The 128,453-nt window shown below is 30.3% G+C and overlaps 3 protein-coding genes across 5 annotated transcripts; all 3 read left to right on the forward strand.

Annotated features, from left to right (window-relative positions):
• The first annotated feature begins 6,345 nt into the window (after positions 1–6,345).
• LOC135958764 (glutathione hydrolase 1 proenzyme) lies at positions 6,346–95,612 on the forward strand. 3 transcript variants are annotated; one of them, XM_065509659.1, is made up of 9 exons: positions 6,346–6,767; positions 83,289–83,435; positions 86,679–86,782; positions 87,304–87,910; positions 92,830–93,243; positions 93,310–93,760; positions 93,831–94,021; positions 94,091–94,451; positions 95,202–95,612. In XM_065509659.1, exons 1-9 carry the CDS (start codon positions 6,697–6,699, stop codon positions 95,346–95,348), a joined length of 2,493 nt encoding a protein of 830 aa, XP_065365731.1. In that variant the 5' UTR covers positions 6,346–6,696; the 3' UTR covers positions 95,349–95,612. The 3 variants fall into 3 exon arrangements, with proteins under 3 accessions (XP_065365731.1, XP_065365733.1, XP_065365732.1); XM_065509661.1 differs by having other exon boundaries at positions 6,349–6,767; positions 87,535–87,910; XM_065509660.1 differs by lacking the exon at positions 6,346–6,767 and adding an exon at positions 53,788–53,963.
• Positions 95,613–99,593: 3,981 nt separating this feature from the next.
• On the forward strand, positions 99,594–103,575 carry LOC135957916 (scoloptoxin SSD14). Its single transcript, XM_065508758.1, has 6 exons — positions 99,594–99,666; positions 99,725–99,872; positions 99,933–100,788; positions 102,161–102,357; positions 102,420–102,941; positions 103,458–103,575. Exons 1-5 carry the CDS (start codon positions 99,594–99,596, stop codon positions 102,928–102,930), a joined length of 1,785 nt encoding a protein of 594 aa, XP_065364830.1. The 3' UTR covers positions 102,931–102,941; positions 103,458–103,575.
• Positions 103,231–121,339, forward strand: LOC135958466 (pickpocket protein 28-like). The gene is made up of 8 exons (XM_065509373.1): positions 103,231–103,355; positions 103,458–103,658; positions 107,712–107,829; positions 107,891–108,039; positions 108,147–108,354; positions 108,424–109,012; positions 109,077–109,258; positions 121,232–121,339. Exons 1-8 carry the CDS (start codon positions 103,231–103,233, stop codon positions 121,337–121,339), a joined length of 1,680 nt encoding a protein of 559 aa, XP_065365445.1.
• Positions 121,340–128,453: the final 7,114 nt, after the last annotated feature.

Raw genomic sequence — 128,453 nt, forward strand, 5'->3', positions numbered from 1 at the left:
ACATAGAGCGGAAACTCTCCTGTCAAAACCTAACTCAGTTGTCAGAAACCTAAGTGGTGGGAATGTATTAGTAGAAAAAACTAAAAACAAAAACAACACTCATATGTGTGATTATTTTGAGTAATTTTTTTGTTTGAGTTTTTTTTCTAGTTTTCGCTCTATGTTTCTCTATGTTTTTGGCTCTCAGTTACCTATCTATGCAGGTGATATTCCAAAGTTTTGTGCTCTTTCACAAACGGCAGGCGCTTCGCCTCGGATTATCTGGTGAAATATTCTGAGATTTACGAGAGCTTTGTTATGACACCTCTTCAATCGTTAAATACTTGCTCTAGTAGACATGATTTCAGCTTGAAAGAGAATATTATTATCTGGGACATAAAATTATTCACTTCAGAAGCCCATTGTCATCCGATTATATATTTTAGAATAAACCTTGGTTATTTATCATTATAGTTGCTGCATCCCTTTTTGGGATAATGGTGATAATGTTTACATATTTTCTTTGAATTATGTATGTAAGATATTTATTATCCTTTGGTGTCTGCTTGCATGTTCATTTACTAGCCATTCTCCTATAACAATCAATCAGTATTTCGATCGATAGTATTGATAAAATATTTTCAATAGCATTGATCGATTTGGTTCTCATTGTCCCACAAATACCTAAGCAGCACAGTCTCGGTATTTTTTAGAAGATTTAATATTAACATTCCCCCCTAAGAATGCCCGAATTTATCGAGGCATCTATAAGGATTTGTGGTAGTAAACTCTTGAGTAGCCATTCGAACTATGCCCCATTTCGTTTCTATGTGCCTTTTCTATCTGCAGTTAATGTGATCTTTCCAGGTTAGAATCTAATCGAGAACTACCAGTAAGATAGGACATTCATAATATGAAATGCCTGTATCGCAATGTCGAAGGAAAAATGATTCGAACAAATTTGTATGGAAACCCTTCGAAAGAATTTAAAAAACTGAGTGTTTTTCATAAAAATTTCATACAACCAGTACGCCAGAAAGACTTAAAGATCTTTCAATCCTTGTTTGAATACTATTCAAATGTTTCCTGGATAGGATTTTAAATGGTCTTGAATAATGAACTATATATTGTGAAATAATTATATTTAATCTTTGTAACCATTCATAGTGCGTTTTTCTTTTCACAAATAGGAAAAAATAGAAGTAGGAAAACGTTTAAAACGAACTTAAGAAGTTGGGTTATTGTCGATTTCAGTAGATCAATATGATAGCTCGATCATTTAAGATGAAGATGGAGGTAATTGCTGATGCTTGAATTGTTTAAATATACCAAAATATACCGGATAATTGTCCTGACTTTTTCTTAGTAACTGGTTATCCTTTAACATCTGTCATAAATACAGGGTTATTTATTCAGAGATTTTTTTTAATTTTAAATTAAACTCTTAAAATAGAAATGGATATGCGACATTTTAATTATGATCCGAAAAAACAATATCTGAAATTTACTTTTCAGAGATAAATTCATTAAAATGGTTTCGATCACTCCTTTGCAGCATTGTCACTGGTATGTCGGGAGTTACGTGAGTAATGTTGGCTTCCAAGCCTTGAATCGTAGCTGGCTTAATAACGAAGAAAGATCTCTAGAGTGTTATATTCGGCCATTATTATGTAACAATAAAATATTTTTCTGCTATAGTTGTTATATGCGAGGTAGGGTCAGTTACTGACCGATCCTCATAAAACTTGGTAGAAAGATTTAAGTTCATATAAAACTAGTTTATGTCAAATATCATTACAATATTCATTATTATAAGACAATTATGAATGTTCAAGTAATTTTCTGAAAGGAACCTTGTATGGGGACTAGGATTGCCCATTTCGAATAGAGAGTATTTGTGGAAAATTTCAGTCAGCTAGATCCTTTCGTTAGGACCCTATCAACAGACAGGCAGACGGGCATAGCTAGATTAGAATCTTATGACGATCCAGAATATATTTATGTACTAATGTCTGTGACAAATATTTTGATGTGTTACAAAAGGAATGACAAACGGGTATAAAATAAGTAAGAGTACAATATTCGGCCGTGCCGAATCTTAAATACCCTCCACCTAAATATGATGGTATAACAATTGAAATAATATAACAATAGTTAGAAAGACTAGTTTACGCAGAACATATTTTATCTCAAATGTACAAAAAAACAAGTAAGAAAGTATGGTCGGTCAAGCCCGACCATATAATACCCTACACTAAGTAAAAGAGCAAAAAAAAATTTTCTTTTAAAATTTAAATAATTTATATTTTTGAGTGATTTTCGGAAGTGGGCCTTATATGGGGGCTATGACCAATTATGAACCGATCACCATGAAATTAGGTCGTGTGATTTATATCTATATTGAAGTTGACTATGTTTAATTTTGTGTGTATACCAACATTTTTAAGCGATTTATGCACGTTAAAGTGATTTTCGGAAGCGGGACTATATGGGAGCTATGACTAATTATGGACCGATCGAAACAAAATTTGGTGACATGAATTTTGTGTATATAAAACTTATTTGGAGTGGAATTTGTGGAGATACATATATAAATTAAACATTTATGACCGATAAAGTCCAATTTCGGGAGGACATTTGTATGGGGGCTAGGTGAAATAGTGGACCGATTTCAGCCAGTTTCAATAGGCTTGGTCCTTGAGCCGAAAAAATAATATGTACCAAATTTTATCGAAATATCTTCAAAATTGCGACCTGTACTTTGCGCACAAGGTTTACATGGACAACCAGCCAGCCAGCCGACCAGACGGACGGACGGACGGACATCGCTTAATCGACTCAGAAAGTGATTCTAAGTCGATCGGTATACTTTAAGGTGGGTGTTAGACTAATATTTTTGGGCGTTACAAACATCTGCACAAAAAAAGAGTATACAAATATATTTAGACAAATTTCAAAATATTTCGTTGTGGGACATATGTGGGAGCTATGACCTATTATGATTCGATTGTCAAAATATTTTAACGTGATTTTTATGTATTTATGTGCTGTTGCCAATTATGTACCGATATTCACAAAATTCAGTATTATGATTTTTGAATACAAATTACTGATCTGTGTACTATTTTTTTTCAATAAATGGAAGATATGACCTCTTATGGTCTTAAGTATTTGAGAGCTATTTTTGTAGAATTTCATATCAACAACGCCATTAACAAAAGTGGACCTTATATGGGAGCTATGCCGAATTATGGACCAATATTTAAAAAATCTTGGATACAAATTACTGATCGGTGTAAAATTTTGGATATTTGTGCAGGTTAATGTGTTTTCCAGAAGTGGTTCTTATATGGAGGCTATCAGCATAAAATTTGGTATATATTGAATAAATTTGTTTCGAATTTCAACCTGATAACTATATTTGTAAGAAATTTATGAGGATTTTAGTGATTTTGGGGAGTGGAACTTATATGGGAGCTATGGTTAAATATGGACCGATATTCAAAAAATTCAGAAGTATGACTACTGAATACAAATTACTGATCTGTGCGTTATTTCATTTTGATATCGATATGTTTTTTGAATATTTTTTAAGGTTAGTATCTTTTTCGGAAAAGGGCCTTATAGGGGAGCTATGACCAATTATCGGCCAATCTGCATACAATTTAGTACAGTGATTTCTATGTATATGAGCATTATTTTTGCCGAATTTTTGTATTATAAAGATATTTATGAGTATTTAACTTATTTTTGGAAGTGGACCTTATATGGGAGCTATGGTCAAATATGGACCGATATTCACAAAATCCTGTAGTATGATTTCTAAATATATATTATGGATCCATGTAAAATTATGTTTTGATATTGATATTTTTTAGATATTTATGTAGGTTAATGTGTTTTTCGGAAGTGGTCGATCTTCACTGAATTAGGTACAGCGATTTTGGTATATATGGGGACTATCGACGACGAATTTCAACTTAATAGCGATATTTATATGACATTTATGCATATTTAAGTGATTTTCGGAAATGAACTTTATATGGGGGCTATGGTCAAATATAGGCCGATCCACAAAAAATTTGCTGTTGTAATTGTTTTAATCACGAAACGTGTTTTTCATTAATTTTGTGTAGATACTGCAATTTTGTAGGCATTGACAGACCATATAACCATATTTCGGGAAGAAATTTGTATGGGGGCTAGGAGAAATCATGGACCGATTCTTATAATTTTCGACAGAGTTAGTCCCTTTAACATTAAAATAACGTGTGTACGAAAACTTTGTTAAAATTATCAAGTTTATCAAGGTAGGCTCACATTTTGGTTCATAACTCTGGTTCTACTGAACCGATTTTGCTGATTTTCAATACCAAACTGCTTAGGAGAACAGTAAACATTGTTTTTGCAAGTCTACCAATTTCGTTTGCCTATTTTGGACGTGAGCGTATTTTACAGAGACAGACAGACGGACATGGCTCAATCAACTTAGAATTTCATAAGGATCAATAATATATATACTTTGTTCTGTCTCAGATGAATATTTCTCAATGTTACACACGGAATGACAAACTTATATATACCCTCATTCACCAATTATTGTGTTGGGGGTTATAAAAATCGATCTAGTCGGCCAGTTGGCAGTTCAGGAAACTGAAATTAGCTGCTGCTTTCTGTAGGTATTTTGTAAATTTAATTTTAGCATGTTGCCCTTTTAATCTTAACCTCTCTCTGATTCTCGATCAACCGAAGTGAGTCAGTTATATACTCTGATATTCTATGGCACACAGGTCTTCATATTGCTGCACGTATGTATATGCCTCGATCAAATGATCTTTCAATATGGTTTACAACTTACTGTGGTCCTGTCTCAATGGATCTAGACATGTTATTGTTGATTGTCCTCTATTATTCTGATGCATTCCTTCACTTCTACATCACAACCTTTCGATAAGATTATCATTGATGCGAGACCACATTTCATTGACATTAGTCTCTTAAAAGGGTAAGAATTAGTTTCGAAAATATAAAATATGTTCAGCTTTTGTTCTCGGTGTTTTTAATTTGCTCATTTTGTATATACTCCGCTGGTTAGATTTAGAATATAAACACTTTTTCTCCTATAAGTCGCCACTTTGACTGTCTGACCTATTTTCAAATGATCGCTATGTTAAGTGGTTTTATGACAAAGCCAATCACACTGTCTCGAATCTTACAGAAGTCACTAAATATTTTCCAATTTTCATTCATCTTACCAATTACATATTTTCAAATTAGCAGCCCGATTTTAGTTGCGTGTCATATTTAGTAGTAATCAGACCCTTTCAAATTGGTTCCGACGTTGAAATTTAATTTTTCCTTAGTCCAATTCCAAATTGTTTTATTCTTGAAATACAATCAAATACAATGAGTAGCGTTATGGTTTCACTAAACGATTTAGTGATCCAGTGATAATTTTTTTATTGCTGCCGATAAGAGATTTTGCTATTAAACCGCAATAAGTATGATATTTGTTAAGATCTTTAGGGAGTAAAATACTAAAAAAAACACAAATATTTGCTTTAATTTTCTAAAACTAATTAAGCATAGAATGCAAAACTTAATTGAATGAGAACAAGTACAAATAACATTTTTGGACTGAACTACATTTCTGCACGTTCCAACAGATACAAAATAATTCTACAAACAAATAAATAAATACATATTTTGTATTTTATTTTTATAACAAAAAAAAAAAATATATAAAAAATAAAAGTAAATTTTCTTGTTTTGTATATAGAAGAATAGAAATTGTTTTTATATTTAATTCATTTAATTTGTTGGTGGGTTGTTTGGTTGGTTGGTTGTTTGGTCGATCGTTCGTTTGTTTGGTGTGAAATCTCACAATTGTTAATAGATTTGGCCGTTTCGGTTTTGTATACAAATGCTGTATTTGTACCGAGTATTCTAAAGATTTAAAGATCATTCATACATTCATTTAGACAAACAAACAGATAGACAGACAGACATTTAAACACGTCTGTACGTATCTACGTACGTACGTGTGTACATTCAGATTCAATTCTACTATGTGAACAAGGGGTGATCATTACGAAAAACGGATATAGAATTTTTAGTATTAAATTAAACGTCAGCAACGCTGGAGCATAATTTCCATAGAGAACATCACACTCGTTAAACTAAAAACGTTTTCTATGCAAAAACACATTCATTTAGTCACACTCGTTTCTGTGTTAAATACAATTTGCAAATACGCATTTTGCACGATCAATTTACAACTGCATTTAATGTAAAGATTAAGTGAAAATAAAAAATCAAATACAATTTATGTGAAGAAAAGTAAAAAATATTTTACATCTTGCAACAAAAAATAAAATCATAAATTGAGAAGAAAAAAAAAATCAAATCTCTATATGATTGTGTGCCAAAAGTGTCGCGTGTGTTTAGTCGTAGAAAGTGTAGTTTAGTATTGAAAATCATATAAGTGTTTAAGATCTGTGAGTGTTTTTTACACAATTTCGGTGCGTGCCATTTTAAGATTTCAACGAATTTTCCAACAACAACGAGGACACAGCATATCAATGCAACAGCAACAATTAATAAGATTTAATAAGTAGTGTCACATTCAACGAAAAGTGAATAAAATAAAAAAAACTTTAAGAATTAATTCAATTTATCTAGAATTCTGTCATTACTGTTGGCGTTAAAAGCTTTCAAATGCATTCCACGACATGTGGTATTGGTGCCAGCACCAGTACTAGTAACTCATCTTCAGCTGCCATGCAATCGTAAGTTGAATTAAATTAATCATGTATTTTTTTCAGATTTTTATATTTATTTTGAAATTGTTTCCTTAAATTTAAGAAGTTTCTAAATTTTGAGATTGAATAACTTAGACATGTTCGCGAAGTAGGTATCTCAGATAAAGGATATCAACTGAATTCATTAGCTGATTTTGAAATGCTTATCAGATGTGTATTTTTTGATAAATTATATGATGTTCGAATATTTATTTGGCTTCAAAGTAATTTTAAACAACGTAACTAACTTAACACTTTTGCGGTTGGGTGGGGTGGTCAGTTTACTAACCAGATTTTCTATAGTCTTTAAAACATAGTTTATTGCCTTTTTACTCAACAATTATATTTTTTGAAGTCATCGTTTATGATTTTTTGCAAAACTTTGCCGTCAGGGTGCTCTGGTTAGATAAATATATTAATTTGAAAATATTGTAAAAATCAGTGTTACTTTGTTGATATTTAGGCTGTTTGTTCATAAAATTTAGTTAAAACAAGTAAGAAAGTATGGTCGGTCAAGCCCGACCATATAATACCCTACACTAAATAAAAGAGCAAAAACATTTTTCTTTTAAAATTTCAATAATTCATATTTTTGAGTGATTTTCAGAAGAGGGCCTTATATGGGAGCTATGACTAATTATGGACCGATCACCATGAAATTAGGTCGTGTGATTTATGTCTATATGAAAGTTAACTATGTTGAATTTTGTGTGTATACCAACATTTTTAAGCGATTTATGCACATTAAAGTGATTTTCGGAAGCAGGTATATATGGGGGCGATGATTAATTATGGACCGATCGTAACAAAATTTGGTGACATGAATTTTGTATATTTAAAACTTATTTGGAGCGGAATTTGTGGAGATACATATATAAATTAAACATTTATGACCGATAAAGTCCAATTTTGGAAGGACATTTGTATGGGGGCTAGGTGAAATAATGGACCGATTTCAGCTAGTTTCAATAGGCTTGGTCTTTGGGCCGAAAAAATAATATGTACCAAAGTTGATGGAAATATCTTCAAAATTGCGAACTGTACTCTGCGCACAATGTTTACATGGACAGCCAGCCGACCAGCCAGACAGACGGACATCGTTTAATCGACTCAGAAAGTGATTCTATGTCGATTGGTATACTTTAAGGTGGCTGTTAGACTAATATTTTTGGACGTTACAAACATCCGCACATACGCATTATACCCTCCTCACTATCGTGGTGTAGGGTATAAATATTCGATTTCCAAAAAATTTTACGAAACTAAAATTTTTCTCATAGTTATTTTTAATGCCAACCGCCAGGGTGGTTAGTAAGCTAACCACTTCACTCCATAAAAAACCTTGGAATGGAGTGGCTTTTTCATGTTTTGATTAATTTTTTCTTACTTTTTTATAATAAACTAACCTTGATTAAAGTAAAAATGCAAATGTTTTGATTTTAAACTTATACACAAAAAAGCATGGCTGAAAGAGTTAAGACAATCGGACAAATAAGTTGATTTTCGATTTTGATGATTGCAATGATGTATATAAGGCTATTATAGTATATTGTAGGTCCAAATGGGTCAAAATCGGGAAAAATATTTTTTAACCCGAATTTTTTTTCAGCAAAAAAATTTGTTTGTAATAAAATCTTTTTTTTAAAAAAAATTAAAAAATCTCAATTAGATTCAAAAATATGCCACTTTGTTCTTGAAAAATATTGCAATTTTACATACCAAAAAATTTTTATAAATTTTCTTAATATTTAATTCAACAACAAGTGATTGGTTCTGATTTAGTCATATTAAGAAAATTTATAAAAATTTTTTGGTTTGAAAAAGTACAATACTTTTTGAAGGACGGAGTTTTGAAGAGGCATATTTTTGAATACAATTGAGATATTGACTTGAATTTTTTTTTTGTAAGAAAAAAAAATTAACTTATCTTAACATAAAAATCATTTCGGAATAAATGTGGATCAAATTGTTCCTAATATTTGCAATCCTATTAAAATTTTGATACAAATTTTAGTTTAGAATATCAATAAATATGTAATATGTAATAAAATCTGTATTTATTAACAAAACTCAATGATATTTTCAACGTTTTTTTAAATTTATCATTCTAAATAACAAAGTGTAAAAAAGGTGTCAAAAGGTCAAAGGGAATCCCACAATTCCTAAAAATTTTAGCAAAAATCCCAAAAATTATATTTTTTAAAATTTTGACCTAGGGTCCACATTTCCTTTGGGATTGGTAAATACTTTGGGAATAAATAGGGAACTGATTAAGGTTTCAAAAGCTGCTTTCTTTTGAAAGCAGCTTTTTCTGATCCCAGCTTTGGGATTTTAGAACATGTGGCCCAAAGTTGAATTTTTGATAAAAGAAATAGTTCACATTCTGAAGGGCGACATCTTCGAAAAATAGGAAATTTTTTTTATCAGAATCTTCTTCATAAAGATATCTTACAGAAAAATATAAAATTGTTATATGGTCTTAAACAAATTTTTTTTTAATAAAGAAAGAGTTAAGTCACCTTTTCGCTCCAAAAATCAACTATTTTTTTAATATTTAAATTGAAAATCATTTATTTTTGGATCTATAATTGATATTGCTGTGAAATCTTTTGTATATTATTATTAATTTAGTTATCTAACTAACAAAACAATTCGAGTCCATTCCGTCCAAAATTACGACCTATATTTTTAAAAAAATGGACCAAGGTATGGCAAAATTTTAAAATTTAAATTTTGAAATGCCTATAACTCGGAAATTATAAGAGATAAATAGCACACCAATGTTTTTCAAAAATATAAAAATCTTTGAAATCGGGTTGGAAACAAAAAAAATGGCACGTGATTTAAAATTTTTTATGTCGAAGATACCCTAGTTTGAGCTCCCATAGCGCCGCTCCTGGAGCATTTGTAGTGCCCATTTTAATAACTTAAACTCGAATACTATTGGCTACGCCCACGTCAAATTTTATTCCGATCGAAAAAGCCGTTTAGAAATGCCAGATTTATTTCCATAAAATTTCGATTCTGACGCACAGTGGTCAGTAGCGTTCCTAATTTCCCGGACTTTTTCCTTTCCCGGGAGGAAATTAAAAAACCGTTTCATTCCCGGGAATTTTCAACCAGAATAAATTGTCTTATAATTTGACCAGCATTTTAAAAGAAGTATAAAATAACTATATTTGGTTGTACAATGTTGGTCCAGCCTTTTAAGGGTTTCTAATTTAATAGTGGAATTTGATCGGTATTGTCACACTCGTAGTTTTCGATGCTATAAAATCAATAAATCGGAATTAATAGAATAATTAAATTACCAACAAATTTGGCCATCGCAACGAATCTGAATTTTGTAACTTTAAGAAGAAAACTTATAAGGAAATTCCCAAACATTTCCCCTAAATTTTACAAAAAAATATTACCGGTAAATTTTTCCCGTGTAGGAAAAGATTCTGATATGGGGGAAGAATTTTTGGGATGATTTTATTTTGAAAAGAATTTCCATTATGATTTTTTTTTTTTTGTAAAGAATTAGCAAGATGATTTTTTCCAAGAATTTGTGAGAAAGACAGTTTAGTTTTTAGTAAGAAAAGAGTCATTTCATATTTATTTGTTGCCAATTTTATTTCTGGTGGTCGAAGAACGGGTTTGCAATTCCCGTTCTTCAATTTGTTTTATTCCACTTGTTCTTTTCATATGAAAACATTTTAATTTATTTATCATTTTTTGTGTAATTGTGAAATAATAATATGAAAAGTTTTTATGAAAACGAAAATTAAAAGTTATTTTTCATTTCACCGTTTCAAAGAACCAGAATCGACCCCCTGTTCTGTTCATTACGATTTTTTTTACGAATTTTATAGTTGATTATTTTCAAGAATTTCTGCTTGTTTGTATTAAAATGGGAAGAATTTGATTTTTTCAAGAATTTTTGAGATTGAAAATTTAGTTTTCATATTTTTTGTAATTAAATTTCAGTTCTACATAGGGATTTTTCTTTGGAGAAAAATTTTGAAGATGAATTTTTTCAAGAATTTGATTTTGTATTTAAAAGAAGTTTTTTTTTTAAAGAATTGGTGAGAGAGAAAAGTTTGTTTGGAATAAGGAAAGTGTTTTTTCATATTTTTTTTTTGCAATTTAATTTCCCTTCTGAATTAGGGGGAATAGAATTTGTGTCATATTGATTGAATTTTGGTTAGTTTTCCATTCTTTGAATCTGATGTAGAATATATTTTATAGAAAGCCTTAACTTATTTAAATTAAAAGGGAAGATTAATTAGAATACTTAATTTCATGTTTTTGTAAAAAAATAAGTTTTTTATGGATTTTTAATTTCCGTTGAATGAATTTCCACCGTGTTGGGTTATTGACCCTCATTGTGTTGTTGCTTTTCTTATTCCAATTCATAATTTTCCTTACACCACAATTAATTATTTTTATACTTAAATATAGTTTTCATTACAGTCTTATTCTGTTTACGTTGTTATACTCTGTTTAGTTGTGGTTTTTTTATATTCTTGCTAATTTTTGTTTATGCGTTAATCGTAAAATAAATAAGAAAATAATAATAAATCTATTTAGTGTTAATAATTTATATTAGCGCTGATGATTGTGATTCACAAAAAAAATATTTTTTTTTTTTGAAATAAATATATGAAATACTAAAAAAGTACATGGTGTTAGTAGCAACAAGTGAAATGACCAACCACAAACAGTTTTTGAGAGGAAACCAAGATGAAAGTAAAAGTTTAAAATAATATTATGTCTAATTCTCACTATATTCAAGCATGATTCAAGTCAGTTGTAGAAAGATAAGAAATATACAGGCCCACGAATTGGATAGCTTGCGAATAACGATTCGGATATATGCAATACATGCTTGTGCAAATATTAATTTTGATGGAAAATAAAAAAACTATCAATTTCTATATTTGCCATATTTTCAAAATAAGTGGTTTGATTATTCCTTTACCTAATGCAAAAATTTCCAGCTGCCCGTCCTTGCCACATTTTTTGCTAGAGGTAAAAATTTGAAAAAAGGCATGCCCCAAAAATGACATAAAACCGTGAAAAACCAACCAAAAAATTTTTTTTAAAATTTTTTTTTTAATCTTTTCTAAAATAATTTTAAATTATAAAAGACTTTAAAAAGAAACACAAACATTTTAAAAAATATTTTATTTTACTTCCCATAAAATTGATTTTTCCACAAATTTCAACTTTGTTAACCCATAAGTAGACATCTGAAAGGCGTAGAACCCTTTTCAAACACTCATTTCATAGGCTGATCAATTACACTGTGCAACAGTGAAAAGTGTTTTTTTAAGTTTTTTCCCAAAAAAGTCCCCATATTTTTTCTTTTATAAAAAACAAATTTTCTACGGGACTATAAACATTTTTTTATGATCTGGAAAGAGAACTTAAGGCAAAAACGTATAAAGTAAAATTTGATCAACTTAAGCAGACATTATACCCCCCAGCCCTATCCAAACTTGGCCAATTTTGAAACAAAATTTTAGGTTTGAGTAAAAAATTCTAAAAACGCAAAGCACCGATCCTCAAAAACTCGTCATATTTGTATAGCCGTATATGTTGGCTTTGACTTATGTTGGCTTTGAGGACCACTGTCTAGAGGTGTCAAATCGCACGATATCGTTGGCCAGTTCACATCACCTCTACGTGAGATGACCATGCCCTCAAATGACAGTCAATTCATATGTAGCTTCAACAATATGGCCGCTATCAACTGTCAAATATAGGAAATCCCTATTGACCCTTAATATGATCATTAATTTCCAAAAAAAAAATTGAGAAATACTCGTGTCTATTAAATTTATTTTGAGTAAATTTTGTGATTTACTAGCACATTTAATGGTACACAATATGTATGTATACACATTCAGGAAAATTAATGATCATTGTCATTTAGCATCAAACAAATTTTCCTCACTTATCTCAACAAAATGATAACCTTGACTTTATTTTCAAACAAAAACGAAACCCCCCAATCACTGACTGACAATTTGACTGCAATAATTTATTCAAATTTCCCCTTTCTGCTTTATGCTAGTCTAGTGCGTTAAACAAATATTTGTGTGTTTAGAAATAATTTGAAAAAAATATTTTAAATTGTTTTAAATAAATTCCCACAATTTAAGCAAAATAATAAATTTGATTCATTCCAAGAGACAAGAAGTTCAACTTAAGTGCCGCATTAAAGTATTAAAAAAATGAAAGGAATATATGGAAAGAAACAAGATCACACATCAAACAACACAGTTTGTTTTGTCTAAACAGCTCAATCAGACAAAAACTAGAAAAATAAAATAATGCAAAGAAATGTCTAAACAACTTAATGAATTTAGAAGAAAGAAGAAAAAAAATTATGTAGAGCAAATGCATAAATTCAGTGTAAATAATACAAGATTTAAAACGAATAAGACATAAATAATATTAAGTGGAATGAAAGCCGACAAATAGACATGCTTTAGACAAAAGGAAAATGTTGCAAGAACTTGCGTAAAATTGGCTTGGGTTGCTGAAAAGATTTCCTATAAAGTGACCATCAGTTTTGGTATTACTGGAGAGTTTTCGATTAACGCTTCGGATCCACTTCAACGAAATTCAGATGTTTATAATTGTTGCAAAGAATTGATCAGTTTTTCAATTATGTGAAGAATTTTTGCTTGTAAACAAACCTTCCTCCCACAACTCTTCAACAGATTACTTCTGGTGGCTAAAATAACTGCATTATAAAGAGCAGTTCAAAGTGACTACACTATAGGTTACTTAGAGACGCTAAATTGACAATTGACTTCGCACTAGATTACATAGGATGTCAGTTTACTTAAGAAAAAAAGAAAATTGTAAAGTGACTACACTCTAGATTACTTAGAGACACTTAAGTGCCAATTGACTTCACACTAGATTACCTGGGATGTATAAAGTAACCAATTGACTTCTTTCTGCTCTGTAAATAGCACATACGTATCAAATGACACAAAATATATAAAATGGAGTCAGCCAAGTGATCAAACATTAGTGACAATCACTGTCTATAAGGGATACATTGACTACTTTCTTAACTGATGGGATACATAGAGACCAGACAATCCTAAAACCTAACTCTTGCAACAACGAAGTACATGTTTGACAATGTTTATTGCAAGAGTTAGGTTTTTGACAACAGGCATAGGTTTTTGAAAATTACTTTTTTTAATTAGGTTTTAGGATTGTCTGGTCTCTATGTATCCCATCAGTTAAGCAAGTAGTCAATTGGAGTCAGCCAATGACTACCTGTTTAACTGATGGGATACATAGAGACCAGACAATCCTAAAGCCTAACTATTGCAACAACAAAGTACATGTTTGTCAATATATATTGCAAGAGATAGGTTTTTGACAACAGGCATAGGTTTTTGAAAATTATGTATCGTCTCTCTGTTACCCTATGGTTTCATTTATTAAATTTGTTGTTCTAGTTTAAAATTTGTTTAGAATTTATGAAAAAGCTCATACATTTTTCTTTATATTACAAACTTCACTGCTAAACTTAGTATACCCTTCAAAACCGCGTAGTACAGAGTATTAAAATCATTGTGTTTGTTTTTCTTTATTTGCGGTTTAATCCAACAGATGTATAAACAACAAAAATTTAGAAGAAGAAAAAAAACACCAGCTAAATTTAGTTGTTACATTAAACAAATGTAAAATGATGCATTTCAAATGATCTGTTTGCTGCAAGTGTGTGTGGTTTATTTTAAATCATACACACGCACAGTGTGCGGAATCATTAGTGGAGGCATTAAAAAAAATCACACATACTGACACAATCAGTTTGCAACTTGCAACCTACTTGTAATGTTGATATGGAAATACAAAAAAAACCGAAGAAAAAACTGTTTATTACTTTATATGCATTTTGTTGTTAGTTTGTTTGAGGTGGAAATTTAGTAAACAGTGAGTAATGAAATTAAAAAGACGGGCATTAGGAAATTCGAAATAAAAGAGAGGAAAATTATGACATCACACTTAACCCCAACCTTTTTCACATTGCAATACATTGCCCCATAATTTGTTGTTTTGATAAATTGTGCAAACACTGATCAACAATGATCAATTAAATATATTATGCTAACTAGGGATCATATTGAGACATTTAAAACAGGAACAAAAAACCGTACATAATATATAAATGTCTCTACAAAATACGTTAAATTTACCTACACATTTGTGTAGGCGGGGACGGAAAGGTTAACAAGTAAGAGTTTATATTCCGCTATGACGAATTTTATAAAAACATTTATCTGGCCCATTCGATTTGAGTAGTTTTTTTGTAAAATTTTGGTTCGAAATCGATATTTGTAAGAAAGTTGTAAGTTCGAAAGTGGTTATTATATGGGAACTATGAACAATTCTGAACCGATCTTCATAAAATTTGTTACGGCGGTTTCCATATATGGGAGATTTCATGTCAAATGAACAAACTTTTAAAATCGATGTCTTCCGGGATTAAATTTGCACCAAGGTTAGACCTATTGGATAGTAATTCAGATACAATTTTACAAGAACACAAAATGAAATTTTGACGAAACATGTGTTTTTTCTCATTCATGTAACTTATTAACTATTGTTCTTAGCAAAATGTGTCCCAAATAGTTTAGATAGCTATTTCTTCAATATTTCGAAAAAAAAAAATATAAAAAAAATAATTTTTTTTTCCGAAATCAACATTTTTCAAATTTGGTCGCTTAGTGGGATGCGAGTAGGGTTTTTATCACGGGAATTCCCGGTACAAATTTCCCGGGAATTATGCCAATTTTTCACTACCCGATTCCCGGATTTAGTCGGGAATCACGGGAATTAAAAACTTACGAAAATACATAGAAAACAGCTAGAACAATATTTTGTTCACCAAAAAAACAGTGAAAAGGTTTTTCTTTATATCTCGGCAATAATAGTCAGCTTATTATTATTATTTATTTGGAGTTTTTCGTATGAAAATTTAAAAAGTGAATTCATTATTTATAGAATTTTTTTCTTTAAATTTCTTCTTCAAATCCATAACAAAATAGCTTCATAAAATTATTAATTGATTAAATTTTTCTTCAATTTAAATCTAGTACAAAAAGGCTTAAGACAATTTTTTCAATTAATTTTGTAAATGATTTGATTTAACAAAAATGTAATCATTCAAAGTTTGAATAAATTCTGTTATTAATTAACTTTAAAATTAATTCTTTTTAAACAAAGGCTGAATCTAAAAAATTAAATATTAGGAATAGATTTATGAAATGAAAGGCTGACAACGGATTAAGATTTTAATGAATTAAGCTCAAATTTTATTAATTAATTCAAAGCTCTGATATTTATTAATTATAACACTAAGTTTGTATATGAAATTTGGCTATAATATTCCTAATTTACAGTACCATTATATATTTCGGGAATAGCCTTGTACCCGGTAATGTCGAAAAAAATTTCCCGATTCTCGGGAATCAAAAAAGGCCGGGAAATTAAAAACCCTAGATGCGAGTTCGATATCTATCAAAATAAATGTTCTGTTTTCAGTTACAAAACATTTATTTTGATAGATATCGAATTAGCATATGGGCAATTCCACGAGAATGACTACCACGGCTGAAATCCCAAAAACCCTTGAAACTTTTTTTCAAGATGATTTGAATAGGAGAAAACACTAAAATATTACTATGTGTAAGTATTTAGAGCTTATTACAACATTTTATTGGCAAAAATATTAGTTTAAACTGACTATATTTAATTTTTTAATTTAATTGGCGTATTTAAAACTAAGCGATTAAAACTAAGCTCCCAATTAGCATATAGTATAAAATGAATTTGACTCTGATTGTTTATTTGCTATTATAAAATTGTTTATTGAAACCGAATGTACACACATATATTTTCTATTAAATTTTTTAGTTTTTGTATACATATATTGTTTTATTATAAGAGAAAAATCTGTCACGTATGGTATGTCACGTACGATATTAAATTTTATTTATTATAAAATCATCCAAAGATTGTTTTTATTAAAATATGACGGATTGTAAAGGAAAAATATTTTGTTTAGTGTAAGAAATTAAAAGAAAACATAACGCCTCTCACGATTCGAATATTTTCGCATATTTCTACATGTACTTCAAAATGAGTTCCGTTTTATGTCACGTACGATATACCCTTATTTCGCTCAATATTTTGGACAACAATATTTCGAAAGAACTTTTTATTATTTTAAAATATTGTACCCTTTGAATTGAACAAAAAGACCAAATTATTTTTCAGATACTCTTATTTTTGCAAAATCTATTCCAATCTATAGGCATACAAATGTCACATACGATGATATGGAATTGCCTATATATTAAAATTAGTTGTGTCGAATTTCAACCTGATATTTCTAAGAGAGTAATGCATATTTAAGTGATTTTAGGAAGTGGCGCTATATTTAAATATGAATCGATCCAAACAAAATTTGTTTTTATAATTTCTCTTTTATAGAAATCATGGACCGATTCTTTGCATTTTCAAAACAGTTTATGTGCAAAATTTAATCTTTAATCTAATTTGTAATAATTTAAAGAAAATAGCCAAACATTTTTTGAGAATTATAAACGTTTTTGTAGGTTGTCTCAAATTTTGGTCCATAACTAGTTGTACTAAACCGATTTTGCTAATTCTCAATACGAAACATTTCTGATCAAGAAAAAATATTTACGAAGAATTTCCGTACGTCTTTTCCCACAACAAATTTTTCTTTTTGCTTCGAAAATGTCGAAATTTTGTGGCAACAAAGCGTCATATGCGGGAAGTTTTGCTTTACTTTTATTGATTTGCAAAAAAAGCAGGTGAAGTACACTGATTGCTCGCCAAAAAAAAGTTTGAAGATCTAGAATTGAAGCCATTACTCCAGGAAGATTGTTGTAAAACTCATCAAGAGCTTGCAAAATTATTTAGAGCTACTCAAGCAGCAATTTCAAAGCAGAGAAATTGGGTACCATATGAATTCAAGCCGAGAGACCTTGAAATACGTTTTTGCATATCCGAAATGATGCTCGAACGCTATAAAAGAAACTAATTTTTGCACCGAATCATTATATGCGATGAAAAATGGATCCATTACAATAACCCGAAGTGTAAGAGATCGTATGTGAAGCCCGGCCAACCAGCCGAATCAATACCAATGCCAAATATCCATGGCGCTAATATAATGCTATGTATTTGGTGGGAGTAAATGGATCATATATATTATGAGCTGCTGAAATCTGACCATTACAGGGAACCAGTACCGAACGCAACTCATTGGTTTCAAGCGAACATTGTCCGAAAAACGCCCAGAATAAGCGACCAGACATGAAACCGTAATATTCCATCATGACAATGCTCGGCCACATGTTTCAATAAAAATGTGAAAAAATCACTCAAAAATTGTATGTCTTGAGTTAGAAAACAATTATTTTAATATATGTATATCACACTCGCATCCCTCTACGAGACCAAAAAGCTCTTAAAGGAATAGACCTAAGCTTTCTTTTAGCAAAAAAAAAAAAATTAAAAAAACGCATTTTTGTAAAAAAGTTAGATTTTGCAAAAAAAAAATCAAAATTTTTATATCTTGAGTTACAAAAAATTAATGTTGATATATAACTATCTAAGCGATCAAAAACCTCTTAAGAAAATGGAAATAATCTTTCTTTGAGCAAAAAAATTTTGTAAAAAAAAGTCAGATTTTATAAAAAAAAAAGGAAAAATTGTATTTCTTGAGTTACAAAATATTACTAAAACTCTCTTAAACGAATGGACCTAAGCTTTGTTTTGAGCAAAAAACAAATTAGAAAAGGGTCCATTTTGAAAAATGCAAAAAAAAAAATAAAAAAATTTATGTTTCGATTTACAAAACATATATTTTGTTGATAGATATCGAACTCGCATCCCACGATCGACCAAATAGGTCTTCTAGGAAAATATCTAAGATTTATTTTAAGAAAAAAAAATCTAAGTTTTTGATTTCGGAAAAATAATATTAAAATTTTTTTCTTTTTTTTCTTTTAAGAAAAAAAAATCAAAAAAGCCACCTTGAAAAAAATCAAAAAAGTTTTTGATTTCAGAAAAAAAAATATTAAATTTTTTTTATTTTTTTCGAAAAATTGAAGAAATAGCTATCTAAACTATTTGGGACACAATTTGCTAAGAACAATAGGTAATAAATTACATGGTTGAGAAAAAACACATGTTTGTCCATAATATCAAATTTTGACCCTTCTAACTTAGAGAGTTCTTGATCAATCTTGTTAAAAAAATTATATCTGACTTACTGTCCCGATTGGAAGAAATCGATTTTAAAAGTTGGTTCACTTGAAATGAAATCCCTCATATACATAATTTCAATGAAACATTTTTTTCGTTTATTTAAAATTCAATCTATTTTGAATTTGTTGAAGCATATCCCCTGACGTCAGTAGGCTGGCTACCGATTCGAAACTGAAAAAGTTAACGTTAACTCTAATTTGGATTATTTCGGTTATGATAATTTAGCGATAGCGGCATTTTGGCTCCGGTAACGGTATTTTAGCGGTAACGGAAACTTCCGTCTGACTTAAATGATTAATATAAGTAGTTTAAAAAAATTAAAAATAATAACTACTCCTCAAATTCCGTAGATTTAAACAATTTTCTTAATTTAAAATTCTTTATAGAATAAAGTTAACGATTATTGCAGTTATTTCGGTAAAGATAGTTTATCGATAACGGCAGTAGAGCAGTAGGGCTAACTGTAGCCAACCTTTGTTTTTAGCTACTTTATTAAAAGCATTGAAATCCATATTATTTGTAGAGACTCCTCAATTTTTATCACCCACTGTAAATATAATTGCAATCACAACCACAACTAAATGTTGAACATACTTTTATGAGCTTGTTCAATAAATTTTAAAACTTGTTGGTTTTCTAATTTTATTTTGCCGTTGTTGTTTGTAAATGCTGTTGATTGATTTTGGGTTAATTTAGTGTGCAGTCGTCGTCGTCGTCAGCCCCCAGTATGTGTTGCAGTGTAATTGTGAGTGCGTTTTATTGTTGTAATTGTGAGTGCGTTTTATTGTTGTTGGTCGGCCCCCATATGGAAGAAGTCAAGTGTTTGTGTTGTTTTACAAGTAGAGTTGTTCATTTACTGTGGAAGTGTATGACGTGATGTTTGTTGGTTGCATGAACTCATACTAAAAATTTTTAAATGAAAATGATTTTTGTTTACAACTTTCTGGTTTCTGTTAAGTAGTAGGAAAAATAATGTTAGAGTGTAAACAAATCATCGATTTCATAGTTTGAATTATGTGGATTAGAGAGTTGAGTATTGAAATTTTCAATTTGTTTTTTTTAGCGAGGGAAAAAACACTTTATGTTTAAAGTGTTATTTATGGTTGTTTTTTTCTTGTTATTTTTTTGTCTATTTTTAAAAACTTGGTGTATTTTTTGGGGTAATACGCAAAAAAATTAAATAAATATGGGGTACATGTTTTTAATTTTGTAAGTTCATTTGTGTCTTGTTGACTTGTCTTCTATGCTTGATTAACTTACAATAGATTTCTTTATTAAGATTTAAAAAAAAAAATTTACACTCAGGAATTGATGATGGTAGCAATATGTTGCTTTAGAAGAATAAAACAGGGAATCGTTAATTTAATCATTAAAATTAATTATTTCAAGAAAAAGTCTTTCTGGCAACATATGGATTCCTCATCTTACTGCTCATCTTTAGAGGTCAAGAACGAATCAATCCAAAATCGGATAATCTGTTCCAAAGTGAAGCGTATCCCAGAGAGAGCGTTCTGCATCCATCGAAACAAATAGTAATCGGACGGGGAAAGGTCTGCACCATAAGGCAGACCCAACCACTTCTTTCCAAATTATTTTTAACAGGTATTGCATAATGTGGCAAAGTATTTTCTGGGCATTTTTCGGCCAATGCTTGCTTCAAACAAATCTGTTAAATTCCTTACAGGTTCCCTGTGATGGTCTGACCAAATTTCAGCAGCTTATAATAGACACGATCCTTTTGCTCCCACCAAATACAGAACATTACTTTCGCTCCATGGATATTTTGCCTTGGTATAGATTCTGCTGTTTGGCCGGGCTTAACATACGATATCTTACACTTCGGGTTATTGCAATGGATCCGTTTTTCATCACAAGTAATGATTCGGTGCAAAAATAATTTTCTTTTACATCGTTCAAGCATCATTTCAGACATGCAAAACGTCTTTCAAGCTCTCTCAGCTTCAATTCGTATGGTACCCAATTTCCCAGCTTTTGGATGAATCCTGCTGTTCGCAAACGTTTTCAAATTGCTGCTTGAGTAGTTCCCAATGATTTTGGAAGCTCTTGTTGAGTTTGACAAGATTCTTCAGGGAGTAATGCCTCCAATTCTTGATCTTAAAATTGTTTGGCTGGCCTGGGCGATCTTTGTCGTTCGTGTCAAAATCACCACTTCTGAACCGAACAAACCATCTCTCGCACGTTGAAATCGAGGAAACACATTCACCATAAGCTTCGGTGAGCAATCGGTGTGCTGCAACGGTACTTTTTATACCCTACACCACCATAGTGGGGTGGGTATTATGCGTTTGTGCAGATATTTGTAACGCCCAAAAATATTAGTCTAACACCCACCTTAAAGTATACCGATCGACTTAGAATCACTTTCTGAGTCGATTAAACGATGCCCGTCCGTCCGTCTGGTCGGCTGAGTACAGTTCGCAATTTTGAAGATATTTCGATGAAATTTGGTACATATTATTTTTTCGGCTCAAGGACCAAGCCCATTGAAACTGGCTAAAATCGGTCCATTATTTCACCTAACCCCCATACAAATGTCCTCCCGAAATTGGACTTTATCGGTCATAAATGTTTAATTTATATATGTATATCCACAAATTCCGCTCCAAATAAGTTTTATATACACAAAATTCATGTCACCAAATTTTGTGACATTTGGTCTATAATTAGTCATAGCTCCCATATAGACCCGCTTCCAAAAATCACTTTAACGTGCATAAATCGCTTAAAAATGTTGGTATACTCACAAAATTCAACATAGATAACTTTAATATAGACATAAATCACACGACCTAAGTGCATGGTGATCGGTCCATAATTGGACATAGCCCCCATAAAAGGCCCACTTCCGAAAATCACTCAAAAATATAAATTATTGAAATTTTAAAAGAAAAATGTTTTTGCTCTTTTACTTAGTGTAGGGTATTATATGGTCGGGCTTGACCGACCATACTTTCTTACTTGTTTTAAATTAAAGATGTAAAGCAAAACTTCCCGCATATAACGCTTTGTTGGCACAATATTCGATTTTTTCGAAGAAAAAAACTTTGTTGTTTCCAATGCACAGTGGGGCAGAATCACAATTTTTTAGAAATTAATCTGGCATTTCTAAACGGCTGGTCCGATCTGAATAAAATTGGACAAGATCACAGCCAAGGGGTATTCTAGTTTAATTTAATAAAATGGGCCCTACAAAGCTTTTTATATTTTTGGAAAGCGCTCGGCTAGGTCTTGAAAAAACATGCTTGCATGGGCCGAGTTAGAGGCATTTCAAAATTTAAATTTTAAAATTTTGCCATACCTTGGTCCGCTTTTTTAAAAATACAGGGCGTATTTTTTACCGAATGAACAACTAAATTACCACTAATCTACACAAGATTTCAGAACAATAACAATTATGGATCAAAAAATAAAAAATTTTTAACAAAATTTAATTCAAAAAATAAAAAATAGTAGATTTTTGCTGTTTTTTGGACGAAAAGATGACTTAACTCTTTTTTTTTATTAAAAATAACGTTCTTTAAGAACATACACACAGCCTCAGAAGTGAGTATACACCAGTAAATTTTTTGATTTTTTAAGATCATAAAAATCATTATATTCCGACTTAAATGTTCTTTTTTCAGAACCGAATCCATTATTCAACTCAATCTCCATCAAACCGAGACTGTTAAATTTTAATCGATGGATAGATTTTAGGATTTCATTATCTTAATAAAAAATCAAATAATTTTTGGTGTTTACTCTCTTTTGAGGCTCACTGTATAACAATTTTATAGTTTTCTGTAAGGTATCTTTACGGTTAATATTTTGATATAAAAAACATGTCCTATTTTTCGAATATGTCTTCGGATATGTGCTTCGGAATTTGACCTACTTTTTTAATAAAAATTTCAAATTTGGGTCACATGTTCTAAAATCTCAAAGATGGGATGAGAAAACTGAAAGCAGCTTTGGAAACTTTGATGTGTTTCACATTTATTTCCAAAGTATTTTCGCAGCCCCGAAGGAATTGTGGACCCTATGGGCAAAATTGTAAAAAATAATTTTGGGATTTTCGCTCCAATTTTTAGGAATTTCGAGATTCCCTTTGACCTTTTGACAAGTGTTTTGAATAACAAATTTAAAAAACGTTGAAAATTTCATTGAGTTTTGTTAATAAATAAAAATTTTATTACATATTACATATTTACTGAGTTTTTAAAACTAAAATTTATATCAATATTTTAATAAATATTAGGAACAATTTGATCCACATTTATTCCGAAATAATTTGTTTTTGTTTAGATAAGTTAATGTTTGGTCTTACAAAAACAAATTTGAAGTCAATATCTCAATTAGATTCAAAAATATACCACTTTAAAACTCCATCCTTCCAAAATATTAAAAAAGTAGTAATATTCTGAATTCATTTTATTAAAACTGGGCACTGGTATAAAATATCATTAATCATAAGTTATATTTAAGTTGAAACTTTAATTTCCTTAATCAACAACTCATACATACGAGTTCACAGGCCCTGACAACTTCCTCTTGCCCAACTTTTAACCAACACAATTTGTCTGAGTGTAGTTAAAGTCTTGTTTAATGTTTTAATTTGAAACTCTTATCGATTAATCATTTGTTTCTAAGACATTTTTCCAGCCATATTAATTTGATCATTTACATTATTTTTATTTTAAAATAAATAAATGAGAAAAAAACTATTTTTTTTTTATAAAAAATAAAACATCTGCTAACATGACGTAATTATACGTTAATATCAGTCTGTCTGTTTTAAATGGTAGCAAAATCTTTACTCGCTTTCAGACTTGTACTACCACAATAGCAACAACAACAATCTGGCCATTAAATGTCTACTACTACAGCCCACGCGCTCAGTTTTTTTTTTTATAAAAGTTTTGTTGCTGTCAGCAAAAATAACACGAAAAAAAGTTCAATTTGCTTGTGAACTTGTGGAAATCGTATGTGTTTAATAATTTTATCCGGCTCATTGATAAATTGAAATTGTTTGCCAATATTGGTTTTATGACCAGCAACAAAAGAAGAATGATCCAACGAACCAACCCAATAACACCTACTTTCGATTTCTTATATATTTTTTTTCTTTTCACTGTTTGTTTAAAAATTGTGTTTCTTATTATTGTTGTTTTTTGTATAAATAAATCTTGTGTTTATTAATTATAATTCAATTAAAATTGAATTTTTGTGTTTAATATGTTAATGTGGTGTTTCAGTTTAACGAGATTTCTGCACCCACCTAATGGGTGATAAAAGTCGATAGATGGGTTACTCTACATAATCCATATTCTCAAATAAAAAAGCATTGACGGAAATAAGGACCGATAATTAATGATGAACATTAACTACTCAATTTTATGTATATCAACCAAAAAACTAAAAATTTGTGAAAATGAGCTAATTCACTTAATTGTGAATAGAATCGAAAAGAATCCATAAATTTTATTGCTCAATATCTGTTTTTGTTGCTATTATATGTGGATTTGCGATAAAGCAATAAACCTGAACAATACTGACGTTTTCTATTTTTCATGATTTTTTAAAAACAAACAAATTAGCTATTTTCACGTAAAAAATATATTTTTTGCTTCAATTTGTTATTATAACTCCGAAACTAATGAGCCGATTGAAACGCAATATATACATGAAAACTTATACATAGCATTGGGCAAATGTTTTCAAAATTCAATCAATCGAAAGAAGAACATTAACTGCTCAATTTTATGTATATCAAACACAAAACTAAAATCTTGTGAAAATAAGGGAATTCACTTAATAGTGAATAAATTCGAAAATAATCCATCGATTTTTATGACAGGTATCTTATTTTATTCCTATTATATATGGCTTTGTGATAAAGCAATAAATCTGAACAATTTCTCCCGTCTTCGATTTTTCATGATTTTTTAAAACAAAAAATTTCCAATTTTCACATAAAAAAATTATTTTTTGCTTCAATTTGTTGTTATAACTCCGAAACTAGTGAGCCGATTGAAACGCAAAATACATATGAAAGTTTATACATAGTATGTATGGGGAAAATGTTTTCAAAATTCAATCTATGGAGAGAAGAACATTAACTACTCAATTTTATGTATATCAATCAAAAAACTAAAATTTTGTGAAAATAGGAGAATTCACTTAAATGTGAATAGATTCGAAAAGAATTAAACGATTTTTATGATCAATATCTCATTTGGTTCCTACTACATTTGGCTTTGCGATAAAGCAATAAATCTGAAATTGTTTTGGCGTTTTCGATTTTTCATGATTTTTTTAAAACAAAAAAAAATTTGCTAATTTCACCTAAAAATATATTTTTTGCTTAAATTTGTTATTATAACTCCGAAACTACAATCGTAAGAAGAACATTAAATACACAATTTTATATATATTGTTACGTTTTAACCTTTTCAAAACGTTAGTTTATTTCCTTTAAATAAACCGGATACTTTTGATTGCAAATAAGAGCCGTTTAGTAGTTTGAAAATTGTAACAACTCTTTATTTATTCAAATGTACAACAAAAGAATTAAATAGTCACTCAATGTTTTTTATACACGTTTATAAATTCGCAGAAATACAGACATAATTTATAATTTACACGAATACACTTGAAAAACACAGCACACTTTAAGGCACTCAGTTGATGTTTCTTCAAATAGCGTCTCTGATAAACTGACTCACGACTGAAACCTCTGCCACTATAATATATTTATAACACTGCATTACGATCCAGAAAGCTCTATTTCTACAATGTTCTTTAACTGAATATTCGAATTCGAATATACGGTCGCAGCAAACAGCGTTGCCATACTTACGATCAATGGTCAACTGAAAGCTTTTATTCAATGTTAATAATGCCCACAGATATGTTAAAGTTTGGGCACTGCTATTTGAAAGCATTATGCTACTTTAAATCAGCCGTTAAAATCGTTATATTTGAATTCAAGTACAATTTCGTAACAATATCAAACAAAAAACTAAAATTTTGTGAAAATGAGCGAATTCACTTAATTGTAAATAAATATGAAATTAATTAATCGATTTTTATTATCTATATTATCTATATGTGGCTTTGCAATAAAGTAATAATTCTGAAATGTTTTTAGCGTTTTCGATTTTTCATGATTTTTTTCAAACAAAAAAATTTGCTATTTTCACCTAAAAAATATATTTTTTGCTTTAATTTGTTATTATAACTCCGAAACTAATGAGCTGATTGAAACACAATATACACACGAAAATTTGTACATTGCATGGGAAAAATGTTTTCGAAATTCAAACAATCGAAAGAGGAACATTAACTACTAAATTTTAAGTAAATCAAACAGAATACTAAAATTTTGTGAAAATGAGCTGATTCACTTAATAGCGAATGAATTCGAAAAGGATCAATAGATTTTTATGATCGATATCTCATTTTGTTCCTATTACATATGGCTTTCAGATAAAGCAATAATTCTGAACAATTTCTGCCGTTTTCGATTTTTCATGATTTTTTTAAAACAATAAAAATTTCTAATTTCATCTAAAAAATATATTTTTTGCTTCAATTTATTATTATAACTCAAAAACTGCTGAGCCGATTGAAACGTAATAGATAAACGGATTAAAGGTTATGAAAATCTCAACTGGTCTAAGTTTATTTTAATACTGTCGGTTTTTCCCTTTCTGAGTTATCATTAATTATGGGTAGAAACGTCTAACAAAATTTTATAAAACTTTTTCTTCTAAAGAATTTACGGTGTTACATTTTTAAACTGGTAATTTTTTTTATTTTAAATTTTACTTCTGCCACACTATTTCTGGAAAATAGTCATACATGTAATTACAATTTTAGTTGTTGTTTATTGATTTTTTTCCGCCCGGTATTTAAATTCAAATATATGAAATTTAAAGCAAGTTCTGGGTACTTGCATTTATGCAGGAATATTTCTCTATTTTAATATTAAAATTTTATGTGTTAAACATCTATTAAAAATTCATAATAATTTACACATGAACAAGAGAGTGCACACCAAAAAAATTTAAAAAAAAATCCGATTTAAACAACACACATACAGAAACAACAAAGCGTTTGGTGAATGTGCAACATAATGATGAAAAGCCAACAAATACGCCTGCATGCACAAAGTGAATGCAACAGTGGGTGCTAAAAATGTGATTCATAAGAAAATTGTAGAAAATTTAAAAATCTATTCACGTTTTATTTCTAATTTCACTTAATTGAATGTTATTTGCAGTCGTAAGTAGTTAATATTTTTAAATCGTTTTTTTTTTATCAGCATTTAATTAATAAATATTTATAGATTTAATTAAGTGCTGTTGGCTACAACCACTGTCACTTGTCAAGTGATTTACAGTATGTAAATAGGTTTAATTTAATTTTTATTGCCGTCATCATGAGTGGTAAGGGCGCATGAATGTTAGTCATTCCTTTTGTAATTTCTACAGTTATCATTTGCGACCTCATAAAATATACTTATAAATTCTGGATCGTTATAGACAGCGGAGATGATATATCCATGTCAGTCTGTATGTTGAAATCAAGTTTCTGAGGCCCCCAAATAACTTACATACTGATATATACATCAATATTTCAGCTATAGACCCGGTTCAGATGCTATTTAAATTTGGTGACCCACAAATAGCAGAAATACATACATCGTCCTCTCAATAAAAAAATAGTGTATAAGCATATACACTATTGAATCTACATAACTGATTCTATATGTGGTCAAAATTTGGTGAAATTCTACTTCCACAAAGTGGGTTGGCTTTCGTTCTAGATGTCTACTAACACAAAAACTTGTAAACTCAATTATTTACAAATGGCAAAAAAATTATACACTATTGTTTTATTAAGGGGACGACATATATGATTTTGGACATGTTTTTATCTATAATATGTGGATTACTAAGTCATTAACATTGACAATAATGATAGATATTTCAAATACATTTCCAATGACTTATATAGCTCTATACAAAATTGGACCGAAAATAGATCAAAATCGGGAAAATATTTTTAAACCGAATTCTTTTTTCACCAAAAAATATTTTTTTTAACATCAAATATTCGTCTGTGTCGAATCTTATATACCCTTCACCAAGTAAACTTTAACGTAAATATTAAAAATTATTTTTTTGTAAAATATTTAGGTGAACAATTTTTTTTTCTAAAAAAACTTAAGTGAAAAAAAAATTTGGTGAAAAAATAATTTTGATGAAAAAGACGCTCATGGTTTTATACTTATAAAGGGTCTTCCAATAGGGACTTCCGAACTTTGACAGTTGATAACGGGCATAATGTTGAAGCTACATCTGTCGAATCGGCTGTCATTTGTTCAGTTTGTTTTGCCAAAAAACAAAAATTTTTTTAATCAAAATGTGTGTCCTGTTCGGGCAAAGCTCCGCGCGTTTCGCCTATTTTAAGGGATGCATTGGATCTCACAAATGAGAAAAAAAGTCACTGTTTGGTGTAGAGTTTGGACTGCCCAGGTCATTACCGTCAACGGCGAGAGCTATAGATCGATGATTGCCAAACTTATTTTGGCCTGAATTCGTTCTCATTTGAGAGCCTTTTGAGAGACTTCTTCTTATGGGGTTTTCTTAAGTCGTAGGTCTATGCGAATAAGCATCTCAGCGAAGCCGCAGCGAACATTTCAAAGTATTGGCCATTGTTAGCTATGAATTTTTCCCATACTTCTGTCACCATATGGATTCCGAGCCAAAAGAAATCCTCATCTTTTGAGGCCAAGAACGAATTAAGCCAATATCGGATACTCTATTCCAAAGTGAAGCGTATCAAAGAGAGAGCGTTCTGCATCGATCGGGACGAGGTATGGTCTGGACTATAAAGCGGGTAGGGCAAAAAAAAATGTGTGGCCGAGTGCTTTCATGATGGAATATTACGGTTTCATGTCTGACCACATATTCTGGACGTTTTTCGGCCAATGCTCCCTTCAAACGAATCAGATGCATTCAGTGCAGGTTTCTTGTGATAGTCTGGCCATATTTCAGCAGCTCATAATAGATTTTGATTCCACCAAATATAGAGAAAAACCTTAGCGCCATGGATATTTGGCTTTGGTGTCGATTCGGCTGGTTGGTCGGGCTTTACATACGATCTCTTATACTTTGGGTTATCGTAATGGATCGATTTTCCATCGCAAGTAATAATTCGGTGCAAAAATTATTTTCTTTTATAGAGTTCAAGCATCATTTCGGACATATCAAATCGTCTTTCCAATTTCCCTGCTTTTGGATGCATCCTGCTGCATGAGTAGCTCCCAATAATTTTGCAAGCTCTCGTTGAGTTTTATAACAATCTTCATGGAGTAATTCCTCCAATTCTTGGTCTTCAAACTTTTTTGGCTGGCCTAGGGGATCTTTGTCTTTTTTCAAAATCACCACTTCTGAAACGCACCAACCATCTCTCGCACGATGCAACACGTTCACCATAAGCTTTGGTGAGCAATCAGAGTGCTTTAGCGACACTTTTTTCAAGTTAAAGAAGTACAGCAAAACTTCCCGCATATGACGATTCGTTGGTACAAAATTCGACATTTTCGAAGCAAAAAAACTTTGTTGTTTACACTATAATGTTCAGTAACTAAGTGATAATAAATGACAGATATGTACTCTTCAAAATGACATATAAAAGTATTTAAAAACAAAAAAACACATTCAAAAGATACGCCATCTATTATAAATCCCTCATATTTAAGTCATAAACCCTATATATTCTTTACATAATGGGATCGATAGGCATTTCTAACAAATATAAATTTTCGAAGATATGAAGTGCTAAATGAAATACGCTTTATCTCAGCCATTTACTGGCCGATTATCTCGTTTTTAAATAGCATTCTAAGTTGGACTATAGCAGATATATTGATGGGTCAATCATGTATGTAAGTTATTTCGGGGCTTCGGAAAGTTTATTTCAACAGACAGACGTTCAGACGGAAAAAATTTGTTCAATCTTCATCTTAAGAAGGGTATTAAGATTCGGCACAACTTCTCTTACTTCTTATAACCTACACCACCATAGTAGGGAGGGTATTATGCGTTTGTGCAGATGTGTGTAACGTCCAAAAATATTAGTCTAACACCCACCTTAAAGTATACCGATCGACTTAGAATCACTTTCTGAGTCGATTAAACGATGTCCGTCCGTCGGTCTGGCTGGCTGTCCATGTAAACCTTGTGCGCAGAGTACAGGTCGCAATTTCGAAGATATTTCTATAAAATTTGGTACATATGATTTTTTCGGCCCAAGGACGAAGTCTATTGAAACTGGCTGAAAACGGTCCATTATTTCACCTAGCCCCCATACAAATCTCCTTCCGAAATTGGACTTTATCGGTCATAAATGTTTAATTTATACGTGTATCTACACAAAAGTCGCTCCAAATAAGTTTTATATATACAAAATTCATGTCATCAAATTTTGTTTCGATCGGTCCATAATTAGTCATAGCTCCCATATAGGCCCGCTTCCGAAAATCACTTTAACGTGCATAAATCGCTTAAAAATGTTGGTATACTCACAAAATTCAACATAGTAAACTTTCATATAGACATAAATCACACGATCTAATTTCATGGTGATCGGTCCATAATTGGTCATAGCCCCCATATAAGGCCCACTTCCGAAAATCACTCAAAAATATAAATTATTGAAATTTTAAAAGAAAAATGTTTTTGCTCATTTACTTGGTGTAGGGTATTATATGGTCGGGCTTGACCGACCATACTTTTTTACTTGTTTTTTTTTAAGTTTATCCCGATTTAAATAAATTGTGTACATAAGAAAGCAAAAAGAAAAATGATTTGAACAAATTTGTATGAAAACTATTTTAAAAATTTTAAAAACTGAGTGTTTTTCATAGAAATTTTTTCGACTCATTTTTCTCTCGACATTGTGGAACAGGCAGTAAACTTGAATTTTCAACTAGCCCAACTTTTTAAGAATAAAAATTTTGTAATAAGCATTTTTACTAGAACTCAAGTTGAAAGCTAGTGTAATTCAAGCCTTGAATTATAGTCAAGCAATTGAATTACACTTTATTTCAATAGCATTCTCCAGTAAAATGGAAACATAAATTCAAGCCATATGTTTTTTGTTTGAAAAATATTAAATTTTTCAAATATTTTTCAATTTTAAAACATAATTACAGTTGCATTGAAATCAAATTCCAGCAAAATGTTCAAGTGCTTAAATTTTTGTGGCTTTGGTGCTTATTGGGTAGAAATTAGTTTTTAATTGAACAATTTTACATTAAATTAAAATTTTTTCAAAGGGGGATTTCAATAATTTTATCAATGACAGTAAAACGTTCAATTCAAAATTGGTTTTTAATAAATTTTGGAAAGATTTACTTCGACTTTTAATGCCCACTTTTTGGAAAAATAATAAACGGAATTTCATGTTTTTAAAGTACACAGAGAAAACAGATTCGTTGATAATGAAGTATTTCGGTTGAAGCAACCAAACTTTTGTTACCCCTTCTAAAAATTTGTAGCCACAACTGTAAAATTCGGTCATTAAGGTAGAATCATTCGATTGGCAACAAATTCGGTTGCTATCAGGAATCTGTTTTCTCTGTGTACTTTATCAGATAAATTCTAACTATAATTTTAAAGCGCTAAGACAAAATTTATTTTCTGAGGTGGAAGGAAGACTTCAAAAATATAGCAATATTAAATTAAAAAACTGTAATATCTCATTATTAAATTAAATCCTTTTTAAATACATAATTAATTCAAGGACAACTCCCACACAATATAACGCATTACTTTACAATTACCCTACAGTAGAGTGCACTAAAATAAAAAAGGAAAACAAAAAAATGTTTGAATCCATTCATTGCTACCGAAGCGTGTATCTTACATGCACAATATTCATAGTTGATGTTTGATTATACGCCTGAATTTAAACAAACTGAATAAAATTAAAACATTTTTTTATTTTTATTTTGAAATTTTCAAAGTGTTGAACATAACTATAGCTGTTTGTGAGTTTATATGTTTATAACGGAATTCAAAATTAATTTTATTGCTAATTACTTGCTTTTAAACGAACATTAACATTTCAAGAATGTACGAATAAATAAAATACTTAAATGAAATAAAGTTTATGGCCGATCTAATTCGTATCGTATATTAATATTCAACAAAGTAATTATAAACAAATTTTCCTATTATGGTGCCTATTAACCTCTTTTAACAATTAACCAAATTAAGTTTCGATACCTCTAATAATTCCTAAAAACATACTGACACCAAACATACTCTAGCACCCACCCACATGTGAATGTGCTTAGAAAGATATTTGCAAATGAATAATAAATTTTATTGATTGATGAAAGATAGAATTGTAGAGTTGCTTAGTTTCGTTTAATGGGCACAGTGGCGGAGTGAGTAGTTGCTTGGTTTCTAAATAATTTAACATGCACGATACAATTTTTTAGTATGAAATTGTGCAATATTTTTGAAGGACGGAGTTTTAGGTGGCATATTTTTGAATCTAATTGAGATATTGACTTGATTTTTTTTGTAAGACCAAAAATTAACTTATCCAAACCAAAAAAAATAGTTCGGAATAAATGTGGATCAAATTGTTTCTAATATTTGCATTCCTATTCAAATTTTGATCCAAATGTTAGTTTTAGAAACTCAATAAATATGTAATATGTAATAAAATCTTTATTTATTAACAAAACTCAATAAAATTTTTAACGTTTTTTTAATTAAAAGGTCAAACGGAATCTCGAAATTCCTAAAAATTGTAGCGAAAATCCCAAAAATGGTATTTTTTGAATTTTCCCCATATGGTCCACATTTCCTGCTGGACTGGGAAAATAATTTGGAGATAAATAGGGAACATATCACGGTTTATAAAGCTGCTTTCCATTTTTTGATCCAGCTTTGAGAATTTAGAAAATGTGGCCAAAAATTGAAATTTTGATAAAAAAATAGGTCACATTCCGAAGAAAAATAAATGTTTTTTATACCAAAATTTTTTCCGTAAAGATACCTTACAAAAAAATATAAAATTGTTATATGTTCTTAAAGAAAGTTTATTTTTTAATAAAAAACAAATAAGAAAGTATGGTCGGTCAAGCCCCACCATATATTACCCTACACTAAGTAAAAGAGCAAAAACATTTTTCTTTTAAAATTTCAATAATTTAAATTTTTGAGTGATTTTCGGAAGTGGGACTAATATGAGGGCTATGACCAATTATGGACCGATCACCATGAAATTAGGTCGTGTGATTTATGTCTATATGAAAGTTTACTATGTCGAATTTTGTGAGTATACCAACATTTTTAAACGATTTATGCACGTTAAAGTGATTTTCGAAAACGGGTCTATATGCTAGCTATGACTAATTATGGACCGATCGTAACAAAATTTGGAGAAATGAATTTTGAATATATAAAACTTATTTGGAGCGCAATTTGTGGAGATACATTTATAAATTAAACATTTATGACCGATAAAGTCCAATTTCGGGAGGACATTTGTATGGGGGCTAGGTGAAATAATGCACCGATTTCAGCCAGTTTCAATAGGCTTGGTCCCTGAGCAGAAAAAATAATATGTACCAAATTTGATCGAAATATCTTCAAAATTGCGACCTGTACTCTGCGCACAAGGTTTAAATGGACAGCCAGCCAACCAGACGGACGGACATCGCTTAATCGACTCAGAAAGTGATTCTAAGTCGATCGGTATACTTTAAGCTGGGTGTTAACTAATATTTTTGGGCGTTACAAACATCTGCACAAACGCATAATACCCTCCCCACTATGGTGGTGTAGGGTATAAAAAGTTAAGTCACATTTTCGCCCAAAAACAGCAAAAATCAACTACTTTTTTGAATATTTAAATTGAAAATCGTTTATTTTTGGATCCATAATTGATATTGCTCCGAAATCTTTTGTATGTTATTTGTAATTTAGTTGTCTAACATAAAAAAATCGATTCCATTCGGTTCAAAAGTACGCCTTATATTTTTATAAATGCGGGCCAAGGTATGGCAGAATTTTAAAATTTCAATTTTGAAATGTCTATAACTCATATAAACATGACCTAGCCGAGCGCTTTCCAAAAATATAAAAATCTTTGAAATCGCATGGGAAACAAAAAAACATTGTACGTGTTTAAATAATTTACTTGTAGAAGGTACGCTCTATTGAGCCCCCATAACGCCGATTCTGCAGCATTTGTAGGTCCTATTTAATATCTTAAACTCGACCAAATTATTTTCCTTGTCTATATCAGCGACAAATTTTATCCCGATCGCACCAACAGCTGCAGCTGTTTAGAAATGCCAGATTTATTTCCAAAAATTTTTGATTCTGTTTCACTGTGGTATGTCGCTCTAAGATTATGTTTACCACAACCATGTTTTTCTTCTGCGTGTAAAATATGCTGAAAATCTTTGAATATAAAATCTCAAGCTAAATTCTTAGACCTAGCACGTTATAGAATATACTTTAATTCGACTTGTAGAATAACTGTTGTAACTAGATAATGAAATCGGATAAATTGGACTGAGGTTTGACATTGATAGGCTTCAGCAAAAAAATAAAATAGGAAGTCGGTCTAAAACAAAGAATAACAAGAAGGGAAGGCACTCATTTGTCGGTGTGTGACCAATATTATTAAACATTTTCTGTAGACATCAGGAGGAGGGTATTATTAAATCTATCTAACCATGCATTAACCCTTTCAGTTCTTATTATTTATTAGGCTCATAAATTTTAAATTTTATTTGCACCCATAAACTTGACAATAAAACAATATAAAAGATATTCATACAAACAGTTGGCCAATTAAATTACAAATTTATCTTGTCATTAAAATCTTTATGAACAATTTCACAGAACATGAAATTAAGCCTTTTAAAAACACACAATTACGAATTGAAGTCATTCATAAAATATAAAGCTTTAAGGCAAAAACATAACACAAGGCAAAAATATCGAACAAATTTTAAAGGCTTTTTCAACCACTACACAATTTTGATGTATTGTGGTTCCAGTATTACAAAAATGGACCAAACTTTAAATTAACTACTCAATTTTATGTATATCAAACAAAAATTTCAAATTTTGTGAAAATGAGCGAATTCACTTCTTTGTGAATAAATTCGAAAAGAATCAATAGATTTTTATGATCGATATTTCATTGTGTTCCTATTACATGTAACTTTGCGATAAAGTAATAAGTCTGAACAAAGTTTTGCATTTTCGATTTTTTATGATTTTTTGAAAACAAAAAAAATTAGCTATTTTCACCAAAAAAATATATTTTTTGCTTCAATTTGTTAGTATAACTCCAAAACTACTGAGCCGATTGAAACGCAATATATACATGAAAATTTGTACATAGCAAGGGGAAAATGTTTTTAAAATTCAGTCAATCGTAAGACGAACATTAACTACCTAATTTTATGTATATTAATCAAAAACCAACAATTTTGTGAAAATGAGCGAATTCACTTAATTCTGACTAAATTCGAAAATAATCCATCGATGTCAATGATCCGTATGTCATTATGTTTCCTGAATCTGAACAATGAACAATTTCTGACGTTTTCGATTTTTCATGATTTTTTTAAAACAAAAAAATTTGAAATTTTCACATACAAAATATATTTTTTACTTCAACTTGTTATTATAACTCCGAAACTACTGAGCCGATTGAAATGCAATATAAACATGCATATTTGTACCTGTCTTAAAAATTAAATACATCGTAAGAAGAACATTAACTACTCAGTTTTATGTATATCGAACAAAAACCTAAAATTTTGTGAAAATGAGCTAATTCACTTAATTGTGAATAAATTTGAAATTAATTAATCGATTTTTATTATCGATATCTCAATTTGTTGCCATTACATGTGGATTTGCAATAAAGCAATAAATCTGAAATTTGTTTGGCGTTTTCGATTTTTCATGATTTTTTTAAAACAAAAAAATTTGCTATTTTCACCTAAAAAATATATTTTTTGCTTTAATTTGTTATTATAACTCCGAAACTACTGAGCCGATTGAAACGCAATATATACACGAAGATTCGTACATAGCATGGGGAAAATGTTATCGAAATTCAAACAATCGAAAGAAGAACATTAAGTACTAAATTTTAAGTAAATCAAACAAAATACTAAAATTTTGTGAAAATGAGCTAATTAACTTAATAGCGAATGAATTCGAAAAAAATCAATAGATTTTTATGATCGATATATCATTTTGTTCCTATTACATATGGCTTTGCGATAAAGCAATAAATCTGAACAATTTCTGCCGTTTTCTATTCTTTTTATGATTTTTTTAAAACAAAAAAAATTTCTAATTTCACCTAAAAATTATATTTTTTGCTTCAATTTGTTATTATAACTCCGAAACTACTGAGCCGATCGAAAAGCAATATATATGAAAATTTGTATATAGCAAGGGAAAAATGATTTCAAAATTCAATCAATCGAAAGAAGAACATTAACTACTCAATTCTATGTATATCGAACAAAAACCAAAAATTTTGTGAAAATGAGCTTATTCAATTAATTGTGAATAAATTCGAAAACAATCCATCAATTTTTATCAGCAATATCTCTTTTTGTTCCTATTACATGTGGCTTTGGGAGAAAGTAATAACTTGGAATAATTTCTGCCGTTTTTGATTTTTCATGATTTTTTTAAAACATAAAAATTTGCTAATTTCACCTAAAAAATATATTTTTTGCTTCAATTTGTTATTATAACTCCAAAACTACTGAGACGATCGAAACGCAATATATAAACGGAGTAAAGGTTATGTAAATCAAAATTTTTCTCAGTTTATTTTTACAATATTGGACCAACACTTTTTGAGTTATCATGAATTATGTGTAGAAAGGTCTAACAAAATTTATAATTTTACTTAATTTTTTTATAATCTCTTCATATAATTGAACATTTTTTCCATTTTTCTACTATATAGTTATTATTCAAGCCTTTTATTTTGCTGTTGACCTGTGTAATCTTTAATAATTCTCACTTTATTAAAGATTAAGTTTGAAGCCCAAAGAGATCTTAAAGAATACATAAATTTATTAAAGTAGTTTTATATTTCTTGTTGTTGTCAGTGTGCCTCATAGTAAATATTCGAATGATTTCTATTATGCCATCATTACTATTCATAACAAATTATTATTTCTATTATTTTGTGGTATTTATTGGTAATTTATGTTAATATAGATAAGATGAATGTTGAACATATTGATATATTTAGGTTTTTTTTTCATTTCTTTGGAATTGTCAGCATAAAATATTTTTTTTATATTTATAAGCGAGTGTTCGTGTAATATTGTAAATGTCTACATGACCTTTTTATTTCCATGGAATACCAACTTCCCTCACCAAAAACAAATTTAAATGATTTTGTGTTTTTTTTTCTGTATGTTGTCTAAATTATGTCGGCTGCTCCCTTCCCTTTTAATTCTCCCTTTGCAAAAACGGAAAGCAATGATGTATTATGTGGATAGTGATGAAATGGAATGAAATAAAATAAAATAGTCTAAAATAATGTAGTTATGATGTCAAAACATTAGTGCGGGATGTATAATGTATCATAATCATCATATAATTTACAATAAGTGAAAGAAAATCCGATCCAGTGAAATAAGGTCGACTGTAAGAGGGTACTACAACGACATTAAAGGCCAGTTATTGGGTAAATGACTTCAAAAGTCAAGCTTTTTTCAAATATTTAGCTTTCATTTTGAAACATTTCTACAATCAAAATTTATTAAAATTATTATTGTTTCCATCTTTCTAGAAACATATTGGTTCCGCGCCAAAAGAACTGCTCATCTTTTGCGGCCAAGAACGAATGAGACCAATTTCGGATATTCTGCTCTAAAGTGATGCGTATCCCAGAGAGCGTTCTAAATCGACCGAAACAGATAGTAGCAAAACTTCCCAACCACTTCTATCTAAATAATTTTTAACAGGTATTTTTAACAGCGTTGCACAGTGGGGCAGAATCATAACTTTTTGGAAATAAAGCTGGCATTTCTAAACGGCTGGTTCGATCGGATGTGGGCATAGCCAAGGAGCATTCGAGATTTATTTATTAAAGTGTCTTGAAAAACATGCTTGCATGTGCTATTTATCTCTTATAATTTCCAAGTTATACGCATTTCAAATTTAAAATTTTGCCAAAGCTTGGTCCGCTTTTTTAAAAATATAGGTCATACTTTTGGAAGGAATGGACTCGATTATTTTTTTGTTTCGTAGACAACTAAATTACGAATAACTTACTAAAGATTTCAGAGCAATATCAATTATGGATCCAAAACTAAACGATTTTCAATTTAAAAATTCTAAAAATAGTAGATATTTGCTGTTTTTTGGACGAAAAGGTGACTTTTTAACAATTTTATGTTTTTCTATAAGGTATCTTTACGAGAAACATCGGAATTTCACCTATTTTTTGTCAAAATTTCAAAATTAGACTCATGTTCTAAAATCCGAAAGCTGGGATTAGAAAATGGAAAGCAGCTTTGGAAACCAGCATGTGTTCCCTATTTTTCCCAAAAGTATATTCCCAGCCCCAAAGGAAATGTGGACCCTAAGGGCAAAATTATAAAAAATACCATTTTTTCGCTCCAATTTTTTATTCGCTCCAATTTTTAGGTATTGTGGGATTAGCTTTGACCTTTTGACAAGTGTTTTTACTTTTTATTATTTAGAATGACAAACTTAAAGAACGTTGAAAATTTGAAATTGAGTTTTGTTAATAAAGATTTTATTACATATTTATTGAGATTCTAAAACTGATATTGGTATCAACATTTTAATAGGACTGCAAAAATTAGAAACAATTTGATACACATTTATTCCGAACTAGCATAACCCGGTGCACTTCACTACCCCTACTCTAGTAAAATTAAAAAAATATGAATGGAAATACGAAAATAACACATACAAAATTTGAGAATCTCTCAATTACAGTTCACTTGATATTCGAAAATAACTAACTAATTTTGTATCGGAGATACCACTCCACTGCTCTGATCCCACCCATTTTTAAACCTTTTATGTAAATATCAAGCTTTACTTTAACTTTCCTTAATAAGGGAGGGGTCATTGCTACTAAGCCTATCATGCTTAGCTAAACTTTGTTTTTAGCTAACCTCCGTGGAATGGTATTAAATTGATTGATACAGAGTTCAAATTCTTTAAGAAATATAGTTCTCCAGATATTCAAAATTAATCATTTACTTTGTGCCACAACCACTAATGCAATCCCGATAATTTTCAGCCAATCTGTGTAAAATGGTAAGAGAGCTATGCGGACAAAGTTTGAAGAACCTTGCAATTACTACTTTGTATGGGAGGTTACTCACTTCCTTTTTCGACATCTCCCATTTTGGGTGCAATGCCCTCTAATCTAATTCCGTCTATATTCAGCTAAACTCCGCACAGTAATAAGAAATTAATTCGCTATAAGTTTAAACACTTTTACAATTATAGTTCTACAGATATTCGAAATTAATAATATACTTTGTGTGCCAAGCCCACTATTCCAATCCCGAACAATTTCAGCGGAACTATGGAAAATTATAAAAGAGCCATTTAGACTAAGTTTGAAGAATCTTGCAATTATAGTTCACAAAATATTGAGAAATAACTATTTACTTTGTATGGGTAGCGACTTACCATTTTTTCCGACCCGTCCCACTTTTGATTAAACTTCATGCAGTGATAACTTATAAGTAATTGATTCGTATGAAGTTTGAAAACCGTCACAATTATAGTTCTGCACGAATTTTAAAATAACTATTTACTTATGTACAATTAGAAAATAAAAAAAAAACACCTTCAAGATATATTTTTGCGACTTTAAATTACTAAAGTCTTCTTCTATGTTTTCTAAAACAACTCTCACTTAAAACAGAGCGAAATCAATACTGTTTAATTGTTTCTCTTATTTACAACAACAAATTGGACAAACATGCATTGCTTTGTTTACTTTTTAGCTTAAGGTTCACATGTACACGTTTTTGCATATGTGTTAGTAACATCTTTAAACGCTTATAACTTCTAAAAACTGAACCGATTTCAATAAAATATATATTCTGCACTTCTGTGAATAAATCCCTTTAAAATGGAATATTTCCTGTCCAAATTGAATGTATAATGTGAGCGTAAAAGGGGTCTAAAGAAATCGACTTGCCTATTAATATTATGAGAGGATTAATTTTTATAACCTTCACCCTCGTGATAAGGGTATGTAATTTCCATAGTATAATTTTCCGACCCTATAAAGTATATATGTATATTCTGGATCCTTATAGATAGCGCAGTCGATTAAGCCATGTCAGTCTGTCTGTCTTCGGGATCCAAATCTTATTACATTTTATATATTTATTGAGATTCTAAACCTGAAATTGGTGTCAACATTTGAATAGGACTGCAAATATTAGAAACAATTTGATCCACATTCATTCCGAATTAATTTTTATAGCCTTCACCTTCGTGAGAAGGATATATATAAGTTTGTCATTCCGTTTGTAATTTCCAAAGTATAATTTTCCGAGCCTATAAAGTATATATATTCTGGATTCTTATAAATAGCGCAGTCGATTAAACCATGTCCGTCTGTCTGTCTTCGGGATCCAAATCTTCAATAATTCTGTCAGACATGCTTTCGAGAAGTTTCGTATTTAAAATCATCAAAATCGGTCCAGAAATGGCTGAGGTTATGAGGAAAAAACTAGGACAACCTCGATTTTTTACCTATTTTTTACCTATATCTGGATTACTAAGTCACTAATATAGACAACATGGATATCTAATGATAGATATTTCAAAGACCTTTGCAACGACGTATACGAGACCATAGTAAGTTGGACCTACAATGGTTCAAAATCGGAAAAAATATTTTTTAAACCGAATTTTTTTTCACAAAAAAAATTAAAAAACAAAAAATTTTATTTAAAAAAAAAAATTTTAAATAACTAATTTTTTTTTCCCCAAAAATTATAAAAACAACTTTGGGAAGAAAAATTAATTTTGTTTACCTAAAAATATTTAAAATTTGTATTTTGAAGTACATATAATTTGGTGAAGGGTAAATATGTAATCGGAAATAATATTTTTTAATCCGAATTTCTTTTCACAAAAAATTTAAATTTAAAAAAAAAAATTAAAATAACAATTCGAAATTTTTTTTTTCCCAAAAATGATAAAAATAACTTTGGGAGGAAAAATAAATTTTGTTTACCTAAAAAATACTTAAAATTTGTTTTTTGAAGTATAATTTGGTGAAGGGTATATAAGATTCGGCACAGGCGAATATAGCTCTCTTACTTGTTTTATTTAGATAACTTAATTTTTGGTCTTCTAAAAAAAAATTTCAAGTCAATATCTCAATTAGATTCAAAAATATGCCACTTTAAAACGGAAAAAATATTTTTTAATCCGAATTTCTTTTCACAAAAAAAATTAAAAAAAAAAAAAATTTAAATTTAAAAAAAAAAAAAATTAAATTTAAAAAAAAAAAATTTAAAATAACAATTCGAAATTTTTTTTCCCCAAAAATGATAAAAACAACTTTGGGAAGAAAAATTTTGTTTACCTAAAAATATTTAAAATTTGTATTTTGAAGTATAATTTGGTGGGTATAGATTCGGCACAGCCGAATATAGCTCTCTTAATTGTTTTATTTAGATAACTTAATTTTTGGACTTCTAAAAAAAATTTCAAGCCAATATCTTAATTAGATTCAAAAATATGCCACTATAAAACTCTGCCCTTCAAAATATTGCACTTTTTCATACAACATTTTTTTTATAAATTTTCTTAATAATTTATTATTGAACATTATTATCCCTAATTTTTAAGTCATACACCCAATATAAGTGATATTATTAAAGATGACCTTAGACGATACTGTTCTACGTACGACTTGACATTGAAATAACTTTATATTTTACATTATTTAAAAAAATATTAAATTATTCGGATAATCTAAATATTAAATTCTAAACATGTAATCGATTTATACTTATTAAAATTATTCATTTTATTCGTAAAAATTAACATTTAAATAATTTGGACCCACTACTATTAAATCTTAAGTTAATTGAATGATCGGCAATTATTTATTGTGATTTTTGTTTCTTATTTGATCATTTTTATGAAGTTCGTTGACACTCGTGTTATTTACAGTTAAATAACGGATTATGTCGGCTATTGGCTATGAATGCCGGCCACTGATCTGATTACATTAAAATTCTTGCTTCCTTTAAGAGAGCCCAATAATAATGAGGAATTTAGAGTTATTATTTACAATTTCCCCGTTTAATTTTTCTTTTCAAATTTATAGCAAAACCAAAGATATCCTTGCTAATACAGTAGGGGCTACCAAAAAAAAAGCACACAAACCCAAATTGTATCTATGAGTGTGTAAAGTAACTGGATATTTTGTAAATGTATGAATGTCAGTCTATTTGTATGTGTCGTCTACCCTGGATATAACAAATTAACAAATATTTATATGTATGTATTCCGTACACTGATCTTTGATAACAACTGAAAATGAAAACAAAAAAACAAAACGGAAAAAAGCAGCAAAAACTGTTATTAAAGAACTGTGTCACTGTCAACATACAAAATTGATTTTAATGTTTTCAACGTTGACGGTCTTTAGCGTCATCAGCAGATGTAGTCACAATATAAATTGTATTGTGACTGGAACTTGGCACGAAGGTTTTTGGAAATAAAAAGCAGATATAATTTAACAAAAAAAATAAAATAGATAATTTTTATTGAGTTGAGAGTGAGTATGTTTCTCAAATTTATTTTATAATTTCAATAAAAATTAAACATTTTGGAATATTTATAGGATGTGTTAATAGGAGGTGTATTATAACCGATTTCATTCAAATTATCTCTGATAGTTATATGATAAATAAGAAAATCATATGAATCCTAAAATCATTGGTTTTAAATTTGAAAATTTTAAATATGTTGAGAGAGTATATGATCAAGACATATCTCATGCAGTAATTGAATTATTTTTCACAGCTCCGCAAACCACCTGAATCAAAATAGTTTCGAAATAAACCTTCCATTTTAACTGGCTGATTCGATAGGTATGAAATTTCACATAGACGAAGCGGAGGAATATTTGAGTATAATATTTGTCGACAGATTCCATCGATCCCTCAGGAGCGTTGCTGTGGGGTCTCAAATTAGGCACCACAGACATGCAAAATTTATAAACGCTTGCGAATTGTTCTTCGTACAAAATCATCTGTTATTATCTCTTATAGTTAGCGAGTTATACTCATTTGAAAATACAAATTTCAAAACTACACAATAATTTAGTCCGGGTTTTTCAAAATATCAAACACAATTCATGACCGATTTAATTTCAGATAGTTAAATAATGTGGGTTTTCCTAAGATCTTCCGAATTTAACCTATTTTTTACGAAATTTTAAATTTAACTAAGTGTTCTAAAATCCTAAAGCTGATATTCCAAAACAAGCAATTGTTTAAAATACTATAATGTATTCCAAATCATTTATATTATTCTTTTACCAGAACGCTCCAAATATGGACTTTATTTAGTACTTTTTGTTTCTTTTTCTTGTTAACGAACAAACCTTTTATTGAATTTTATATTGTATATTTCAATAATATCAAAGACAATTTTGCTCCTTACCACAAAAATTAATTCATTTTGTTTAGAAACTCTTCAATCAAACTATAGCCCCAAAAGTTCAAGCACTTCAACATTTTGCTGGAATTTGATTTGAATGCAAATGTAATTATGTTTTGAACTTGAAAAATATTTAAAAAAATTATATATTTTTCAAACAATAATCTTATGGCTTGAATTTATGTTTCCTTTTCCTACAGCATGCTGTAGGACCGAAAACAACCTACTTGAAATTGTTTTCGTTCCGGCCTCAAATGACAGGTTTTTCGTTACTGATCGGTGCCGTTTCGTTCCCAATTTTCGTTGCCGATTTCTGAAACGAACTTTTTTTCGGTGCAAATGTATGGAATTTCGTTTTCGGTGCCGATTACGGTGTATGCGGAAACGTAGCTTTACTGGAGAATGTTATTGAAATAAAGTGTAATACAACTATAATTCAATTGCTTGACTATAATTCAAGGCTTGAATTACACTTGCCTTCAACTTGAATTCCAGTAAAAATGCTTAGTTTGAGTCCATAAATAGTTGACTTTAAATTATATTTTATCATCAAACAATTCCTTTAGTATCCTAAGGTCGCCCTTATCGAACGATAATAAAAAAGGTTCGGCACCACAAAAATGTTTCATGTCTCCCTGTTGGTCAAAGTATCAATCAGTTCGTTCCGAGACTGGCTCAGCACAGCACTTATAGTGATTCATTGTTTGTTTGGAGGTATGACAAAGTCTGTAACAACTTCAACCATACCCTATTATATGATAGAGCTCTGAGCTAAGTCTGGCTAACGCACATCACAGAATCTTTGCACCCCTTAACTTAATCCTCATTCACTCACTTACACACATGAAGATTGTATTAATTTCTACCAAAAAGATTCATGGGAATGTCCTTCAGTAAGTTAGGTCATATTCGGAACCGAAATTTCCCGGCACATTATTTAAAGTACGAAAACCATCAGTCAATTGACAAGCAGCTTAATGTAAGGGTAATTCTCAATTAGTTTGAGAATAGACGTGTGGATTACCAGGTCATCTTACTTTATAGCGGCTATACCAGGCAAAGTAAATTACTCATTTATGAGGGCGGGTCAATAAGTCCGTGACTTTTCGAATTAAACACAGGTTTTTGGATACAAATTTATTTTGGTTTTCAACATTGTCTCCTTCCGTAATTTTTTTATATCTTCCAAAAAACAAAATTTCTCGAGGACATCAAAATAGGTATTTGATTGTGTGAAGATTTCATTGTTGGAGTCAAATCTCTTTCCGCCGAGCCAATTCTTCTGGTTTGGAAACATGAAAAAGTCATACGGATCTAAATCCGAAGAATAAGGTGGATGACAGAGCAATTCGTAGCCTAATTCAAGAATTTTTTCCATGGAAACTCGTGGTGAAACAGAATTTTTTCTTGACCAAATTCGCTCGCTTTTTCAAATCCACATTAAACCGACCCGAATCAACAAGTTGGCATAATAGTCGTCACTGATTCTTTTACCCTTTTAAGGGTATTCAATGTGGATTATACCGTGTGCATCCCAAAAAAGGTCGTCATGACTTTGCACTTCTTTGAAGCCTATTCACCCCGTGATACCTACTGTTTTGACAGCTGTTTGGTCTGTGGTGTGTGGGTCGACGTTACGAAATGGATGTGGATCATGGTTACGAAACGGCAAAACATTTCATCCATATTTGGGTTGAACAACGCCAAAACTCCTGCAAACTTATCTCTCGAAGTTTTAACACGATTGTTGTCGAATCTGAGCAAACGATCAAATGATCATTCAAAATTGAAACCACTGAGCCATGTGAGATGCCAATGGCTTCCACATTTCGGTATTTTTCGTGTATTTTTTCAATTGTTTCGGGTGCAGAGTCCTCTACTCGGCGTCCAGAATGTTCGGTATCTTCCGTGCTTATTCGGCAACAACGAAATTTAGTAAACCACTTTTTTACCATTGAAATTGATGGTACAGAGTTCCCATAGTATTTATCAAGCTTAGCTTTGGTTGAGTGATGATTTTTTTTCAGCCAAACAAGCACTCGAAATTCACTATTTTCCATTTTCTCCTCAAGTCATGTATTCAGCTATTAACGGCTGTCAAGCACAAACTAAATGACTAAGCTTATTCCAATTTTGATGCCCATTGACAGGAGCTGTGTTGTCCTTTCCGTTAAGAGGCGGCCCTCGTACAATCCTTATCATTTATGGAATGGCCAGTTTGAACTCAGAAAAAATGTCAAAATAATATAAATATTTTTAAAATGCTGAACCTCTCAACTTATTTTTGGAACAAAGGAATTGAAACTCACAAAAAACCAGACGAACAAATCTTAGAATATTCAACGCATGTGTAAAGACTATTCTGTTGCACGGAAGTGAAACTTGGTTAGCATCGAACACCATCACGCAAAAACTACAGGTATTCATTACCTCAGAATCATATGCAGAATATTCTGGCCTAACAACATCAGCAATACGGATCTCTGGAACCTCACCAACGAGGAACCCATACTAATGCAAATAAAATGTAGGAAAGACAGAATCCTGAAAGTATAACAAGGATGGCGGTAGAGTGGAACCCTTAAGATTCATGAAGGCGTGGTCGGCCAAAGAATATATGGAGACGCACGATACACCAAGATCTAGGACAGTGATATCTTAAATAGGCAGACGTGAAAACAACAAGCCATATGCTCCCAAGAGGGGTAAGAAGGTAAGGTAAGGTTTCCAGGCAGCCAGGAAGTGAAGAAAAGAAAAGCAGCTCACGTGGATCCAAAGCTATGGGTCTCTTTGTGTTAACTGAAAGTAGAAAGTCAGAAAAAGAGGGACAGATAGAAATGAAAAAGAAAGAAGGGGAAGATTGAAAAAAAGTAAAAAGGAAGATGTCCGAAGAAAGAGGTAGAGGGGAGATTTTTAAAATTGCGTACCAATGAGAAGTCGTTTTAGGGCAAGCCAAGTCTCCTCGCAGGGTTGCCAAAAGTGCAGTGTCCGGTTATGACCGCCACTACACCACTCAATTGTGAGCGTGTCAAGCCAAGAAGATATGTTGTTCGTCCACGATTCAGTCGGGGCCATATCATTCTGGTAATAGTGCATGTGGGTTCACAACCCCATCTTGTGTGAGCGAGCTCATAGTAGAAGTTAGTAATTTGTAGCTTACATTTGGATAACGGAATCCCACATAGGAAATCTATGTCTCCGTCAGGTAGCATGGCGCCTTTTTTGCCAAATCATCAGCAACGCCGTACCCACTTGAGTACGAATTTTGAATGTCTCGTCATCCTGTTTAAGGATGACCGGCATTCCTGGAGTTGTAATGGAGTTAAAAAAAATATGATTTTAAACTAAATTTCAACAATATTTTCAAAAACTTGAATTATTCATTCTTTAATGCTTATTGCAACACTGAACATTTGTTCCGAAATTATTCACCCAACTACTTAATTTCGATTACTGATATATAACGATGACAGTGCGAATTGATGCAAATCCGATATAACACATCTTGTTGCACTACCTCACATAGCAGAAATATTTCAGCTTCCTTTGTGCCCATATAATTCAGTGTCACGTCAATGTCAGCAAGTCAATGAAATTTCTTTTCGTCAGCAGACGTAAACAATTGACAGTATTAGTGACACTTTGATTTCGGTGTAACAAATGATTAATGAGTGAGATTTTTTGCAGTCATTTGCTCGCAAAATGTCAGCAGTTTGTCTGAAAGACGTGCTGAAAATATGCTTAAAGCAATTAAAAATGTTTATTTTGAAATGGGACTTGAGGAAATAGGGGGCGTTTATTAAAGGCATACTATATACAAAATACATATAGAAACAGTGCTATAATCGGCCTTGAAGAATCTTTTATACCCTTTAACTTAAACTATTAAAAAAAAAAAATATTTTTTATAGAATCATTTTTTTGTTCGTTCCAAATGAGAAACAATTTTAAAAGAGTTTTCAGCTGTTACATAGATGTCAAACTAATGCTATGATTTTAATTATTTCTTTCTAATGAAATCTATAAGTTTATGATTTCCCTTATTTAATATCGCCAAAAGCAACTAAATTTTTTATCCCGCAATAACAAAATATTCTTCCAGAATGATTTTGTAGGGTACTCACCCTAATTCCCCTAAGTTTCCACCGTTTTATGATCTTTTTTTGAAATTTTTTCTTTTCGCTTTATTTAGGTTTATAAAAGTGTTAAACGTAAACATGTTTAAGGTTTTGTTTGTTTATTTTTTTTTTCATTGTAACTTCAAACTTAAATAATGTAAAAGTTTTATTATTTTACCACTCCCTTGCTCCCATTGGAATACAAGCACTTTTTGTGTTGTGTTGCTTTCAAACGTTCTTCATTGACCTTTCCTTAATCCTTAACAATAAAGTGTTATATCCTTTTTTTTATTTGTATCTACTATTTGGCTTAACTTTCAGTGAATTTTGATGTTTTACAAAGACCAAATAAACAGAAAGTTTGTGTTGTGAAGCAGTTTAGTTAAATTGTTGAATTGAAATTCGTAGAAAATTTTAAGAAATAATAAATTTACAAGGCTTTGTGAAGTTGGTTAATTGAATAAAATGTAAATATATGGGGGATTTTATGTCAAGTGAACCAACCAACTTTTGAAATCGATCGGGATGAAATTTGCACCAACATTAGTCCTATTGGATAGTAATTCCGATACAATTTTTCAATAAGATCGGTTAAGAACTCTCTGAGTTAGAGGGTCGCTTAGTGAGATGCGAGTTGGATAAATAAATGTTTTGTAACTTAATACATAAATAAAAAACAGTGAGAGCGTTCAACTTATATCGAAACAAATAGTAGTCGGATGGGGACAATTCTGTACTATAAACTGTGTGAGGCAAAACATCCCAACCACTTCATTCTAAATACTTTTTAACATGTATTGCAACATCTGACCGAATGTAGTCATGATGGAATATTATAGTTCCATATCTGGTCGCATATTTTGGGTGTTTTTCGGCCAATTCTCAATTCAAACAAATCAGTTGTGTTCGGTACAAGTTCCCTGTGATAGTCTGATCAGATTTAAGCAGCTTTTGATCCCACCAAATACAGAGCATTACCATAGCTCCATGGATATTTGACTTTGGTGTCGATTCGACTGATTGGCCGGGCTTAACGTACGATCCCTTACGCTTCTGGATATCGTAATGAATCCATTTTTCATCACAAGTAATACTAGCGCTCAAGCATCATTTCAGACGCACAAAATCGTCTTTCAAGTTCTCTCGACTTCAATTCGTATGGTACCCAATTTCCCTACTTTTGGATGAATCCTGCTGCTCGCAAACGTTTTGAAATTGTTACTTTAGTAGCTCCCAATGATTGACAACAATCTTCATGGAGTAATGCCTCCAATTCTTGGTCTTCAAACTTTTTTTGGCTGGCCTGGGCGATCTTTGTCTTCCGCGTTAAGATCACCACTTCCGAACCGAACAAACCATCATTCGCATGTCATCCTGATTCTATCGCGATGAAATGGGTTATGTTGTCTTTGAGAGACGTTGTAGTTCGTGACTTATTCGCATAGACCTGTGATTTATGAAAACCCCACAAGAAAAATTCTAAAGTGGTCAAAAGTCACGATCTCGGTGACCAGTTCACATCACCTTTACGTGAGATGACCATGCTCTCAAATCACTCGTACAGAATTTCCACTGTAGCATGATTTGTGTGGTACCTATCGCCGTCCTATTGAAACCACTAGTCGTTGGTGTCTCTATCATTCAATTCAAGACAAAAGAAGTTGGTAAGCATCAACCTATACTGCTCGCCGTTGACTGAGATGACCTGGTCAATATCGTGGACCGATGACACCGAGAGCCCAAAATCCACTCCAAACAGTGACTTTCTGGGATCTATTGGATGCTCTTGTATCTCATGTGAAATGTTATCATCCCAAATTCTACCATGAAATGGGTCTCATCGCGTAGTGAAGAGCGAGGAACGTTACCGGAACAGAACACCCATTTTTATAAAACAATTTTATCATTAGCAAGTGTTGTTGTAATTTGGCAATACAAACTGAATAAACGAAAGCCAATTCGACAAATGTAGCTTCAACAATATGGCCGCTATCAACATTCAAAGTTCGAAAGTCCTTACTGGAAGAGCCATTAATAACTTGAAAATATATCTTTAGAAAATCGTATTTTCACAGTTAATTAAAAGTTTTGGATGGAATAATCATCAGGATCTAAAATCCTATAATTCACTTTTCCAACACAATTCATTTAACGAAAATCGGTTTCGTTTTTAAGGCAAGAAAAAAAGGAAATTCGGTTTCGCTTAAAACCGAACACGAAACTATAGTCTACAACTCTTTCTCTTGCTTAAAAATATAAATTCTAACCAAATCTTAACCATTGCTATTAACATTCTTCAAAATATTTAACTAACACTGACCTCATTGACCCAAACGCACTTGACTTCCTAAAGCTGTTATACGAAAATGACTTTCAACACACTCTCTAACATAAATATGCTGGCACTTTGCAAGTATCAACATTAATTTTAAACGTTTTTTGTTTTTCTTTTTTTTCTTTTTTTTAAACAATTTCCGTGCTCAATAAAAGCATTTGAAGAAACATTGAACAAAACAGAATATGTATGTAGTACGAGAAAACTTTAGTTTAAGTATAACCCATCATCATAATTTTTCACTAAAAGCGCACGCTCACGCAATTGTTGGGGTTCGTTCTGGTTGTTTCTTTGCTCAGTATAAATATTTATCAAATCAAATAAAGACTCGACTGTTGCTCTTTTAATACAGGAATAGGAATAGTGTTGTCGAGAGTTTTATGTTGCAAATATCCTTAATATTAACAAGGTGTTTATTAATATCAAGAAAACTCAAGTAAAACCTCTTAAAGTTAAGAATTTATTATTGACTTGAGAATCAAACTAGATCTTTAGTTTAAAATTGAGATATAAACCAGAAAAAATAGAGAATATGTCAGCGTAAAACGTTGTGAAAGACAAATAGATTCTTCTTTTGTTGAGTATATATTTGAGCTTTCCTTCAAAATCCCCTAATATCAATATTTTCTACAGAAGAAAATTGTTCATTAAGGTTCTATAGTTTTATCATGTTCCGTATCAGTTCAAAAATATTAACCATTCACATTTTATTCATAGCAAGTAAAATAACACTGACTTTGTTAAAAAATTTCGGTGCCGAAGAAGGCAAAATTTTAACGATTTTCGATCCTAGTTTTCCTCATATCTTTTTTCTTTACAGACCTTGACAAATGAAATGACTGCAGAATCCATTTAGATACAGATGAACCAAGTTCATTGCATTTGTTTCCAATCGAATGACTCCATTTTGTACACAGATTTTAACGGTTCCAGCAAACAGAAATTCTACTGGCACATTTTCATATTTGTAGCTTGGGTCCAGAATACTGAATTATTCATCACAATGAAACAGGCAATAACTGATAGATTTTAAAAATTCAGGGAAATGAGATCAATTGGTGATGTTTCACACACTGGTCCTCCAAATTTAAAACGTTCAAATGTCAATATCGATGCTTGATTGCTGGCCAAGTACTGACTGTTACTGGTGCTCGATATCGAGAGTTCTTTCTGCCAAAATTGGATGATATATTTCAGGACGATATGTGATTTCAACGAAACATATCACACAGCCTGTGAAATAATTCAATTACTGAATGATACATAAAATGAGAGAGTGTTTCGGAGATCAGAATTGGTTTAAATGATGAATCAAAAGTTTTTGGAAATAATTCTGACATTTCTAAACGGCTTATTAGATCGGTATAAAATTTGACGTGTGCGTAGCCAAGGAGTCTAAGTTATTAAAATGGGCCCAACAAAAGTTCCAGGGGCGGCGCTATGGGGGCCCAAAGTAGGATACCTTCGATATGTAAAATTTTCGATTTCAAAGATTTTTATATTTTTGGAATGCGGTCGGCTAAGTCTGTGCTACCTATCTCTTATAATTTCCGAGTTAAAATTGAAATTTTAAAATTTTGCCATGCCTTGGTCCACTTTTTTGAAAAATATAGGGCATACTTTTCTACCGAATAGACTCGATCTTTATTTTTTAGTTAGACAACTAAATTACCAATAATATACGAAAGTTTTCAGAGCAATATCAATTATGAATCCAATTAAAAAGTTCAAAAAATTATAGTTTTTTCCTGTTTTTTGGGCGAAAAAGTGAATATTTTTTTATTAAAAAAACTTTCTTTAAGAACATTAACAGTTTTATGTTCTTGTGTAAGGTATCTTTACGGAGAACATGTTGGTATAAAAAATATGTTCTATTTTACGAATATGTCGCCCCTACGCTCTTCGGAATTTGACCTATTTTTTTATCAAAATTTCAACTTTGGGCCACATGTTCTAAAATCTCAAAGCTGGGATCAGAAAACGAAATGCTGCTTTGGAAACCTTGATGTGTACCCTATATATCCCCAAAGTATTTTCCCATCCCCGAAGGAAATGTGGACCATGTTGACAAAATTGTAAAAAATACCATTTTTGGGATTTGGTAGATATTATTTTTTCGGCCAGGACCAAGCCTATTGAAACTGGATGAAATCGGTTCATTATTTCACCTAGCCCCCATACAAATGTCCTTCCGAAATTGGACTTTATCGGTCATAAATGTTTAATTTATAAATGTATCTCCACAAATTGCGCTCCAAATAAGTTTTATATATTCAAAATTCATGTCTCCAAATTTTGTTACGATCGGTCCATAATTAGTCATAGCTCCCATATAGACCAGCTTCCGAAAATCACTTTAACGTGCGTAAATCGCTTAAAAATGTTGGTATACTCACAAAATTCAACATAGTAAACTTTTATAGAGACATAAATCACACGACCTAATTTCATGGTGATCGGTCCATAATTGGTCATATAAGGCCCACTTCCGAAAATCACTCAAAAATAAAAATTATTGAAATTTTAAAAGAAAAATATTTTTGCTCTTTTAATTAGTGTAGTATATTATATGGTCGGGCTTGACAATATGGATATCTAATGATAGATATTTCAAAGTCCATTGCAACGAGGCTATAGTAAGCTGGACCTACAATGGGTCAAAATCGGCAAAAATATTTTTTAACACGAATTTTTTTTCATACATTTTTTTTCAAAAAAATTAATTTTTAAATTAAAAAATAAACATATTTAAAAATAAATTAAAAATTTTTTTAAAAAAGAATTTGGAAAAAAAAATTTAAATTTTGTTACCTAAAAATATTTAAAAAAATGTATTTTAAAGTATAATTTGGTGAAGCATATATAAGATTCGGCATAGCCGAATATGTTCGACAGTCATGTTCAACATAATGGAATTGCCCATATTTTGTTTCCTATCGGTCCTTTAGCGATATACTAAAATGGCAACACCGAATGGAAAAGATTTTGCTTTTGTTATTATGGCTTTTAATTTGTTGCCTTTTCTAATGCATATTTTATTTATGCTTTACAAAAACAATTTTGCCAAATATTCTAAAGCATGTGTACCAGTGATGGCATTTGTTGCACAAATGTGTCAAGGTACTGACGCGTTTAGTACCATGACACAAATAAGACTATTTTCACATATTTTGGAAACCTTCCCAAAGAAGCGACTTCTCACATTATCCAAAATACATATATAAATTGGAGTCAGCCAAGTGATCAGAGATTAGTGACAATTACTTTCTATAAGGGATACATTGACTACTTGCTTAACAGCTGGCACATTCTTATAATTTTCGTTTGTACCAAATCCAGTTTGGTACATTTTGGTCGCCAATTTGTCACCAGATATACATTTTCTATTCCCCTCTCTGATAAGTATCTACACAAACAAAAACGAAAAAGCCCCACTCAAAAAAACACATAAAGAAAACTGCAAAAGCAAAAAGTAAAAATCCAAAATCAAAAACAAAAGCAAACCAACACGTACACACACGCGCCGGCAGCCACATGAAAATTGACTTTGTAAAGCTCCATGGTGTCCCCAAGATTAATTTAGTTGGACAACAACCATCAAACAAGACACAACGCAACTTGTATTGTACGTATCGTTCATTCTGTTGTTTTCTTTTCTCTCCACAAAAAAAAAAAACAAAAAATTTCTAAAAACCCAAACAAACGCACACACACACCACACACCGTTTAAAAGTAAATAAAAGTGTCGCGCCAAATATTTAAAAAAAAATAAATAAATAAAAATAATATTTACATTATATACAAAAATATTTATGTTTTTTTTTTTAAATTATCAAAGAAGAAAAAAAGAATCTATTAAAAAAATCTGAGTATTTAGGCGGACAAGATTTTAATGTTTTTTTCGTGCGATTTTGTTTTTGGTTCTTCATTTTGGCTCAAACAAACCAAAACATCATCAAATCGTATCTTTTGTCTACTGTCTCGTGGCCTCAAGTAACCGGCATATGGATTCTAACGCCCACATTCGAAAAGTGGTTTTTATTAATTCATAAAAATCTCATACATAAAAATAAATTAAACAAATTATGTGAATTGCCTGTTTAAATACAGACAAAGTTTATAAATAAACGCATCTTTGTGTTGAACAAAGAAAGAAATATTGTGCAAAAAATTAATAAATTATTGGAAAAATGTAACAAAATTTTAAGAAAAAGGAAACACACAAATACTTGTAGTGAAAATATATATACAATACATATGAATGTATGAATGAGTGTAAGTGAGTGATGATTGAACCAGGAGTGCGTGACACTGAGTGTATATTCTGTCTAGTGGTTGACAGTGGACCAAAAAGTGTTTGAAGCTAAAAAAAAATAATAATTAAAAATTTTATTAGCTTAATTTCAGAGTATGTTTTTAACTGTAATAAAAAAATAATAAAAACTTTTCATTATCTTATTATCAAGGACTGTATAAATTTTAATACACATTTCATATTAATAATGGCGACACACAGTGCTTTGTTCAATGGACAAAAATCAAAAACAAGATTATGTCTTTGATGTTAATGAAATTTATATTTTTCAATAGACAACTAAATAACTCATTCGTGTAAAAAAGACTTTTTTATAAATATCTCTTTTTGTCGTCACTAGAGGTCGCTAAAGTTAGTACATTTTCAACATAAATTTTATGGAGAAAAATATATTTTTTTTATGGTTAACTAAAATCATTGTTAAAAGTTCGTTTTAAAAGATATAAACTCGCGATTGGCTGCAAATGAAAGAATATGAATGTGGAATTATGGAAAATTACTGTTTTTGTCAAAAAATTTTTAACAGTTTAATCTGCGCAATTTTTAATAATTAAAATTTTTTTTATTGTAAGCCTGAAATTCTAAAACTTTGTTGGAATATTAGTAAAATACGTGTTAATCTATTTTGATTATGTTTTACTATAGAATAGCCATAATTATTATCTATAAGAAAATGTAATCATTAGTTGTCCTTTCGTATGAAAACTATTAAAATTTTGTTTTCGTTTAAATGTATAAATTACAATTTCGTAAATTTTCAATTTGATGGTTTTGGGAAATAGCTCCAGATTTTTGGTTTTTTATAAAATAATACCGTTTTTTCTTTTAAATAACTAAGAAATATTGCGTTATTTAACAAAAGTAGTTTAATGGCATAAAGTGTATTAATAGGTCTTTATTTGGTTCTTGATGTTGTATTTTTTTTTGCTGAAATCAAAAAAAAAATCCAAAGTTTGATTTAATTTTGAAAAAAAACATGTTAATCAATTTTAATTTTTCTTTAATTTTATCTAATGCCTATCTCTTATTTATTATAATGTGAAATCATTATTTGTCCGTTTTGACTAGAACTTTAAAAAAAATTGGTTTTTGATGGCACCCATAAATAATACATTTTTACCGTATATGTAAGTAACTCAATAATTTAATATAACCTACATAGCCTTAGATTGAGATATTAATATGAGCTTCTGCTGATATTAGGAACACTTAAAATATAATCCAACATCCAGTTTCTAATTTTACAGCTGAACCATAAGGCTATCAATACTTGAAAATGTCCGTCGATCCGTCCTTCCGAATTTAGAAAATATATAAAATATTTCAGTATTTTTTTTACAAAAGGATATTTGGCAGTTATGTAAATCCTTGCTAGAATTAAAATGTTAATTACTAAATTAATCTGATATTATAAGAGAACAATAATTTCTGAAAATTAATAATTTTATTCAGGTTCATAGGTTTTTTAAGGAAAAGAATGTATGGCAGCCACCCGAATCCTTGCTGCGATTGTAATAAAAATTTTCACAAACAACAATAGCTTTATTAAAATGATTATAACCAAATTGGTTCCAAAATAAGAAACGATTTTTACGAATTTTTTAAAAAAAAAATTAGATGTTATACAGGATATTAAAATCTTGATGTCTTGGAATTATGAATATCCTTCCGATAAAATTTTCATAACTTTGCATCTAATATTATAAGACAACAATAATTTCTGAAAATTAATAATTTTATACAGGTTTATAGGTTTTTTAAGGAAAAGGATGTATGGCAGCCACCCGAATCCGTGCTGCGATTGTGATAAAAATTTTCACAAACAACAATAACTTTATTAAAATGACTATAACCAAATTTTAAAATGTTAGGAGTATAACTGTGAATTTTATTCAAAATTATATGTTCAGGATATATGGGAGGTACCCGTGTCCTTTCACGGATTTTTTCAAGAATTATATTTTTTCTTAATCTTACCAAAAGGTAATATTCCACTAATTTTTATTCGTCTGCAATAACTCCTTCTATTTTTGTCCATTGCCTATATGAAAACAAAGCACTGTGCGACATTATAAAAGTGTTGGTTTTCTTTAAGTACTTTTTTTTAAAGAAATCATTCGAAATTCTCTGCTCCTTTTATAAAGGATATGATCCTTAAGGTGGCCATTTCAAGACCGATCAATATATATCGTATTATTGTTCATTGCTTAACAATTTTGGAATTTTTCAATCCAACATCAATTTCTAGATTTGACATCTGGTATAATAACACAGGTCAACAGAAAAAAAAATGCTTGAATAACCACTATATAGATTTGATGCCCCATGGCTACCTAAGTACAAAAATGGTAAAATTTTACAATTCCATGGAGAGATTTTTTCTTTTAAATTTTTAAGTAAAATTATCGATTTTGTTAGACTGTTCTCCACATAATTAATGATAACTCAAAAAGTGCTAGTCCGTTATTAATACCCTACACCAAGTAAATGAGCAAAAAGATTTTTCATTTAAAATATCAATAATTTATATTCGTGAGTGATTTTCGAAATGGGCCTTATATGGGAGCTATGACCAATTATGGACCGTTGAATTTGGTGTATATACCGACATTTTTAAGAGATTTATGCACGTTAAAGTGATTTTTGGAAGCGGGTCTATATGGGAGCTATGACTAATTATGGACCGATCGTAACAAAATTTGGTGACATGAATTTTGTATATATAAAACTTATTTGGAGCGAAATTTGTGTAGATACATATATAAATTAAACATTTAAGAAAGATAAATGTCGAGAGGACATTTGTATGGGGGCTAGGTGAAATAATGAACCGATTTCAGCCAGTTTCAGTAGGCATGGTCCTTGGGCCGAAAAAAATATATGTACCAAATTTTATCGAAATATATTCAAAATTGCGACCTGTACTCTGCGCACAAGGTTTATATGGACAGCCAGCCAGCCAGCCAGCCAACCAGCCAGACGGACGGACATCCTTCAATCGACTCAGGATATGATTCTAAGTCGATCGGTATACTTTAAGGAATTTTTGAGTGTTACAAACATCTGCACAAACGCATTATACCCTCCCCACTATAGTGGTGTAGGGTATAAATATATTTTTTAGGTGAAATTAGCAAATTTTTTTGTTTTAAAAAAATCATAAAAAATCGAAAACTGCAAAAATTGCTTTATCAGAAAGCCACATGTAATAGGAACAAAATGAGATATCGATTATAAAAATCGATTGGTTCTTTTCGAATTTATTCACAATTAAGTGAATTCGCTCATTTTCACAAAATTTTAGTTTTTTGTTTGATATACATAAAATTGAGTAATTAATGTTCTTCTTTTGATTGATTGAATTTTGAAAACATTTTCCCCATGCTATGTACACATTTTCACATTGAAATTCATTTCATTTTTACGATTGCGATAGCAAACTATTTATTATTACTCTCTCCGAACTTCGTCTAAAAAAATGTATAATTTTACTTAAATATCTCCACAGAATTTAAAATTTAGACCATATTTGCACTACTGGAACCACAATACACCAAAATTGTGTAGTGGTTTAAAAAGCCTATAAATTTTTTTCTATTTTGTTGCCTTTTGTAATATATGTAATTACGATTTTTATAACCTTCACCAAATTATACTTTAAAATAAAAATTAAAAAATTAATTTTTTTTTTAATTTTCATTATTTTTTTTTTTTAATTTCTATTTAATTTTTATTTAAAAAAAATTGTATTGCAAAACATTTTTTTTGGTAAAAAAAAAATTCGGGTTACAAATTATTTTTTCCAGATTTTGACCCATTGTAGGTCCGACTTTCTACTGCCTTATATACGCCATTGCAAAAGTCTTTGAAATATCCACATGGTCTATATTAACGCCATAGTCAAATCGGTAAATTATTTTTTAAACCGATTTTTTTTCATCAAAAAAAATTTTATCATAAAATTCACTAATTAATTTAAAAAAAAAAATAAAAGGAAATTTTGAAAAAAAAAACTTTAATTTTGGATATTTTTACCTTACAAAAAAAAATAACATATTATTCTTTCTTTTTGTTATTTAAATGTGATTCTAACTGTATACATATTTCTTCATTGTAACGTGTAATTTTCGAGAAATTGCTGGATTAAAAAAACGATTTTCTACGATAGATGTCCTTAAGACACTCCCTGTGGCACTCCACAATATACTGCCATTATATGTTCATTCAAGAGATCTTGGTATCTATCTTCCATCAATTTTAAATCGTCGTAGAAACGTTCTCCTTGTTCCTTGCTATGCGATCCAAGATTTTCAGGAAACTTGTCTAAATAACTATGCAGATAGTGCACTCTTATGGTCATACAATAACTAATTCCTCGCAATTTTAAACTTTCTGAGTTCCTAAGAAATTTTTCACAACGACAACCAAGATTTCCAAGCCGCTGCTTCTAAATTAGTCATTGAATGTATGAACTCCTTGTCTTTCATTGTCTTTTGGGCAATCAAAAATATCAGCTTTTAGTTTTTCTGTGCTCAAACCTGGAAACATTCTTGAAAGAAAGCCAAACATGGACCAGTTTTCAAAAGTCCCAATTTGATGTGTAATGGTGGGAAAATGATCTTATCTCTGGAAACCAAAGGCGGGTTTATAACATTTAGTTTTGCAACCGTCATGTATTCTCTCAGAAGCCAGTCTTTCTTGATCCAATATTCATGTTTTTCTCTGCTGTCCCATAAACAGATGAGACATGGTAATTTAGTGTATCAACTTTGTTGATCCAACAGGAAATTAAACATTTTTAAATATAACCCATTGGTTATCCGAGAACTTAAGTTTTTTTTAAACAAAATCAACGTTTTGATACTCCTATCTATGCATGTTTATTACCAATATCTAGTGAAACACATTTTATACTTCGCTTTGAGCTGTGCACTAACAATCTCCATTCATCGGCTTTATTTTCGTTAAAAGGTTAACTGCTGGAAAGGAATAGATTAGATTCTAAACTTTAGAATAACCCTCTTTAGAACCACTGTACCACAATAACTTGCCTTAGAGTGTGGGGAAGTGTTTCTATGACTGTTTGTTTGTATTTGTCTTTTACTGCGTGAGTGTTTTGTTGTAGTGGCGCTGACAAGTTGTTGTTGTGTTGTTGTTGCTGCTGTTAAATTTTCTTAGTGTCTCTTAACATTGATTTCTGTTTTCTGTTTCGTATTTTTTGTTGTGGTCTTTCTTTATCTTCATTTCAAACTTGAAAAGTCAGTCGTCTTGTTCGCATCATTTACATCGACTGCTAATGTTGTTGATTTTTTTGTTTTTATATTTTCATTTAAGTGTAAGAATGTTTCTTTTTTTGTTGTTGTTATTACTTCTACTAAATTTATTTATTAATCATACGTTGTGTAGTTCATAGTACATTTTTTACGAAAATCATGTTTCTTTTGCTTTTGTCAACTGTCAGAAAATTGGTAACGCATATTAATCATATTGTTCTAGTTACGAATATTTGATGTGAAATAAAGTGATTTTCAGTTTTTTAGTTCATATTTTCGTTGAAGAAAAAATGTTTTTTGTTTTAATCTTAAGTCGAAAGCAAGTATGTGTGAAGATAAATGACAATGTACGAAAAAATATCATTATTATTTAAACACCTTCTCAATTAAGGTGGTGTCTAGTTAATGACACCCTCAGAGCATGTTGTTGTTATTTGTTTATTGTGAAAATACGACTGACATAAGTGTTAAATTCACTTGAATATGCAAATGTTTTCTGTCTGTTTTTTGGTGTTTTTTTAATTTATTTTTTTTGTCCAAAACATTAAAGTGTGTGCTCATAATATGATAATAAGCTGTTTTTTATACAAAAACTGCTGTATTTTAAATTGAAGAACATTTTTAGCTTATTATATTGTTTATATCTGGATCAAAAAGTCTTCTTATTTGTAAAAATAATGCTATGCTATCATAATTTTGTTTTGTTGGAGTTCATAGACTTAAAAAATAGTTATAGTTTATCTCGATCACTTCGTTTAGTAATTTTTTTATTAGCAAATATAGTGAAATAACGACAATTATTAAAGTTGCAACTTGAAAAAATCATAAGCAATTGCAAAACAACATAAAGCAGTAGAGAGTTTTTGAAAATCGTTTGGGAAATGGCTTTAAAAAACGTACTGTTAAGTTGTTTAGTTTTCCCTAATTTATTTGCCACGCAAAAAACATAAGGTAGACATGTTATATATCAATGGATAGGGGATTTTGTCTATTTTTCAAAAATATATTTAACTTTTGACAATTAAACAAGTAAACAAGTACCCTTATATACCCTCACCAAATTAAACATCAAAATATAAATTTTAAATATTTTTAGGTAAATTAATTTTTTTTGCATTTTTTGGAAAAAAAAATTTTCGAATTGTTTTTTTTTAAATTAAATTTTTTAAATTTTCAAATTTTTTTTTTTTAATTTAATTTTTTTTTTAATATTTAGCGAAAAAAAAGCTTTTGGTGAAAAAAAAATTGGGTTAAAAAAATATTTTTTCCGATTTTGTAGGTCCAACTTATGAGAATAAAAAAAGAGGGAAATAAATCTTTAACTTCTAAACCCTTACGCCGATTTGAATGAAATTTCACATGCGCAAAGAGGAAGTGTAGTCGAGTAGGACACCTTGGGTATGTTCAATTTTTAAAATGATCCTATGAATCTACTACATAAAATCTCGTCGTAGCTATCAATTATCTCTTATAGCTTAGGAGATATTCGTATTTGAAAATTTAATTTTCAACATTTTTACCCACCCTACACCAGTTTTTTGGTGACCGCGGTTCCAAATATTCTCCGATTTTATCCATTTTTCTTTTATAGGATTAACAATAGATCTATATATCAAATAAAGAAAGAAGTGTTTAAAAATCATGACTGAGTTCAAAGTCACATGCATTTGAATATAAAAAAATTAAGAAAGGCGATTTTTCGCAATTTTTTTGGGAAAAAAGTACTTTTATTCTTTTTAAGTTATCTAAAAATTCTCTAAGAAGATGTATAATGAATTTGCACCTTTTGAAAAGCTAGCTTTACGCCAAATATTTTAAATGAAAAAAACATTTATAATTTTTGATACCGACGGGATCAGGTCCATTCAAAAAATGCCTATTTTTTATGTAAAATTCAACTTTAAGGAAAAAATTCTCAAATCGCATACTCAATATCAAAATACAGTAACCTATTTTAGATGGCCCAATAAGTTCTTAATTATTTTGTAAAGGTTTCCGATAACCCCGCCCCTATTATGGATATTATAGCCAAAAAACGAAAAAATCCCATTTTTGGGATTTTTCAAGATTTTTTTGGGAATTGCGGGATACTTGATTACAAATTTCAAAATTTGTTTTTATTTTTCCATTTTAAATAGAAAAATCTACATAACTGTGAAATTTCATTAAAAAATATTCATAAATAAAATTTTAATTTCAATTTGAAAAATTTGTATCTATGCAAAAACTCAATAAAAAGAATTTTTTGTCATATTTTTCAAAAAAATATTCCATGAATTTTTTAATTGTCAAAAGCTATATACATTTTTGAAAAGTAGACAAAATCCTCTATCCATTGATATATAACATGTCTACCTTATGTTTTTTACGTGTCAAATAAATTAGGGAAAACTAAGCAACTCGCTGAGAATTTACCTAACATAGAAATTCATAAAAAAGCATGTTGCCTACATAATAACATTTTTATGAATGTAAATAACAGTGCTAGGTAAATTCTCAGCGAGTTGTTAAGTTTTCCCTAATTTATTTGGATTACTAAATCAATAAGATATTACTAAGACAATATGGATATGGAAACTAGGACAACCTCGATTTTTGACCTATTTTTGACCTATATCTGGATTACTAAGTCATTAATATAGACAATATGGATGTCTAATGATAGATATTTCAAAGACCTTTGCAACGATGTATATAAGACCATAGTAAGTTGGACATACAATGGGTCAAAATCGGAAAAAAATATTTTTTTAACCCGAATTTTTTTTTTCATCAAAAATTTTTTTTTGTCATAAATTCTTTTTCCAAAAAAATTAATTGAAGAATTTAAAAAAAAAAAAATTGAAAAAACTCTTTTTAAAAAAAAATAAAAAACAATTTGGAAAAAAAAATTTTGTAAAAAAATTTTGATTTTGTTTAAATTAAAATATTTAAAAAAAAATATTTTTAAGTATAATTTGGTGAAGGGTATATAAGATTCGGCACAGCCGAATATAGCTCTCTTACTTGTTGGCCATCGCGGCCCATGCGGTCAAAATTCAAAAGTTAAACTCGAAAACACTTCTTTTTTTTCTAGTTTCATCTCTATTTGATGGTAAATTTCGTTAAAATCGGATGACAAATCCGACTGCTATCCGCTTTGGGATGTTTCTTCCCATATATTTACTAATTTGTGAACCTGTCATTTTGTAGAATCCCCAACCTATTATTGCTTGATTTTTTTTTTCAAGGTTGTCAAAAAACTAAAACTCCAATTTTATTATTTGCTCACCATAGCGAATTTCTGTGGGCGTTTATCATGTATAAAAAATTGTCTATATGTTTATGTATATTTTTTTTTTTTAATTCAATATGATGATCTATTCAATTTGCTAATATGTTTAGAAAACAGCTACAATATGCACAATGTATGCCAGCTTATTGTCTGACCAAGTTGTTATTTTTTTTATCTCATTTAAATCCAATTGTGCTGGTAATTTGAGCAAAATGAACTAGTGCCAATTGTATGCAGCTGAAATTGAGATAAAACAACAATCAATCTGTTTTCTACACTAAATTTAAAGTAGATTTGTAGAGTTTAATTAATGCAGTGCGAAATTTGACAATAGTTGCAGCCAACAATAGATTTAAAATGCTTGGCTAAATATAGAGGGGATGCGACGCTGTGACAATGAACAGTATATAGTTTATGCTAATTTTTAATTAACCAAGTTTTACTAAACAAAATTAGCTTCCAAAATGTACCCTATAGGAATTGTGTCCATATAATAAATATTATAATCTAATAATAGACCACTATTGTAAGATGGGATAGAATCAAAATATCTTGGAAATAGATCTGACATTTCAACTTGGCAGATCCTAGGAAATTTCACATTAGCAACCAGAGGAGTTATTTTTTGACGATGATGCCTAAAGACCCTTCCGGAATGGCGGTGTGGGGTCACCAAGTGGGGCACCTTAGACATGCACAATTTTAAAACGCTTGCAATTTTTTTTAGTGAGTCCATAACCCAAGTTTTTAATATATTCTTAAAGCCCTTGATTAGGCTTTTAGAAAAAATAATAGTTTTCAGAATAAATTACTTTCTCAAATAGGAGTAGATTCGTCTAAAAGATATTCACATTTGAAAATTAAATTTTCAACATCTTTACCCACCCTACTCCAGTTTTTTGATAACCGCGGTTCCAAATATTTCCCGATTTTCTGAATAGGATTAACAACAGATGTTGTTGTCGGTCAAGCCCGACCATACGATACCCTACACCAAGCAAATGAGCAAAAACATTTTTCTTTTAAATTTTCAATAATTTATATTCGTGAGTAATTTTCGGAAGTGGGTCTTATATGGACCGATCACCATGAAATTAGGTCGTGTGATTTATGTCTCTATGAAAGTTTACTATGTTAAATTTTGTTAGTATACCAACATTTTTAAGCGATTTATTCACGTTAAAGTGGTTTTCGGAAGCGGGTCTATATGGGAGCTATGACTAATTATGGACCGATCATAACAAAATTTGGTGACATGAATTTTGTATATATAAAACTTATTTGGAGCGCAATTAGTGGAGATACATTTATAAATTAAACATTTATGACCGATAAAGTCCAATTTCGGAAGGACATTTGTATGGGTGCTAGGTGAAATAATAAACCGATTTCCGCCATTTTCAATAGGCTTGGTGCTTGGGCCAAAGAAAAATTATGTACCATTTTATCGAAATATCTTCAAAATTGCAACCTGTACTCTGCGCACAAGGTTTACATGGACAGCCAGCCAGCCAACCAGACGGACGGACATCGTTTAATCGACTCAGAAAGTGATTCTAAGTCGATCGGTATACTTTAAGGTGGGTGTTAGACCAATATTTTTGGGCGTTACAAACATCTGCACAAACGCATAATACCCTCCCCACTATGGTGGTGTAGGTTATAATGAAAAAGGCGATTTTTCGCAATTTTTTTGTGAACAAAGTACTTTTATTCTTTTTAAGTTATCTAAAAAATTTCTAAGAGGATGTATAAAGAATTTGCACTTTTTGAAAAGTTAACTTTACATAAAATATTTTAAATTAAAAAAAATTTTAAATTTTTAATACCTAAGGGACCAGATCCATTCAAAAAAATGCCTATTTTTATATAAAATTCAACTTTACGGTAGAAATTCTCAAATCGCATATTCGATATCTAAATATAGTAACCTATTTTAGATGACCCAGTATGTTCTTAACTATTTTGTAAAGGATTCCGATAACCCCTTGTATGGATATTATAGCCAAAAAACGTAAAAATCCCATTTATGGGATTTTTCAAGACTTTTTTGGGAATTATGGAATACTTGATAACAAATTTAAAATTTTTTTTGTAATTTTTCCATTTTGAATAGAAAAAACTTCATATCTGTGAAATTTCATTAAAAAATATTCATAAATAAAATTCCAAATAGGTCTTAAATGAACGAAAGTTTGTCACGCTTTCTGTACACGACTGTCAATGTTTCAACATGATCAGCAGTTTTTGGAAATTATGCTTCCAAGATGACCTTGCAGTCTCCATGTAATTCCCAATGTAATTGCCTTTTTGGAGACCACTTTGTGGAATTGTATCTAGGTCTATATTAAACAGAAGTTTTGCCGATCACCTTTAGTGCGCTCCAAATCACACTGTGATTTAATTTGTCGAAAGCTTACTCGAAATCTATAAATCACATATGGAGAGTTGATCGACATTCGCCCTAATGGAGATTCTTTTGGCGATTATTTGAGCGATGACCTTGTCTCCAGAGCAAAGTAATATCATTCCAGTTATTTGGCTTTGTAAGATCCTCCTTCTTTGGGATGTTTATCACTAAGCATTCTAACAATTCATCAGGTAGACTTTCATTTTCCCAGAAGGTGCGGATGAATGGGTAGATTATTTTGGCGCTTATATGAGAGTCTGCCTTTAATAATTCAGCAGATATTCCATATAAACCAGGTGATTTATTAGATTCAGGGCTCTTGATCGAGTTTGTGATCCCATGCATCTTCATAATTAATTTTTGAAAATGTTTGAAATTAACCATAAAACAAAGTTATATCGTAAAGCTAACTGGCCTACCTAAACAAAAGCGTAAGACGGAACGTTTTTTTACGCTTAGCTTTAACGCTGAAATGTCATACCTAAACAACAGCGGCAACGCTACGTCAAACAATAAAAACAGGGTTATCAAAAAAATAAATATAACAACCCTGATTATTTAGACAATAACCATATTTCTGATAATATAAAATATATAAATGTAAAAGAAAATAATATATGTATACTATTTTAAATATTAACACTTACCTCCATTTTCTAATAACAAATATATATTTTTTGCTTATTTGTTTTTCCTTTTGTATGTATGTGTTTACATTTATTGTGTTTTGCAACTAACTTCACTAATAAACGCGCTGTCAAAATTGGATTTTCCAATTGCAAAGCGTAGCCATAGCGTTGCCGCCGCGTTATTTCGGTATGGTACATACAAATTGTATGGGGATGAGAATTTTTGACAACTAAAAAACGCTTGCCGCCCGTGTTTAGGTATGCCAGTAAGATGCCAAGCAATACTCATTAGTATATAGTTATTATGTCAACAGAAGTATTAGAAAATGGTGACAGAACACAATACTATCGACTTTAAAGATTTGGGGATTTAAAATTATACCATATTTAAGTGCATTCATACCGATCGACTTAGAATCACTTTCTGAGTCGATTAAACGATGTCCGTCCGTCCGTCCGTCTGGTCTGCTGGCTGTCCATGTAAACCTTGTGCGCAGAGTACAGGTCGCAATTTTGAAGATATTTCGATCAAATTTGGTACATATTATTTTTTTGGACCAAGGACCAGGCTTATTGAAACTGGCAGATATCGGTCCATTATTTCACCTAGCCCCCATACAAATGTCCTTCCGAAATTGGACTTTATCGATCATAAATGTTTAATTTATATAGGTATCTTCACAATTTCCGCTCCAAATAAGTTTTATATATACAAAATTCATGTCACCAAATTTTGTTACGATCGGTTCATAATTAGTCATAGCTCCCATATAGACCCGCTTCCAAAAATCACTATAACCTGCATAAATCTCTTAAAAAATGTTGGTATACTCACAAAATTCAACATAGTAAACTTTAATATAGACATAAATCACACGACCTAATTTCATGGTGATCGGTCCATAATTGGTCATAGCCCCATATAAGGCCCACTTCCGAAAATCACTCAAAAATATAAATTATTGAAATTTTAAAAGAAAAATGTTTTTGCTCTTTTACTTAGTGTAGGGTATTATATGGTCTGGCTTGACCGACCATACTTCCTTACTTGTTTTAATATTTATAATTATTTTTTTTAGGATTGTAATACCTTGTTGGAAAGGTATATTCTATTCTGTATATATTATTAGCAGATTTGAAATTTATTCATTTGAAATATATAATGTTTTTTGACTTACCTCTCCGTGCCTATAAAAAAATGGCATGAACAAATATTGAGCAACTCTGAAATTAAAAAAAGAAAAAAAATTATTAACTTTTTTATTTCAGTTGCTTTTCATAGCTTATTTAGTTCTTAACAAAACCTGGTTTAAATTTTTCAAATGGGTTGAAAATTGTAAAAGTTATTCATCTTTTTTTTTCATTAACACCTTTTATAATATTTTCTCCACGATTTTTATATAATTTTGAAACAGCAATGTCTTTGAATTTAGATAACTATAGTAATTCTTATAAACTTAAACAAAGTGTACAAAGTTTCGTATAAATTTGTTTTCGAAATTTAATTAAAACTTAAAATGACTTCAATTAATCCCCTCCTACATCTACCTATCAATAATTTGTTCAGCAATTTATTAGAAAATTAATTTATTGAGTTGTAAACAACTTGTGTCTCGACCAAAATAACAGTTCAAGGTTTCTTTAAATCATAAATTCATTAAAATTAAAATTCATAGATTCCAATATTTAATACGAAAAATATGTATATAAAAAGTAAAAACACATTTTATGTTGATTTATAACGACATTAAAGCAATAAAACAAATTGACACTTCCACTGTTTTATCTATCATTTGTCACGTTCGCCTTGCCACTGCTGCTTCTTCAGTGACTTTATTTACGTTTTTTAAGTGTTTTTTCCATAAAACAGTCATTAAAGTAAGAATAAAACAACATTTAAACAATAGACAAGTTCTTAGTTTTGTTGGTCATTTATTATGGTCGGTCCTTATGTGGCAGCTTTTAAAAAAAATATTGTAAATTTAAATAATTTCCATTGTACTTAATAAATAGTGTTGTTACCTTAACCGTGTCTGCTTCCACTGAATTATGGCAACAATGTTGCTGTTAATTTGATTAATAACATCGTTTATATGCATCGAGCCATTTATGCGTTCCCCCTGTGTTACAACTTTATTTGTAATTAAATTTATTACATTCATTATTACTATTAGTTTTTGTGTACTTTTTCTTTTATGAATTGTTTTTTTTTAGTATTTAAAATTCTGGACAAGATAGTTAGTTTTGTTGCCATATTTTATTGGCAGCATGCAAGCATGCATATAAAATAGTCGATTCCCTTTAAGGTACTTAAATGGAATCAGTATATTTAGCTATAACAATGGCCTCATTTTTAAAATTAGAACTAAAAAAAAATTGAATTTAAAAAATGTTTGAAGAATTTGATTTGGACAGGATAAAGTAAATACTTTCTTTATTAAAAATATTCTGGTGGATGTATGAGAATATTTCAAATGCACACTGGAATGGTTGTGGAGAACAATACAATGAAAACTAAATATTTAAAATCGAAAAAATTCAAAAGTAATTTGTATTTTTTTGTTACATTTTAGTCTCCCATCCGATTTCTAAGATTTTTATATTATGGGAAAGCTAGGTCTTGAAAAAACATGCTTGTGTGTACTATTTTTATCTCTTATAATTTCCGAGTTATAGGCATTTCAAAATTTAAATTTGCCATACCTTGGTCGCTTTTTATCGACTTAGAATCACTTTCTGAGTCGATTAAACGATGTCCGTCTGGATGGCTGGCTGTCCATGTAAACCTTGTGCGCAGAGTACAGGTCGCAATTTTGAAGATATTTCGATAAAATTTGGTGCATATTATTTTTTCGTCCCAAGGAACAAGCCTATTAAAAATGGCTGAAATCCGTCCATTATTTCACCTAGCCCCCATACAAATGTCCTTCCGAAATTGGACTTTATCGGTCTTAAATGTTTAATTTATATAGGTATCTTCACAATTTCCGCTCCAAATAAGTTTTATATACACAAAATTCAACATAGTTAACTTTCATATAGACATAAATCACACGACCTAATTTCATGGTGATCGGTCCATAATTGGTCAAAGCTACCATATAAAGCCCACTTCCGAAAATCAGTCAAAAATATAAATTATTGAAATTTTAAAAGAAAAATGTTTTTGTTCTTTTACTTAGTGTAGGGTATTATATGGTCGGACTTGACCGACCATACTTTCTTACTTGTTTTAAAATAAAGTTCGTACTTTTGTTAGTTAGACAACTAAATTATCAATAATATTCAAAAGATTTCAGAGCAATATCAATTATGGATCCAAAAATAAACGATTTTCAATTTAAATATTCAAAAAAATAGTAGATTTTTGCTGTTTTTTGGGCGTTTTTATTATTAAAAAAAAAACTTTCTTTAAGAACATATAACAATTTTATTTTTTCTGTAAGGTATCTTCACGGAAAACATTTTGGTATACGCCTACGCCCTTCGAAATTTGACCTATTTTTTATAAAAATTTTAATATTGGGCCACATGTTCTAAAATCGCAAAGGAGAGATCAGAAAACGGAAAGTAGATTTAGAAAATTTGATGTGCTATCTATTTATTGCTTATAAATGTTGGTATACTCACAAAATTCAACATAGTAAACTTTCATATAGACATAAATCACACGACCTAATTTCATGGTGATCGGTCCACAATTGGTCATAGCCCCCATATAAGGCCCACTTCCAAAAATCACTCAAAAATATAAATTATTGAAATTTTAAAAGAAAAATGTTTTTGCTCTTTTACTTAGTGTAGGGTATTATACTTTCTTACTTGTTTAGTTTTTTAGAGGTTAAAAATTATAAAAATAACTTGCTAACAGTTATTCCGTCCCTTTAAAAAGTTACACGCATCCTAAGTTAGAACACGAAACACATTTTGCATGGAATTTATAAAAAAAAATTTAAAATTTTTCAAAAGGGAGCAACGTTTATGGAGCTCCTGATGAATAAATATAAGCTTTTTGTATAAGTAGTTGGTAATGTTGAAAACTTTAGAACTTGAAGTTTAATATTTTAGTGAAATTAAATAATTCTAAGAATTTTTCGGATTTTTAACGGTTAAATATGTAACAACAAAATTTGGAAATAGTATAGATCCAAATGTCCTTAAATCAATGGCATTATAACTTTAGACACTTTTTATTTTCAAATACCAAAATTCCTAAAACGGTGAAAATGTGGTCCAAGAAAAGAACCTTTTGTGGCGTTAATTACCATGTGATAGTAAAATAGCTTTGTATGTATTTAAATAAGATATATAGGGCTATACAAATATAGAGCTTTTTCGAGGGTCGGTGTGTTTCCTTTTTAGAATTTTTTACTCAAACCTATTTTTTTTTTATTTGGCAAAAAATATAAGGACTTTTTTGAGAAAAAACGTAAATAATACTGCCATTTTTACATATTCCAAATTTTGATGCAGATAGCTATTAGAAAGTTGCCTTGATTTTAATCAAAATTTTATAGCAAAAATAGTTAATATTTTTAAAAAGGAATTCGACCCTCCATAGGGCCGGGCCGCCAAATATAAAACACCAATACAAGATCGAGCAGAATTAAAAAAAATAAATAAATCTAAATATCTCTTGAACTAAAAAAGATAACTTGTATGTAAGTTTTTTGTAGATCTCTTTAAGGACTATTTATATTTTAAATTCTCTCAGACATTAACTTACAACATTTTTTTAAGTTAGTATAATGCTTCGATCAAAACTTTGACCCACTGTAAAATAAATTCAGACCTGCTGAACTATAAGTTTATTCCACATAAATAATCTACTCAACATGCCCTTTCAGAATTATAGGATCGCTATTCTGTTCCAATCAAAAAGTCTCAATTTGTTGGACACTGTAATTCAAATATAATTTATCAAAAATAAGTTTCATATAGAAATAAATCACCTAATAAACGCCCTAATCTCATGGCGATCGGTTCATCATTGCTCCCATACTACCGAAAATCACAAACGAAAATAAATTATTGAAATTTTAAAGGAAAAATGCTTTTGCTCATTTACTCAGTGTACCCAATAAGCATTTTTACTGGAATTCAAGTTGAAAGCAAGTGTACTTCTAGCCTTGAATTATAGTCAAGCAATTGAATTACAGTTGTATTACACTTTATTTTAATAGCATTCTCCAGCAAAAAGGAAACATAAATGCAAGCCATATGTTTTTTGTTTGAAAAATATTTAACATTTCATTCCAGTCAAATTCCAACAAAATGTTCAAGTAATAATAATCAAATAATTTTAATATTATTGTTTTTCATTTATTATCGTTTATTAATTTGACAAATAACCATCAAAATATTTACTTTAAATGCTGCCTTAAATCTATTTACATATATTTCTTTTAAATTTCGAAACCAAACCACTTTTAACAGCATTTAATTTCAACATTTAATATTTGTTTTGTTTTTAATACCCCTACTTAACAGCTAATTAAGTAAATCTAATATTTGTTTGTGTGTAAATGAAAAAGAAAATGTTTAATATTTGCCAACTACACAATCATTAACATAAACATTTATTCAAATCATACATATTGCTGTGTTGTTGCCTTTCAATATCAATGTTTACAGCCATAATTTACACGCATCATGCGAAATATTCAACATTAGTTTTGAAAAAGAAAAACGCACTGAAGCGCTTAAAAACAACTTTGACCCCATTGTCTAGTATCACTGCCAAAAGATGATGACAATAATGATGATGATGATGATGGAAAAAAATCAAAATAATAAAAATAACTCATCACTTAAATAATAAAAGAGCGTACATGCGAGGGTTGTGGCACAAGGTCATTTAGATGGAATTTTGAAGATATTTTATGGGAACTAAACTAAACTTCAAAGTTCCAGAGGGATAGTAATATATGCTAATGTATTGGGTATATGACCTAAAAATGCATATCTTTTGAACGCGGTTTTTGTTTTATATTAACTTATATGTCATTTTGAAAGGTATATATCTTAGTTAGTTTTGCTAGGAAAAAGTCGAATTTTGTGCCAACAAAGCGTCATATGCGGGAAGTTTTGCTTTACTTTTTTAGTGGTGGTGATTTTGACACGGAAGACAAAGATCGTCCAGGCCAGCCAAACAAGCCAGAAGACCAAGAACTGGAGGCATTACACCATGATAATTGATGTCAAACTCAGCACGAGCTTGCAAAATCATTGGAAGCTACTCAATCAGCAATTTCAAAACCTCCACGAGCAGCAGGATTCATACAAAAGCAGGAATATTAGGTATCACACGAATTGAAGCTGAGATACCTTGAAAGACTGTTCTGTAACTCTGAAATGCTGTTTGAACTCCATAAAAGAAAATAATTTTTGCACCGAATCATTACTTGCGATGAAAAATGTATCTACTACGATAACCCAAAGCATAAGAGATCGTTTGTAAAGGCCGGTCAACCAGTCGAATCGGAACAAAAGTCAAATATCCATGGCGCTAATGTAATGTTTTGTATTTGGGCTTCGGAAATCTCGCCAGACCTTCACAGGGAACCTGTCGTTTGAAGCCAGCATTGTACAGTGGGGCAGAATCAAAATTTTTTGGAAATAAACCTGGGTTCTCTAAACGACTGGTCCGATCGGTATTAAATTTGACACGGTCGTAGACAAAGAGTATTCGAGTTTAAGTTATTAAAATGGACCCTACAAATACTCCAGGGGCGGCACTATGGGGCCTCAAATTAGGGTACCTTCGACATGTAAAATGTTTAAACACGAGCCATTTTTAGTTTCCCATTCGATTTCAAAGATTTTTAGATTTTTGGAAAGCGCTTGGCTAGGTTTTGCGTGTGCTATTTATCTCTTAAAATTTCCGAGTTATAGGCATTTGAAAAGTGAAATTTTAAAATTTTGCCATAACTTGGTCTGCTTTTTTAAAAATATAGGGCGTACTTTTCAATCGAATGGACTCGAATATCCTTTGTTAGTTACATAACTAAATTACCAATAATATACAGAAGATTTCAGTGCAATATTGATTATGGATCCCAAAATAAACGATTTAAAATAAGAATAAGAAAGTACACTAAGTAAAAGAGCAAAAACATTTTTCTTTTAAAATTTCAATAATTTATATTTTTGAGTGATTTTCGGAAGTGGGCCTTATATGGGGCTATGACCAATTATGGACCGATCACCATGAAATTAGGTCGTGTGATTTATGTCTATATTAAAGTTAACTATGTTGAATTTTGTGTGTTTACCAACATTTTTAAGCGATTCATGCACGTTAAAGTGATTTTCGGAAGCGGGTCTATATGGAAGCTATGACTAATTATGGACCGATCGTAACAAAATTTGGTGACATGAATTCTGTATATATAAAACTTATTTGAAGCGAAATTTGTGTAGTTACATAGATAAATTAAACATTTATGACCGATAAAGTCCAATTTCGGAAGGACATTTGTATGGGGGCTAGGTGAAATAATGGACCGATTTCAGCCAGTTTCAATGGGCTTGGTTCTTGGCCCGAAAAAAATTATATGTACCATATTTGATCGAAATATCTTCAAAAGTGCGACCTGTACTCTGCGCCAGCCAGCCAACCAGACGGACGGACGGACATCGTTTAATCGACTCTGAAAGTGATTCTAAGATTTAAGGTGGGTATTAGACTAATATTTTTGGACGTTACAAACATCTGCACAAACGCATAATACCCTTCCCACTATGGCGGTGTAGGGTATAAAAAATAGTAGGTGCGAAAAGGTGACTTAACTCTTTTTTTACTAAAAAAAAACTTTCTTTAAGAACATAAAACAATTTTATATTTTTCTGTAAGGTATCTTTACGGAGATCATTTGGTAATAAAAAACATATCCATAATTTGGAATATATCGCCCCTATGCCCTTCGGAATTTGACCTACTTTTTTATCAAAATTTGAAATTTGGTTCACAATTTCAAAAATTACAAAGCTAAGATCAGAAATGGAAAAGCAGCTTTGGAAACCTTGATGTGTTTCCTATTTATCGCCACAGTATTTTCTAAGCCTCGAAGGAAATGTGGACCCTATTGGCAAAATTATAAAAAAATAATTTTTGGGATTTTCGCTGCAATTTTTAGGAATTGCGGTATTTCCTTTGAACTTTTGTCAAGTTTTTTTACACTTTGTATGATTTAGAATGATAAATTTAAGAAATGTTGAAAATTTCATTGAGTTTTGTTAATAAATAAAGATTTTATTACATGTTACATATTTATTGAGTTTCTAAAACTAAAATTTGTATCAAAATTTTGATAGGACTACAAATATTAGGAACAACTTGATTCAGATTTATTCCAAAATATTTTTTATAAGATAAATTATTAGCAAGCAGGTTTCTCAAGACTTAGCCAAACGGTTTCCAAAAATATAAAAATCTTTAAAATCGGATTGCACGAGTTTAAAAGAAGATACCCTACTTTGAGCCCCGATAGCGCCGTTCCTGGATCAGTTGTAGGGCCCATTTTAATAACATAAACTCAAATACTCTTTGGATATGCCTACGTTATCTTGACCGGACCAGTCGTTTAGAAATCCCAGACTTATTTCCAAAAAATGTTGATTCTGCCCTACTGTGCACTGTTGCAATACCTGTTAAAAACTATTTAGAAAGAAGTGGTTGGGAAGTTTTGCCTCTCCCTCATTATATGCCCCGTTCGATAATTGTTTTATTGGATCGATACAGAACGCTATCTCGGGGATACGCTTCACTTCACATCAGAGTATCCGATATTGGCTCAATTCGATCATGGCTTCAAGAGAAGAGCAGTTCTTTTGGCTCGGAAACCGAATTTTTAAGTCATAAAGCTAATAAATAAATTTATCTTATATTTTTCTATTTTTGCCAAAATTTAGCATTAAATTTCAACCAATCACATTGATCCTCGTATACTTATGTAAATGAAACCATAAAAAAAAACTAAAATATAGTCATTATCTTCTACTTTATCACTTAAACATAAACTAAACCCGCACAAAAAAAAACAGATTTACACATACTCGGCGCATAACTAAATCCTAAATGATATTTTATGGCTGCAAATTCTTAAATATAAACGCAAAAAAATGTTCTAATTTATAAACAGACATAAAAAAAACCGTATGAACGAACTTAAAATTTTATTAAACGGATGAATAACATTTTGATCCATTTAACTTGACATGACATTGCGATTAAAATCATTTGCCATCTAAATACTTGAACACATGAGAGTACATGCATAAGCATGACTCTGTGTACGAATAAAATTGCTAAAAATTCTAAAGCCATTCTATTAATTTTATTGTATATGCGTTTTGTATCTAAATCAGTCAGTTCAGTTTACTTTGTAGTTTCTAGAAATATGTATAAAAAAGCAAGCAATGTACTGGCTGGTATCATGACAAAACAATCTCATTGCATTTAATTGGATTTTAATAAGAGGAAAACTGAAATAAATTTTAATCATATGACATCGTACTATAGAGTCATTCTTGCTAAAGCTTAAGATTTTTATCAATTACTGTCTAAAAGATTACTAAAAATTAATAGTTTCAACTCAAAATGTGAATATAAACGAGTTACTTGCTAAGCAATTTGTATTAATTTGTTAATGATAATTTTATCTAGAGAAAATAAAAAAATCATCTCTCATAAACTATATTTTCAATCATCATTTGCAATATAATATTGAAAACAATTAAAACAAAATGATTTTTATCACACGAAACCCTGTCTAACTGACCAACAAATTCTTAGGAAATGAAAGAAACATAAAATAAACCCAACCAATTACTAGTTGGAAACGTGTTTAGACTTTCCGAACATGACATGACATGCAAGCAGACGTCAAACGTTCATACCTACAAATTTCTATCGAATAAGTTTAATTGTGGGGAAAATTATTTTTAATAGCAAACAAAATACATAAAGGAAACGGTTTTATATTAAAAAAAAAATATGTGTGACCATAAATAATTCTTTATACATCAAACGCCTATACGGAAATTAATCATACGTCATGGTGCCATGGTTCTAGTATCAACGGGAAACTCCTTGTACTCCCTACTTGTTTTTTAAATAATTTAAAAGTTTACTTGTTCATGTATTTTTAGAGTCCTTTTTCATGCACTTGCTTATACTTGCTTTACTTATAATATGATTGCTTTTGTTATTACATATTTTCTAACAAATATGTATGTATTCGTTTCCATATAATATTATTTTATGTTTATTTTACAGTTTGATGTATTGGCCTAGAATGTGATTGTTGCATGTTCGAACGCAATGTTTACAAAACAGAAATTAGGTGTATGTGACCTCAATTTTAAAAAGAGTTTAAAACAATAATTATTATTACACATCAAACGATATTTACTGCCAATTAACCTAAAACTATTGTACTTACACCACAATATCTGGTATGGTCGGGCTTGACCGACCATACTTTCTTACTTGTTTTTTTCTAAAAATATTATTCGATAGAAAAAAATTCCCATTTCCCCAACTTGGGAAAAATGTATTTTTCTTTAAATAATAATTTCCCTGAAAAGGGATATTTTTTTTAGAAAAAAAATTTGTTACCAAAGGTATATTTTTCTGTAGAAAAAAATTTGCCTTCACAAGGAAATTACATAGGAAAAGTTTCCCCCATAATGGGATATTTTTCCATAGAAAAAATATTCCCTCGCAAAAGGTAAATTTTCCATAAAAAAAATTTTTCTTACAAAGGGATATTTTTTCATAAAAAAAATTTTCCTTCACAAAAGGAAATTTTTCCATAGAAAAAAACAATGGATATTTATCTGTATGAAAATAATGGTTTTGGAAAGATGTATTTTTTTTTAGAATTTAATTTCCCTGAAAAGAGATATTTTTTTAGAAAAAATTTCACTTCATAAAGGGATATTTATCTATAGTAAAATATTTCCCTCCACAATCAAATGGTATATTTCTATAGAAAAAATCCTTTCAAAAGGATATTTTTACATAGAAAAAATTTCCCTCACAAGGGGATATTTTTCCTTAGAAAAAAAATCCCTTCTTAAAGGATATTTTTCCATAAAAAAAAATTTCTTACAAAGATATTTTCCCATAGAAAAAATTTCCCTTCATAAAAGCATATTTATCCATAGAAAAAAATTTCTCTCCACAAAAGGAAATTTTTCCATACAAAAAAACTTCACTTTCCAACGGTTATTTTTCACAGAAATAAAAATTCCCTTTACAAACGGATATTTTTTCTATAAGAAAATATTTTTCTTCACAAAGGGATATTATTAAATAAAAAAATCCCACAAACGGATTTTTTTAAATAGAAAAAAATTTCACTTCACAAGAGTTATTTTTCACAATGGGATATTTTTCTATACTAAAATATGTCCCTTCACAAAGGGATATTTTCCTATAAAAAAATTGTTTTCTTCACAAATGGATATTTTTCGATATAAAAGTATATTTTTTCATTAAATTTTTTTTTACAAAAGGAAATTTTACATAGACATAGACCCTTCACAATTGCTATTTTCCATAGAAAACTATTTTCCTTCACATAGCGATATTTTCCCAGAAAAGATGTCCCTTCACAAAGATATATTTTTCCATAGAAAAAAATTTACATTCACAAGGGATATTTTTCCGTAGAAAAACACGTCCCTTTACCAAAGGAATTTTTTTCCACAGAAAAAATTTCCCTTTACAAAAGGAATTTTTTTCCATAGAAAAAAGTTTCACTTTACAATAAATGTTCCTTCACATAGGGATATTTTTCAATAGAAAAAGTTGCGTTCGGTACAGGTTCCTTGTGATGGTCTGGTCCAGCAGCTCATAATAGATAGGACCCTTTTGTAACGCCAAATACAGAGCATTACCTTAGCGCCATGAATATTTCGCTTTGGTGTCGATTCGGATGGTTGTCCGGGCTTCACGTACGATCTCTTACTCTTCGGGGTCTTAAGGTCTCTCACCTCTTTGTGAGTTTGACAACAATCTTCATGGAGTAATGCCTCCAATACTTGGTCTTCAAACTTTTTTTGGCTGGCCTGGACGATCTTTGTCTTCCGTGTCAAAATCACCACACCTGAACAGAACAAACCATATCTGGCACGTTGAAACCGATGGAACACATTCACCATAAGCTTTGGTGAGCAATCGGTGTGCTTTAAATTAAAGATTTCCTTCACAAAGTGATATTTTTCGATTGAAAAAAATTCGCATTTCAAATTGATATTTTTCTGTAGGAAAAAAATTACCTTGAGGAAGTTATATTTAGCTTTAGAAAAAAAAATTACCCTTCACCAAGGGATATTTTTCTTTAGAAAAAATTTCCCTATATTTTTTCTCTTTATAAAGGATAATTTTGTATAAAATTTGTATAATTTATTTCACTGTATAAAAACTCTTAATAATTTAGCTTGTTTAAATTTATTCAGATTACATCTTTTTGTCATACCCATAATACTAATCTTTAAAAGTATTTTATCCACTCCCTTAAAACTAAATACTTATTTGTTACCATATCTCTAACTCCTCTAATATCCACATTCAATCACGTAAAGATACTAAACTTCCATTAAAGCATTCATTTACGAATGCATAAAATTAAATTTGTTGAAAATATTAAGTATTTTTACTATTCAGGGAATTCATTTATAACAACTTTCAAATGAGGTCCCTACTTGCTGCTTTTTGTTTTACACTTTCTTCCTAACTACAACCAACAAACCCCTTCCATACACACTTTACCCTCCCCTACATTATACACATATTAAAAAATTCACTTTAAAATTCTTTTGCCTCCATTTTTAATGAAATTGTTGCTGTTGCTTCTAGGAATTTTTATGTTATTATTTTCTATAATTTTTTTGCATATTCATATGGAGATTGAGAGTGAGAGTTTTTGTTTTAAGGGTGAGAGTTTGATTTTACTAAATTAAACTCTGATTTGCATGTTACTATGTGACCCATTTTGTTCCTCAGAAGTATTTGTGTTTTATTCTTTGCCTTTCGACAAAACATAGGAGGGACACCACAATATTCTAAATTACACCACGTAAACCTTTGTACCCATAAAAGCTTTTATGTTGATTTTCAGTAGGGATGTTAATGTATGTATTTGTGGGTGTTTGCTGGTGTCTTCTTTGTAGGATCCTTTTCTTTGTGTTTGAGTGTACGTATGTCTGTGGAATTGTTGTGATTATAATAATCATCATAATCTTGTTTATCGTATAGCCGTCATCATCATCATTTTGGTTTTTGTTGTCGTCGTCACCGACATCAATATCGACATGTGCACTCTTGTGACTTTAATAAGTACATATTGCAGAAATTAAATATGATTGTGTCTGAGTTTATATTTATTTATGTATGTGTATTAGGGTAGACCTTATTTTTCACCTTTTCGATTTTCGATATTTTTTTAATTTTTTGAAATTTCTTATTAAACAAATTTTGAATTTGAGATAATGGGTTAGAGACGAGACGTAATTGTCAAAAACCTAACTCTTGCAACAAGAAAATATATGCTATTCAATGTATATTGTTGTTGTATCAGACATATGATTTGTTGTATTTTTGTTTGACAAATCGGAGTGTCTCGTCTCAATGTATAATTCTCTATGGATGTCAGTTTATATTTCAACATTTATGCTCATAGCAAATAAAATTAAAAAACTATTTTTAATTGAATTTGCTAATTGAATTGCTATTTTAACCCAAAACTCGAAACTTTAAATAAAAAGTTCATAATTTGATTTTTAATGTTATCGATAAATTTTCTATAGAAATTTATTGTTATCGATAAATTTTCTATAGAAAATTAATGTTATCGATAAATTGTCAATAGAAAATTAATGTTATCGATAAATTGTCTATAGAAAATTAATGTTATCGATAAATTTTCTATAGAAAATTAATGTTATCGATAAATTGTCTATAGAAAATTAATGTTATCGATAAATTTTCTATAGAAAATTAATGTTATCGATAAATTTTCTATAGAAAATTAATGTTATCGATAAATTTTCTATAGAAAATTAATGTTATCGATAAATTTTCTATAGAAAATTAATGTTATCGATAAATTTTCTATAGAAAATTAATGTTATCGATAAATTTTCTATAGAAAATTAATGTTATCGATAAATTTTCTATAGAAAATTAATGTTATCGATAAATTTTCTATAGAAAATTAATGTTATCGATAAATTTTCTATAGAAAATTAATGTTATCGATAAATTTTCTATAGAAAATTAATGTTATCGATAAATTTTCTATAGAAAATTAATGTTATCGATAAATTTTCTATAGAAAATTAATGTTATCGATAAATTTTCTATAGAAAATTAATGTTATCGATAAATTTTCTATAGAAAATTAATGTTATCGATAAATTTTCTATAGAAAATTAATGTTATCGATAAATTTTCTATAGAAAATTAATGTTATCGATAAATTTTCTATAGAAAATTAATGTTATCGATAAATTTTCTATAGAAAATTAATGTTATCGATAAATTTTCTATAGAAAATTAATGTTATCGATAAATTTTCTATAGAAAATTAATGTTATCGATAAATTTTCTATAGAAAATTAATGTTATCGATAAATTTTCTATAGAAAATTAATGTTATCGATAAATTTTCTATAGAAAATTAATGTTATCGATAAATTTTCTATAGAAAATTAATGTTATCGATAAATTTTCTAGAGCAAATTAATGTTATCGATAAATTGTCTATAGAAAATTAATGTTATCGATAAATTTTCTATAGAAAATTAATGTTATCGATTAATTTTCTATAGAAAATTAATGTTATCGATACATTTTATGTAGAAAAATTGTAGTTGTTTTCGCGTCTTCCCATGTAAGATTGCACTGTCCTAGTTTTTGGACTATCTAAGGCTTCTGGAGGATTCTACTCTAGCGCCATCCTTGTTATACTGTCAGGATTCTTTCTGATAGTTTGGCCGATGCACCTCATTCCAAATCTTCTATTGTTGCTTGCATGTTGGAAATCTTGTGCAAGAGTAGATGAAAATCATCCGCATAATCCAAATCCTTAAAGTGACGTTATAGACTCCATGTGATTTCTCTTCTTTCTGAACAGACTTCTCCATGATATCATCCAGCACTATGGCGAATATTGTTATCGTTAAATTTTCTTTAAAAAATTTTTGTTATCGATTGTAGTTAATTTTTGTATAATTTTTTATATAAAATTATATTTATCGAAACAATTTTTATAGAGAATCATTGTTAATATTAAATTTTCTTTAGAAAGTCGTTGTTACCGATAAGTTTTCTATAGAAACTTATTGTTATCGATAAATTTTCAAATGAAATTATTGTTATCGATAACTTTTATCGATAAAATGTCTATAAAAAATTTTTCTTATAGTTACATTTCTTATAGAAAATTATTGTTATCGATAAATGTTCAATAAAACATCATAATTTTTTGAGATATTAAGATCATATTTTTCGTATTTCACTGCATATTTTATTGTGCACAAAACAATTTTTGAAGCATCTATTGGCTATCTATTGAAAATTATTGTTATCGATCAAATTTCCTAGACAACATTTTATTTATTTGTTAATACATAGGAAAATTTCAGATAATATAAAATCAATATTAATACTTCAAAAAAACAAAAACTGTCAACCACTGAGACATATTTGTACGGGCCATGTATATCTCAGAAAATCGAATACCCTAACTGGTATATTTTATCTAAACTCTTTACCTGGTAACTCTGTCGGTTATTAGAAAAACACACGAATAACTACTAACACACAAATAGAAATAACCGCTATATGTATGTTAGTATGCATACTTACCCAATGAATATTTATTTGCCGAATTCGTAACGACCGACCAGCTTCGTAACTCATAGTCTGGAAAATTCTAAATAAATTTCTGGAGAAATTCAGAGAAAGCTAAACGAAACCAAATTTAATTTTAAATTTGTTCAACACATTCCTTTTCATTGTACTATGACATATCAACATCAAATAAATATCTTATAACTGATTTGAGCGTTTCTGATTGTTTTCGTGAATTTTAGAAAAAACAATTAGTGTCCGATCATAAGTAAAATGAAACTGTCGAACTTTAAAAAATGGTACATGATCGATAAACGAAAAAAAAGTTGGTTATGTAACAAATCGATTACTCTGTTCTCAGGTTAATCGGTGTTTGCAGATGTGCACCTATGATGAATGGATCCCCAATAAATTCCAATAAATTTTTAGAAATGTTTGAAACAATATTTGCGAAAATGTTCAGACTATTCTATAAAACCCCATTTTCACAAAGTTAGTTATTTTTATACACTTCACGAATTTTTTAAGATTTGGTACAGCAGAATTAGCACTCTAAGGGCCATTATTACAACTTGTCTTTATAGTTAAAGTTAACTTTAAGGGTACCTTCTTCTATTGCTTAAAGTTCCCTTTAACTATAAAGGCAAGTTGTAATAATGGCCCTTACTTGTTTAACCTAAAGTTATACAAACAGATTTTATCCAAAAATTATTTTAACAAACTGTTATGACATATCAAGTATGATGAAAATTTAAAAAATTTGGTTAATTCTCTGGTAAAGTTTCTGCAATCCGACATTTTGCCAAAAAATGTTAACTGGGTACGTCTTCATATGAATAAATATCATAACAACATTTTCTCATCGTTTGTTAGTTAAAGTTTGTCAGTGCATACGGAATACTGTGCATGAAAACGTAGCAGTTGATGTGTGTTTAAACAAATACTATTGGAAAAGTAAAAAACATTCAACAAAATATAATGCAATGGTCAGTGTGCATTTAGCTGGACGGTGATTGTGTTGTGTAGTTCTTTGAAAAGTGGCAATAAAGTCAAGCACTAAAACTTAATACAAAATATATAAGTAAAATAAACATTATAATTTGTAAAGCATATTTTTAGGAGTTTACTTAAAAGCTAAATAAATAATATTTCCGTTTCCGTTTTAATTTTTCATCTCTTTTTAGAGCTGATGGCTTAAAAATGGGACTCAGCAATAATGATGATGCTATGAACAAAATTCCTTTGAAATCGGTAACAGATGATGATGAGAAAAATGGCGGTGAATTTATACATGATACAGCAACAGCTGAAGAAGCGAGGCGAGAGCAAAGGTATTGTGAGAATAAATTAATTTAGCAAATAAAATTGCACAGTGGGTTGTAAAAATACTTTGATGAAAAAAAATTATTTTTTTAAATAAAAAGGTTTATTTATATTAATCGAATGCATATAGTGAATGAATGGTGTTTAATTTATTATAGCTATTAAAACTCTATAAAAATGATTAAAAAAATTTAACAAAAACCAAGTCTGTTCACTTCGAACTGCAATTAGATTAATAGATCCTTTCCAATCCACCATATGTTCCATTTTAGTTCATCGCAATGTATTAAAAAACATTAAAATTTGTCAAAGGGGGTAAGGTTTGTGGATCTTCTGAAGAGTAAATATATGCTTTTTATATAAGTATTTAGTATCAGTGAAATCCTTAGGACTTGTAGATTGATATTTTAGTAAAATAAAATTATTTTATAAATTTTTCGGATGTCATTTACCTTAAGAACTAAAAAGCTTATAATATGGTGATTTTCCATGAAGAAAAATACAAACTTTGAATTAATGTAAAATTTGAACGGTTAAAGATATCATAACAAAATTTGGAACTTATGTAGATCAAAATGTTTTTAAATCAATGGCATAATAATTTTTGACATTTTTTATTTTCAAATACCGACATTTCTAAAGTAGGGATAATGTGTTCTAAAAACTAAGTTTTTTTTAGAAAAGGGCCTACTGTGACGTTATTTACCGTATGATAATAAAAAACTTTGTACGTATTTAAATAACATATAGGGTTATACAAATATGGAACTTTTTCGAAGATCAGTGTTTTGCGTTTTTATAATTTTTTACTCAAACTTAAAATTTGTGTGAAAAATTGTTCAAGTTTGGATAGGTCGGGGGGGTACTATGTCCGCTTAAGTAAGCCAGATTTGCTACACACGCTTCAGCATTAAGTTTTCTTTCCAGATCATGTAAAAGTTGTATACAGTACCGAAGAAAATTATTTTCTACTAAAGAAAAAATATAGGGACCTTTTGGAAAAAAACTTAAAAAATAGGCACTGTTAACATGTTCCAACATTGGATGCGTGTAACTTTTTATAAGAGCAAGGCAACTGTGAGCAAGTTATTTTTATTTTATTAAGAATTTTATAGCAAATATAACTGATATTTAAAAATAAATTTCGAACCTCCATAGGCCCTCCATATCTAAAAAACCAAAACAAGATGGAGCAGAATTAAAAAAATAAATAAATCTAAATATTTCTTGAACTAAAAGTGATAACTTACATATTTATGCATGTTTTTTGTAGATATTTTCAAGGACTATTTATATTTTAAATTTCAGCTCATTCGGATCATACTTGGATTTTTGGCGAATTTTTTAAAAAACGTGAGACCCTAGGTAGCGTGTAATTTTGCTAATTCATCGTAAAGAGTTTTATTTACAACTTTGGTATCTTTGGCGATCCCCACTGAAATTTTACGCAAAAACTTTCGTAGAATATTTTAATCCTTAAATGTCCCTTTTGAAAGGACTTTTATGGATTTTTTCAAAAAAAAGGGTCAAATTGACCTCTAAAGAGAGGCTTAAATTCTTCCACAATATAACTCTGGCAATAAGAAATCGCTCAGATATTAACTTGTAAACTTCTTTTCAGTTAGTATTATGCTGCCTTCGTTGAAAAAATTTAAAATTTTACACACTGCACAGTGTGAGGTAATAAATAAAGGTACATTCACGAATTTTGGTATAAGTAATATATGACCAACTTCACTTCTGTAGAAAAATGGGCGGAATTGGACAACTGCCACGCCCACTTCCCATATAAAATAAACATTTGTTTTTACATTATAATCATTAAAAATCAAGTAAGAAAGTATAGTCGGGCAAGACCGCCCTATGATACCCTACACCGAGTGATTATAAACAGTTTTCTTTTGATATGAAAATTATTTGTATTGAATCTTATTTTCGAGAATGGTGCTTATATGGGAGCTATGACTAATTGTGGACCGATCGTCACAAAATTTGGTGGAATCATTTGCGTATATATAAAACTTACGTATGCTGAATTTGGTTAGGATATGTTTATAATTAAGATATTTATGAGAGCTTAACTATTTTCAGATAGGGCAGTTGTATGGGGGCTAGGAGAAATATTGGACCGATTCTATCCTTATTCAACAGGCTTAGTTCTTAAAGCAATATAAAAGTTCTTGCCTAATTTTGTCGAATTATCTTTAAAATTGCGACATGTATTCAAAAATTTGTTGTCACGAAATACCTGAACCCATGATCAGTTTTTGGATCGGCAATTGTGGAGAGGCAATTTGGGGCAGATTTTTTTTGTTGATTCTGTAAGAAGATAGATTAGGTTATCTAATGTAAATGATGCGACAACTTTTCCTTGCTTTCCTATATATTTATATGTCCAATTAAAAGATACAACATTTCAAAATAAGTTCAAAAAAGAAATATATTCTAAAACCTTCAAACTTTTTTTCTACTCACGCTTTTTACAATTTATTATTTTTTTAATAAACAATGTATGAAACTACAAACTAGAAAAAATTTCTTGAAGATATTGCATTTTAAAAAAAATTAAACACATTTAAAATTGAGCTACGAGCCTTGACATTCTTATTTCTTATAAAAGTCTGTATTTACAGTAAAGTTTCAGTTGCTGTTTATAAAACTGTAAATTTCTTTACTTTAAAATGCGATTCTTTGTAGTTGGGAATGTTATCAATCAATTCTATTTAAAATTCTTTAAAAAAACAAACAAAAAATTGTATATTGATAAGCTAAATTGTTAAAACCTCACACTGTGCACTGTAAAAAAATCAGACCAGCTGGACTAAAAGTTTATTGTACAAAAACGATCTACTCAACATGCCCTTTCCGAATTATAGGGTCGCTATTCTGTTCCAAAAATGCTGTTGGACAGTGTTATTAATAAATATAATTTATTTTTGAAAACTGGAAAAATATTTTATTTTACTTTGTGACCAAATTTTTTATTACAGTAAAATTAATTTAAAGATTTAATTTAGATTTCATAACTATACTTTTTCTGCTTATTTGTGTGCAAATTTCCTGTTTTTGGAGCTTTTGATTTAAACTATCCCTGATTATTTGCATTTCCTACCATTCACTATTTGCAAATATAAATATTTATAACATAATTTAATTCTAAAGGATAATAATATTTTTATTTCTCTTATTATCCACTGTGCTTCATAAATAACAAACAAATTTACATACTTTTCTTTCTTGCCTACTTTCAGGAGAGTGAAATTATTAAATTTAATGAAAAAATTAACCATAGGTATCATATGTTTTATTGGCATTGCCTTAATTAGTTACGTTATCATCAGTTTATGTTTTAGTGGTAAGTATTAAAATTAACAACTAAATACAAAAAATATTTGTATTAAATATTATTTTTTCAATTACTATAAAACAATACAAGATTTTTAAAACACCCCAAATAAAGTGAAATAAATTATAATTTCTCTAAAAGGAAATGAATGCACTGACACTTTTTTCTGTTTTTTTCTTTCTCTCTCTGTTCTTTTTATTCTCTCCACGAATTTTGTTGTTGTTTTTATGCTTACCAAACACAAAAATATTAAATTCTGCTACATTCGCAAAATCATCAAACAATAAAACGAAAAAACAAAATACATAATTTGACTTTTCACCATGTGTGTGCTGCTTTTTTGTTTTGTTTTTTATCATTTGTTGCTCTGCCAATTTTTTGTTTGTTTGATTTGTTTTTCTTTTCGATTTTGCTTTAATGCCGTTATTTTGTGCTTTTGTGCTTGACTTCTATTATCTCTTTCATTTGGTTCTCTTGCTCTCTTGTGCTCTTGTTCTTCTTCTTCTTGTTTTGCATCTTTCTCTTTGTAGAATGGCCAAAATCAACAAGCACAAATCCCCTCAAATATTTAGACAACAAACATTTCAATACAACAACTACAACAACCACCACCACCACTCCAATAATCACCACCACCTCCACTACTACCTCCAATACAGCAACAATAATAACTCCTTCTAATAACCCACCACAACCACTACCACCCTCTGCTAGTCCTATACAAAGTTTACCCTCAACCTTTAAATCTTCTTTTTTATCAGATGATAACAATACAACAACAACATCAGCTACATCCGCAAATAATACACTAACAAACTCAACACTTCACGCTGCTTCAATAGTAGGTACAACACAGGCCGACACAGATGCCGCAGCCGCAGCAGCAGCTGCTGATGACATTGCCACCTTAAATGTAACTCAACCCACCGATGTGGCATCTGCAACAGGTAATGATGCTGTCACAAAAGCCTCCATAGATGCAACAGCTACACTGGCAACACCAACAACCACCACCAAAACGGAGGTTCCATTACTCAGGGATATACCCATTTTAGAAGAAAACTTCACCTCAACATTGGGTGTATTTCAACATGCCGCCGTGTGTTCGGACAAACCTCTTTGCAGTAAAATTGGCAGGTATGTGAAAATCGTTTAATTTAGTTAGGACAGTTTTATAACAGTTTAAATATGGTTTATATGTACATAGGCTAGTTCATTTGGAGGTGTTTTCTTAATTTTAAATAAAACGTTCAAAATAGAATTGGATGTTTCTCCGACATGTACTTTTTAAAGGCAATTTTATTCATGTCAGCGTAGGTGGTCTATTTTCGTTCACTCTTTCCTGTATTCCTATCGGTATCTCGCAAATCACACGTGTAATGTTGGCATCCAAGTCTTCAATCTTAGCTGGCTTATCGACGAAGACCCCAACCCCCAAAATCCAAAGGTGTGATATCACTCAATGTATGTGGCCAGTTGACAGGCCCGGAACTCGAAATTAGGTGCTCAGCAAAATGATAGATCTTGTTCGAAATTCTCGAAAAACATTTCTAACACAATGCGGATTATTGTAATACAGCTGAATAATTTGGAGACATTCCCAGCACTTCTTGGAGACAGTACCGAATTAGTGATTTTACCCATCATTTAGGGTGGGAGCTAGTTACTTCAATAGTCACGTGACTAGACATTTTAACACGGTTTTGTTCTAAGCAGGGGCTCAATTGTCTCTTTTTGATTGCAATGGGACCAAAGTAGGCAACGCATTGGATTCACATACTGGTTACATAGCGTCAGTTACCTTACTAGCTTTGTAACTGGTTACTTGATCAGCTACATGACTAGTTTTATTTAAGCTGGAGGTCAATTGACCCTTTTAATTATAATGTGACTATCTGATAGCTAATCGAAAGTAGTCAACGCTTCTGGTGGGTAAAATAAAGTGCAATACAAAAAAAGTTTGAAGTGACTTCACCATAGGTTACTAAGAGACACTAAAGTGACTATTGACTTCATGCTATGATACATGGGATATCAGTATATTTAAGCAAAAATAAACTCTATGAGAATTATATCAACACAATTTGTATAAAACCAGTTTGTAAGAATTACTCACAAAACGTTTGAAGTAATTACACTCCAGATTACTTAGAGACACTTAAGTGGCAACTGTCTTCACGCTAGATTACTTGGAATGTATAAAGTAACCAATTGTCTTCTCTATGCACTACAAAATGCACGCACGTGTCAAATGACCAAAATATATAAATTGGAGTCAGTCAAGTGATAAGACATTTGTGACAATTACTGTCTTTAAGAGATACATTGACAACTTAATTAACTGCTTGGTTGTTGTGATATATGATGACAGAAAAAAACATCTAAATGAATCACCCTTTATGTTTTAGTATTTGAAAAAATCCTTTTGTGCCTTTAATGTGTTTATTAGATTACTAGGATTATTGTTTGGTTTTGCCTGTCACACAGAGATAAGTTTTAATGTTGTTAAAAGCTATAATTAAATTTGAAAACACAAAACTTCAACATAAAATATGCAGTTATTTAGGAGGGTTATTATTGTAGATAAGTTCGTGATGAAATATGTTCAAAGTTCTTGGCAATTTTTTAAATGTTTCAAGCAAATTTGCAAACCTAAGTAGTACTTGTTTCCTTAAAAAGAAAATAAATTGGCTAAACTACAAAAGTCTCTTATAAGAGATGACTCTGGCATAAATGGCAGGAATCACGGTCTCCGAGTCTAAATTTTTCACTAAACAAATTCCAAAAAATGTTACGTATTGCCTTAAAGTATAATAAGGAATCAAATCTTAGAAACTATCTGCAAAACTTAGACCCAACAGAATATACTAGTTTACGGAAGGCTGTGAATAAATGATATGCTCTTGTGTTACACTGCTCAATGAAGAAGACAATAATCAAAGGCCTTAAAGCAGGAACATCTCCTAGTATAAATAAAATCACTTCCACAATGATAAGTCAGTACTCAGATTTATTTTTACATCCATATTATGCATTAGATACTTCCCGGCTTCATGGAGTGTTTCAGACATAGTTGTTGTCAGTATTATTTACATATATTGAAAAGTTTCTCCTTGAGAGACTGATACCATATTGATACTAATAGGATTATTCCTGAACATCAATTAAATTTCAGAATGGGACACAGTACTATTGAACTAGTGTATTGAATTGCAAGCCTTATCTGGAAAACCTTTTAGAGCAAAGGAAAGCAATCAACCACTACCCGAGCTCGAAATAGTATCAGTTATTTTGACGAATAAATTCTTTTGCGCTCTCACAGTTAAAAGGGTTTTAGCGGATCTCAACATAAATAAGTCTCCTGAACCTGATGGTATACCAGCACTAATCTTGAAGCAGTGTTCTTCGACACTAACTCGTTAGCTAATCATTTCAGCACATTATACCGTGCCAACAAATTTCATGTTTTTTGGAAGGTTGCTAACAACCCTGAAAATTATCGTCCAATAGAAATTTGTTCTGCACTTTCCAAAGTTATGGAGAGATGGCTAACTACCATCTTGTTAAATATTTAGAGTCCAACAATTTTCTCAGTGACCGTCAGTATGGCTTTCGTAGAGGACGTTCTACGGGAGACTTGTTAGCCTTCCTGTCCGAAAAATGGTGTTGGTAATAAATTTGGTGTCGGTAATAAATTCTCTCTATTTATATCGATCTTTCTCAGAGATCGCACTATACGAGTTATTATAGATGGAATCTCATCAAACGAATTCAAGATCAATAAAGGGGTACCGTAAGGCTCCCTCCATTCTCCTATTTTATTTCTTATCTTTCTAAACGACCTTCTATGTCAAACTTCCTACGCTATTTATTCCTTTGGGGAAGACAATAACATTTGCCATTCATGAATGATACGCTTAACCAAGTTCCTGTGACAATCTCTGCACGCAAGACTCAATGTTGTATGTTAACACACAAACGCGCAACAGATCATGTTGTTACATTTGTTTTTATGGGTGGTAAATATTAAGGAATCAGGAGCTCTTGATGTCAATGAGTTCTAGTGCGATATCCGCTGGACAAAACACATTTTCAAGTGTCGACAGAAGCCAACCAAGTGCCTTGGTTTTCTAAAAAGGTGTAGGAAATACTTCACTCCATCTGATCTCCTTACTATTTACACCACTTCTATCAAACCCAAAATAGAAAACAATTGTCATGCGTGTGCTGGTGCTTCGAAATCTATTTTGGAGTAACTCGACCGCATACAGGAGAGGGCGAAGGTGCTTATCGGTGACAGTAGAGTATCCAGGTCTTTTGACTCACTGGAGTATCGTAGCAATGTAGCAATGCTCTGCTGAAATGAGGGAACTTGTTCCCGAAACCCTTTCGGCAAGGGCTCATCAATTCGTTATCGACTTGATAGTGGATCGCACAACACATTACAGGGAAAATTCGTTCCTTAGCCGTACTGTCCGTCTGCCTCCGGAAGTCTATCCTTTCACTTTCAATATAGAAAAATTCATATCAAATCGATAAGCTGCAGCCGTATATACCTGTTAATGTTGGAACTCCTTGGGAAGTGGGAAATTTAGTACCTAAAAACGGTTTTTAACCTGTCAGTGAGGAGCTTGATAATACTCAGTGCCTGTAAAAAGAGTAAAATATCCCTAATCATAAAACATGGAAAGGATGCGACCAAAGCACAATTGCATAGGTCAATATCCCCATCATCTATTGCAAAGAGGATATTTTCCTCCGCCTTTATACCAGTCTCTTACAGATGGATTCCATTAAATTCCACTCAAATATCACTAGGCTTACGATACTCGTAGCGCTTGGAAAATCAGCCACACCACACTCTTCCAGGATATCCTGCAGTACACAATTCTATACAGTCGTTCGTAGAGTTTAAAGACAAGTGATATCGTATGCGGACAAATATACCATTATGGAGACCGGCTAAAACGTCGATGACCTATGCGGTTTGATCCTCATGCTACATCCTACAAAAGTAGGGAAAGCTTAATGTCGGTATCTCATTCTATGGTGTCGAGATTTCGACTTTTAACCACTCAAAAAGTTTGGCAGCCTCTTTTCTTCTTCTCCTTCATTTTCTTGCTCATCCTACAACTGTCGCGAAGTAGGGAATGCTTATTGTCGATATCTCAGTCGATGCGGTTGAAATTCCGACTGTGAATCACTCAATTAGGGGTCACTTTTGGCAGTCTCTTTACCTGCTCAGCTCATGGCACTGCAATCACGTAAAAATTGTGAAGTTGAACAAGGATCTCAAAGCGATATATGGCAGCACTTGGATAAAGAAAACTTGTTTTTGTTATAAGATTGGTCGATTACACTGATCTAGTTTGTTCACCTTCATTGAGTTTTACTCAGTGGAAAAATATTCACTTAAAAACTGACACAGGCTTCATGCACAAAGTTTCTCCCTGTCATCGAACTAGACGTCATCCTGACAAAATAGTTCCTCCAGGAATGTCATCGGAGGAGTCATTCTATCTTTAACAACACACAATTGTTGCCTCCGGCGATACATGCCAGTATGGATCAACGAGCATACAGGGACAACATGCAAAGATATTCGAATGATCTATTGGATCGAAGTTCGTATACGAAAGCTTTAAACGACATTCAAAATGACGCCATGAATACCCCGTTCGTAGAATACTGCATGAATATCGTGCAAAGCCGACACAGAGAAAAACCTTTCGAGGTAACATTCATAAAGTAGTTCTGGCACAACTCAGGTCGGGATGAAGCAATAGGCTCAAAACGTACTAGTCTCGCATAGAACGTGCCGTCTCCAGTTTATGAACTTTGTTCGGTATAAATTTTACCATAATGTGAAATTTTTCATTGAAAATTTAAGAGCTAACTGCTGATTAAAACTTTTTAGTAAATGGGAGTTAGTAAAAAGGAAATATTAAATTAATCGAATTAGCACAGAGATTCCAAAATTATTATATCGTATATTATTTCAATTCACTAATTTCCTGAATAAATTAAATATGACTTACAAAAATCTTCTCTTACAGTCAAATCCTGCAAGATGGTGGCAGTGCTGTAGATGCTGCCATTGCATCACTACTATGTGTTGGCATTACCACTTTGCAGAGCATGGGCATCGGAGGTGGCATGTTAATGAACATCTACGTTAAAAGTCACAAGCAGGCGTTCTCGGTAGATGCCAGAGAAGTAGCACCCTTCGCTGCCACTCAAGATATGTTCGAAGATGATATCAAATTATCACTGCACGGAGGTTTGTCAATAGCTGTGCCCGGTGAACTAATGGGTTATGACAAAGCTCATAGTAAATTTGGTAAGCTGCCATGGAAGAAATTAGTAGAACCCTCGTTGAAACTGTGCAAGGAAGGTTTCTATATGACAAAGCATTTGAATGCAGCCTACACGAGCAAATTCAACAGAACAATCAGCAATGAAATTTTAAGGTAAGATTTTTAAGGTTCTAAATAGAACTAGGGAACTAAATATGTATATATTGTTTTTTACTACAGCAAAGTCTTTGTTAATGAGACCACCCAAAAGATACATCCTGTCGGTACAAAATTATATCCCCTGCCCGAATTGTGTAACACCTACGAATTATTGGCCACCAAGGGAGCTCGTGACTTCTATAATGGTACTTTGGGTAGATTAGTGGCTGCAGATTTAAAAGATTTGGGTAGCTTGGTGACCTATGATGACTTGGAATCATATGGAGCTGATATGGTTAGTTCGGTTACCATGCAATTGGGCGATGATATTTTGCATGCCATACCGCCCATTAGCAGTGGCACAATTGTGGCCAATGTCTTAAGCATTTTGGAAGGTTTCAATTTCACCCAAGCCGATCTGCTAGACACAGAACATCGTGCCACTGCCATACATCGTATTGTGGAGGCTTTGAAGTTTGGTTATGCCAAGCGCTGGGAGTTGGGAGATGTGAGATATAATGATGTTAGAGATGTGAGTATTGAGTTATTTAATTAACATTTTGTAAATTTGATTTGATGTATTTTTTATTTTGCATTCCTAGTTGGTCAGCCGTTTAACGAATCCCGAAACTGGCATACAATTAAGAAAACTCATTAATGATAGCACAGTTTTGAACAATGTTCACGAATATGGAGCCCAATTCTCTGAGGAAGATGACATAGGCACTAGTCCCTTAGTGGTAATGGCAGCTAATGGAGATGCCGTGGCTGTAACATCAACAATAAATGACTAGTAAGTGGTTGGCTTTTAATATTTTATAATATTTCAAGATATTAACCTATTTACCTTAATTTTCTAAAGTTTCGGTTCCGGTCAGGTTGGCAAACGCACCGGCATTATATTTAACAGTGCCATGAATGATTTCTCAACGCCCGGTCATAAAAACAACTTCAACTTACCACCCTCGCCTAGCAATTTCATAGGTCCTCAAAAACGTCCCATGTCCTCGATGTCACCCATGATTTTGACCGATCCTAAGGGCAACGTCCGATTGGCAGTGAGTGCGGCTGGTGGTGCGAAAATTATTTCGGCCATCGTTGATGTTATGTCCAGAGTTTTGTGGTTTAATCAAAATATTAAGGAGGCCATTGATGCACCCAGATTCCATAGTCAATTGGTGCCGAATGTTTTGGAATATGAGCAGAGTTCATTCTTTTCAGAGGTAAGATTTTTAATTCACCACAAATATGTATTTTTTAGTCTATAAAGGGTAAGGGAGTGCACTAGTCAATGTTTGTAGGGATATTAGACATACATCCCAGAATAGACGCATGACCGGTACAACCAGAACTCCATGTGCTTAGTCTAACCGTTCGAATATTGTACTGATTGTTTGGCCATGAGATCATGAGATGAGAGGAAGGACAATAGACTAGTAGGCCTAAAGTCATTTGGTACCTTAGGGATGAAGGCAGCAGTACATCTGGTTCAGGACTCTGGAATATAAGACCACGCTAAGTAGGCCGAATATATTCGAGTCAATCAGGGTATAATTAGATACTCATTCCGTTGCATATCGGCCGGAATAATACCATACCAATACCCGGTAATTTTCAGTCTATCTTCGTTTATGAGAATTGAGGCTTCAAAAGGCACAACGGATGAAATGTTCCCTTCGCATAGAGGGACACTGCCAGGAAAGTAAGCGTCCATCAAAATCTCTAAGGTTTCTTTTTCACTAGTAGTTCAGTGGGAGAGAGTAATTTTTACTCTCTGCTTACTGTCAGTGGTGCCTCTAGTTCTACCCTATGATAACTAGTATTGAGTAAACGCTGGTTTAGAGAATTAATTATGAACTCAAAGATAACGAATCAATTTTAGGTTAAGATCGAAATTCAATATCTTTTTTTCAAATGTCTTTAATTTAATATGTAAATCATTTATTTTCTATTATTTTTCTTTAAAAAAACAGGAAATTTTAAAACTACTTGCTGACAAAGGACACGTTTTGAAAGCTAGCACTGCACCCGGCTCAGTATTATGTGGTATTGTCAAAAATTCGACAGCTATTTATGCAAATGCTGATTATCGAAAACAAGGTGGCATTGCTGGTTACTAAAATTTAATGAAATCGTACCAAAAGCCACCTTCTATTGTATAACAAATAAATAAACAAACAAAAATTTTAAACAAACAAATTTAACAAACAACCAACCAATAACATCAAAACAACAACAACAAAACAAAATCTCAATTAAATGTGCTTTATATTTAAAATAATTAAAGAAAACTCTAAACAAATAAATAGTATTTAAACTATACATCCTTTTTGTAATGATATTAATAAAGTAAATATACTGAAAACAAATATTTATTTATTGAATTAAAATAATTAAAAAATAAATCTTTAAGAATTAAAAAACCAAACCCAATAAAACATTTCTTTTAAACTATAAGCTTAAAAAATCTATAGAAATAATGAATAATACTTTTTCCAAAAATGAATCTATATATTGTATGTACCAAAACGAGTCAATATACTATTTTATTGAACCTTAAAGTTAAAAGCAACAAATACTCTTATAACTATCTATTTTTGTACAATATTTAATAATTTTTATTATAAATATAGTTATTAATAATCATGTAAAACAAGTAATTTTCCATTTATTTTGTAAATTATTTTTGATACCTGTCAAATATGTTTATCCCTTTATATTGTTTATCAATTATCTTTTTTTTTTAATTTGTAAATTATTAATTAATTTTACTATGCGATATTGTTTAAAATCTATACTGGGTTTATAAAACTTTTCACACATTTCATCATCAGTATACAAGAAAAACACACTACAATAAATTAAAAATCCCATAATTTATTTAATTTAAATTGTGTAATAAATTAAATATAAAAAACAAATTATATATTTATGATAATGTTGTATTTATCATATCAATAAAAGAAAATTTCTTTAAAAATTAAAAGCATAATGTGTTTTAATTAAATAAAAAATGGTTTAAAAACCTGCTGCTGTTTGCTCATTTGGCATTTCTGTTAGCAAAAACAACAACCACTGTATACAATGTTGCCTGATTAAAAACTAAAGTTGGCAATGCTGTATGTCAATGATGTTAACATTTTTTATTAAATCCCGCTAAACGTATGTATTTTAAAAGGAATTGGTTCTCACATTAGAATTTTAAAAATAAACTATTATAAAAAGTAACACACAACGGTTTACAATAACCATTAAAACTCTTTAATATGAAAATATAGCACACAATAAAATCAAAATTTAGTTATATGGCACGCTTTGCTAGTTTTTAAGGATATAGCATTACATCGAGCCAAATTATCGTAAGCGACAAAAGACACATTTTACAGGAGAAGGTTATTATACTCTTCACCTTCGTGAAAAGGGTATATATAAGTTTGTCATTCCGTTTGTAATTTCCACAATATAAAGTATAAATATTCTGGATCCTTATAGATAGCGGAGTCGATTAAGCCATGTCCGTCTGTCTGCTAATTGAAATCAACTTTCCGAAGCCCCCAAATATCTTACATACATGATTCATATATCAATATATCGGAAATTCTTCCGCCGTGGTTGCTATTTAAAATCGGCCCACAAATGGCTGAGATATAAGACCGGTACAACCACGATTTTTGCCCTATTTTATTATCTATATCTTTATTACTAAGTCATTAATATAAACAATATGGATATCTAATGATAGATATTTCAAAGTCTATAGGTCAAAACCGGGAAAAATATTTTTTAAACCGAATTCTTTTTTCATCAAAAAATTTTTTTTGTCATAAATCCTTTTTCCAAGTAAAACATTTATTAAAAAAAAAATTTTGAAAAAACTTTTATAAAAAAAATTAAATATCAATTTGGAAAAAAAAAATTTAAATATATATTTCATCGGGTTTTTGCATTAACTGGATTGCAAGACGAACAAGAATTTTTGATTGTTTAATTTTAACATTTAAAAAAATAAAAAACGTTTCATATTTTATTCAATAAAAGAGCTCATAAAAACAATAATTTTCCGTAACCAATGTGACATATAAAAGTAATTGCAAATAATTTTTATTTGCGAATAGGGTATGCATAAACGTAGTAAGAATAATTTAAAAAATTACAAAAAATTACTCCCCGGAAGGTTCTAAAAAGGGAAACCTAATGGGCACATGGATAAGATATTTACACGATTCAGAACTATTTAAGAATTTTGGCATCGATTTGTTAGTGCATATTTACCCTTCAATGAATATTTTTGCATATATTTGTTTTAAGAGCACATTTATGTCATATTTTTGCATTTTTGAGCATATTTTGCTGTTTAATAGCATATTTTGACTTTATCAAAAACAAATTTTGTCTTATTTATTTTTTGCTGTTGTTTAAAATTCAAAATTGGTTTTCTTTTAATATAAAATAAGCAATATTTTAATAATAGCGCCATCTAAATATCAAATTTTAGTTTTAATTCAAACTTAACCGTTCTAAGCGTTAAAGAAACATTATCTTTTAACCCTTAAATGCATGATTTTTACTTTTATTTTTCTATAAAATATCAAATATTTAGTTGATTTTTATTTATTATATTTCATTTAGCTTTAGTTTGATTTAGAATTTCGTTAGCTAAAACTTTTCGTACTTCATTTGATTTTTCTGAATTAGAATCTGAATTAGTATCAAGCTTATATTCATCTAAAATTAAGTGAAACTGGAATGTAGACAATTGGCAACAATATGCATTAAAGGGATAAATTTGCTCCTATAACAGGGAAGCGCAAAAAGAGAAATTGTAGTTTGTGTGCATGTATGGGTTAAAAATAAAAAATTCACAACAACATCAAGCAACAGAATGAAATATTTGTATTTTTACGCTCTATTGTTTACAACTAAATGAGTTATTTGTATTTTTTACGCTCTTGCTGTGTGTTTTGTTTAATTTCGGGTTGTGTACGTGTAAATTCACGAAAATGTTCGTAATCTCAACAATATGAACGCCTACCAATGTCCTATAACATCAATTGATGTCGAAAGAACATTTTCTATGTATAAAAATGTTTTCAGATCCAATTTTTATTTGAAAATTGAAGTCAACATTTTGTAATTTATTGCAATAATAACCTTAATTAAAGAAGTGACTTTATATTTATATAAAATATCATCAAAAAATACCTCTCGCGGCCTTTTCATATCTTAAATTCTTATTGTTTTTATGTTGTATTTATTTTTTGTTATACTTGTTTTAGTTTTTGTTATTTATTTTATGTTACCTTTTTAGAAATGAATTGCATTGATTTTTTAAATAAAAAGTTTTCATACAAAATGGAAAAAAGTTTTCATACAAAATGGAAAAAAGAAAAATGTAAAATAAATTTTACTTTATTAGAGTGAACATACTTGATTCAGTGTATTACATAGTGTTATTTGCAGAGTATCAAATTTTCAATTATTCGTTTTTAAAATCACTCGTTATGCTGAACAGAGCCGTATGACATTTTTAGTTTAGCCATTTCGAATCGGTACCCACTTAAATATTTTTCAAACACACATAATAAGGCTTGTATTTATGTTTCCTTTTTACTGGAGAACGCTATTTATATAAAAAGTAATACAACTATAATTCTAGGCTTGAATTACAATTGATTTCAACTTGAATTCCAGTAAAAATGCTTATTGGGAAACAATTAAATATTTTGAATACATACTACGATTTCTGACAACCGTATTGATTTCATAATATTTTAAATTTGAAAAGTATTAATAGACATTACTATCTTCTGTAAATACCTTTAGTGCTATTATTTATTTTATTACTCTGAAAAAAAATAATTGTTTGTAAAAAGCAAAACCCTAATAAACATGTATTTACACTTGTAATTGTTTTTTCTTTAACAAAAATTTAAATTTAAGTAGACCTTTTTCATATTAAATAAAAAAATTATATAAAACCGGAAACAGTTTTTTTGAATTTGCCGGTTTTTTTTGTTACTCTAGTTACCAACCATTGCTATAAATGCTACAAGTGAAAACACTTTTTAAATCGCTAGACTTGGCAAAAAATCGCTAAATTATCATCACTATTTACTCCGAAAATCGATTTTTAGCCAAATACCGTCAGAAAATTTGAACCGGCACGGGAAATCATAAATAATTTAAAAATAATAAAAAGCTTCCCTAAACAATCAAATAGAAAGGACAAGGAAAATATGTATCAACACACAGATGTGTTATTTTTATTAATTAATGCACAGGCATCTTCGTTCCTTCATCACAGCACTCGCAGAAGAAGAAATTCATCATTAACAACCACAACAAATACATTAGTTGGTAGTGGAATGTGGGTAAAACTGTCCCTGGGTTTAGTTTCATGTTTTGCATTTTATTTGTTTAATAATGTACAAAAACAAGGTAAAATTTTTAATTTACATAAGTGTCCTTAAAACTAATGAAACATTGTTTTTAACAGCTTTTTTAAAGGATGAACTTGACAAAAGGGGTTCTGTTTTGAAGCCACCAAATGTGGAGCTACCACAACCACCATCTGGCTCCTTATTACATGTCTATGAAAAGGCGGCGGTATGCTCAGATAAAAATGTCTGCAGTAATATTGGAAGGTAACTTATTCTTCAAACAATTTATTTGCCTCTTTCCAAATACATATTTAATACTTTCAGTGTCATCCTGCAACATGAAGGCAACGCCATAGATTCCACAATAGCTACTCTATTGTGTAATGGTTTGGTAACCATGCAAAGTATGGGTTTGGGTGGTGGTGTTATCATGACCTACTATAATCGCCTGCAAAAGAAAGCCTTTAGTATAATAGGAAGAGAAAGAGCTCCTTTAAATGTAAATCTAAAAGCCATAAGGAAGCTAGAAAATTCTACAACATTGGCTAAATCTGTTTACTCTATAGCAGTACCGGGCGAATTAATGGCATACCATGAGGCTCATACACGTTATGGTTCATTGCCTTGGTCTTATATCATACAACCAACAGTGGACTTGTGTTATCAGGGCTATCAGCTTACACGCCATCAACGAGATGCCTTATTTTTGAATGAACAAATGATTAGAGAAGATAAATTAATGGCTAAAATGTTTGTAGATCCTGCTAGCAACTTGTTTTACAAAGAAGGCTGGCATATAAAAATTCCTCAGGAACTTTGTGCCACTTACAAGTTACTAGCCGAAGAAGGGCCCTTAACATTTTATAATGGTTCCTTATCCTCTTTAATTGTGAAGGATTTGAATGAAATGGGTTCTTCGGTTAGTTTACAAGATTTGCATAATTTCAAAGCGTATATTAAGGAATCTGTTAAAGTGGACTTGGATTCTTATTATTTATATTTACCAGCAGCTCCTGCTAGTGGCCATATTATTGGATTTATAATGCAAATTTTGCTTTATTTTAAACATGATTTTTCTTTAGCGAAAGATTTAAATGCTTTGGAAGTTCATCGTATTGTAGAGGCTTTAAAATTTGGTTTTGTCAAACGTTGGCATTCTGATGCTGAAATTTATCATGAGGTAAGTTGTTGGAAATACATATCAGTCATTTATTCTCAATTAGTTATTGAACAATATTGAACAAAGTTTTTTTTGTTGCTTCGAAAATTTCGAAATTTGTGCCAACAAACCGATATATGCGTGAAGTTTTGCTTTACTTCTTTAATTTGAGAAAAAGTGCCTCTGAAGAACACCTATTGCTCACTAAAGTTTATGGTGAATGAGTTCCATCGCTTTCAACATGCGAAAAATGGTTTGTATGGTTCAGAAGTGGTGATTTTGACAAGGTAGACAAATATAGCCTAGGCCAGTCAGAAAAGTTTGAAGGCCACGAATTGGAGTCATTGCTCCATAAAGATTGTAGTTAAACTCCACAAGAACTTACAAAATCATTGGGGGCTACTCAAGCAGCAATTCCAAAATGTTTGCGGGCAGCAGGATTCATCCAAAAACAGGGAAAATGGATACTATACGAAATGAAGCCGAGATACCTTGAAGACTATTTTGCATGTCCGAAATGATGGTTGAACGTTATAAAAGGAAATCATTTTTGCACCGAATCATTACATGCGATGAAAAATGGATTTATTACAATAACCCGAAGCGTAAGAGGTCGTATATGAAGCCCGGCCAACCAGCCGATTCGACACCAAAGCCTAATATTAATGTCGCTAAGGTAATTCTCTGTATTTGGTGGGAGCAAAAGGGTCCTATCTATTTTGGACTGCTGATATCTGACCAGACTATCACAGGGAACCTGTACCGAAATAACTGATTCGTTTGAAGCGTGCATTGTCCGATAAACCCCCAGAATATGCGGCCAGACATGAAACAATAACATCCCATCATGACAACGCTCGGTCACGTATTGCAATACATGATAAAAAGTATTTTGAATGGGTTGGGAAGTTTTGCCCCACCCGTTTTATAGTCCAGATCGTGCCCCGTCGGACTAGTATTTGTTTCAATAGATGCAGAACGCTCTATATGGGATACGCATACCTTTGCAACAGACTATCCGATGTTGATTCGTTCTTGGTCTCAAAAGATGAGCAGTTCGTTTGGCTCGGAATCCATATGTTGCCAGAAAAATGGGAAAAGCTCAAAGCTAACAATGAATAAATTTATATTGTACATATGTTAAAAAATAAAAGCTGAATGTTTGAAAAAATCCCACATTTTTAAGTTATACACCCAATAAAAGACAATTAAATAAGTTTTCCCTTGGACCTTTTGAATTTAACAAAATTTTTGTCAATGTTGAGCACCTGGGATTAAAAAATTTACAAAAATATTTCTAAATCACAACATCATATCAACAGTTTTGGCTACCCAAAAGTTTAAAATTTTAAAAAATTCATTTTAATTCCAATTTATTTTGAAAACATTTCAGACTCTTAAAAACATCTACAACCCGGAATCTATCAAAAACTTAACACAGCTAATAGATGACTTAAAAACATTTGAAGATCCCCAACATTATGGCTCCAAGGTTAAACTAACAGCCACAGCAGATTATGGTACCGCACAAATTTCAGTTTTAGCACCAAATGGTGATGCTGTTTCCGCCACCAGTTCCATAAATTACTAGTAAGTAGAAGTTTTAACAAAAAAACACAAAATTGTATTAAAAAGTCCCCAACTCTTTACAGTTTTGGCAGTGGTCGCATGGGTACCCGCAGCGGCATACTCTTCAATAATGCTTTGTCCGATTTTACAATTGAAAATTTTGAAAATTATTTTAATTTACCAAATATTGACAATATAAATCAACTTAAACCACAAAAGCAACCCATGTCTTCTATGGCTCCATTGATAGTTACTAGCAAAGCCACTGGAGATGTTAGATTAGTGGTGGGTGCGGCTGGTGGCAGTCGCATTATTTCCACTTTGGTGCAAATCCTAGTAAAAGTTTTATGGCAGCAGCAAAACATAAAACAAGCAATTGATGCAGCACGATTTCATCATCAATTAGTGCCTAATAGAATGGAATATGAGTACGGTATTTTGCAACAAGTTGTAGAGGATCTAGAAGCAAGAGGTCATAAAACTGAAAGAGTAAGACAAAAAAGCACGGCAGTGTGTGGTGTGGAGAAGCTGAAAGAAGGAGTAGTACTGGCAAATGCTGATTATCGTAAAGAAGGTGGTGTTGATGGATTTTAATAAAGTAGAAGGTAAGTGATTTTTAATGTTTTCCATGATTCCTCATTAGAAGCTATTGAAAACATAATTAAAATAAACGGAAGACTTTATTTTAGTTACAATAATTTCATAACACGTGAGTGACATTCCTGAAACTATAGTTTCATAATAATTACCACCCAAAGCATTAATTAATGAACAACCATTTAATTAAAGTTAACATTAAATTTCTTGCCTAAACTTCCTACTAAAGGTTCAACTAACTAATTATACTTGCTAGTCGTTGTTTATTCATCAATCCTTGAACATTGCTTTTTGAAAATGTGTCAAAATCAATCAAATCATTCCAACCAAAACAAACAGCCAGGAATTTTATGGCGTTTATTGATTTATTATTATGAAATAACCAAGGAATTTCTTAGAACTACTGTTTTAAATGGTTTAAAGTATTTAACTTTTAAATATTTAACCATTTGGGAAAAGTAATTATTGCTAAATAATTGTTAAAACACTTAACATTGAAGTTTGTTTTCTTTTTCTATTTACAGATTATTTTTTCTTGGTTGCTTTTTAGCCGCTTCGTATAATTCATTAAATTTTGCTATAAATATTGTGGAGAAATGGCAAACCTCACCGGTAATGACTGTTATGAATCCTCAAACATCATTTATTACAAAAGAACCCTTTCCAGCCATAACCATTTGTAATATGAATCAGGCGCAATATAGTAAAGTTAAGGATTTTGATTTGTAAGTTGTATGTGATTAAATTGTGATATTTAAATAATGAAAACTAGAAAAAGTTATTACCCAGGAACAGTTTAAGAACTTGTTACAAAATTACTAGTTCTAGAAAACTTCCGATTCTTTGATAACAATTATAGAACTACACCATTTCCAATTGTATTTCAGAAATTTCTAATTGTATTTCAGAAATTTCTAATTATATTTCAGAAAATTCCAATTGAAGTTCAGAAATTTCCAATTATATTTCAGAATTTTCCATTTATATTTCAGAATTTTCCAATTATATTTCAGAAATTTCCAATTATATTTCATAATTTTCCATTTATATTTCAGAATTTTCCAATTATATTTCAGAAATTTCCATTTATATTTCAGAAATTTCTAATTGTATTTCAGAAATTTCCAATTGTATTTCAGAATTTTCCAATTGTATTTCAGAAATTTCCATTTGTATTTCAGAATTTTTAATTTATACTTAAAAAGTTTCTAATTGTATTTCAGAATTTTCCAATTGTATTTCAGAAATTTCCATTTGTATTTCAGAAAATTCTAATAGCAATACAAAAGAAAATTTCTGAAATACAAATAGAAATTTCTGAAATACAATTGGAAAATTCTGAAATATAAATGGAAATTTCTGAAATATAATTGGAAATTTCTGAAATATAATTGGAAAATTCTGAAATATAATTGGAATATTCTGAAATATAATTGGAAAATTCTGAAATATAAATGGAAAATTCTGAAATATAATTGGAAATTTCTGAAATTCAATTGGAATTTTCTGAAATATAATTAGAAATTTCTGAAATACAATTGGAAATGGTGTAGTGATGTCGAAACTTCTTCTAGATCCCATTCTGAAGAACAATGTTGTGATTCTTAAGAAATTCTATAGAGTTTAATAGGAACTAGTTCCGAAAGAACTTCATGGGACCATCTTTGAATTTTGGAAAAAACATTATGTTTATAAAAACAAGTAAGAGAGCTATATTCGGCTGTGCCAAATCTAAAATACAAATTTTAAATATTTTTAGGTAAATCATGATACAACAACATAAGGTACACCCAGTAGAAAATAAATTCTCAATTATACAATTCTTGTAACGTCAAACAAAAGGAAATATAAAAAAATGTGAAAAAAATCAAAATCAAAGTTTGACGTTATAGGGCTAAATATTGAAAACTCTCCCTAGTGATTCTACCTTCTACAATTATTGTATCATGAGGTAAACAAAATTTATTTTTTTTCCAAAGTTGTTTTTTTAATTTTTTGGAAAATTTTTTTTTTCCAATTGTTATTGTAAATTTTTAAAATTTAAATTTTTTTTTTTTAATTTTAAAATTTTTTTTCGGTTTAAAAAATATTTTTTCCGATTTTAACCTATTGTAGGTCCAACTTACTATTATCTTATATACGTGGTTGCAAAGGTCTTTGAAATATATATTATTAGATATCCATATTGTTTATATTAATGACTTCGTAATACAGATATAAGTCAAAAATAGGTAAAAAATCGAGGTTGTCCTGGTTTTTTCCTTATATCTCATTTGTGGACCTATTTTGCTGATTTTAAATAGGAAACTTCTCGAAAGCATGTCTGACAGAATTATTGAAGATTTGGATCCCGAAGATATCTGGGGTCTTCAGAAAATTGATTTCAACAGACAGACATGGCTTAATTGACTCCGCTATCTATATTTATAATATCCGCTATTAAGAATATATGTACATATATACTTTATAGGGTCAGAAAATTATATTATGGAAATTACAAACGGAATGACAAATTTATATATACCATTCTCACGAAGGTGAAGGGTATAAACAAATAATTGAAGAAAAATGCATTGTTATTTAATAGATACATAGATTTAAAGGGGTGTGTACTATAAGAAGTACATTTCCACTCGGTGACCCATTAGAAATATAACTAGATGTGAACTAGATGTGAAGAGTAGAAATGCAATTAGAGAAAAAAGAGAGAAGTCCGCTGATATAAAGAAAAATAAAATGAAAACCCCAGTTCAAAGAAAAGGACAGGATATAAGTATAGACTAGGATTCACATAGCCCCATTATCTATTCTCCTGATAAAGCCTAATAGATTTCCTAGAGTATATCTAGCTATATACCCCAGTTCCTCATGGAATCTTCCCCTAACCATTTTTATCTGAGTCCTTGTAAACTAGAACAGTTACACTGAATATGTTCCACTGTATCTAGTTCCTCAATATCCTCCCTACAGAAGTCCTGTGCGCTCATTTACCAATGAAGGCTCCAATTGAGCATTGCCCGGTTATTACTTCTACTAAAGAGACTTTTCCTTTCCAACCCAATTAGTATTCTGGTTACCTGCCCTTGCCAAAATGTTTGCCAAATAGTATCTTATAAAATATATATATTCTGAATTAAGCCATGTCCGTATGTCTGTCTGTCTGTCTGTTGAAATCAACTTTCCGAAGCCCCCAAACAACTTACATACACAATTCATACATCAATATCTCCGGAATTCTTCCGGCTCAGTTGCTATTTAGAAAAATCAATCCACAAATGGCTGATATATAGGGGAAAAACCAGGACAACCTCGATTTTTTTTACCTATTTTAGACCTACATATATCTGGATTTCTTTGCAATGACGTATATAAGACCATAGTAAGTTGGACCTACAATGGGTCAAAATCGGAACAAAATATTTTTTAACCCGAATTTTTTTTTTACCAAATGTGTTTTTTTCGCTAAATATTAAAAAAAATTTAAAATTTAAAAAAACAATTCGAAAAAAAAATTTTCTTAAAAATTGAAAAAACAACTTTGGAAAAAAAAAATAAATTTTGTTTACCTAAAAATATTTAAAATTTTTTTTTTGAAGTATAATTTGGTGAAGGGTATATAAGATTCGGCACAGCCAAATCTTATTTAAGAAGATTCATCGTGGGCATTTATAAAAACGAACGCAATAAACGTTAAATAAATCAAAAATCGTTAAGCCAACATTTTAAAATATTTCTTTTTTTGTAATGTAATAAAAGAAACAAACATTTGCTAAACTAGTTCCCAGAACTAGTGACAATTTCGAATAAAAAACCTTTATGAACGAACTAGTTCTAGAACCGTTCTTAAGAAGATGTGTTAGTTAGAATTAGTTCCGAAGCTGACAATTTGAAACAAAAATCATTAGTTACAACACCAAACAAATTTTTAATATTTTTAAATTTATATTGTACAATTGTAAAATTGTTGGTCTTCAAACTCTTTTGAGTGGCCTAGGCGATCTTTGTCTTTCGTGTCAAAATCACCACTGAACCGCACAAACTGATACATTCACCATTAGCTTTGGTGTGCTGCAGCGACACTTTTTCAAATTAAAGAAGTATGTTGGTACAAAATTCTACATTTTCGAAGGAAAAAACTTTGCTGTTTACACTATAATGCTCAATAACTAAGTGAAAATGAATGACAGATATGAGTAGGTGAAATGCAAAACTCGTTCTTAGATGTTACTCCATTCTTGACTAAAACACTACAGTTGAAAAAATTAAATAAACTGCAACATAGAAAAGGACTGCCAGAATCAATAGTTATCTAACTTTTTTTTTTTTAAATTTTTGTAACGAACTAGTTTTGCATCTCACGTACTCATATGTACCCTTCAAAATGTACCTTCTATCAAAACGGGGTCCCTTCGACTCTACTTGATTGTTTGCACGTAGTGAATTACCAAGTAAACCAACCCTTCAAAATGACATGTAAGTTATTTAAAGCAAAAGATACATCATCAACTGTTAATCTCGCATTTTTAAGTCATACACCCAATATTTCCAAAATATTTTCTACCGTATTGTAGTTTTGCTGTAACATTTAAGTCGTGCTTTTGTTTTTCATGTGGTTTTTCGAGACCAGTACAATTTTGAAGCAGTGTAGTCTGTATATTTTGGATCATTATCCAGCCTGGTTTTCTTTTATATTGTATCTTGCTAGTTTTTTGTACATTTTTACTCTCCATGTAGAAAAAAGAAGCTACGAATAAGTTAATGTTTTATCTATTTCGCAGACAATCGTTGGATTATGCTATGCTGCAAAAATTATGTTTTCAAGAACTAAATTATTCATCATTTCTCCATACAAATCCACCTCCTAAAGACCATAGTTTTTCCAAATTTATTGTAAAGGTAAATTCTTAAAAATAAAACAAAAATTCAGAAAATTAACTGATATACAAATTAATTGCAGAATGGTCAATCTTGTGAACATATGGTGGTGTATTGTGAATATGGCAATAGTCGAAGAATTTGTACGGATTTATTTCGCGAGGTACTTTTAGATGAGGGCTTGTGTTGTTCTTTTAATGTAGTCCATCCATTTATGCTGTATAAGGGAGAGTAAGTATAATTAAAAGATAACTATAAAACTTTTTAGATTTTTTGTTCTATTAAAACTGGAAAATCATAAAATTATTTTAATTGTCTTAAATTTCTCCTTATTTCAGTTATTTTATGATAAGAGACTATACCTCTATAAATGGTCAATCGATACCTTTAGACTGGAGTCCTGAAAAGGGTTATCCCAGTGAATTGCCCAATAGTTTTTATCCACGAGTCTCTTTGGGACATGGTATGACCAATGGTTTCACATTAATTCTCAATGGAGACATAGATAATTACTATTGCTCTTCGACAAATGGACCCGGCTTTAAGGTAATTTTAATTTCACCACAAAATTGAAAAAAACTAATTAAAAACTTTTAATAAATTACTGAACCCTAGGTTTCCTTTCACAATCCCATTGATACGCCACATGTTAAAGAAACTGGCTTATCCGTGGCCCTCGGCTACCAGACCAGTTTTCGTATAACCACTTTAAAGGAAGAGGCAGTAGAGGATCTACGTACCTTGGCTAAGCCCACAGAACGACAATGCTACTTCAGTGATGAATATCCGCTGCATTATTTCCGTTACTATACCCGACGTAATTGTGAAATGGAATGTGATGCTCATTTTATGTTGCAAGAATGCAATTGCATTCCATATCACATGCCCAAGTTGTGGAATAATATCACCGTATGTAGTGTAACGCATTTCAATTGTGTGGTGGAAGCTGACAAAGATTATGTCGATGCCAGTCGTTTGGGATGCAAGAGAAATTGCTTGGCTAGTTGCAATGATCTTTCCTATTTTCCAAAAGCTTTTTTCACACCCTTAGACAATGAGGGTTACGCTATTAGAAATCCCTATTTCCGTAACATGTCCAACGAAAGTCTAAATAATAATTTTGCAATGCTGAAAATCTTTTTCCCTCAGAATCACTATAGGGGCAATGTCAAGAATCCCTATATGGGTCTAACGGAATTTCTATGTAAGTAAGAGATTTTTTAGCTAAAATTTAATAGTGTTTATTTAATATTTGTTTTATTTTCTAGCACAAACTGGTGGTATTATGAGTCTTATGATGGGTTTTAGTATCATATCTTTGGTGGAGATGGTGTACTTTTTTATTATTAAGCCTTTGATTTATGCTTGGCGTAAAGTTTTTCATAAAAATACCGTAGATGTAATGGAGATCAGACCAAATGATGATTATGAATTGCAAGAATATGGAAATGTAAGTATTTTGAGATTGTGTATTTATGGAAAGAAAAATGTGAAAAGTTAACAATCATTTTCTTCAAAAAATATTTCCAAATATTGATTCCGGATTAGTTGCGATATTATATCAAATTTAGTTCTTGTGGAAATTTCTATGGGTTTCTAATGAAAATTAAACAGTTTTTTGACTCTTCGTGCCTTTTGAAGACAAGACAATAAATTTTATATTTAAATGAACAAGTAAGGCTGTGACGAATCTTATATACTCTTCACCACATTATACTTTAAAATACAAATTTCAAATATTTTTTTTTTCAAATTTTCTTTTTAATTTTTATTTCAAAATATTTTTTTTTCAAATTTAGAAAAAAATTAGTTTTTGAATTTATTATTTTTTGAAAGTAGAGACAAACCTATCGTGCAATTAAATAATAAAATCGCAGTGAAAAACTGATGAAAAGTTGATGACTTTTATCAGATGTCACCACCACTCTTCAGTAACGTTTTAGCTCCCTGTCATTATTCAAAAGCAGCAATGAAATTGTGCACAGTTTCGATCAATTTAACAATATTGTCAAAAAGAAATTAAATAGATTTGAATAAGTATGCAGAGCCGGTAGATCAAAATGTTGAGCAACAGATAATGCGATCTATCAAAACAAAAACACGGATTTTTATATGAGGAAATTAATTTTAGTTTCTTCTTTAAGCTTTTTTAAATATTAATAAATGTGGGTCAAAAGTATGCAATGGCAATATTTTTCAAATACACATGGAAAAATCGATAAATTCGTGAAAGTGAAAGTAGAGAAATTGCTCAGGGGCCGAATTACCGCATTCGTTATCGAATAATCTATCGAATCGAAAAATAATTTCGATATCGAAATTATATTAAAATGTACTAAATTTCTTGCTTGATATCGAATGCCATAATCTCAAATAAGGAAATTACGATCAATTCTACTCGATATCAAATGCGGTAATTCGGCCCCAGATTTTCTTGAATAGTTTATAAGATATGTACTAAATTTAAAAAACTTACCTTAAATAATTTTCACATTGATTTGCAATTACAATATATTTTTTCTCAATTATTTGTTTGATATACATAAACGTACGGGCAATAAAAATATGAACAAATCTTATAACGCTTGTAAAAATATTTTAGGTTATCTGTCCAATAAAAATTAAGTTGTTAATTCCTTTCTTTGGAACCAATTTAATAATGACAGTCCATTTTTAGGTTAGAATCAATTTTTGAAGACCCCATATACATATGATCAATTAATATATGGAACATTTCATGTCAAGTGAACCAACTTTTGAAAGATCGGAGGAGAACTAAATGTTTTAACCAGAGACTGAAAATTACGGGTTCACTTTCATTTCAATGGTAAATTCTCATTCGCAGCCATTTAAAAATAATTTTTTGTGATATATCACTGAGAGAGTGATTTATTCGAGAACATTTTAGGTTTGGGTTTGAGAGAAACAGAAAAGAAACAAACACAAATAATCTGGATGAGTGATTTATAATTTATTTTTTTCGTAAAGGTCAGCTTGTGACATTTATTTGCGAACATGAAAAATAAATCGCAAAAATGCATTTGATGCCAATCAACGCTTAAATATATAAAATTTATCAAAATATTAATAACAAATTAAAAAAATTCTCATTTCTGTTACTCAGACTTTATTACTTCATATTTATCATATTCTTTCCATAATTTGTTAAAAATTACTAACAATATGTTATTGTATGTAAGTAAAACAGAAAGTAACAGTTATTATAAACAAGAACAAATGAAATGTTTATCTCACATCAAACCATTAAAAAACAACAAAAACTAATAAAGGTCATACCAAACCATTTAAATAAAAATCATTTTATAACTGTTATTTTCAGTGATTTATTTTTATCACAATAATATAAATCACAATTTGGGTTTTTTGGTATATGGACGAGTTATTTTCGATCTCTGGTTTTAACACAAAAATCGTACGTCTTGAGTAACATAATATTTATTTTGATAGATATGCCACTCGCATCCCACTAAGCGACCAAAGAGGTCTTAAAGGAATAGACCTAAGCTTTCTTTTGAGCAAACAAAAAAAATTAAAAAAGTGTCCATTTTGAAATAAAATCAAAGTTTTTGATTTTGCAAAAAAAGTCAAACATTTTATATTTTGATTTACAAAACATTTTTTTGATAGATATCCAACTCGCATCTCTCTAAGCGACCAAATATGTATTCAAGGAAAAGCTATAAGCTTTCTTTTGAGAGAAAAAAGGGCCCATTTTGAAAAAAAAATTAAAAAAGTTTTTGATTTCGGAAAAAAAATGTTAAACCTTTTTTTATTTTTATACCCTTCACCTTCGTGAGAAGGGTATATATAAGTTTGTCATTCCGTTTGCAATTTCTACTTTTTTCATTTCCGACCCTATAAAGTATATATATTCTGAATCCTTATAGATAGCGGAGTTGATTAAGCCATGTCCGTCTGTCTGTCTGTTGAAATCAATTTTGTGAATACCCCTGATATCTTCGGAATCCAAATCTTCAATAATTCTGTCAGACATGCTTTCGAGAAGTTTGCTATTTAAAATCAGCAAAATCGGTCCACAAATGGCTGAGATATGAGAAAAAAACAGGACAACCTCGATTAATATAGACAATATTGATATCTAATGATAGATATTTCAAAGATCTTTGCAACGACGTACACATCTGCTCAAAATAATAGATACACCTAATTGGAAAAAATTTAAATGGCGGTAACATTGAAAATTTCCTCGCAAGCGTTAAGAATACATCATATTATTAAAATTTCTATCTGGCAATGTCATGTCAGTCAAAAATCTGGCAACTATTTGCTTTCATGTTGATTTTTAAAAACGAATTTATTTGAATTACAAAAAATTATTTGCTCATAAAAATAGATACACATCAGTAATTTGTAATTTGTTTATATACAATTTTTTTTTTGTTCCTATTTACGTGAAACAGTAAGTATAATTTAAATTTTAGCAACAATTTTATAAAAAAAATAGGACTCTTTTGAAGAAAATGGGACGAAATCATCATTGTACCGAAGATGAGAAAAAAATTGTTCAAACGATGAGAAATCAAGGAAAATCATTACGGGAAATAGCAAAGAGCATAGGAAGATCTTTACATTTTGTCCAAAATGCTTTATCTAAAAAACAAAAAAGAGAAACTCGCGGTAGACCAAAGAAAACCAGTCCAGAAACAGATAGGCGGATCGTCCTTATGGTTAAAAAATACCCTTTCATATCATCGAAAGCTATTTCTGCGGAGCTATGTAACGAAATCAGTCCACAAACAGTTCGTCGTCGTCTTTTACAAGCTAAATTGCCGGGAAGAATTGCCAGAAAAGTGCCACTAATGCGCCAAAAAAATATCAAGACAAGATTAGAATTTGCTAAAGAGCACTTACAATGGTCCGGGTGTGAAGGCGAAAAAAAATGGAGAAATATTTTATGGAGCGACGAAACAAAAATAAATTTGTTTGGAAACGACTGCCAAAGAAATGTACGCTGACCAAAAGGAAAAGAATTCCACGTTAAATTTACAAAAAAGACGGTAAAACATGGCGGGGGAAACATAATGGTTTGGGGTTGCTTTTCATGGAATGGTGTTGGTCCGATATTCCGAATAGAAGATACCATGAATGCTAGTGGGTATAGAGACATATTGGAAAACGTAATGCTTCCATATGCATCGGAAAATATGCCATTAATATGGACATTCCAGCAGGACAACGACCCAAAACATAGTTCAAGATTAGTTAAAAACTGGTTCTTGGAGAATAACGTACCTGTTTTAAGCTGGCCCAGCCAATCCCCTGATTTAAACCCAATAGAAAACTTGTGGAGTGAATTAAAGATAAGGCTTTCGAAGGAAGTTTTCAAAAATAAAGACGATTTATGGGAGAAAACGCAAAAAATATGGTACGAGATTCCATTGGAGAAGTGTCAGAACTTGATATCCAGTATGCCCAGAAGAGTGGAGAAAGTTTTACAAAACAAAGGTGGATATACTGGATACTAGCTTTACTTTAATAATAAACTAATTTTTTTAAGATAAAATTTATTAGCTTTTGTTTAATAAGAATTTTTAAAAATGTATCTATTATTATGAGCACCAAATTTTTCGAAATTTAAGAAATTTAATTTACTTTATAATATTTATTATTAATTATGAAATATTTTGTTTTTGTTTTTTACTCTCCTTTTAACTATAAATAAAAATCGACTGAATTTTTTTTATAATTTTACAATATACCATTATTTTTTTTCGTTTTTAAAAAATAAATTTTGGTGTATCTATTATTTTAAGCAGATGTGTATATAAGACCTACAATGGGTCAAAATCGGAAAAAATATTTTTTAAACCGAAAAGTTTTTTTTTTTGCTAAATATTAAAAAAAAAATATAGTTTAAAAAAAATTTTAAATTTAAAAAAAAACAATTCGAAAATTTTTTTTTCCAAAAATGAAAAAGCAGCTTTGAAAAAAAATTTTGTTTACCTAAAAATATTAAAAAAATTTATTTTGAAGTATAATTTGGTGAATGGTATATAAGATTCGGCACAGCCGAATATAGCTCTCTTACTTGTTTTTTTTTAATTTTTTTTCTAAAGATTTATAAAATAGCTATTTAAACTATTTGGGACACATTTTGCTAAGAACAATAGGTAATAAATTACATGGATGAGAAAAAACACCTGCTTGGAAAAAGAGTAAAATTTTGACCCCCTCTAACTCAGAAATTTCTCCACCGGTCTTTTTGAAAAAATTGTGTCTGAATTACTATCCAATAGAACTAAACTTGGTGAAAATTTCATCCCGATCGGAAGACATCGATTTCAAAAGTTGGTTCACTTGACATGAAATGCGTTTTCTAAATTCTTCTGAGCCAGTCGGACAGCTGAATTAGTGTATCCAGAAATTTGAGACCTTTCGAATTTCCCGCCTCTTAACAGTTAAGTTAGCCATTATTGATAAACTTAAATGTAAAAGTTTAAAACTGAGATATTGAAACTGTTTACAATTTAATATCGCTCAAAAGTTGCCAAAAAATAAATGATAGGATACTAAACCATAAAAACCTTTTAATTATACAATTTGTTCAAGCAATTTTAGATTGTTCTTATTATTTTGCTCATATGTTTTTTTTAAATTATATTTAAAACTCGCGACGTTTTTTTTTTTATTTATATATGTTATTTTCTTTGTTATTAATACTTTCACATTATCATTTATGGTTAATTTTAAATATAAATAATTATTATCGCGCGAATTTTAATTGATTTTATTTTCTGTTATATTCCGCGCCATGTTATTTATTAAAAATTTTAAATTTTTAACCACACTTGCTAAAGTTTTCTATTCTTTTCTTTATTAATATCTGTTCCTATCTTAATTTTTAATTTAGCACTCTCGAAATGTTATCGAATTTTAGATTTGTTTCTCAATATCATTTTATTGTTCCTTTAAGAGTACATATTTTCAATTATATTTATAGTCTTATAACCGGGCGTTGACTTTATTTAATACGATTTTTTTTATAAATTTGTTTGTTATAAGGTAATATTGAAAATCGCAGAAATTACATAAGAAATTTTCATTATTTTAATGAAATTAAAAGGAAATGAGCAAAAAGGAACTAACAAAACATTACGATATTGTATGCTAAGTTAAAAGAGATGTCTCATGTTAAAATTGGGGTTCCACTATTAAATGTTATAAAAGCTTTTGCTTTCTTTTTTACACACAATATTTGTGTCTACTTTAAATCTCAATTCTATTCTTATTTTCTCACACTTTCTCTACTATTTCATATTACTCGTATGAAATACAACTTAAATTATATTTTTCTTTATGCATCACACTACATATTCTATTATAACTGGAAATTTATAAAATTTTCTTAAATATTCACTAGAGAAAGAGACCGGACGGAAAACGCGCGTAAAAGAACTAAAAATGCAATGTTGCACAGATTTGTTTCACGTAGGAGTTACAGAGATGAAATTAGTGGAAGTATAAAATAAGGGCTTGAAAAAGTGTAGTAGTGGTTTTAATAAAGCTTCAAGTTAGAAAGCTTTTTAAGTTAAAGTTTTAGTTGTCTATATCTGTACAGGAAATAAGCATGAAAAGCTGGATAGATAGATACATACATATGTATATGTTAATTTCACACACTGTCAATTTAACATTTTATGTTATACTTAGGTACTCTATGCTAAAAGGAGTGTATGTTAAGTTTACAGTGATGTCTCATGTTAAAATTGGGGCTCCACTATTAAATGTTAAAAAAGCTTTTGCTTAAACAAAGGCTTCGTTTTTACACATAATATTTGTGTCTACTTTAAACCACAATTTTATTCTTATTTTCAGCAATTTTCACTATTATTTCATATTACCCGTATCAAATACAACTTAAATTATATTACATCACACTACATATTCTATTATAACCGGAAATTTAAACAATTTTCTTAAATATTCACTAGAGAAAGCGACCGGACCGGAAAACGCGCGTAAAAGAACTAAAAATGCAATGTTGAATTTAACATTAACCGAGTTGCATTAAGTAGGTACTGCAGAGATGTAATTTAAGGAAATAAAATTAAGGGCTTGAAATAGTAGTTAGTAAAGCTTCAAGTTAGAAAGCTTTAATAGTTAAAGTTCTAGTAAACTTGAACCATTAATGAGTATTGTTTTTTGTTGGCAGATTTTGTACAGGAAATGAATCAGAAAGAAATAAACAATGCGAGATAATGTGTGTTAATGTTAACACTTTAATATAAACTTATAAGACTATAATCAAAGTAAATTAATAAAGTAGCGACAGTACTACAACAAATACAACATTTACAAAAACCACAAGCAATTTTGTTTTTGGTTTAAGGTCTGAGCTGTCAAAGTTGCCTGTTGTTGTTTTTGCTTTTGGGCTTGTTGTATTTTTCGCCACAACAACCACAAGTGAATTGACATTTCAGACCAAAGTAAAAAAAATAGTCAGCTGTTCTACTGAGTCTACTTTATTAATTTACTTTGACTATAATTTTATGTTATTAAAGCTTTGATATTAAAGCTTTCTAACTTAAAGCTTTACTAATTACTATTTCAAGCCAAGGCGAATTTATAGAAGGTGGCCTCAGAAGAACAGCTGAATATTTTTTTATTCAGTTGCTTAAACAATTGAACTTTCAATTCACTTGTGGTTGTTGTGGAGAAAAATACAACAAATCCAAAAGCACAAACAACAACAGGCAGCTTCGACAGTTCACTTATCTTTTAACAAAAACAAAGTACCTGTTGTTTTTGTACATGTTTCCTTGATTTCAAGTATTTTATTTCCTTAAATTACATCTCTGCAGTACCTGCTTAATACAACTCGGTTAATGTTAAATGTAACATTATATTTTTAGTTCTTTTACGCGCGTTTTCCATCCGGTCTCTTTCTCTAGTGAATATTTAAGAAAATTGTGTAAAATTCCGGTTTTTTTAGAAAATATAGAGTGATATATAAAGAAAAATAAAATTTAAGTTATATTTTATACGGGTAATATGAAATAATAGTGAAAATTGCAGAAAATTAGAATAAAATTGTGGTTTAAAGAAGACACAACGATTTTGTGGAAAAAAGAATCATTTTCAACATTTGTGTAAGCAAAAGCTTTTATAACATTTAATAGTGGAGCCTCAATTTTAACATGAGACAGCTCTGTTACATAACATAGAATATTTTTGTATTATGATAGTAAATTTTTAAACATTTCCTTAATTTCTTTAGAAAAAAAAAGATTTTTTGTAAAACTAAGTCAATTTCATTTATGTTTGATATAATTTTTAAATAAAACTGTTATTCAATGGTTTTATAATGGTCATATGAAATAATAGGGAATGTTTAAAAATTGACATGATATTCGGTGTTTAAAAAAGTAAAACATTTTATAGAAAGCACAGAAACGAACGAAGGTATTAGTTATATTTAAGCTTGTATACAGTACCTAAGATTAACATAAAATGTTAAATTGACAGTGTGTGAAATTAACATACATATATCTAGCTTTTTCATGTTTATTTCCTGTACAGGCAGTGTTGCCATACATTTTTTGAAGAATACTTTTTATTTCTAAAAAAAAAACTTTTTTTCAACAAAAAAACTTTTTTTAACTACATACCTACATACTAAAATTACAAAACCCAATTCGTACATATAATTAGATTGAGATAATTTATGTAAATTTAGTGGCGAAGACACTTCAAATCAATTACCATATTTAGTAAATGAATTTGGGAACATCATTTTGAAATAAACGGTTCAACTTATTGATATCATAAATTTACAATTTTCCAAAAAACTTTTTTTTAAAAAAATAAAACTTTTTGCATCTCAAAAACCTTGCAAAAAAAGGGAAAACTTGACATATGGTAACGCTGTGTACAGGTGTGTATAGACCAGTCATGCCCAAGCCCTATACTCTTGGTACTCTTTTGTTTTTGTAATTGCTCTTAGCTATAGGCTGTTTGTTTTGTATACTCACTAGAGCACTCAGCACTAGCAATACAAAATACACAAACAACTTTGTCTTATTATTTTTTTTGTCTTTCTTCACTGAATACACGCATGTTGAAAGCAACAACACTTTCGTATGCTTTGCTGGTAAACATTGACGACTGCGATCATCCATGTAGATTTTGTTTTTGTTTATCGTATGATATTTTAAAAATGTGTGTGTTGAAAGTGTGTTTTTTTTCTTTGTTCTTTGTATGAATTGGTTTTAGCAACAACAAATATTGAATAAAAAGTAGCTTTTCTTTAAATGTATTGGTGTTTACTCTTCCATAAGGAACTTGTGGGCACCCCTGGTATAGACAATTAGAACTTTAACTTAAAAAGCTTTCTAACTTGAAGCTTTATTAAAACCACTACATACATAAAAAATTTTAAAATTGAGTTTTTCCACAATTTTTTATACATTAAAATATGATAATAAGAAAATAGTCGACTTTTCATAAATAGCTAAGGCGACTATTCAAAAATTGAAAAAAGTCGAAAAGTCGCTGGTTGGTATTGATATTGATAAAAATATATTTTGTATTATTTTCAGTATTATATATATTTACATACCCAAGAACATTTCTATTAGTTTTTTGTTCTTAAATAACAAGTTCTAGAACATGTGCAATCAGAATTATTTCAAATTCTTCAATAGCTGCCTTGAAACTACAGATGTCACAATTACTTATGGAAACAAATGTATTTATAAAACAATTCAAATCAACTAAAATAAAAATTAAATATTTGTATGGTTTATAGATTTTGTTGAGTATATTATTTCAAATTTCAGAAATATCCACAAATTCAGATGTTAATCCAAAAAAAAAAAGTTTTCAGAGATCTTCGTCAACTAATCGACCTATAACTCAGTCAGTTGTTGTCGGAATTAAAATTTCTTAACGGGTTTGGAAAGAAAACTGATTTTTTGCAAATCTAAAAATAACAAATATATTTTTAAAGTTACTGTTAAGGAGTAAAAATATATGGGTACTTTTTTATACCCTTCACCTTCGTGAGAAGGGTATATATAAGTTTGTAATTTCTACATTTTTCATTTCCGACCCTATAAGGTATATATATTCTGGAAACTTATAGATAGCGGAGTCGATTAAGCCATGTCCGTCTGTCTGTCTGTTAGTTGAAATCAATTTTCTGAAGACCCCAGATATCTTCGGGATCCAAATCTTCAATAATTCTGTTAGACATGCTTTCGAGAAGTTTGCTATTTAAAATCAGCAATACGTCCATAAGTAACGGAGATATGAGCAAAAACCGGGACAACCTCGATTTTTTTTTTCCAAAAAAAAAAATTTTAAAAAAATGTAGAAAAAACTTTTTTTTAAAAAAAAATAAAAAACAATTTCGAAAAAAAAAAAATTTAAAAACAAAAACAAAATTGTTTACCTAAAAATATTAATTTTAAAGTATAATTTGGTGAAGGGTATCTAAGATTCGGCACAGCCGAATATAGCTCTCTTACTTGTTTTTCATAAAATATGTTTTCTTATAAATTGATATGAGCTACGATAATGAAATGTATTTGATTACAATTTCGTATCATCTCAATGGGGGAAAAAGTACCAAAAAGGGAAGAAAACCTGAAAATAAATTGAATTAAAATTTATAAGGCTAATTTTGATAAAATTTTAAACGTTAACTTCTCCAGTCATACAACAATTAACTAAATCTTGGTAAACAGTTTGGTACATTTTGAAAGCGTAGTTTTTCTTGAGTATGTCTTCAAAATTGACGGTTGTTCAAGAGGATTAAGGGAAATTCGTATTTTTTTTTTGAATACGATTCAATTGATTCGATGAGTTTTATGTATAATACATTACGATTAGACACTTTTTGATTCGGTATGTTTTCTATAGAAAACCTTCCGATTCGATGAGTTTTCTATAGAAAACATTTCGATTCGATAAGTTTTCTATAGAGAACGTTTCGATTCGATGGATTTTCTATAGAAAACCTTTCGATTCGATGGCTTTTCTATAAAATATCTTTCGTTTCGATTGCTTTCTATAGAATATTTTTCGATTCGATCTATTTACTATAAAATACTTTACGATTGAATAGATTTTCTATCAAATACCGGTCGATTCGATGGTTTTTCTAAAGTATATCTCTCGTTTTGATGGGTTTATGATTCTATGGATTACCTCTAGAAAATCTTTCGATTCAATGGTTTTTCTATAGAACATCATTCGATTTTATAGAAAATCTTTTAATTAGATGGTTTTTTATAGAACATTTTTCGATTTGATGGCTTTTCTATAGAATACCTATCAATTTAATGGATTTTTTACAGAAAATCTTTAGAATACCTTTCGATTTGATAGATTTTCTATAGAAACTTGTTCTATTCTATAGCAGTTCTTTCCATTCCATGTTTTTTCTATAAGCAATCTTTTCGGCCTATCTTCTGATAGCAGTTTTAATAACGGTTTTTAATAACTCATATGTCATTTAAATTATCCGGCATTTATTCTCACTTAGTTATTGAACATTATAGTGTAAACAACAAAGTTTTTTTTTACATCGAAAATGTAGAATTTTGTGTCAACAAAGCGTCATAGCTGGAAGTTTTACTTCTTTAATTTGAAAAAAGTGCCGCTGAAGCACAACGATTCACTTATGGTGAATGTATTCCATCGGTTTCAACGTGCGAGAGATGGTTTGTTCGGTTCAGAAGTGCAGATTTTAACATGGAAGACAAATATCGCCCAGGCCAGTCAATAAAGTTTGAAGACCAAGAATTGGTGGCATTATTTCATGAAGATTGTTGTCAAACCCAACAAGAGGATTAATACACATGCAAGCAAATTGGGTATCATACAAATTGAAGCCGAGAGACCTTGAAAGACGAACCTTTACCGAACACAACTAATTGATTTGACAAAAGCATTGGCCGAAAAACGACCAGAATATGCGACCAGACATGAAACCGTAATATTCCATCATGACTGTTAAAAACTATTTAGAATGAAGTGGTTGGGAAGTTTTGTCTCACCCGCTTTATAGAGCTGACCTTGCCCCGTCCGACTACTATTTGTTTCGCTCGAATCAGATCGCTCTCTCTGGGATACGCTTCACTTTAGAACAGAGTATTCGATATTGGCTTGATTAGTTTTTGGCCTCAAAAGATGATTAGTTCTTTTGGCTTGGAATCCATATGTTGCCAGAATGATGACAAAAGGTCATAGCTAACAATGACTAATGCTTTGAATAAATTTTTTATTGTAGAAATGTTTCAAAATAAGAGCTAAAACTTTGAAAAAAATCGGAATTTTTAAGTTATACACCCAATAATGAAATATTTTAAGTACCGAAACTTTTCTGCATTAAAAATACAAAGATTTTTTTAATATAATTTATTATTTTTGTTTTCAGAACAACATCAAACATCATCGTTATCCCGTTGCACCACCAAATGTGTTTGCTAAACCACAATTGCCGCCCTATAGTCGAAATTTCGAACATCCAAATTATGTGCACTAAACAAGTCGTAATTAAAATGTAAACAAAAAATAAAACATTGATAAACTAAATTAAAAATATAATTTTAAATAAAGAAAAATAAATGGACTGTATAATAATGTTTATAACATTCAAAGTAATTTCGTAATTAACTGAACAATTACAAGACAAGGTTTCCGAAATAGAGGAATTATTATTTGTTTAATAAAGAATTGGGAGATACTAGCAGAACTATAATCTGGCACTAATTTGTTAAGAGACAATACAAAAACACACAAATTGATATTATAGATAAATCATCAAACAATATGCATTCGCTATTCGGATTAATATTTCCAGAAATCTAGATCAACAAAGTATTTCAGCAACTGAAAACGATTTTGAAGACTAATGAAAATATTATTTATGAATGAAATTTCAAAACAAAACAGTGAGTATGCTATTAATAATTAAATTTAAGATTTTATTTGGCAGTTACTTTTTTAAAAGTATAAAAAGTCTTATACTTATGTATACCCCAGTGGGGCAGTGTTTATCTGGCTACACTGTTACTGACTGTATATTTTTATCTCAATCCCCCCAAATTTATACAACTAGTGGCAACATCAGCCACCCAATAACAACCTGTTGGCTGTATCTTTTCTCTCCAATTCAATTCAATACATTTCAATTCAGTTGTGTTTCAGTACTTGTTGTCGAAACAACTATTTAGCGGCCGGCTTGTTAACGTGACGAAAAGTCTTTGTAAATTATAATTTCTTCAGTAATAAAGTGTGCTTTTGTGTTTTAATTAAAGTCAATTAATCTTTTTAGTTTTTGTAATAAAATTTTCCCTAAAGAAAACTAGAAATAGAAGATATTAAAAAGATTTCTGCTATTTTTGTTGGTGCAATTTAAGTTACAGAAAATATCTATTTTAAAGAAATAAATAGTGCGTGTAAATTGATACGAATACGGATTAAAAAATAAAGTAGGTGTTTAAAACTTACATTCGTACATGCACCTTTAGTTAAAAACTACAAATCACTTTCACCATCCGGTATTTTTTTAAAAGGTAATGGTTATATTTGGTAAACCCGAGTGAGTATGCATTTTGAATGTTAATGAAATTGGATAGTTGTTGTGGCTTTAAAGAGTCAGGCAATATGTTAAATTATATTGAACTTGTGCAATGAATATGTTGTTTTATTTTGGAGAAAAATATATTAAACGAGTATTTAACAATACCGGTATTCAAGATTTGCAGTCTTTGGCATAGTAATCTGATTTGTTTTTGTAAACTATTATGGTAATGATAACATTTTTATTGTTATATTGTAGTTTCGTATTAAAATATGGAAGATATATTGATTTTATCATGCCGTTTGTCAGAAATTAAAATTTTCATTTTATTCTAAGAGGAACCAACCCATATTGGCGTAATAGAGAATATGTGAATATAATTTAGCTGAATCGGTTGAATAGAAATAATTATGGAACAAAACGCAAACAAAACTTATCAAACTCTAGCAAAAATATTTTAATTATAATTAAGAGGCATTGCGTTGGCAATTATTTTGGATCACATTTATGATCAGTAGTCAGCCACTCGTAGAAATTTCCTTTGTAAAATCCAAATAATTTCCCGCATTCGTCTTGGTGATAGTTTTATCACTATCACAATATAACATTCACAATAATTTCCACATTTCCACAAAATATATTAAGATCTAAAAGTCTTGAAAATCACCAGACTACCGCACCCAACTATTACCATTTGTTTCCAATGTTAAACAGAAACGTTTAGTTTAATCGTACAGCTAGAGTTTTTCACGGGAATTCCCGGAAATTTCACAAAATTTTCAATCCAGAATTCCCAGGAATTATTTTCCTTAGTGTTATGTGATGTTTTTTGAACCTGACTTTCTCTAAAAGAAGCTTAAAGCTCCAAAACAAATGCAGAAGATTCATACAACAAAAAAGATTTAACACATATAGACCAATAACATGCTCATTATTCAAATTATTCCAAAAACTCGTGAATATTCAGGTCTGTCACATAATTCTATTCCGATCGAAATTGGAATTATTTTAGTATTTAGCTTATTCACAAATTTTTGGAATAAAACCACCTTCCATGGAATTGAATTTAGTTTTCTTCAAGTTTTAATTAATATTTATACTTAATTTTAGATTTAATAAGCAAAACATTGTCAATTCAAAATGACAAATGGTGACAGCTTTGTATATTCAAAATTAGAAATCCAGTCAGTTTATCTCTTTATATTTATATTTATATAAACCAAAGAAATTTTTTTAGCTTTTTAACGAAATCTACATTCTTAAAATTTAATAATTTGCTCCAGGTGGGAATTCTCGGGATCCCGGGAAATATCAAAATGTATCCCGATTTCCCGAGATGAAGAGAAAAGTTGGAAGTTAAGATAAAAGTGTATTAATGATGTCTGATTGAAAGTTTCAGAAGAAGATTTTAAATTTACAGTATTTTGACTGATGTGATGTTTACTGAGGAGATTCCTATATTTGGTCATGGTAACCAAATATAGGAATCAATATATAGGGTGTATGACTTAAAAAATCGGGATTTTTTTTAAATGTTTAGCTTTTATTTTGAAACATTTATACAATATAAATTTATTCAAAGTATTGGTCATTGCTGCTATGCCCTTTTCCCATCTTTCTGACAACATATGGATTCCGAGCCAAAAGAACTGCTCATCTTTCGAGGCAAAGAACGAATCAAGCCAATATCGGATACATCATCCAAAGTGAAGCGTGTCCCAGAGAGAGCGTTCTTCATCGATCGAAAGAAATAGTAGTCGTACGGGGCACTGTCTGGACTATAAAGCGGGTGAGGCAAAACTTTCCAACCTCTTCATTTTGAATACTTTTTAACAGGTATTGCAACATGTGACCGCGAGTTGTCATGATGGAAAATTAAGGTTCATGTCTGATCACATATTCTAGGCATTTTTCGGCCAATTCTCGCTTCAAACGAATCTGTTGCATTCGGTACAGGTTACCTGTGATTATCTGGTCAGATTTCAGCAGCTCAGAATAGATTTTTTGCTCCTACCAAATACAGAGCATTACCTTAACGCCATCGATATTTGGCTTTGATGTTGATTAGACTGGTTTGCCGGGCTTCACATACGATCACATTCACATTACGCTTCGGGTTATCGTAATGGATCTATTTTTCATCGCAAGTAACTATTCGGTGCAAAAATGATTTCCTTTTATAGCGTTCAAGCATCATTTCGGACATGAAAAATCGTCTTTCAAGGTCTCTCAGCTATTGGATGTATCCTGCTGCTCAATTTTTTGAAACCGATGGAACACATTCACCATAAGCTTTGGTGAGCAATCGGTGTCTATTGTAAATTCCGCATATGTTCATCCTCTTCTTCATTGTGACAACTCCTGCAGAAATCATTGTAAGGCAATCCAAGTCTCCTCCCATGATCTCATTCTTGGAATCATACAGATGGGTTCACTCCCCATATTCGGACCAACAATGGGTCAAAATCATGAAAAGTACTTTTTTCACAAAATTTTTTTTTACCAAAAATTGATTTGATTTTGATTCTATAAGATTCTAAGACGCTATAGCTGTGTATGTCCATCTGTCTGTTGAAGGCACGATAAGGCCTACATGAAAGGACTTAGGAGGATGAAATTTTCCTCAAATATTCTTTGTTGATCAGAAATGTTTGTTATTGAAAAAATAAAAGTTTTTATACAAAATGTACAGTTTTTATACAAATACGATTCTCTTACTTGCTATACCTTTTACCATGACTGCAAGGGCAGGCGCGGATCTAGCCAAAGAATTTAGGGGGGATATTTTTATTTTTTTTTAGAAAAAATATTTTATCCTTCATGATAATTATACTAATGATAAGATCTCGGCCTACAAATTTTTGAGATATAAGGAAAAAACCAGGACAACCTCGATTTTTTGCCTATTTTTGATATACATATATCTGGATTACGTCATTATTATAGACAATATGGTTATCTAATGATAGATATTTCAAAGTCCATTGCAACGATATATAAAAGGCTATAACAAGTTGGACCTGAAATGAGTCAAAATCGGTAAAAAAATTTTTTAAACCGAATTTTTTTTCACCAAAAAACATTTTTTTGTCAACATTTTTTTTCAATAATAAATTTAAAAAAAAAAAAATTTTTAATAAAATTAAAAAACCATTACGAAAAAATTAAATTTTCAAAAACAATTTTAAAAAATAAATTGCTTAAATTTTGTTTATATAAAAATATGTATTTAAAAAACAAGTAAGAAAGTATGGTCGGTCAAGCCCGACCATATAATACCCTACACTAAGTAAAAGAGCAAAAACATTTTTCTTTTAAAATTTCAATAATTTATATTTTTGAGTGATTTTTGGTAGTGGGCCTTATATGGGGGCTATGACCAATTATGGACCGATCACCATGAAATTAGGTCGCGTGATTTATGTGTCTATGAAAGTTTACTATGTTGAATTTTGTGAGTATACCAACATTTTTAAGCGATTTATGCACGTTGAAGTGATTTTCGGAAGCGGGTCAATATGGGAACTATGACTAATTGTGGACCGATCATAACAAAATTTGGTGACATGAATTTTGTATATATAAAACTTATTTGGAGCGCAATTTATGGAGATACATTTATAAATTAAACATTTATGACCGATAAAGTCCAATTTCGGAAGGACATTTGTATGGGGGCTAGTTGAAATAATGGCCCGATTTCAGCCATTTTCAATAGGCTTGGTCCTTGAGCCGAAAAAATAATATGTATCAAATTTGATCGAAATATCTTCAAAATTGCGACCTGTACTCTGCGCACAAGGTTTACATGGACAGCCAGCCAGCCGACCAGACGGACGGACGGACGGACATCGTTTAATCGACTCAGAAAGTGATTCTAAGTCGATCGGTATACTTTAAGGTGGGTGTTAGACTAATATTTTTGGGCGTTACAAACATCTGCACAAACGCATTATACCCTCCCCACTATGGTGGTGTAGGGTATAAATATTTTTAAGTACAATTTGGTGAAGCATATATGTATATGATTCGGCACAGCCGAATATAGCTCTCTTACTTGTTATACCCTTCACCTTCGTGAGAAGGGTATATATAAGTTTGTCATTCCGTTTGTAATTTCTATATTTTTCATTTCCGACCCTATAAAGTATATATATTCTGGATCCTTAAAGATAGTGGAGTCGATTAAGCCATGTCTGTCTGTCTGTTGAAATCAATTTGCTAAAGACCCCAGATGTCTTCGGGATCCAAATCTTCAATAATTCTGTCAGACATGCTTTCGAGAATTTTGCTATTTAAAATCAGCAAAATCGGTTTACAAATGGCTGAGATATGAGGAAAAAACCAAGACAACCTCGATTTTTGACCTATATCTGGATTACTAAGACATTAATATAGACAATATGGATATCTAATGATAGATATTTCAAAGACATTTGCAACGACGTATATAAGACCATAGTAAGAAGGACCTACAATGGGTCAAAATCGGAAAAAATTTTTAACCCGAATTTTTTTTTAAAAAAAAAAAAAATTTTAAAAACCAAAAAAATTTTAAAATTTAAAAAAAAAAAATTTTAAATTTAAAAAAAAAAAGTTAAAAAATTTAAAATAACAATCGAAAATTTTTTTTTCCAAAAAATAAAAAAAACTGCAAAAAAAAATAAATTTTGTTTACCTAAAAATATTTAAAATTTTGAAGTATAATTTGGTGAAGGGTATATAAGATTCGGCACAGTCGAATATAGCACTCTTACTTGTTTTTTAATAAATTTAATCCATGTTTTACTATATGACTGTCTATTGGAATTTCCATTTAGGTATTTACCTGGAAATAATTACATGTGTTTAGAATAATATTGAATGATTTGTTTAACTTTTTAAATATTTATATACATAAAGAGTGAGCCAGAAAAAACTTATACTTGTATAAAGTTAAATAAAACGTATAGAAGTCAGAACATTTAACATTAGGAGCTGCTTTTCCGAAAGAAGTGTTCGGTGCTCTTCGAAATAGTTGTTCGACTTCTTTTGCCTTACCAATATCTGTTAGACCTTTTTTTCTTCCTGATCCTGATTTTCTTTCAATGTTCAACTCTTCCTTATACTGCTTAATGTCTTTTGAAACAGAGTGACGATGAACCTTCTAATCTTTTGTATTTTTTGGAAAGTCCATATTGGATTTTTTTTCATTTGTTCAGGAACTTTAGAAAATATTATATCTTACATATTTTTAAAAGCTAACGCGATTAAAAACAATAATAATTTTTTGGACCAAGCATAAGTTTTGGCTGGAATAGTGTGTATACATTTTTTCTGACTCACTCTTTATAATAGATACGATAAAATGGCATTTGAAACTACAATTAATTTTTTTTTTTAATAATTTTATTAGACTTGAATTAATTGTGCATTTAGTTTCATTTGCATTGTTGTGTATTTTCTAAAAATAGAATTTCTATAATTACACTAGTTTACAAGGTTTTTGCTCATGAATTGAAACATATGGGGATGTATGTATTTAGGTCTTCCAACTTCGGAAAAAATATTTTAAAAAATCCTGGACGTCAAACTTTTGAGATATTTCTTAAAAACGAAACATATAAAAATGTACATTAAATTAGGACAAAAAAATTAAAAGTGAAGTGTTTTAGTGTTTTGTTTATAATTATTTTCATTTGTCTCCCTCACGAGACTCCAACAGTAGTCTCCTAGCATATTCTGATTCCAAAAACCTTGATAATTAATATCGAAAAACTTCAAATCTTGATGGGAATGCTCTCCATGTTCATCACTCAAGTGTCCGAGGTTTTCCGGGATAAAATCCACATGAGAATGTAAATAGTGAATTTTGAGGGACATTTTTACGCCCATCAGTTCAAAATTATGTAATAAATTCGCAACAATATCGCTGTAATTTTGACTTTTATTATTCCCCAAATATTCTTGAACAACAGGTTTAAAAGAATTCCATTTTGCTTTTTCAACATCGGTTAATAGACACTCAAATTTGGTATCACCCAAAATTTTTCTTATTTGAGGACCCACAAATATCCCTTCTTTTAATTTAGCC

The sequence above is a fragment of the Calliphora vicina genome, chromosome 4 (genome assembly GCF_958450345.1).
Source record: "Calliphora vicina chromosome 4, idCalVici1.1, whole genome shotgun sequence".
In the NCBI taxonomy this organism is placed as follows: Eukaryota; Metazoa; Arthropoda; class Insecta; order Diptera; family Calliphoridae; genus Calliphora; species Calliphora vicina.

Bases quoted from the DNA above. Each gene is read 5' to 3' on its own strand.
- LOC135958466 (XM_065509373.1), top strand. From the start codon at position 103,231: ATGTGTCAAAATCAATCAAATCATTCCAACCAAAACAAACAGCCAGGA. The intron at 107,830-107,890 runs GTAAATTCTTAA...AATTAATTGCAG, and splicing joins TTTCCAAATTTATTGTAAAG to AATGGTCAATCTTGTGAACA. The intron at 109,013-109,076 runs GTAAGTAAGAGA...TTTATTTTCTAG, and splicing joins GGGTCTAACGGAATTTCTAT to CACAAACTGGTGGTATTATG.
- LOC135958764 (XM_065509659.1), top strand. From the start codon at position 6,697: ATGCATTCCACGACATGTGGTATTGGTGCCAGCACCAGTACTAGTAAC. The intron at 83,436-86,678 runs GTATTGTGAGAA...GCCTACTTTCAG, and splicing joins GAAGCGAGGCGAGAGCAAAG to GAGAGTGAAATTATTAAATT. The intron at 93,244-93,309 runs GTAAGATTTTTA...TTTTTACTACAG, and splicing joins ATCAGCAATGAAATTTTAAG to CAAAGTCTTTGTTAATGAGA.
- LOC135957916 (XM_065508758.1), top strand. From the start codon at position 99,594: ATGTGGGTAAAACTGTCCCTGGGTTTAGTTTCATGTTTTGCATTTTAT. The intron at 99,667-99,724 runs GTAAAATTTTTA...TGTTTTTAACAG, and splicing joins TAATAATGTACAAAAACAAG to CTTTTTTAAAGGATGAACTT. The intron at 102,358-102,419 runs GTAAGTAGAAGT...AACTCTTTACAG, and splicing joins ACCAGTTCCATAAATTACTA to TTTTGGCAGTGGTCGCATGG.